General features: G+C 30.1%; 9 protein-coding genes and 1 pseudogene across 19 annotated transcripts; 6 read left to right on the forward strand and 4 right to left on the reverse strand.

The window, feature by feature from the left end:
- Positions 1-15,172: 15,172 nt before the first annotated feature.
- Positions 15,173-30,043, forward strand: LOC111028318 (mucin-2-like). The gene is made up of 5 exons (XM_022306910.1): positions 15,173-15,298; positions 24,979-25,085; positions 25,149-29,140; positions 29,208-29,319; positions 29,390-30,043. The coding sequence occupies exons 2-5, from the start codon at positions 25,025-25,027 to the stop codon at positions 29,530-29,532; spliced, it is 4,308 nt and encodes a 1,435-aa protein (XP_022162602.1). The 5' UTR covers positions 15,173-15,298; positions 24,979-25,024; the 3' UTR covers positions 29,533-30,043.
- A 3,086-nt stretch (positions 30,044-33,129) lies between these two features.
- Positions 33,130-39,464, forward strand: LOC111028335 (splicing factor U2AF 50 kDa subunit-like). 3 transcript variants are annotated; one of them, XM_022306948.1, is made up of 12 exons: positions 33,130-33,259; positions 33,353-33,425; positions 33,508-33,753; positions 35,856-35,983; positions 36,049-36,165; positions 36,233-36,395; positions 36,459-36,500; positions 36,572-36,627; positions 38,480-38,602; positions 38,687-38,842; positions 38,904-39,068; positions 39,128-39,464. In XM_022306948.1, exons 2-12 carry the CDS (start codon positions 33,407-33,409, stop codon positions 39,257-39,259), a joined length of 1,347 nt encoding a protein of 448 aa, XP_022162640.1. In that variant the 5' UTR covers positions 33,130-33,259; positions 33,353-33,406; the 3' UTR covers positions 39,260-39,464. The 3 variants fall into 3 exon arrangements, with proteins under 3 accessions (XP_022162640.1, XP_022162642.1, XP_022162641.1); XM_022306950.1 differs by having other exon boundaries at positions 33,353-33,422; positions 39,128-39,259; XM_022306949.1 differs by having other exon boundaries at positions 33,159-33,422; positions 39,128-39,259.
- Positions 39,465-41,293: 1,829 nt separating this feature from the next.
- On the forward strand, positions 41,294-44,007 carry LOC111028360 (probable small nuclear ribonucleoprotein Sm D1). Its single transcript, XM_022306981.1, has 4 exons — positions 41,294-41,532; positions 42,625-42,701; positions 43,411-43,614; positions 43,699-44,007. Exons 1-4 carry the CDS (start codon positions 41,519-41,521, stop codon positions 43,809-43,811), a joined length of 408 nt encoding a protein of 135 aa, XP_022162673.1. The 5' UTR covers positions 41,294-41,518; the 3' UTR covers positions 43,812-44,007.
- A 1,741-nt stretch (positions 44,008-45,748) lies between these two features.
- On the reverse strand, positions 45,749-48,555 carry LOC111028374 (pleiotropic regulator 1). Its single transcript, XM_022307000.1, has 9 exons — positions 48,318-48,555; positions 48,122-48,228; positions 47,896-48,053; positions 47,591-47,829; positions 47,179-47,523; positions 46,963-47,081; positions 46,685-46,886; positions 46,456-46,587; positions 45,749-45,875 (listed from the first exon to the last, which is right to left on the reverse strand). Exons 1-9 carry the CDS (start codon positions 48,354-48,356, stop codon positions 45,816-45,818), a joined length of 1,401 nt encoding a protein of 466 aa, XP_022162692.1. The 5' UTR covers positions 48,357-48,555; the 3' UTR covers positions 45,749-45,815.
- A 108-nt stretch (positions 48,556-48,663) lies between these two features.
- On the forward strand, positions 48,664-65,614 carry LOC111028371. 6 transcript variants are annotated; one of them, XM_022306996.1, is made up of 29 exons: positions 48,664-48,877; positions 50,395-50,498; positions 51,777-51,866; positions 51,939-52,083; positions 52,307-52,415; positions 52,516-52,554; positions 52,783-52,866; positions 52,932-53,117; positions 53,278-53,402; positions 53,504-53,612; positions 53,743-53,923; positions 54,037-54,182; positions 54,745-54,990; positions 56,707-56,860; positions 58,677-58,788; positions 59,938-60,077; positions 60,598-60,722; positions 60,800-60,956; positions 61,051-61,209; positions 61,281-61,409; positions 61,689-61,773; positions 61,857-61,942; positions 62,014-62,169; positions 62,433-62,578; positions 62,645-62,875; positions 64,704-64,800; positions 64,893-65,103; positions 65,178-65,252; positions 65,319-65,614. In XM_022306996.1, exons 3-29 carry the CDS (start codon positions 51,789-51,791, stop codon positions 65,384-65,386), a joined length of 3,579 nt encoding a protein of 1,192 aa, XP_022162688.1. In that variant the 5' UTR covers positions 48,664-48,877; positions 50,395-50,498; positions 51,777-51,788; the 3' UTR covers positions 65,387-65,614. The 6 variants fall into 6 exon arrangements, with proteins under 6 accessions (XP_022162688.1, XP_022162686.1, XP_022162689.1 ...); XM_022306992.1 differs by lacking the exon at positions 48,664-48,877 and adding an exon at positions 48,884-49,020 and having other exon boundaries at positions 65,319-65,386; XM_022306994.1 differs by lacking the exon at positions 50,395-50,498 and having other exon boundaries at positions 65,319-65,386.
- Positions 65,403-83,091, reverse strand: LOC111028373 (transmembrane protease serine 9-like). The gene is made up of 8 exons (XM_022306999.1): positions 82,726-83,091; positions 68,749-69,050; positions 67,989-68,435; positions 67,265-67,353; positions 67,051-67,186; positions 66,828-66,966; positions 66,608-66,753; positions 65,403-65,772 (listed from the first exon to the last, which is right to left on the reverse strand). Exons 1-8 carry the CDS (start codon positions 82,913-82,915, stop codon positions 65,617-65,619), a joined length of 1,605 nt encoding a protein of 534 aa, XP_022162691.1. The 5' UTR covers positions 82,916-83,091; the 3' UTR covers positions 65,403-65,616.
- A 10,815-nt stretch (positions 83,092-93,906) lies between these two features.
- Positions 93,907-95,091, forward strand: LOC111028343 (electron transfer flavoprotein beta subunit lysine methyltransferase-like). The gene is made up of 3 exons (XM_022306955.1): positions 93,907-94,432; positions 94,504-94,634; positions 94,691-95,091. Exons 1-3 carry the CDS (start codon positions 94,182-94,184, stop codon positions 95,026-95,028), a joined length of 720 nt encoding a protein of 239 aa, XP_022162647.1. The 5' UTR covers positions 93,907-94,181; the 3' UTR covers positions 95,029-95,091.
- Positions 95,092-95,217: 126 nt separating this feature from the next.
- On the reverse strand, positions 95,218-98,742 carry LOC111028342 (splicing factor 45). Its single transcript, XM_022306954.1, has 8 exons — positions 98,397-98,742; positions 98,070-98,195; positions 97,843-97,948; positions 97,685-97,772; positions 97,355-97,622; positions 96,448-96,675; positions 96,178-96,367; positions 95,218-96,111 (listed from the first exon to the last, which is right to left on the reverse strand). Exons 1-8 carry the CDS (start codon positions 98,505-98,507, stop codon positions 96,014-96,016), a joined length of 1,215 nt encoding a protein of 404 aa, XP_022162646.1. The 5' UTR covers positions 98,508-98,742; the 3' UTR covers positions 95,218-96,013.
- Positions 98,743-103,036: 4,294 nt separating this feature from the next.
- On the forward strand, positions 103,037-121,691 carry LOC111028352 (E3 ubiquitin-protein ligase UBR5). Of its 4 annotated transcripts, none has more exons than XM_022306968.1 (43): positions 103,037-103,392; positions 106,461-106,808; positions 106,873-107,247; positions 107,309-107,538; positions 107,607-107,842; positions 107,903-108,174; positions 108,249-108,400; positions 108,463-108,717; positions 108,974-109,084; positions 109,145-109,332; positions 109,405-109,522; positions 109,578-109,732; positions 109,810-110,083; positions 110,151-110,261; positions 110,339-110,470; positions 110,593-110,857; positions 111,038-111,450; positions 111,552-111,793; positions 112,486-112,724; positions 112,779-112,900; positions 112,961-113,205; positions 113,269-113,429; positions 113,500-113,677; positions 113,741-113,885; positions 114,149-114,497; positions 114,572-114,666; positions 115,152-115,474; positions 115,533-115,722; positions 115,796-116,118; positions 116,430-116,706; positions 116,802-116,903; positions 117,939-118,061; positions 118,133-118,257; positions 118,908-118,996; positions 119,075-119,291; positions 119,385-119,573; positions 119,643-119,948; positions 120,020-120,224; positions 120,292-120,499; positions 120,583-120,789; positions 120,849-120,996; positions 121,063-121,296; positions 121,394-121,691. In XM_022306968.1, the coding sequence occupies exons 1-43, from the start codon at positions 103,331-103,333 to the stop codon at positions 121,604-121,606; spliced, it is 8,952 nt and encodes a 2,983-aa protein (XP_022162660.1). In that variant the 5' UTR covers positions 103,037-103,330; the 3' UTR covers positions 121,607-121,691. The 4 variants fall into 4 exon arrangements, with proteins under 4 accessions (XP_022162660.1, XP_022162662.1, XP_022162659.1 ...); XM_022306967.1 differs by having other exon boundaries at positions 103,038-103,392; positions 120,289-120,499; XM_022306969.1 differs by having other exon boundaries at positions 103,038-103,392; positions 107,330-107,538; positions 120,289-120,499.
- A 3,925-nt stretch (positions 121,692-125,616) lies between these two features.
- On the reverse strand, positions 125,617-126,749 carry LOC111028367 (annotated as a pseudogene).
- Positions 126,750-136,995: the final 10,246 nt, after the last annotated feature.

The following is a 136,995-nucleotide window of genomic DNA, read 5'->3' on the forward strand; positions in this document are numbered from 1 at the left end:
CAAGAAATATACATATATTGCAATATTGCATACAAAAAATGTGCCTAGTGATATAATTTTTGTTCTGTTTTCTGGCGTTTTTAAATATTTGGAGTATTAAGATATTTTTTAATACAAATATGTTTTGGGGCTGGATACACGTTTTTTGTTTCTTACCGATTTTCGTAATGTTTTCGTTGTTATGGTTACTTATTAGAAACATAGAAGATTTTCCTTGTAGAGGAACTAGTAGCGTTCTTCATTTTTTTTATTTATAAATTTAAGGACACGTCTATAATATTTACGATTTTATTTATTATTCAGCAAGTCGTTTTCGTTCACTTTTTTTAAAATCTATATTTTAATACAACCGACAGGTACTGTTTTATTCAGTCAAATCATATATAAAAACATATCCACTTAATATATTTTATTAATGTATTATTATTATTATTATTACTATTATTATTATTCATAGTCACAGTATAGCCCACTAGCTCACGGCAACTTTGTTAAATCGGATTTAAGGAAATTATTTATTTTCCGTATTAGTTTTAGGTAACACTCAGACTTCAGTAAACACTGTCGATCGTCCATACTGATGAGTGTTCGTTGCATATTTCATGATATTTAAGGGTAGGTACTAGGTATACAGTGTTATAATATAGTCCGTATCTAACCGTTTATTAGAAAAAATTATAGGCATTCCTAATTGTACTATTATATCAAACATTTTTAACGATTGTTATTTATTATTAAATTTCTATTTAACTCATGTATGACCTTTAAAACTTAAACACAGAGTCATCCTGAATATATTGTACGATTATACATTCGTGTTTTCCACTTTGTTCCCCAAGTACATATCATTTGTGTTTTAAAACGAAGTAGGTAATTACTTATAGGTATAACAATGCACACTGTTATAAGTAGCCAAGTAGGTACAATAAAAATAACAATACACTAGTATTCAGAGTAACCAATTGACTACCTATCAAATGCATCTTCTTCGAGGAGGTACACGCAAAGTCCGCTTCCGCTAAACACTATAATTATATACAATATAAAGGAAGTCAAATCGTCTACACCGGAGTGTTCAATGTTCTGACAATAATTTTATCAGTAAAATCTCGAACTCTTATAATGATTATAGAATTACAATAAGTCTTAAAAGACTCAATTTGTATAAAATTAAAGCTATTCCATTTGAAATAATACAATAACATTTTCAATTTTTCTAGACTTGAGAGGACTTCAAACTATCATAGGGGTATTATATTATTATAATATGCAGTTTTAAAATTAAAAATAACGTGTGTGTATAACACAAACAAGCGCATTGTGTTGAGCTAACTTGTCTATCAAAAAAATTGTTTAATTCACTCTGATTTTATTGAGCATATGTATAGATGAAATTTACCTATATAAACAATATTTTTAAAGCACAACATTAAACGAACAGTAATTTACTTTATCGTTTATTTAGATGGCAAATTTGCAAGTGATACACTGATCACTGCCACTAATCCAAATTCTAAAACAACGTCCTCTCAACTCCAAAATAATCTCAATTAACCACAAAAAGTTGGATTTTAAAATAAAATATTAAAATTAATGAAACTAAATTGACACATATAACTTTGCGTTACACTCTCTGAGCCACCCAACAGTATAAGTACTAAGTACTTAACTAATTAATGATATAATAATATACCAACTGAATAAACTCTAATATATTTTGCAGGGATGTACAATGTACAGATAAATATATATACAATATACATATATACATTATACACTATTGATTATAAATACATGTTCCTAAATGATTCACAAAATAAATAAATTTTGATTTTGATCAATTGGTCTCAAGATAATGTTAAAATGAACATGTATGCTTATTTAAAAAAATTTCAAGTATGTTACACATATACATATAAAAACACACACGATGATTTTTGCTCCTCCTCCCTTAACACTTATATAATACATTTATTAAAATTCTAATTTTTGGTATTCTTAAGTAGCTATAATAATTAAAGATCTATTTTAAAATACTTAGATTACCCACGCCAAGTAAAAACCGCCCTGGTACCTACTAGACTAAATATTTTATATATTTTATATAAATCCTTTATTATTGATTAATTATCTTTAGAACTCATGATAATAACTAGGAAAGTACTTGTTCAAAATTCGATTTTAATGCATAATTTGAAAAAAAATGTCTTACTAACATTTTACAGTAAAAAAAAACGTCCCCGTTTTAAAAAAAAATTTGCAGGACACTTCCCAATTGTCATAAACATATGGGTTGTATGTAAACTTAAGAACTTTAAAAACCAGTATTTAAATAAATGCATTATTTATAGGCGACGGGGATAAGGACAATTTTAGTTAATCACCCTATTATGTATGTACAATATACGAGCACAGACACTCGATGTCACGAGGAGAAGAAAAAATTAGAATCTATTAAGTAATCAAAATTACAGTACAATACATGACTTCATTTAAGTCTTTAAATAATGATGAGTCTACTACTTTGAATTAGCGAAAATCATGCTTTATTTATTTTCACAGTATAATGTTGACACGGATAAGTACACTTTAAGTGAACAGTCTTCAGAAGTCGCGTGGGCGTCCAATTCAATATAATAATATATTCATTTTTTTGACATAGACTAATATTGATTGTCTGTTATATTATTAATATTTGTCCATAGATTAAGTTCCATTCGAGTTCTAAATTAGCTTTATTTATTCCGTTTTGGACGTGGCTCAAAATTAAAAATTAAATAGTCTTATATAATTGTTATAAGTAATAACTTATAATTAATAATACAATATAGATAGGTACTTACGAATTTCAAATAAAATATAAATTATAAATGAAACATAATATTTATTATATCGTCGTTTTTAATTTTTAAAGTCATAACAATAAGGATTAAGAATTTACGATGGATAAAATTACAGGTGGCAAATCTACCAACAGGTTATTTACACATGTACTTAATAACATTACATGAAGTTCATAAATTAGATTATTTAAAAATGTCTGGTATTTGTTTGGTGTTATCTGGGTTAGAGTCAAATACTTCAACCATGTAATATTTTACTTATAAATTATAAATTATACAATAAATAGATAAAACATAAATATATTTTTAAACCAAAGTCACACAGCATTTATCTATGTGGATATTCAATTTAAATTATTCAAAATCTCGCCTTGTATTGTACTATTTAATTCGGTGCTGCTTTTTCATATTTATACAGACCATTTATTTTTGTCAGGAAGACTGAATTTTATTAAATCAGTGTAAATAATGGTGCTTTCAGTTGACCTTCTCAGTTTATGGTTGTGATTGTGTTTGTTGTGCAAACACTAAACATGATCTGTAGATACAATCAAATAGATTGTCTTCTGGAGTCCTGCAAAATAATTCCAGTCCGAAAAACTAAGTAGGTATAAATTGTTTCTGATTTCATTATAATTATTACTTTATTTGTTAAACGTATACACAGTTATACATTAGGTAGTGGCATTTATGTTTTGATATTTTAGATCGGTCGTTATTTTTAACTTATTCATACAATCATGTTCATGTATAACATGTTATATACTGCAGTCGCCACACTGCAGTCGCCACTCGGCAGTCAGTGATTGATATCAGTTTAAATTATACAGCTCAGCTTTAAACAAAATATATTAAGTTTTTAACTGTACACCGGTGTTATAGAAAATTTTTCGAATGAAATTATCCATCTGAGGTTTTTCTCTTATCTCAGCAGTATTATAGTATGCAAATATATGTTAATGTACCGATATTTGGATGAATAAACTCCTGATATTTTTCTCTTTACAATTATTATTATTTAATGAGAAATGAATAATTAATTATTTAAAAATGTTATTTAATGACAGTATTATATTCTCAGAAGTGCAAAACTCTGCCGTTTGTTTATATCATTATCATAGCATATTATAAATTTTGTGACCAAAAAAAATGGTTGAAAACCAATTTATAGTTCCAATAACAATATAACATACCTATTACTTAATATATTTACTATACTCTAGTGAACATTTCAATACACATATATCATAATATTGTTAAAATGTATATTATTAATTATTGTAACTATAATAATTATTAATTTTACCGTAAATTCGCGTATATTATCGATGAGTATTTTGCTATCATCTTGTGTTCCAATTATTTCACTCAAAAATACTCGACCATTACGAATTCGTTTCTGACGAGTGTATAATCATATAAATATCATCGAAAACCGCATCGATTAGGTGTCTATCAATACTAGTAGCGTGCGAAGGTGTCATGTAACTCTGACGCCCGTGACCTCTCTGACCTTACACTAATAATCAACTCGAACCGTCATGGTTGGAAGTAAGTGCTCTGGGCAGTCATGAGTTAATGATATTTCGCTCACACCAAATAAATTTGTCACACGTTCGATGAACACCGGAAACTTTGATTTTGGGAGTTTACGAGGAACAAGGTGGAAAATTGTAGTATAATCTACAGTCATAACCCCACACTTTATTGAATTCCGACTAGACACTATTGTGCAATTATATGAGTGTTGTATTGTCAAAATAAGATGAAAAAAATCGATTACTAGTCTCGACACAAACTGTCTGTAGTGATTTAATAAATTACCACGTCACTTTAAGCTTACATGCAACTAACAATTTTTACAAGACCATTCGTTTAAAATATTATACTATACCTAATTCCAACGATATGATATCTTCAGAATAATACAAAAATAAATAAAGTCGTAAAAATGTTAAACACACTAATGTATAATATTGTAATACCGCGTTATAAGTTGTCGTAAATATGTCAACTATAAATAATCTATAAAAAAAAAACCATGCCTGTGGTTAGGCATTAATAAGATGTTTTTATAAAATATATAGTCATTAAGTAACACATTAAAATACAAATGATTTCTTTGATAGTATAGTATAATTTGTTTCAATAACATACCTACAATTAAATCAAAAAATTAAGTATTTCAATAAACGGCTATTTTAATATGAGTTCTGTTGGAACTTACGGTGTTAACAAGAAAATTACAATGTAAATATCTTAAATATTACATGTATACATGTAATTATATGAAAATTTCCAAATAAGTACTAATAGTAGGTACAATTAGGTTTAATCACATAGCATTATATATTATGTAAATGCGAAATTAAAGTAAAAACTGTTAATTTTTTTTTAAATTTATTGTTATTTCAATTAAAATCACTAGCTTAAGATATATTTTTGGAAATTAATAGGTACAAGCATACTTGCCATATTATGTGTAGCTTAAATATATTTAATATTGCATTTATTAATAATTAATCAATTTTAATTGGTTATATATTTTACACGGAACTATTTTTGTTTTTTATGATAATTTAATTTAACTAGTAAAGTTTAAAATGTTATTAGATTATTTCCTATAAAATCATTCACTGTTTAATAATGTAAGCTAATGCTACCTACCCCGATTATTTTATGTTCTATAATAGGTACCTATAACGATAATATTCTCGGAAATGAATTTTTTACTTTGATTAATCATTTTTGGCTAACAAAAATTAATAATTTAGATCACCTTGAATACCCCGAATTTTAAGATAGAGGAAAGATGAACAAGGTACATCTGATCCTTGAGTGGTGGTCACATTCCCATATTTTAATTAAATTATTGAAATTACAATGAGGACTCTTTGTGCGGAAGGTCACGATCACGATAATCGTGAAAACTATAAAATTAAATCAATTATTTTGATAAGATTTTTCTAGTGAATTTCAGGAGAAGACGTGTACGTAGTAGAAATTCCTACGGTGACGTCGTCGTAATGATTCACGTAGGACGTTCGCATAGCATGTACATCATCGAATGATGGTCTTGACGGATGGAAGCAAAAATAATGACCAATGAAGTCCAACGTAACGTATGTAGGTACGTACGTTAGTATAATTTAAAAACAATTTATAGCCTAAAATCAATTTTTTAAAAACAAAATAATACATCAAACAATAACACACTTGAATTTGTCAGCAGCACGTCTTGTTTGTACGATTTTGCAATATCCGGCATGTACTTGGACATCAATCGCAAGGCCATGATGTATCAGGTATCTTTGTTAATACGCGTGCACGTATAATACGTTATAGTTTCTATACAATTTTATGACGTAAACTGTAAGTACGAACAATAATTGTTTTGTGAACAATTATTGTGTGAACGCATCGCGAGAGAAAAGGTTTTTTTAAAGTTCAGCTGACAAACTGATAAAGCACTCTTCAACTTTACCCACGCAACACGACTTTGGGTTTCAAATTACGTGAAAACTAGAATTATACTAAATGATTTTATTTTAATTTCAATTTTAAAAATATTATTAAAAGGCAAATAAGTGTATACAATATATTATATTATGAGTTTTCAAAATATTTTAATCAATATACCGCACATGTCACATATTATTATATTATTTAAACAACTTAATTAAAATAAAATTACACAAAACTGATTGATCATTACGTAAGTTGCCAATATCTTTCCATATCCTCGAAATATATTTTGGTAATTTAAATATTATTATGATATTATTGTAAGAGTATTACGATGGTTACGGTCAGTAATAATAGACCGCTCTGCTGTATTGTGGACTTCGAGAGTTTCTTGTCGTGGATTCAGACATTGCAGTGGATTGTGGATGTGTTAAATTTGAATACAAAATGATATACGTAAAATGATTCTGATGAGATGTTATATAAAACAACTGTACATATTTTTAGTTCTTATTAGCTTCAACCAAAAGTTACGATAGCTCGACAATTAATTGAATAATAAGATAAGGAAGTGGAATTAATGTTAATTAATCATATAACTGCAATACTAATGTCAAGAAAATCTTAAAACTCTAACAGTATAAACTTTAACTATACATTATATATCTTATTAAATATTCAAATCTTAGACCTTGAATGTTAAAATTTAAAATTTAATATATTTTCAACTTCAAAATAATTTCAAATTATCATGACTAACAATGCTGATTATGGGAATTTCTTACTTTTCACCCTCCAAAGGACGATTTAGATAGACCTTCTACCAGAAATCACTTTTGATGTTGATAAAATGTAATAAAGGATAAAAAAAGTTCTTCGTTCCGCTCGAGATCTTTATTAGGTGCAAATGTGTGGTAGACTATGAATAAAAATGAAAATGAATTATGTATAACGTGTACACTGTATTTTAAACACAGATAATAATAGATCTTCATCATTACATCAATATTTGGTATTTGAAAAAGTCACCTTTAGAAAACTATATAGGTACTGTGCCACGTGAGCTTAACCTAAGTCAATGTATGCCTTTATTTTTTTCTATTGGTGACCCAAATAATAATTGTCTTTTTCAATTAATTATTTTGTTTAAAATATGCCAAGAGTGTAATGTAGATCTTTATTTCTTATGAAAAAAGACAACTATACGACACCTAAGTTGTGTTTATTTTATTTTATACGAATTACGATTGATACAATCTGTCAATATGAATTTATGTGCTTTAATGATTGATTATAAATAATACTTATAGTATAATATTAACATTTAAACATTAATTATAAACGTATCCCACACGATGAAAATTATCATTTCAAAGGTTGATGATTTAAGAATTAAGCAAGTCTGATTAGTACCTACTATTGACAAGTGACTAAACACTGCAGGGTATGCCTTAAGACATATTTCAAATATGTAAGTCGACTTCCAGATGAATTATAAAATACAAATAGCGTAACTTCAATAGGTTTTTAATTAATTCTCAGGTATAAGAGCGATCATCAGACTCACAACCGATTTCTGCGATCAATGTATGTGGAATGTAATGATATCATGATGCACAGCTCATCACCCGCAGTTGTTTTAGCTCTGTCCTTCTATTCATAATATTACTAAAATAAAGATGACCGGATCCGTTAATTAAATACCTTACATATAATGTATTTTTGTAACGACCACTTCAGCTATTCGATTAATTTTATCACTTGCATAATACGTGAGAATGTATAGTAAGCAATAACGGTAAAATTAATAATATTTCCTACTTTGAACTTTGTCTAAAAATGCAATGTTAAATAAATAATTGATTAGTCTTATTAGTTTTTTTAGATATTTTAGATACATAATAGTTTGTTTATATTACTATGAGTTATTTATTTTTCTATCAGTAATATGGTAGGTTGAACTGTCACGAACAAATCTTTGACCGAAAGTTTTTTCACAATTTTTTAACTATACAAATGTATTTATAAATATAAAAAAACTAAAATAAAAAAATAGAATATTTCAAACGTGTATTATAATTATAGCTCAAATAAAACCAAAATTATAGTATGTTCAAAATATTCTAATATACCTATTACCTACATATTTGGTGACAATTTCATGTAGTTGAATTCTACAGTTATTCTTTTGTAATAACAACAAAAAAACAAAGTTGATTTTTTAGAAACTGGTGTTGCTTAAATATTTCTGTTTTTTTTTTATTTTTTTGATTATTTTTAAAGCAGTTAAGTACTGCATATTGTCTACACATACACACACACACACACACGCGCGCGCGCGCGCTTCATTATAAAACAAATACATTTATCATTCCACTTAGAACCTGAAATACAATTTAATTATAAAACGAATGTCCAATTTCCATAAATATAATATAATCAAGAATTGTGTATTTCGTTCAGTCGTGTTATAATATACATTTTAAGTGTTTCAACAACAAATAACAATAAGTTAAGAACGGTTTTTATGAAGAACATTACTATTTTAATTATTATAATTATTATTTAATTAATTAAACGTATGATTTCGTTAAAATTAAAATTAAAATATAAATAAGTATATTATATTGACATGATAACAAGATATTTCTGCAACTGCAACTCAACATTGAATCTCGTTTAGTTAAAATTAAAATCCATTACGCATCTTTGATACTACACATTATAATAATAACTATTTAACATGCACTCATATAATGATTTACAACATTTGAATTACTTTATATCCGTTTTCTGATAGAAGATTTAAATTTATTCAAATTGTAACTATCGTACTACGCAGTACGCAGTATGCACTTAATCTTGAATATTTATAAAAAATCCGTCATCGTAGCAGTAAACATTGTTCATGCCATATTAATAATATGTACAATAGTATAAATATAACTTATGACAATATTTATATTTAATATTTATATTCTTTAATGTGTTAGGTAGTTTATTAACTAAATAAATACCTAGTCAATATTAAATTTCCAAAATTAGTTAACATTTATCCGTCATTGCAAGGTAATTAATAATGTTATTGCGCATGATATAGTTACTATTAGAATCATAATAAATTAAATTTTTTAAAAAACGAAATATAAACACCATTATAGAAGATCATACAGTATAATATTATGAGAATTGTATTACATTTCGTATAATAGCAATATAATGCTGTTGTCAGCGGGTCATAATAATTATTTAATGACTATAATAATACATTTTTGACGAACATATTAGTAAAAACAATATATAAGCCATAAGGCCATTTTAATACATTTATAAACTAATAATAATTACGAACACCGTATCTATGAAAACACTTTATGGGTACACTTTTAATGGGTACCTATCCGTCAAGCATAATAAAAGTGTTATGATCAACTAATACACAGGACAACATACTATTTTGTTGGTCAATTATTATATTATATTAACACTTAATTTCAATGCAAATGTAATTAGTAATATTATAGTATATAATATTATAGCGTAACGACACCTTCAGGACACGAAGGTGCTTACGATAAACTAATGACCGCAGTTGCAGCTGCTATAATAGTAGGTATTTAATTAATAATAAAAAAAAATAATAATATGCTCAATTGTTTGATAACACATCGGGTCCTGATTGTGGTGGAATCGATTCGTCATCCTACCTGAATCGCGTCAGTTGGAATCATTATTTATTTATATTCACGTTTTTGGCGGTAATTTGTTTGTATTCTTGTTTTTTTTTTAATCACTATATTGGAAGTTTATTAAATTATAGCACACATAGTCACTAGCTAGCTGTTGCAAATAATGTATGACGTCACTTCTAAAGAGTACTCGGTAATTTACGAGTTGGCTCTGGACCGGTAGTGACCCGTGTAAATCATTTACGACCTTACGATAGTAATAACATTTTTACCACAATGAATCGTCCCTATACTATTACAGTATTACCTAATATATTATAAGCATCAACATCTCCGAAGATCATGTTTCTGTGTTTGAATACTTCCTATTGATTGTTTTTGTAATAAAAATATCTTCAATGTGTAAACAATAAATTTAGTTTTTCGAATTATCCATCAATAATTATTAACGCCCAATTTAAATTTAAAAGTATATATTTAAAAATATATTAGGTATAATAATAATACGCTACTCAAAAGTATATCATTCATACAGATACTTAACTTAAGTACCTTGTAATAAGAATAATCTACTAAATAGTATGTTACTATAGTTGATGATTATTAATGAAAACTTATAAAATAAGTACCTATGACAAATTTAAAATTCACATGTAATTTTACTTTTTAAATTACAGTAGGTACCTATTAAATCTTAAATTCAGTGTGCCTAGCAGATATATGTAGCTTTTAAATTATGAGCATTTTTTTTTCATTGAATATTCCAATAATATATTGATTTAATATCTTAATTAATAAAGCACCCGAAATCTTTATAAATTGAAAACATTATCATAATAGTTCATAGATACTGATAACTGGTTTAAGTGCAATAATTAAACTACTTTTTAAGAACGTTTATCATTGGGAAAAACCATTTTGTTTTCAACAGTCGAAACCTTAATTGTTATACGATCAATTTTTATATTAATTATTTGTAATTTGTATAGTTATTTAATTTACCTAACTTAAGTTATAACTTATAATCGTGTAGTCACGATAGACGTAAAGTCGCATACAAGAGACATATATTATTAAATGTCTTTAACAGCATACAATATGAATAATATATATTATGATTTAACTTTTTTGGCAGTATACAATGTATACTCATAAAATTAACATTTAAAATATTATAAGTTTTAAATATAAAATTCAAACTCCGGAAAGCATCTAAGGACTAGGAACCATTAGACATTAGTAGATAAACCAGAATCAAAACCTAACTTAACCTCAATATAAATTTGATCAAATACATCAATGAAACCAAACAAAGACATTTATTATTTAATAAAATACTGCATTTTTTAAATACCCGCAAAATATGTAAATTATACATAGTCGACTAATAACGACGCAGCTTATGCCCAAAACTAATAAAATAAAGAATTTAAAATTAAGCCTTTTTGTATTTAAGTTTAATACTTTTAAATTATGATACGTCGTGTTAAAAACTACTAGAAATCCATAAGGGAGTACTACTCTTATGTACCTACCTAATATTCGTTTATTTTACATAATAAATATCATCTGAATTAGATTATTAAAACGACATTCGTTTCAAAAAAACCATTGAATTTTATTAATTTAGATTTTAAAAAATATTAAACAGTATACAATGTAATATACACTTATAACTAGGTATGTAAAAATTGACTGCTTAGGAAATCATAATAATGGATCATATAATAATAATTTTTATTGTTTTTGATTATATTCCAATACATATACAAATTTTGTTTTTGTTTTGCGTTTCCACGGTTTTTTTGCACTGCTATACTGTACATAGGTACCTATATATATTATGACCACAAAATACACTTGTTTTAAACGTTCATTAAAGTTTATTCACATGAGTGCTGCAGTGTGAACTGCGAAGACCCCAAATATTATCCGTGTGAACTATATGAATACCGCAAAGATGCAATTGACCAGCTATCAATAGAAATAAAAATACTGTTAACCTAACCTCAGTGTATTAGTTATATCGTCATATGTTTCATATCTTATTATCTCATTTTTTCATTGTTTCTTTGCTTGGATTTCATACTCAATTTTACATTCCAACCAATAAATCCAAATGAAAATTGTATTTTTTTTTTTGATTAACTTAATTTTATAGCTATACAAATTGTGAGGAATACAACTCACATGGTTGGAATACATATCGTGAATCCTGATAGTACGATACTACGATATTATTGTCTGCTAGCTAGTTATGCAAGTGAACTGACAGAGTTCGATGGACCATGTGTGTTGCTTTTTTGTTTAAATCTGAAATCGTTTGAACATTGCAATTTACTCTCTGCAATGGCTTGTTAAAATTATCCTTGCATACATTTTTAACTCATCCTATTAATCCACATAGTATTTTTACACTTTATATATAACCATTTAGAAAATAAAGAAAGTACCTAAAAGTACCGGATAGACACAAATTTAAAGTGATAACTGATAAATAACAACACCTTTGAGCACACAGTAAATGGCTTTTAACCTAAAAAAGGGTATCTAATGACAAAAAAAAAACATTGTAAAACCAATTTGTTGAATGCTTTACTCAGAAGACTATATAGCGGGTAAGTAAAATGTATAAAAAACAGTTAATCGGTGTTGCTTTAGGTGAGAAACACTGACCACAAGTGATGATCATTTTTCTCCAATATCTCAACAAATATTGTTGTAATTCGTAATTCGTTATAGGTATTCAAATACAATTAAATTTTGTGAGATTCCATTGGCAATGAATAATATTTATAAACAATTTTCACAATCAGATCCAGTATTACCTATAGTACGTCTTAGAAAAATAAATCTAATAGAAATAAAATTGGTTAGGTCATCGCTATGATTAGTACAACAGATAATAATAAAATACTGTTTTTTCCTCGGTAAAATATCTTATGAATAATAGTTATACGCTGAATACCAACTCCTATGATGATAATTGATAGGTAAAAACACATATATATTATATAAGACCCTAAATTTAAAATTAAAATCCTAATTTGAGTAATACAATTCTATAGGTGTGTGTTTAATGTCACAGTAAATAAATTACACTATTCAAACGGGAAACGAATTTTAAGTTTTGTTTCTCTTCTATTCTCTTCTATATTTTTAATTAAAAAAAAAACAACAACACCGGAATCATCCCGATAGACAGATAACTGACAAGTATATAATTTAATAAAAAAATAAGCAATTATTAATTACTAGTTTGAAATACATTTTATTTTTCAAAGTTACGAGAAATAAATTAACAACGACGTCGGGATTTAGGGACAACAATCATTATTATATATTATTCAACTTTTTTTATACATCTTATGCGAAGTAGGTACCTGAGGTGGTAATTACACAACAAAAATGACGCATTCATTAACATTAATTTATATTATGTTATTATTTTTTTTAAGTCAACAAATAAATATATTACATATTTGATATTATAATATAAATTCCAAACCATCAGATTTGCTATGAATCAGTTAGCATTCAATTGGAATGCCATCACAACTTTTATTATGTTATGTAAATACTTAGTTAGATTATACGCGTATAATCTTTACCCTGCACATTTTTAGTACGGAAAAAATGTCCAGTAGTCTTACAATTGAATAGTAAACACGTGTACATACTTAATAATATTGTTGTACAATACAATTTATAAATAGGTAACATCTGAAAATTTGAATCGTATTATTCTTGAAATTATTATGAGTTTACACACTTCGGTTAAATTATTCTAAATGTTGAAAACATAGTGGAACTTGATTTAAATTAGTAAATTAAGGTTGAAAACACAAATAATTTGTTCAGAGTTGAGTAGGTATAATATTTAAAAAATACATACCTAATATTTATTATGATCAAATAAAATATCAAACGTATAAATTGTATGGATATTTTTTATGATTTTCGTGTACAAGCATATATATATGAATATGATACAACGATGACGGCAGTATAAAGTTGATTGATGTAGGAACTCTGTGTGTCTGTGGGTACATTGTAGGTACATAGTAAACATAATATACTGTTTACTGTATAGAAACACTCAAACACACAATGAAGGCTATTTTGTATTTTTTAAATAATGTTTATACGCATAATATAGATGAATTATATGGTTTTATATACCATATTAATTATAATTAATATGATTTTACATAAATAAACATTTCTTTGTTAATTTTAAATATAAAAGATACAGAACCTTAACACTGTTTTCCATATCGTTACATATGACCAATCCCAACCTCAACCTAAATAATATTTAGAATACTCGTTCATCGTTAATTAAAATAATGTACCTACCTGTTTATATTGTATTGTGCTGTACTTTTTTATTTTCTACTAGATGTTAGTATCAAATGATATAATATTATATATATTCATATTTTATATGTTATCAACACAATTATGGTATTATTCATGATTTAAGTAAATCCTATTAAATATGCATAAATAAAGTATAATATCACTTTAAATGTAATGACGAAGTTTACAGGTAGATATATATTTTGTGTAGTAAAAAGAATATATCTGTAATAAAAGTATTTTATCATTTAAATAATTTTCGTTTTGAAAATTGCAGTTTTCATTAAACAATTAAAATACTTCGAGGTACTGGTACATATATTCATTATATTAACTGGTCTAAATATATTATACAAAGTAAATTTAATAATTTGACATTTTATGACCTAATTTATGTTCTAAAGGTAAAAATTTTCATTTTTTTTAACAAAAATATTCAAATTAATTCCTATCGATTGATGATTAATTACGACTGAACCCATTCTAACTTCTAAGCTTGTAATTCATAGGTACTTAATTTATACATACTTAAAAAAATAATTATAATAGTATACTTAACTTTAAAATTATAATAATATGTTCTTATAAATTTATGCACGCCAATCTTTAAGTCCACCACCACAATAATATAATAGTTGTTCAAACCACTCTAAAACCCAGAACCCAAGTTATCAAAACGATGTCCGAACTTTTTTACGATGAAGTGGAAGGGGCAAATAAATTATTTTGGCGTCCGATGGTCGTCATGGGAACGGAGATTGGGTGCCGGCAAACGATCTGAGACGATGGGTTTGAGGAGGAAGGATCTCGCGGCTATTTGTAGGGCGCCGAATGGATTGTGTTGCGAATTCAGTCGTCGCGGCGCTGACGAACAAGCGATATTATTCTAGCCGACGGTGACCTCAACGGTCGTGTATTAATTCGTTCATAAATTCGCGGGTAAGTAAAAAAAACTTTGATATTTTTAACTTAGGTTTATATAGTTAACATTAAGGATATGGTATTTTATTTTATTTATTTTTTATTTATTTCTTACATTGCATAAAATTATACCGATATAAGTTTAAAGAATCATTCAATTATGAATTATGTAAAAATTGAATGTGCACAATTTATTTCTTTTAATTGGTTTGGCTGTTGAAATAAAATATATGATATTCGATTTTAAAATCACAATCATCTAGCATAGTGTAAATATTAATATAAAACATTTAATGAATGAATTTAGTTAATAAATATAATATTTTCATTACAAATTAAATGATTTTATTTAAATAATGTACTAATGTCAAATACTTTCTTCGAACAAGAACTTTTCTCATTAGTTAATATAATTTTAAATTTAAGTTATACTTACAGATTACCGTATATAGGCACCTTACATTTGATTATGGTTATTATTCAAGCTATTTTAAATCAATCTAAACCAAATGAATTTAAACAATCATAAAAATAGGTATAATCTTTAATAAAACTTACAAAATTTAAGAAATAAATTAAACAATTTTTTTAGCAATATAATAATTGCTAGTATATAATCTGTGATTCGAAGTTGCTGAGTTTTACATTTTTTAGAACTCATTCAGTTCATATGTTCCTAGCATAAAATTTTTATTTAGTACTTTTGCCCTAAAAGTAAATACATGTAGGTGGTTAATACGACATGATATTTCAAAAAACCTGTAACGTTGATATTATTGTACAATATTTTTGATTATTATAATTCTATTATTAAAACACAATTTTTCATGATGTACCTTCGTTGCAAATAAATTACGTGTTATGCGTCCATTAATCGTATTTAATTAATATTATGGATTTTAATTGTTCAAATTTACCTATATTTTTATTTTTATTATACATCCCAATGCCAACACAAGGTTTACCGTTGACCGTTAAGTTTCGTTAAAAGTAGATACATCGTTAAGTTTTTTACGCTGTAATTTCCCTGATTATCAAATAATTATAATCTTCTGTTGTTTACACGTATATACGCGTTGATAACGAATCAAATAATTTATTTATTTACTGTACGTACCCATGTGGTATTGTTGTTAAGTACGTTGTATATTAATTTATTATAATTTTTAACCAATAAACCTCATAACACACGAGGTGAAAAAGTACGTGGTCAAAGTAAAACAAAACGCACGCATTTGAAATTTTTTATACCTGTTAAGAGGATTAAAATCAGTGATGATTTGCAACACGCAACTTAGGAATTCAGTCGTATTCGATTTCCAGTGCGTACCTATACACCGATACCTGGCTGTATTGATATAATCATACGGTAATAGGATTTTTGAAAACGAAATTCTATGCATTTTTTTAGCATATATTACTTGATTATAATTTATAAGTATCCAAGATAGTAGCATTTGAAAAATTCGATTTCATCGTGTTCATCTTTGTTGCTGTTAGTATTGTTAAATGTTTATTAAATTACTGCTTCAAAATTGCGTATAAGCATAAAAATCCGGAACCTATTAGATTCAATCAAAACAACTAAATTATAGCCTATAGAACCCAACTGGCGAGAAAATAGTACATAAAATAATTAATTGAAAAATTAATTAATTTTGAGACCCGAGTGGTAGCAGTCACTTTTCGATAATTATTAGCATAAGTATTGAGCAAGTCATTAATATATTTTTACTCGTTACGTTGAACTTAAAGTTGTCTTAAGTTTAAAGTTAATAAATTCAAATTTTAAGCAAAACGTATTCAAATCCCTCGTTAAATTAAATTGCATATAATATACTCAGCAACAGAAATAGTTTATTAGATACATTTAGATTTTAAATTGTTATTGCTTTAACTATTACCTATACTGAAGACGATATAGGAGGTACTACATAGCGGGCTTATGATACTATGTACATTTATAATAGAGACGCGCATTTAAAAAATGTTTAATCTAAATAATTAGATATAGATTAATTTGAAATCAAATCAACACGTTTGGTGTACGAAGAAAAATCGAGTTTAGTCAAAAGTGAATAACAAAAATTAATAACTTTTTACGGGACTTGAAAACACGGTAATAACGGCTCATCTCGGAAATGCCCAAGACCAGCACGGATGTACTTGGTTGATACCAATAAAAATATATACATTACATTATTCACAGGTATCCGCACGCATAACCGCATGGGTGATGTATACTATGTAATGCATAATAATATACAGTACGCATACCCGGTTTATAACAGCTAGGTATATAATTAGAATGCGTTAGGTAGGTAATAGCGCTTATATGCACGCATCGTGTCTGTCGGGTTGCGAAACGTGACCGCCGCGCCGCCGACGACGTCCGTCGCAAGGCCGGACCAGTTGGTCGTTATAACCGGTAGCTAGTACAGTATTTTTGTTATTTATTATATTATAATTTATGTATAAAGATTCGGTGTTTACGACCCGTAATTCCAATATGGTTCATATTTTTTCGTCTAGTTTTCCACTCATGCCGACTACGCTATCGGAACGTTGAAATACATAATAATAATATTAATAATGTTATAAACACGCCGATGCACGGAAGCTCGAGTGTAGTAAAATTGTTGAAGCGAACTCATTTTTTTTCATTGCTATTGTAGGACATAATATTATTTTTTCGGCTAGAACAACGTTTGAATAGTATTCAATTTCGAAACTTATTCTCTAACATTTTCGGTTTTGAGGTCATTTTTGTTTTTGCAGATCACTTATTCTGTTTTGCAGACTATTTTTTTTATCGTTGTTCGATATTTTAACAGGTAATGTTTAGCATTTTCGGGGATCCGAAATTCATATTATTTAACTTAAATATTTTTGTGATTTTAAACGAATTGTATAATGCACTCGCATCCGTGCATGCAAAATATGCGTATATTTGCGATAATATTCGGTAACTAGGTCTCTTGCTCTCGTCTCAAAACAATGGACGTCTGTGGGGTGTCCTAAGACGGCGCATTATACTATTATAATCATATAGCAGGCACACACACGGAGGTGCCTTCACCAGCTACCGCATGCTCGAGGTGGCTAGCCCCGCGGCCATTGCGATTTTCGGGAAAACTCGAGTGGCACGCCGAATGAATATTATTTGCGTCACACCAGTCTCAGGAAACCGTTAACCGGAACCCGAGGGCCGGTAGGGACTTGTTGGGTAAGAAGATGTATCATGACGTATATAATAATATTATACAGTTTTTCAAACGCGAGACGTAACGTTATAATAGTAATGATGATGTTATTAATACCTATTTGCGACCGTCGTGTATATATATAATGCGTGCGCGATGCTAGCAAATAGGTGCTAAATACGAGTTTTTTAATTTTTTCACCTTGATGTTTTTTAACGGATCGGACGTTACGCGCACATGGCCGTCGATCTTTCGCCAATTTCATTGCGGGTATAATAATAGCACATATGAAACTCGTTTACAACAACATCTAATGGCCTACATATTATTTTAATAAAATACATTCCGAGTGCGCGGTTACCTGCTCACCCATAATAGGTGCGTGTATGCAGATTTCAGTGGACTACGCTGTAGAATATGCCTAGCTACATTGCCCGGAAGATGTGCTCGGGTGGGCATGAGTCAGACTCGATCGTTGTCGTTATAATAATTTTGCCCGGCGATTCTGCGACGCCTTACCTTGCATTAAGTTATGCATATATTATTATCATAATTGTCGCACAAAACAAAAAACACTAGCCGTGCGATGTGTGAGATTTGTCACGATACCAGCAATACCTAATAATTATTAGGCGTGATGAGAGGAGGACAAACGAGTTCATCGACCATCATCAATGTTGATCGTCAAGAATAGTATATGACATTTGCACTAGTTGTATATATAGATAAGTAAAATTATTATAGTTTTCGTTTCAAAAACATCCCATAACATTTGTTTGAGAGGAACTTATAAATTAAATTATTTTAGTATGACGTCTTTTGATACATTGTTTAAATCTTATTCTATCAAATATCATTATTCGTTACCTGTACTCAACTTTGGATAAATAAATATAGGTATATATATTTAGGTATGCATGAGATATGTCAATATGACGTGTTCTCAATAAGGAAACAGAAGTTAAAATAATACTTTTTTATAGTCTTGAATAATGTTTTTTTTTTTGTAATCAACTACTGCATTGAGTAAGCATAATATTTAATTGCAAATGACCCAAGTGTTCTTACATTTATTTTGTTCGAAAAATTACTTTGTTGTATGGAATTAATTGTTGATCCATAATTAAATCAACTCACGGGTACTTTTATAGTTTTATTCAAAAAGATTTTAATCGTTACATAGTATGAACAATATGATAGTAATATATTATTATTGTTTATTATTTTGATTAGGTACATAACGAGTAATAATATATACCTACACAGAGACATAGATGATATATACTATACATTGTATACACGTACCTTACTTAAAACAATATTAAATTAGCGATTCTGAAGGACTATATAGAGGTAAACGCGCATAAAAAAAATATTCCGTATCAACGCATAAACACGATTTAAATATTGCTTACATAATAACTTATTCTATTGAACAAACCGTTATGCTTCGATGCTGGAAAAGTGCTACTTGTAGACCTTAATATGTTATTGTGTAAAACTGTCTACAATATTGTGAATTTGGTACTTAATAAGACATCATAAAATAACGATAAATAGGTACCCATCATACATTTTGACAATTCACGTATTGTAAGCACGGATGTAGACATTAGATCCTTACAAAAGAGATTCATCGTCGTTTAAAGCTATAGCCTTGAAGAAAAACAAAACGATAAATACTAGGTATATTATATTATTATGTTTTGTATGGTTTATCAATAATTTATGGTATTCATTTTTTATGGAAAACTATTATAAAAATCACAAACAACGGCAATTATGGTACATAAATTAGAGGTATTCATTTTTATAAAAATTAAAAATGTAATATTTCTGATTAAAAAGCTGGTCCAACTAGACCAAAAAAAAATGTTATTCAGTAACAAACGATTTTGAAAAATTCATATATTCATTGAATATTTTAGTAGGTATTAATTTTTTTTATATAACATTTCATTATGTTGGTACTATTATAAGTAGCACTTATCTGTTATTATTTCATTAATTTATAAATGTTGATTAGTTTATACTTAATACACCAAAATCTATGTATGGTAGTGAATGATATTTATAAAAGATAAGTTTCGTAGCCTTCTGTTGACTATTTATTTTTCTTTATTTTTTATAGTTGAAAAGTTCTAGTTGAAAGCGATTACACAAATCATTTGTCTATGCAAATGAGAACTGTCTTTTTTTTGTAATCAGTGGGCGACGGTGGCGTTTTACTAACGTCAACCAATGGCAAAATAACTTAATAATATGGATAAAAAAATAAAATAAATAAAAACGTCGCACAGTATTAGTTTTTACGTTTTAACGATGCGTGCATGTGTGGATTACTTGCACGGTAACAAAACGGGCCGTGTTAGAGTTCTTTCAACAAGATATCTGATACATTGGATATAGGCAGAAGTGGAAGCAGAAAAGACACAAGTGGGGAGGGGGTATCATACACTTTCGTTGTTGTTTTAACATAAGCCAAATACTCCAAGAATCTCATAAAAAAATAAAATAAAATAATAATGCTCTCGTGGGTATATATTTAATAATATAGGTGGTAGGTGTAATACAACTTCTAAATAGGTAAACTATGGGGAAAATATATGATTAGGTATGTAAACGAAACACTGCAATTTCAAAAATAAAGATATTTACATCGGTATGGATTTGACGGCAGAACTTACGAAACCGGTTTACAGATTACAAATCATCAACCGTCAGTGAAAAAAAATATCATAGAATTCAGCACCTATACCTGAAAATATTAATTTCATTTAAAACTCAAAATATAGGTGGCAATCAATTAGGTGCTCGTTAATTCGTTCCGAGTGATCGAACACAGCGTTTTGATGCGCTCGTCCTGCGACCGTGGCGGTTTTTCTGAAAAGTGTCATTAGCCGCACGGAAATCACGATTTAAGTACGAGTGTTGTACACGACCATACGCGTAATTATTATGCACGAATTACCTGTGCTCGTCGGCGGTGAAGTGTTCGACCAGACAGTACCGGGTACATCCCAATGTCAATGTCGCGTTTGTGGAGACTGTTATTATCGAGAGAGAGAGAGAGTGTGTGTTAGGTACACTACGCCGTCGTCTCCGGCTGGTTGTTATGCCGAATTATGGCTGAAAGACGACGACATTACGATGTGATACGTTGAGCGATCATAATATTATTATAAATGATAAATTATTACAATTATTATTATTATTATATTATGTCCGATTCACGGTTCGTTTGTTCGTCGACGATCGACAACAAGGGCCGAATATTTTTGTTTGTTGTACATAATAATATTATTCCACATATTCGGGCTTCGGGCGATCTGAAAACGGTATGGCTCGATCGTAGTTCACCGGCGGCCACACTTTGGCCAATATTTTAGTGGCGTGAGTTCATACAGTGGGCGGCGATTAATTTCAGGAGCCGGTATAATTGTGTATTATCATATACCTCCTACGCATGTTATTAATCATGATCTTATGATAATAATTGTACTATTATCAATATTTTATATCGTCTTAAAAACATTTTATACTTATAACGTTGTACTCTGTACCTATATCTTCTCAGTGACTTAATTACGAGGGTGCACGACGTTGCACTTGTGCTCCACTGCTCCCTGCGGCTAGCATGTAGGTTATTGGTAGGCCTTGATATGATTTTTCACCTGCTGAATCCTATTAAAATAAATTACTATTTCATTTTTTCGATAAAAGTTAGCAAAATACTGGACAAATAATATAATAACGTTACGATTATGTATAACTTTTCAATTAGCCCTGTCATTATCATAGAATACATTTTAATAAAATACAATTTTTTATCACTGTAAATATTGTATTTTTATGTGCATGTTATGAAGTGTATACAGTAATACAATACAAAGATATCATGTTGATAATAATTTTGATGGCTTTGAAATTTGAATATGACTTACGTAATTTGCCTTTATGATTATTATTAGACCAATGAAAGTTTTGCACTGAAATTATATGGAATTTAGCCGACGGTGCATCACCATGGTAGTGGAAAGGAGATAAATAAATAAATAAATACATTACTTATTTTTGATTTATATGCAGATACATATTGTTTTTTTATTGATTCTTGAGTTTTCAAATTGATTTTTAAGTTTTGTTTTTGGGAGGGGGTGAGTGCTTTCAAGTGTTTAGGGAAAACGAGAATTGTTAATTGTTATCTATACAATTTTCTACTAATCAAATCAGGAATATCCTTATCAACATTCTATTCCCGAACCATTTATCTGATAACATTATCTTCAATAGAAATTTATAATTTATTACTTCCTCTTCGTGTACTATATGTTTAGAAAATAGTATTTTGCATATATACGTACAATTTGACGTGAATACGCACTAGACCTTGATCGTACAGAATCCAATCCTTGAACCTTGATCATCATTTTTACTATTCGCTACAATGTCATCACGTCATCAACACACCATTCAAGTTTTCATGTGAATCCAATTGAAGCTCATGACATCATTATTATAAGTACATACATGCCGTTCACGAGCTATATTGACACACAAAAATAACACGCACGTACACGCATACATTCTGTACGTGTTTTATGATAAACGTGACTTTGATTACAAAAAAATATTAAGTTGGCTCGACTATTTTGGATTAATAAAATATTTAAATGCCCCAGTATGATTATTAAGTGTATAGATATCATTTTATGCGTTTAAAAATGTTTTAAATATAATATAATAGTGACATGATAAAATAAAATAAGATAATCAAAAATGAAGGTACAACGAAAAATCCTAATTCTTCTTGTTGGTTATAACTTTTAAGATTTTATTTTACGGATAAGCTAAATATGTTATTAATTGACTGATTAATTAGCACATTTTAAAGTACCAATTGAAATAATAGTCAGGCATTTGGGCACTTAATTGGTTTGTATATCACGTATGATGTATACAACTGTGTTGACATGTTGTCCACTTTACTCATTTATATATACCTATATCCATACTAATAAATTATGTGCCACATATTCGAACCGTAGGTAGGTATTATTAAGTTCATTTCTAGTATAGTTCAAAATAATAAAATGTTCAAAATAATTTTTTATGTAAAATACTACATTTTTTTAGGATGATTTAAATTTAAATTTCAACATAGATCTCAATGGTGTATACAATTAGCCATTATGACATTTTGAAATATTCCTTGCTGTAAAAAAAAATGTTTTACCAATATGGTTTACTGCTGTAAACAACGTGATTTTGTGACTCATATAGAACCCGATGGCGCTTCGTCCGATTTGCATAGTCATTTCGGTCAACGGCCAACCATGACCTCCTCTCTTCGACCTCATAAAACACGATCTGGTCGTATGAAATATCAAACCCACCTCCCCCAGCTTTACTTTCTCGTCTACTTCCGTGTTAATTTCTTGTACTCTTACACACATTTCTTGGATAAACACATTTATATTCATCTAGTATGCCTTCTCTAATGTATTTGATAGTATCAAGACATTCATCATTATGTATTTTATTTGTATATTGTATAGTGTGCTACATAGACGAATGATAATTTATGGATTAACGTAATGTTATGAATTGAGTTAATATTTTATATTCGTCTATCTGAAGCTGTAATCGGATAGATCATACTAATAGAATATAGATTTTCCAGATTACATTTTAAATAACAACTTTAATAGATCTGTTTATAATGATAGGAGTATGGGACACATGCGTAAATATAATTTTAAAACAACCATATACATAACCAATATACGGAAAACAATGTTTGGTTGATCTAACTTCAATTTTAGGTACTTATTATCTGTAAATTACAGTTCACTATAGACTATAGCATTGCTTTATTTTTAGTTTCAGGTACTATTAATCTATAGTTGGAAGTTTATAGTTTATACTTACAAGTAACACAGTTTATTTTTTGTATCTATATAATTTAGGTACGTAATCTTAAATCACACTCGTTGTAAAATCCTATATAATAGATATTTATGTTGGATTCGTGTGTAATTAATATCAGATACCTACCGGCTACCAACTACCAAGCCAAATATTTTATACTCACACGACCATTAATCATAATTAAATAAATATGGGTTAAGTACTTACTACCATTTAACCAGATAACTGTATTTATTCTACTATTGCCAGTTATTTAGGTTAATCAGTTAATTTGATATATGTCAATTATTTTATATGTGTAATGTATTTTCAATTGATGCAATTTTATATTCCCTTTTATACTACCTATAGATATTCGCATATTCTTATGGGTATAACCGGTTTATGATTCCGTTATTTTAAAAGATAGTATATTTGCATATAGTATAACATTTTTAACCACATATTACAGACAGTTTTTTCTGGTGTGTAATACTAGACAATATTTTACGGTTGAAGTAGTTTTCCGGCCAATGAGTCCTTTAAAGAGTTAAATGTATTTATTTCTAATTGTTTTGTTTTCAGGAAGATTTTTATTATATTATAACTAAGTGACGAATCATATACAATCATGGTGGGTTCGATGAGCCGAATCATCGTCTTAGTGTGCATGATTTACTATTCTACCTGTGGTATGTCTTAATGTATAACATCAGATATAAACAAATACATTTTTTTCTTATTTTGTATTACAGACGTAACTAGCAGAGAATCAAGAGCTAGTTCAAGTCCCACGGAAGGAACATTTAATTGTAAATCAGAAGGATTTCATCCAGACCCGTCTGACTGTACGTCATTTTACAGATGTGTTAATTTTGGAGCTGGCACATACTACACCAAGTTTAAATTTCAATGTTCTCCTGGAACTGTTTTTGATCCAGAAAACTCTGTATGCGTACATCCTTCTTTTTCTAATAGAGAAGAATGTAAAAATGTACAATTTAGTAATCCCGAGCCTGAACCTAGCCCAGAAGAATCTAACTCGTGGAATCCACCACCTAACAGTGCTCCAAATCAACCAAACTCTAATAAACCAAATAACTCGGGTTATGGTTCAACCGCTCCCGAATATTTAAATCAGCCATCTTCAAACTATGATTATGGGCGCCCACAGACTGGTTACAAGCCGACACAAACTGAATATGTTCAACCACAATCACCACCAAGTTACCAACCTCCCCCCTACATACCACCACAACCAAACTCTCCACCAAATAATTATAAACCTCAACAGTCAGGATATGTAGAATCTCAACCTCAACCAAGTTACAATCAGCCACCTCAATCTGGTTACATTCCATCTTCGTCACAACCAGCTCAAAAACCTAATTATAACCAACCTCCACAACCTGGTTATGTACAACCATCATCGCCACCGGCACAACAGTTCAATTATAATCAACCACCACAATCTGGTTACAACCCACCTAGTCAACAATCTAGCTATAACCAACCACCACAATCTGGTTACATACCACCTAGTCAACAACCAAGTAACAATCGACCACCGCAATATAATTATGTGCAACCTGTAGTATCAACATCACAGCCAAATTATTATCAACCATCACAACCTAACAATAATCAACCATCACAACCTAATTATAATCAACCGCAATCGACTTACGCACCTCCTGTTCAACCAGAAGATGGCTACAATCAGCAATCATCATCAGAAAGTCCTGCAAATGAAGTAGAAAATGAATTACCTGATCAACCAGAAGAAACTAGTTCTAGTGGACCAAATTGTGAGTCAGAAGGATTCCATCCATACAGTGAAGGTTGTAGTAAAAAATTCATAAGGTGCGTAGACAAAGGTGATGGGACTTTTACCAAGTATGAATTTGACTGTGGTGAAGGAACTTTATGGGACGATAGTCAACAAACATGTAACCATGCTAACCTAGTAAATTGTGGAACCACAACGGCAGCTACACCTTCCACAATACAATCAGATTCTACCGTAGCGCAGCAAATAACTACAGCCAACATATGGTCTACTTCAGTAACATCTAATTCATCTATGATGTCAAGCTCAAGTTCAAGTTCTAGTAGTTCTTCAAGTAGCCAGTTTTCAACTTCAGCTGTCACTGCCGGTCAAACAAATGGAGGATTTAACCAACAATCTCTAGGTGCTTCTTCAACAACAGTTGCTATGAATCAAGGGTCAAATCAGGCTGAAAGTTCTAGTACAAATCAACAATCTGCTTCTTCTGGTGCTAGTCAAGCTGCAACATCTGGATTTAACCAACAAACAACTAGTGCTGGAGCTAATCAACAAACTACTAGTGCTGCAGCTAACCAACAAACAACTAGTGCTGGAGCTAACCAACAAACAACTAGTGCTGCAGCTAACCAACAAACAACTAGTGCCGCAGCTAATCAACAAACCACTAGTGCCGCAGTTAACCAACAAACAACTAGTGCTGGATCCAACCAACAAACAACTAGTGCTGGATCTAATCAACAGACAACTGGTTTTGGATCAAATCAACAAACGACTAGTGCCGGAGCCAACCAACAGACAACTAGTGCCGGATCTAACCAACAGACAACTGGTTTTGGATCAAATCAACAAACAACTGGTGCTGGATCTAATCAACAAATAAATAATTCTGGAAATAAACCAACTTCACCAATGTCATCGACATTAAAACCAACAACGCCTATTTATACAACTAAAAAACCACCAGTACCGACGACTCAAAAACCTACTACATCTAAACCAACTACTACACAGCCGACAACTCCAAAACCAACAACTCCAAAACCAACAACTCCAAAACCAACAACTCCAAAACCAACCACTTCAAAACCAACCACTCCACAACCAACCACTCCAAAGGCAACCACTTCACAACCGACAACCTCAAAACCAACCACTTCAAAACCAACAACTACTACACAAAAAACCACTACAACAACTACTAAAAAACCAACTCAATACACTTCAACTTCTAAACCAACAACTCAATCAACTTCAAAACCAACTGTTACGACAACCATTAAACCTGTAAATTCAAAACCACCTGCAAATCCAACAACGATTGCTCCCACAAATAAACCATCATATCAATCATCAACAACAATTAAACCAATAAGTCAGCAATCTACGAAAAAGCCACCTACCACAACTGTTACCACATCACCATCTACACCAGACACTTGCACTTCAGAAGGATTTTTCCCAGATTCTAAAGATTGTAACAAATTTTATAGATGTGTAGGTAATGGAAAAGGATTTACTAAATATAACTTTGATTGTGGGCCAGGAACGGTTTGGGATCATGTAAATAATGTATGCAATCATCCATGGGCAGTGGATAGAGATTGTTCTAAATCGAGTTCGTCGTCTACGACTGGACCAACAGAATCAATTGTATCTAGCAGTTCTGAAAATCCAATATCAAATCAACCTAGTTACCCAGAAACATCCACAGCATTGCCTACCAGTCCTTCCTCTCAGACATCAATAAGTAGTCAAACTACCCAAACCCAAACTTCAACATCTACTTCTAGTCAACAAACATCTTCAACCACAAGTCAAACAGTTATATCGTCCAATAATTCAACTGCCCCTTGTAATACTTCACCAAAGCCACCTAGTAAAATAGTATGCAATGGAAGTGGATTTTTCCCTCATCCAGATGATTGTAAAAAATTCTATAGATGTGTCGATTGGGACGGCGATAAAGGTGAACGGTTCTCTGTGTACCACTTCGACTGTCCTGAAGGAACAATTTTTGATCCTAGTCTAAATGTATGTAATCACGAAGCTTCTGTTTACCCCCCCAGAGATTGTTCTGGATCAAGCACTCCGCAAATTAATGGAACTAGTACTCCTGCTACTGCTGTGACTACTACCACTGAAGCAAGTACTATAGTAACAACTGATGGTCAAATTGAAACTACAGGACCATCTGAAACGAATGAACCAGAAGTAAAACCAACTTCAAGTATACCTGAAACAGAATCTACTACATCTAGTCAACCAGAAACTTATCCACCAACAACTAATCCAACGGGAACTGATCCAATAACGTCTAGTCCAACAGAGACTACAACTAGTCAAATAGAAACAAATCCACCTACGACAAGTCCAACGGAAACAAATCAATCCACGACTAGTGAGACAGAACCTTATTCACCAACGACAAGTCCAACAGAAACAAACCCCCCAACGACTAATCCGTCGGAAACAAATCCTCCAACGACCAATCCATCGGAAACAAATCCTCCAACGACTAGCCCATCCGAAACTAATCCGCCAACTACAAATCCATCAGAAACAAATCCACCTACAACCAATCCATCAGAAACAAACCCACCTACAACAAGTCAAACAGAAACAACAGATTCTGAAACAAATCAACCGTCGACAGAAACATTACCCGCCACAACAACTTCGCCAGAAACTTCAAACTCTACCGACAATTGTCCACCTTTGGAACCTGATCAAGTTTCATTAGTGTGTCCAACAGGTTTTAGAAGACATCCAAAAAATTGTAACCTATTTTATCAATGTACAATAGCACCTAATAATGACATTAAGGTATTGGTCCTCGCGTGTTCAAATGGTACGTTCTATGACCAAAAAAGAACTCAATGTTTACCACCAGATGAATCTGAATCCTGTCCATCAATTGATGTACGCCGGTTAGAACCACTTGGAGAAGAACAACCAACTGTAAGTTATTACAATGGAGTTCCCAAATATGCTTACATTAAAACTAATTTATGTTTACATTAAAAAGGTCCAGATTCAACCTTACCGGCAGTTATGTCCATCAGAAGGAACGTTTGGTTCCCCAACTGATTGTCAAACTTTTGTAAAATGCAATAGAGATGCTAAAGGACTTCTCAGTGGTAAAATATTAAATACAATTTTATGGGTAATTTCGATCAATTTTTCTATGTAATATATGTTTGTTTCTAGGGCAAATGTTCCAATGTCCCGAAGGTCAGAGCTTCTGGGATACATCTAAGAAATGTGAGAAAAATAGGAAAATACCCATGTGTAATAAACTCGGTCCAAAATTAAATTGGCAAACGAGTCTTGCCCCTGTACTTGCTGATTAATGAAATTTAATTTTATAGACCAGAATTTCAAATAACAATGTATAATTAGCTCAATCTAAATGTATGTTAGTTTAAGATTATAATAATAATTAATGAGTAATTAAGTATTTAAATTTAATTTAGATTAAAATTTGTCTTCATTTTGAAAAATGTTTCAAAGATTTACCTAGGCAACCAAATTACAAAATATGAAATTGATTTCCTAGGTACCTAAGTTTAGTTTGCGAAAATATGGATAGAAAAATATTATTTGTAATAAAATACCTATCAAGTATTAGATATTAGGTTTCTAGGTATTAATTTATTATTAATGATTATTTATAACAATATCATATTCATGTTATTAGACATTGATTAAATAATACATTAATACCTACCTATGTTTAAAACATATGCACTTGATTTCAAAAATAATGTGCCATACTAGACAAGTATTTTTGCTTAATAGTTGCATAAATCTTTGAAACATTTTTTAAATATTACAAATGATTAGGCGTAAGTTATATTTTTATTTTTTTTTTAATACAATATTGTGATGATTTTACTGTTCATTTTTTTATCTTATTTATAAATGTTGTACATACATTTTTTACGAAACATTAAAAATATATTAATAATTTAATTTGTGCAACCTTTTTTTATATGTTGTAATATTGTTCAATAATTTAAACAATCATGTAGTCATATAAATAATAAGTAGGTATTCTTAGATATTAAATATTATTTACTTTGATGAATTTGATGTTCTCAAACTGTAAAATATTATTACATTTAAATATATACTAATATTAAGTCTTTAAAGTTTAAACTAAAATTAGACTTATAATTTAAAGTTTATCTTTTAAATTACCTACATCAATAAAATTATTATTAACTGAAAATATTCACTATCTACAACATTTTTTATTAAGATAATGGTGAAAAACAAAAATATACGATACCAAAACCAGTTTTGGACACGCTAATTTTTTATTTCTTGTAATTCCAAAATGAATAACCAACCTTAGAAAGGTACATGAAATTTTCACAAATTATCTATATTAGATTTTTCTATTTAAGGTAAAAACGCGAATATTCCATGACTCGCTTGAGACAAAAAGAAAAAACAAATTGTGCGCTGACATCGTATAATAATGATTATTGAAACCAAACCATAATCATTCTTTAAACGTATTATAATTTATAAATTTATTTTCATTTTATCATGATTTAAAATTGTAGTCATAATTTTTACTTCTCAGTGTTTAAATGTTCAGATCTTTAATAAGATTCACCGGTGCAGGGTGAAGCCCATTACCATATTTGGCTTCCAAATCTCTTTAGACATTTATCTGGGCAAACAACAATATTAAATCCGTCATTTGATTTATCTATATTAGGTTGGATTCAAATAACTTTTAAAAAAATGTTCAAAAATGATAAAACTTCAATCTAACTTCAAACACACCATATTTAATATATAACTTCTTAATTATATTAATAAACTTGTAATAACATGTAAGATGTTGACACATTTTAAAAGTAAAATAAATTTAAAAAAAAACTATTGGTTTTTTTTTAAGCTTATGTCAATAAAAAATGTTTCACTCAAAAAACTTGTAAATGTAATACAAGGTTCCTCGTAAGTTGTTGTTAATGAAAATTAAAAAAAGTCGAGCTTAAATCCACAATAATTTTTTATGAGCGTTTAAACTTAGATTTTTGACAAAATTCGTAAAATCACGAAAATTAGTAAATTATTTTGAGTTTGAAATTCATAATATTATGTTTTCTTTTTACACCTAATATTTAAAAATGTAACAAAATATTTCTTATAAGTTTGTATACCTTTATAAAAAAAATTTCTACTGGAAAGTCAGCATTTGAAGTTGAAATTTTTGCGACATAGGATATTCACTCGATTTCTCATATAGCAATTTCCTTATTTTGTTGTAACTCAAAAACTAATTACTGTAGACACTTGAAATTTAGACCATATGTTTCGTCAATTTATGTACTTGATAAAATGTTCAAAATATTTTGACTCGTTTTAAGCTGTTGGCGGACTTCTTCAATTTTCATTTTTATTTCACTTTTTTTCTATAAATATCAATAAAATTGTATTGGTCTGGTCAAAAAGCATGAACATTTAATACAAGACTCTTGATGTATTGTTACAATAGCAGTTGAACAATTTAAAAATTAAATTCTCACGGTTTTTTTTTATAAGCATTTAAAGTTCAAATGTTGACAATATTTATAAAATTAAAAATTGAAAGTGATTTTGTAGTTAAAAATGTATAACATTTTCAATTTTCATAGCTAAGGATTAAAAAAATTTTAAGCAAAGTTCCACTTAAGCAATTTATTTCTTAACTAAAAAATTGAAAAAAAAAATAAATACAGTTATTTTTTACAGACATTTTAAGTTTAAATTTGGACAAAATGATATATTAACACAAAGATTAATGTTTGTCATTTTGCTGTGATTCGGTTCCAAAACAGCCCAATTTAACATAAGTGTATTTAATATTTTTTCAGCATCACTGATAATTTAAGAATAATATTATGAACAATATTAATTCAACCTGCCGGGTACCGTATTAATAATAAGTAATAATAATATAAAATATCATAGACTGATATACTATATCTCTGCTCAGAATCGTTTTTCGTATACAATGATATTATGAATTCATAAGGTTAGGTTAATTCAAATTTAATACCATCCATTACAGCGACTTTCTAGACACCTCAGTGCCACATCCACTTACCCGCTTTTTATATTTATACCAAAATAATAGTCAACAAGGAAGTTTTAAAACTAAATATATCATACGGAAAATTATTTTATGCCCCAATTTGCTTGGCATATTCTATTATTTGAGAGCATACTGTTTATATTAATAATGCCTATACTAACATATAATTTAATTATTCTTTTTGTTTTCAATTTATATGTGTCCCCAGTAGGAGGCTTCTTCCGTTAAGCTATTCATTTATACATTAAATTGTATTGGCATATAATCTTATTGTACCTGCAACCTGCAGGTGCAGATTGCATTCTGTATGAAATAAATGGGAAAATTCAGTTTTACAATATTGTATACCTAATACTATAATGTACCAATATTACATAAAACGAATTTTACGGAGTGTAATATAGGCAATTTCAATGAAAATGGAAGACACATTGTAGTAGTTCCGTATTGATAGCTGTATTGTTATAGACACATGGCATAATTAATATGCAAATATGCAATACTAAATTATTTTTAAAAACTTTGCATAAATGTATATTACATCATAGAGTAATCTACGGTGTATAAAGTATCAACTATTGTTATTTTGTTACTTGACCGAGCACCCTTTTTTTGCGATTTTTTTTGTATGTAGTTAGGTATAATGAAATCAATAGTTCCGAAGTTATATGACGTTTGAAAATGTATAATTCATCAGGGTCTGAAACTGTCTAGGTGAATAATACTTTTCTCTACGCACTTTTACAATTTATCTTAGAATTCTATAGTAAAACATAAATTTAGAGGTAAAAATGGGATTTGTTACATTTCAAGGTTGGTACACTTGAGTTTTTGATCTTCCCCTAAATTCTAATCTCTTGAAGTCCTTGTTGTGATTGTGCATTGTGAACTGTGAAGTGTAAACTGGATATTTGGTAGTTGGTACCATAGAGGCCGTACAGGAAAACAGGATTCACGACTCATGAGTTCATGTATTTATTAACAAAGTTGGTTAATTTTCTTCCTATATTTAATACTAAAGCATTCAGTTTATACTAATTACAAATTATTTACAATTGTTCATTATATTTTTAACGTAGGACGTGATAATTCAAATTAATTGCTGTGTTTAGTACAATTTCAAACATAGTATAATGGGTGAAGACAAAGGTAGTTAGTGTTTGAATTATGTTTAATACTTAATATGTAGTATATTATTGTTACAATATAATTACATTATGTTTATGTAAATTAGAAAGAGAACGAGATAGGGGTGAAAGAGGAGAACGTGATAAAGAACGAGGTGAAAGACGGCGACGTTCACGATCTAGAGACCGAGAACGACATCGCAGACATCGATCTAGGAGTCGCGAAGGACGTAAACGTAGTAGATCTAAGTCCCCTAAAAATAAGTCTAGACGTAGAAAGCCATCTCTCTATTGGGATGTACCACCACCAGGCTTTGAACATATTGCACCTCTTCAATATAAAGCCATGCAAGGTAAGCTATAATATTTAACTAAATACTTAAGTTTAAATTTTTTAATACACTCATAGTTGAAAGAATTGAATTTCAATAGCTGCTTATTATTGGTGGGATCACCACTTCAATTCGTAATATATATACCCATACCTAGTTTAAAAAAAAAAGTACCTATACTCCACACAATCTATGTTTTTGTCCTAGTTTGTGCATGTGTATCACCTTGTGTTTTCATTCATTCTACATTGCATAAGATAAATAAATGCTTGTGATGTCTGCTTGAGTTTATTGTTGGTTGAATATATAAATTATATTCATATATTATTAGTCTTATCATTGAGCACACTTCTTATTCCTATTACCATGGATATTTCCTACCTATTCAAATAATTATTTATTAAGTTGATGTCTTTCGGCTGTTGCCGTTAATGCTTAAATTGTGTATCAAACATTCAAACCATCCATTTTTTTGGAAAAATATTCTGTATATTAACATATTTTTAATTAAAATGGTAAAGTAGTAGGTATTAAAATTGCTAAGTACCTACATCATGTGCATATGTTAATTAAAATAATTATAGTTAGGTAAAAATGTAATTTAAAATATTTCAAGTTCAATTTACATGCTTTATAACTGTTTACTATCTATCTAATGTATAACCAGTTAATTAACTAATTTTTTTTTATGCCTACACTGTGTTGTTGCTTATTTTAAACAATTTGATTGAACTTCAAAAAAATTAAAATTGTAATTTAATTAGTTTATAACAAATCAATCAAAATAAATCTTTGAACAAATTGTATTGTTATATTAAATTATTTAAATGTTCAATTCTGACAGGTTTTCATTTTTAGATTAAATTTAATGTTTTAATATTTCTGTCTTAACAGTTGAATTTATCACTTTCAATACACAAAAAATGTTTCCAAATGCTCAGATGAATAACATTTTCAAAGGAGGGGAACCACCCAACACCCTTAAAAAACATGAACCGTTGTTTGTTTCTATGTTCAGCAGGCTTTTCTTATTTAGAAAGGTTGTATGAATAACAACATACCATTTGCTGGGACAAAAATATAAATTCGTTCTTAGAGATTGTCCTAGCCCGACAGTATCTTTAAATGTTTACTGTATAAATTGTGTATTTAATTAGCTGTTTATAAGTTAGCGAACTGAAGTGGCTTTATGCTCACCACTACTACTGTTTCAAGACAATTTTTCCTCTTATTGATTAAACTATATACAGTCATATTATTGGGATAAATATATTACATCTATATGAATGGTAAATTGATAATATACAGTCTTAAATATTAAATAAATTAAGTTATCTAAATCTTGTAATAAAATCTTTACTTGTATAACTATACTAGCTGATTCCGTGCACTTTGTTGCCCGTTAAAAATAACAACTCTATTTGAGACTCAAAAAATTTCATCAAAATTGGTCCAGTCGTTTAGGCCGTCCCAAAAGACATACAGACAGACCAACAGACATTAATATAATAATATATAGGTACATTGTATATGTATAAATATATATATATAGAGAGAAATTAAGTAAGAGGTATACTTAAAATTAAAGAAGTCAAATATAATGTTATGTAAATACTTTTCTCCTTCTTGTGAGAATGTTTGCCCTGAACATGGGTCACATAAAGTCACTAATTCGACATATATCATTATTTATTTATTTTTTATTGAACTTAAACCCGGCGACTTAGGCCATTAGCTGCTGTAGGGGTTATGAACTGTGGTAGGGGTCAGGTTGGTACTGTAGGTTGTTTTTTTTTAAGATTGTTAAGGTTGTTACGGTAGGTAGCAAACACGTGTATGTGTGGCAGGATTTTTAACTTCTATGAACCCGGGTGGTCACCCATCCGGGAGGTAGTAGCTGTGGCCGTTACTTACTCCCAGTCGCATCCCGCGACTGGTAGCAGCCAACGTGCCACGCATTATTTATTATGTACAGTATATTCTATATTTTTATACCAATAATAATCCTACATATTTTTATTCAGAATAGTTTTGTAATGTTGTATACTCTAGCGATTGAATTATTTTCGGAATGCTAAGTAAAATTTTCAAATTAAATTTATTTGAGTTCATTTTTTGTTTAGCTGCAGGACAAATTCCTGCAAATACAATGCCAGATACGCCTCAAACAGCTGTCCCTGTCGTTGGATCTACAATTACACGCCAAGCAAGAAGACTGTATGTTGGAAACATACCATTTGGTGTAACTGAGGTATTGATATCATTACTAATTATTATTAATGTCTACAAATTTACATATTTTTAATACATTTTTAGGATGAAATGATGGAGTTCTTCAATCAACAAATGCATTTGTCTGGATTAGCTCAAGCTGCTGGTAATCCTGTGCTTGCATGTCAAATAAATTTAGATAAAAATTTTGCATTTTTGGAGGTATGTATAGGTTTCATTTAATTCTATCATAAAATTGAATGGAAATTTAAATTTCATTCAACTATAGTTTAGGTCTATTGATGAAACTACTCAAGCAATGGCTTTTGATGGGATTAATTTCAAAGGCCAGAGCTTAAAAATAAGACGCCCACATGATTATCAGCCAACACCTGGAATGACCGAGAGTAATCCGGTGACAAACTATAATTCTGGAATGACATTAGATATGAGTATGAGAATATTTATTTTCTCTAGGATCAAAATATAATTTTTAATTGAATTTTTTGTTATAGTGAAATATGATTCCAGTTCATTTGGTCTTGGAACAGTTCCAGGTTTGTTTTATACTTTAAATAATTATATTAATTTAATATTTTTAGACATTAATAATTGTTATGTTTTTTAGATTCACCACACAAAATATTTATTGGAGGATTACCAGCATACCTTAATGATGAACAGGTAAGTCATTTCTGTAATAAAATATCTAGCCCAATATTTTTAGCATAGTGGTCCATCATTAGCAGAGGTACATTAGGTCAATACAAAAACATGGTTTGAGAAGAGGCAAAAATATTGCTAATTTTTTTTCAATTTTTAGCACAGAAATTTCAGGTGTTATTTTTTGTTTTTTCCAGAAAATATGTTCTTGTTTTGTGTATTAAAATATAACAGTTTAGATTTGCAGGGACCTGGGGTATTTATTTAGGGTCGCTGTAAGAACATGGATTCTCCTTGCCAGTCTTTTATTGACTTTTCATTATGCTTGTGATACATTTACTTTACTTTCTGTCTGAAAACAAATGTAAGTAAAAACAAAATTGAGAAATTTTAATGAAAAAGTAAAAAGTAATAATTGTTCCTCTGCTATACCCCTTGCCCTTAGCTAGAGTACTTGGTTGAAAATGAAACTCTCGTACAACTGCTTCGTCTGTCCAAATCGAAATACAGGCAAGTGGTGTTTCGGAATATTACATTGGTTATATACTTATGTATAGGGACGAAATTGTTCTTCTGCTTTCTTGAATAATATACATACAACTAACAAGAATAAATAAAACATCTGTCTTTGTGTACATATTTGAAATGTAAACTCTAAATAATAAGTTGATAATTTCTAATGAGTAATAAGCAATAATATTAAATAATAATTCATTTTTTTTAACAAGTTTTGTGTTACTAATTTTGAATAAAAATATTTTAAAGCAAATAATCTAAAATTTGATTTTAATCAGAATCTACAATTGGAGAATTTTTGATAATAGTAAAATGTATTTTAGGTATTGTACTTGGGAAATAAAGAACATCAGCACATACGCTTATTAAATTAACTATTAATTAATGAAATAACTCATGACCACTCGCTCAGTTTTTGGTACCACCTTATTTTCTTAGAGTAAAACTTTAACTCAGTATAATAACTTGTTAAAATATATATATTAAGCAACTCTAGGACGAAATACAAATTTTTTTTAAAATCTAAATTATTTTATTTATCATTATTGCTAATTAGAGCTTATTACTGGACAGTATATGGTTCAAATAAAATAGATGTTGTGACAAAATATATATTTCAAAACTTTTGTATAATGTTCAATACCGTTTACAATCTCCCCAGTTGGTCATGTTGAGTTTGACTCGGGTAAATTTTTATCCTGCACAAATGGTTACCACAACTTAAGTAAATATTAATAAGAACTAAATTAGTAAAAATTTGAAAAAAGTAGTTTACCTTAAAGAATATTTAGTATTAAGTCTGCTTTATTAATATATTAATGATTTATGCAATTATATGATAAAGCATACGGAACAATAGTAAAATAGGTTTAATAATCCGTTAGACCGCATGATGCGGCTGGCCAATGAGAGCACCGTTCATCAAAAGTCAAAACTGATACATTTATTATTATATATTTTTATATTTGTTATATTATCATTATTATACTTATTATTCTGTAATTATTATCTTATATAAATTTAATTATGTNAAAATAAAATAAATATTTAAAACTTTAATATAAGCTACAAGTTCAATGTTTAACAGGAAAACATTTTAAATTTAATTTTGGTTTATAACAAGTAATTGTAATTAGATATTTGGAATGTAAAAGTGTTAAAAAAAGTACAATATTTCATATAGAACACTTATAAAATTTAAATAAATCAATACTTTTCTCTATTTTTTTTTTTTTTTAAATTGCATACCGTTTATTATTACGTGATTAACAGTATGGGATTTCTAAACAAATATTACTAAAGGTTAATTAGTATCCAACTGGATATAATAGATTTTAAATTATTTTCATTATGATAGGTGAAAGAACTACTTACATCATTTGGTCAGTTAAAAGCGTTCAATTTGGTCAAGGACGCTGCCACTGGTTTAAGTAAAGGTTATGCGTTCTGCGAGTATGCTGATGTAGTGATGACTGATCAGGTAAAATAATTGACTACTATCAAATATTACCTTTTTAGTCATTGTTTGCCACAAAAATTAATTATTTAACTTTTGTAAGTATAGGCCATTGCTGGTTTGAATGGTATGCAATTAGGAGAAAAGAAATTAATTGTTCAAAGAGCCAGTATTGGAGCTAAAAATCCTGGGCTTGGTCAAGTACCTGTCACAATTCAAGTCCCTGGACTTACAGTTGTTGGGACTGCAGGACCTCCCACCGAGGTAAATTTTTTTTTTTAAGAACATGCAAAGTTAACACTTTTAAAATCATTATAATTTGCAGGTTTTATGTTTACTGAATATGGTAACTCCTGATGAACTAAAAGATGAAGAAGAATATGAAGATATCCTGGAAGATATTCGTGAAGAGTGTAATAAATATGGTGTTGTTCGGTCACTAGAAATTCCACGACCTATTGAAGGAATTGATGTGCCTGGTTGCGGAAAAGTATTATTTTTATTTTTAAGTTATATTTTTTTAAATATTTGAAAAATGTTGTCTTCCAGGTGTTTATAGAGTTCAATGCTATTGTTGACTGTCAAAAAGCACAACAAGCTTTGGCAGGCCGAAAGTTCAACAACCGAGTTGTGGTTACTTCTTTCATGGAACCAGACAAATATCATAGAAGAGAATTTTAATTACAATAAACTTAAACTAATTTTACAACTATTTGAATTTTACAACATATTTTAAGTTACAGAACCCCCACAATACTAAATTGTGACTTTTAAACTAGTTACATTAATCCATAGATGCGTGTTTTTTTAATTTTTTTGAAAAATTATTTTATTTGACTTGTATATTACCTGCAATAAAAATATGAAACAAAAATGATTCCACTTATTTGAATGGTTTTTTGAAAATATGTATATAATGAATAATGTTTCTCATGGAAACAATTGGTTAAGAGGACACCACACCACTAATAATTTATCAATGAAAATGGTTTTGAGGGCACTAACTTCAGACAGTATGTATGTAAAGTATTGTGTTGAACCATTTTTTTTGTTAATTATTATTATAGTGTTAATTTACAAAAAAAAAAAAAACTGACAAAGTAAATCTATTGTAGTAACGAGTCTGTAATTAATATGCTCATAAGTTTGTCTCACCTAAGACCGTTTTTCTGTATAATTCTCATTATTTTGCAACAATCATTGTTGGTTACTGACATAGGGCCACTTTTTAAATAATTACTATATTTATTTAAGATAAACAACCCAAAAATTCATTAAATTAAACCTCTTAAATAGTGAGTGTGGTGAACTCATTTTTATAGATTTTGCCAGTATCAATTTTAGTTCTAAATACAATGAAAAATCCAAGTTTTTCAAACTGAATATTGTTAGAATTGTAATGATATGTACTATGTATTTATTTTTTGAAGCTTAATTTATAAAAGTTAAATTTCCAATGTGGGCAAAAATGTATCAGGTGGCATTTGAAGCACTTGTCATTCATCCCTCGAAGTTGTACTTTTTTCCATTTTAATTTGATTAATAAAATGTGTATTGTACTACAACGTGTAATTATTAATAACATGTGTTATTGTAATTATTGTAATAGTAATAATAACCAATTTAAACAGTATATTAAAAGCAACACATTTTATATTTGTAGAAAGTTTTATTATTATTTATAATTATTTCCACCTGCCCATAATAAAATAATGAGTATAAAAGAAAAAAAATTTACTAGGTATTTAATTAAGTTTTTGGTTTGTTGAGGCCACCACCCCCCTATTTGTTGTCTCCGTCCGACAACTAACAAGTGTGGAATAGCAAATTTATGCTCAGTAATTCAAGTTAAACTTCATTACGAACACAGATAAATAGATTATGTCTCTACGTCTACCATCATAACACTAACTGGTTGATTCACTCAAATAGTTCCAGTCAAATGTGAACTTCTGAGCGTAAATTGTGTATGTTGAGCACTTGTAGTCCAACACTCCTACCTCTGCGTGAATCCAGCGAGTGTAGCAAAAAAACCAAAAAAAGGATTTTGTCCCATCAGACACATCTCAGTATCTCACTGAGGTGGAACGGCAGAAATCAGAATAAAAGCGAAAGATTAAGTTAGCTAAAAATTGTTTATGCAATAAAGCTCTTCTAAGAAGCAAAAGAAAGGGTAATTCAAATAAAGACTTAGTTCTAAATATAGTAGATTTAAGATGTACTTACTTCTAACCTAAGACCTAAGTCACTATATTCGAAATATAGGAAGACTTGCCTGAGAGGATATAATTTCCACAATAATGATTTGCTCAATGATCTTTACGATATCGTTCTAAAAAAAAAAAATAATGGTAAAATCTACATTTAATACATTGTGCAAAACTTCAATGCAAAAATCAATAGAACTTTCAAAATTGGGATATTCATACTTAACTCAAACCTATTACCTAGTTTATTCGTAATTCGTATAACACTAAATACGAATAGTCAACAGGTATTACGTAATACGTATGTCGTATTTTTGAATACCTATTGAATTTAAATAACGATTAAAATTTCGTGGTACGTATAAATATGTCTATGGTAAAGTCCAAGACAATGGTATGGTCAGTGTGTACAGTATTATAATATAATATATTTATATGTCTATGATCACAGCGAGAAATCATTCGCGTGTTTGCAGTCAGTGATGTTGGTAGCTCTGGTTTTCGGCATCTTTCGTTGACATCAGTTATCACGTGCAGTTTCCCGTCTTTTTCCAAACCACAGAATATTTATGTTTTGATGCTAAAATACTATATACCGATTCTGTTGTGAGCCCTAAGCTTTTGTATTTTTTACTATTTGTTTCACTTTCGTCTTTCAACTCGTACGAGTTAATAACCACCGAGTACCAATTATTGGAATTGAACACGTCACATAGCATTCTCAGACGTAATCATGAAATTAGTCAAGTAAGTTGATAATTTGGTTTTACCCGCGGACGCCGGTATGTTATTTCAATAAATTGAATTTCGGGACTAACTTGATTCCCGAAAGGTTTTCCTTGTATTATCTACCTTATTTCTAACATGATTTACATGCTCGGCTAATTAATATATGGCTGTAACATCTAGAAAACCTCATTAAAATAAACCAATAACTGTTGATGACTGTTATGTTTACTAGTTTACTATTCATTCCGTGTTGGTTATTAGTCGCCCATATGTAATATTGTATCAACTGGAATTATCTAATAAATGTAACAAGATTTAGAAAAATGCCTTGTAAAGTTGGTTACACGCTAAACTAATATATTCTTTATTTTATCTGTAGGTAACAAAATATTGGTACCACACTACCTACAAGTTGAATATTGCATTCAACTTTTCCCTACATAGTATAATGTGAACCACACAATTTATATTTATATTCTTATTTTAAAAATGTCACTTAAAATAATATCAATTTCAGCTTAAGTACACAATTATTATTGTTAATATATATATCAGGTCCTACCTAGCATTTTATTAAATTCCTGAAAAAAAATTGTGCTCTAGAAAACATTGTATACCTGTATTATATTAAAAAAAAATATATATTTTAGCATTATTCAGTAACAAAAATATTTATAAATGCCAATACCAGTGAATTGGTTATTAATCTTATGAACAAGATGTTGACCTATTATTATTGCACTAGGCTTCCATTTTTAAATTCCATAAATAAATTGTTAAAGCATTTTCTGATGACCTATTTTAACCTATAGTTTAGAGATTACCAAATTGTGTAATAAAAAAAATTAGTTTTATATTGAATAACTATAAATAACTAAGAACAACATTTAAATACCTAATAAATGGAGTTCTTCAGGATATGTCTACAAATTTAATTTTAATAATAATCAATATTATTTTAGAATAGTATGAAATAATGACTCAAGTACCTAATATTATACATTAAAACAAATTTCTTTGTCATCAGTTAATTATAAAGCATATTTTAATTTCGTTATTTTTTAATAAATAAAGCCTATTACTACATTTGATAATTTGTTTATGTTACAGATTTTTGATGAAACTCAGTCATGAAACTGTGACATTAGAACTTAAAAATGGCACTAGTGTTCATGGAACTATTACAGGTAAGTCAAATAGTTTATTGAAAGTTAATATTGGCAATATTGATATATTTGACTAAAAACATATTTAATGTCAAATAAAACAAAATTGACTGATGTAATATAATGTATTACATCACTGTGGAAGGTCGAAATTATAGCAACTCACCAGTAAATGGTGATGTTTTAAAATATTACCAACAAATTAAAAAATAACCAAAATTTATCCTAACAATAACATGTTTAATTACTTATAAAATGTATTTACTTAATCAAGTTTGGAGGATGTTGATAGTAATTTATTATGATGTCAACTTAAAACTATTTTAAAAGATACAAAATATATACAATATTATATTATCAAATGCATTAGTTAAAATTATCTTACACTATTAAATTATTTTTATTTATAGTTATCTCTAGATTCAAAATAATCAGTGATTAGAGATTTGGAACATTAAGTACTCTAACAAGTCTTACTAATAAATAAGTAGTCTGATATTGTAATTGTTAATTTTAATATTAAAAGCCACAATTGTTTTATTATAATAAATCTTTAGAATAACATCATAAATTATAGCATTCATAATATAACTTAGTAGGTAGACTATTAAACTTTAAAAAAAAAAGCATAAAAAATATTTCAGTTATACTGTATTGACATCAATAATTGTATTTATTTATTTTCTTTTAGTAATATGGAACTAAATGTATAACATTTATATAATTTTAGGTGTTGATGTAGCAATGAACACTCACCTCAAAGCTGTTAAAATGACTGTAAGAAATCAACAACCTATACATTATGAAACACTCAGTATTCGAGGTAACAACATTCGGTACTACATTTTACCTGACTCTCTTACTCTTGAAACCCTGTTAGTTGATGATGCACCCAAATCACGAATGAACCGTGGCGGACGAGGAGGTCGTGGAGGTTAGTATATTTTTTTTCAGAGATATAACTAGTATTAATTACTTGTAAATTAATCAAAATACATTGATACTATTATTGTTTTAGGTCCAGGAAGAGGTGGTCGTGGACGTGGAGGTCCTAGAGGACGAGGAGGTCGTGGAGGGCCACGTGGAAGTGGTGGTGGGCGTGGGCGAGGTGGTGGACCCCCCCGACGTTAATATTTGTGTAATATGTTCTAATTCAATTCAAACTTCTGTGTATTTTCAAATTTTTATTTGCTCTACATTTATTTAAACTAAATTTATCAAGTTTAATAATAAATCGTCTCATATGTATAAGATTATTGTCTAATACTTAATAATACATTTAATAAACAGTACAATATACCTAGTATAAATGTATTTACTATTAGTACTGATCATATGACTTATTATTTGGTAGGTATATAAAAAAACCTTTAGTTAGGTTGTCATTTATGTAAAAGTTATCATATTTTTTAGTTCTCTTGGTTTTCTTTATATTTTTAAATTTTCAATAGTCATGACTCATGATCATCTGAACTAATATTTTTTTTAAAAGACATATAAATTGTAATAAGCTGTATACTCCTGATAATTGTTAATAACAAAATATATTATTCTCTAAATATAGAAAGATGTATATTATTTTTGTATTTGTCAATGTAGAAGAAGTGTATAAACTATAAATTGTTTTACATCAAATAATTATTTATAGTACTTCAGTAAATTATTTTAATGAAAACTTTTTTTATCATATTGCATGTATTAATTGTGATGTTAAATTATAATAGTAAGTCTTAGCTTTTCCTGTTCCCTTCATTATAAATTTATAAATATTAAAATAAATGTGATACTTTATAGTTAATCCATTTTTTGATACCACTCTACCCCACTTAACCGGGGCACCAGTAAAGCCCATCAATTTTCTGACATAAGTAGATTTTATTAATCAAATTTAATTTGTCTTGAAGAGGCTACCTCTGATAGCGGTGAAAATGCGGACACTAGGTTCTCCTACCTGAAGCAGTGGTTAAAATGAGTCTCCTTTAACAAATTAGAATTAGTATTATTCAGGGTTAAACTTGGGATAAGCATTCTTACACCTTATGGCTTATACATGAAATGATATATGTAATGCTTAAAAGTATATGGAGATATTAGCCCCTTTGGACTTTAAGCTCTGTGAACACAGTGGAAAACAAAGTATCTTACCATAAAAATTATTATTTTAATGTAATATACAATAGATGGATGGAGATCCTTGTGCCAATACTTTTTGTTTTACTTAGGACGCCAATATTTAATGTATGTATTAACCTATGTATTAATTTAGATCTACGATAGTTTTTATTTTGGACTTATTATACTATTTACTTACAAATAATTGAAAATGGGCTCGAACAACCTGTAATTGTACTTAATGTGTTTAAATACTGAACATTTTTTTTGCTACTTTCCTAAACATTCCTAAGTAAACAAACATTTTCCATTTTTCTGGATCTAAGTACATAGACATTATTATTACATCCAAACTTAAAAGATCATTAATATTGTCTAAATTGATAGTATAATTGAAGTAATTAAATTAAAGTATTTAAAATGTTCTTTGTAGCAAAACATATTCTACTATGTTTCTCAACAATATTTTAATAAGATTCATTGATCATGGTCCATGGTTATGAAAAAGTATTAAAAAACATTGATAATTATGTTTAATTTTATGCATATTGCTATTGTATATATATTATATACTCTGCGGAGTGTAGACTTTAAGAGCATGGCCAAATAACATGGGAAAAAACTGGTGTTAAATAATACTTTGGAAACTTAACAAATACATTTAACAATCACCATAATGTTTACAACAGGGAGTCAATTAGGAATTCTTCTGAACTATTTTAATTCCAAACCTCTGAATAATAATATTTTATAACTAAATTGTAACTTATTTATTATAATAGTATTTAACTATTTTACAGCTTGAAATTCTAAGGTTTAACTAGACACTAATAATTTAGGAAAGTTATGACACATTGCAAAACCATAAATATTTAATTATAGTTTTCACAAAAGATAAAAGATGAATTTCCTGAACTTTTCTTGATTTTTTTTAAAATGGAATAGAATTAAGATAATTTTGTCAGCAATACTATCGTTCAAGAACGATACATTTATTTGTGTCAATAATTGTTTACAAAAATATTAATATTTCCTTCTTCTGATTATATCGGGCTTCCAATTAATTGGATGACTTTCTTCAGTCTAAAACAAATACAAAAATATTTTTAAATTTGTAGTTTAGCTAGGTAATTATTACTACACACAATTCTTAACTATATAAAGATAAGTTATTACTATCCAATAATGCAACAATTATAAATTATTTATGGTAAATTTATACAAAAAAGTATTGAGAACTCTAATAAGATATTAAAATTGGAAAAATTCAAGAAAAAATAAAACATGCATTTTTTGAAATATTTTATTCAAGCTTTTAAGCTTTTAAAAATTTAATTATAAGTTGTAACAAAGTTTGAATACGATTCAACTTTAAGAAAAATATATAATTTAACTTCATGAAAATTAAAATTTTACCCTTATTAATAAATAATATTGCTCCGTTAAAATATAATAAAAATAGAAATATTCAAATTTAAATAGATTAATGACTGTTGGTAAAGCATCACTTAATAAAATAGTATACCAAAATGTATTGTAATAAATTTATAAATGTTTTAGTATTGTAGTACAACATATGAAAACAAAGACGGTTTTGGTATTTAAAGTAAAGTAAAACCAATTGATTATCATTGATCCTTAAGATTCCTAGTAATATACTTACAGCGGTATCATCTTCTCGATAAAGTTTTATAGTTTTATCAGCTTCAGCGGTAATAAGTCTTGTACCACTGTTATCAAACGCCATAGCAAATACTCCGGCTTCACTGTCCATTGATCCAGGTTGTACAGGAGCCTTTTTAAATAACACATATTTTGACATAAATAATCAATCAAAATAATTTACAAGGCTACAATGTGCATAACATATAATATTATAACAAATTACATACCTGCATCCTCTGAAAATTATAACCCGTTCTCCAATCCCAAGCATACATTGACCCATTGTTTGCTCCAGACATCAATACTCCATCGGAATTCACAGCCATACAGTTGACTATAGCATTATGACCAGTAAGATTTTGTATAAATTTCCCATCTGGGCATGTCCATTGTTTTATATTATCTGGACTTGCACTGGCAAACATGTACCTTAAAATCACACACCAATAAACAGTTAAGTAAATTATTATGGTGCTGCAAGTATTAAATAATATTTAAAACTTACACTTTTGGATGTAAAACAAGTGACCTTACACTTTTTTTGTGATTTGTAAGAGTTGCACGAGTTTTTCCAGCAGCCAAATCCCATAGTCTAATTGTACAGTCATGAGATCCAGTCATTACCTAAGCAAAAGCCAAAAATATTAAATCAAAGTTACAAAAAGATATTAATAAGACATTTTCAAAACGTTGAATAAATTATTTATTTAAACTATCATACTTGAGGTTCAAATTCGTGGGCAACAACACTGGCAACTGTATTCGTATGTCCAGTAAGTGTGTGAACATTGGCTTTTGTACGCATGTCCCATACTCGAGCTGTCGAATCTCGTCCAGCAGTTAATAATACGTCAATTGTTGGATGTAACGCAAGACTATACACAGCACTCAAATGTCCATGATAATGTCGAACTACTTTATTATGTTCCAAATCCCAACACTTCACTTGCCTATCTTCACCACAACTGAATAAATAAGGGTGTCTAGGACTTACTTGTAAGCCTCGCACAGTACTCACGTGCCCAGTTAAGGAAAGTTTTAATTTTCCAGTCGCTAAATCCCAAATCTAGAACCATAAAAAATATATCAATTACAAATTATTAAATATCATGAAAATAATTTTGTAATATTACTTTAATAACTCGATCAGCAGCACCAGTAGCAAACCATTCATTGCCAGGCTCAACAGTAACACATCGCACCCAACCCAAATGTCCAGATATTACTCGATATAACTTCCATGGTGGATGCCATTTTGGTTTTGGCATAATATGATTAATCAGTCGATTAGCTGCAGCTATATTTTGTGTACTTGGACTCGATAACACCATACTGGTCTCTGTGTTTTTATTTACTTTCTCAGGATTATCAGCTAAAAATTCAAAAATTATTAGATATAGTGTATAATAATTAATAAACAACAATCAAGTATCTTTACTTATGGCTAATGGAAGATGATTATCTTTATAGATATCAAGGTTATCTGATTTAGGAAGATTTGGTTGAGATTTCTTCATGTTTATCTTATTGCGTTCGACTTTGTCAAAAACAAGACCATAACAATCTCGAGCCTTAACGAGTTTTTTTATCTTCTCCCTAAACACAACAATAAAAAAAGGTTTATAACATTGTTTGATTACAAAACAGAGCTCGAATCAACTTACGCTTCTTCGTCTATTGGTGGTAGCATCCCTTGACACGATAAAAACATATCATGAGTCCTTTTAAGTGACCTAAAAACTAATGTATGAACAGAGTGCCGTTGTACTTCCTAAAGAATAACGAAACAAGATTATTAAGTAAATATATTAAATATTAATTAGTAATTAAAATCCATGAACATTTTTGAACAGTTTTTACCTCTGAGAAGTTCATTGCGTTTTGACTTCTCGTTGACATATTGAATATTGATTCGTGTAAGCGGCTATTTTAGCGTCCGATATCGGCGATCGTTAAGGTTTATAGATATTGTCTATAAAGTATTATCTTGGTGAGCATGCACGTACTTTAATCGTACCATGCCCACGTTTTAAAATAATATATTGATATTCTTATTTCTTAAATCGTGACAATAACCGGTAGCGACTTCAAGTATGTTTATGCTTACAGTACACCACAAGTTCCGTTGGGAGCGCTAGCACTGAGCGGGTTTTTGTTTACTTTGATAAGAACATATTTCGACGCCGGTCTCCGTTTTTCTTTGGCTACTGGCTACCCGACTACCGCCTACCATTTAAATATTTTATCACGACTGTCCCGTGATAGTGTGATGTGGAGAAGAAGCCGATCTTCTCTACGACATGACTACATCGTGTGCATTTAATATATTTTCTATAGATTAGTGGCTACTAAGTACCTACTAATACTTCAGACCGTAACGCAACCAAAGTATTTATGGCCGTGTTCCAGTCACCGACCTAGTTCGTATCATATTTTTTAAATCATACAATTTGTATATGTTAGGATTTACAGTTGAGATTCTGTTATATTTTAACGTTCAACCGATCGTACGTAAAAATGTCAGTTATGACCGAGAGTCGACATTAAATTGATCCACCTGCAGGTACATCATAAAATCGTTCTTGCATTTGTTATGAGTAGCACGATGGGGGGGGGGAAAGGTTAAGGTGCCCATGTCATTGAAATACAAATGTGCCATACATGAGCCCTATTTTAATTTATTCTGTTTGTCTGCGGAGTGTGGATGTGAATACGAATTTTTCGATTTTTATTAAATAACTATTCAGTTTTTAGGATTTGAGAAGTAATCCTCCCTACAGACGCCTAAAATGGAATAGGTAACTAATGCCGGTATCTTAAAATCTTCCTTAAAAAAACAACATTTAAAAATGACATTGTGTTTATAAAATATAATGATATGCTTCTAAAATTAAGTACCTTCCCACGAACAGTAATTTTAAATTACAACGAAATAACTAAAATGTATGTTCTTCAATAAAACACCAAAATTATAAAAATTATAAAAATATAGTAAAAATATTTTTTTATTTTATTAATAGGTAGATGTATTATAATGACGTGTATTAAATGTAGGTAAGTGAGTGAGAAAAAAATTATGAATGTATCATGTAATATTATATTACATAAAGTAATATATTTTTTGAAGGTATTTGAACAGACCAGCAAAATCCTATACGAGTCTCTCTCATTTAAATATGTAATGCCCTTCCAAGTCAAAAACTGCAGCTATATAGAACATGGGTACCTATGACTTACCTAGTCAATATTATAAATTCAATAACATATTTTTATGTTGTTTTCGACAGCTTGATAAAATACGTAACTTAATGCATTAATGCATGGACTCAAACAATGGTATCTAATCTTATTGCCTGTGCTACATAAAGAGAGTAGGAAAATGAGTTTTTGTTTTATTATTTAAATGTCCGATTTTTTTTTTATCTGTAAGCACTTTGAAATTAATGCATCTCTCAAAATTCGATTACACATATTTGTCCACTCATGTTTAATGTATTTACCTTACCAAACGACGATTAGCTTATGTAGTTTCTCAAAGTACCTATGTAGACTGTACAATATAATAGTGGGGCAGTATACAATAATTTAAATAATTCGTGTTCAGTGTTTTTTTTATAAATTTAATGCTGACTCAAAATCGTCGAGAACTGGATTCCCGACAATTATATACCTACCAAACGTCTTCATGTACAGTAATAGTTATCGCCGAGATTGTGGCTTAAATTTTTTCTAAAAACATTCCACAAGTATATGGGTAACCGTAACCTAACCTTTATAGATAGAATATGTACCTATACTAGTATACTGTGTATAGGTAACTAATATATACCTATTGTATACGTTTGTCGGGTTATTTTTTGTTAAGTGAAAACATAATAATTGTTCATTAAGTAATCATTAAATTATTTGTTATAACTATTTTTAAATCATTTATTAGTGTCGTCATCGATTTATCGTTATAAGTGTACATTAGAATAATTGTATTATATTACGTGCACGTCTTGTTATATTGACTACCTACCTACAACACCTGTGTTTTCAGTGAGTTATCAACTAAATAAGTAATAATAGTATTTAATATTTATACCTAACAAAAAATTCAACCTAATAAAGTGATAGTTTTTATGATTAATATATATTATGTTCAAAAATATTATTCTGGTATAATTTACCAAAATATGCCTAATTTGTTGAAAAATCTACGAATTTCCCTATGATTAGCCAATGTGTAATATCTGTCTTATTTGAGAATATTACTGTATTATAATATTGGCTAGAGCTTCATCTATAATGTGTAAATTCATAGCTAAACAGCTATAGCACTATAATATGTTTCGAGGAACTAAAAATATTTGCTCAAGTACCGGCGTACTAGAGTAATTTGTTAAGTATCGTTGTGCGTTGTGCTTTGTTGTCGAAACCGCGGGAAACATAAAAAATAAACAATGATGTGAGTGGGCGAGATTGTATGTCATCTTATCATTGACTAATACAACTGATAACATTCTGCTTTCAATTTTCATAATTGACACTTGAGACTTATTATTTCCGGCTTTATATCTATCTATCGCCGTGCTTATTAATATTATGCTTTATTTATTCTCCAGAATGTTTGAAAACAATTACATAATGTTAGGCATGAAAGAATCCTACCAATTCCAAAAAATCAATTTTTTACATTTATAATACTATACACAATTTATTCATTGATACAATCTATATTATATTACTACGATGCAATATTAATATATTATAAATATAAAAAATTATGTAGGAACATATTTTTACAATTGAATTTTTCTTTATTAAAAACTCTTATTATTTTGATACATCACAAAGCAACGTTTACTCAAACAAGTTCAAAAAAATAAAAAATGTTATAGTTCCGTCACACTTTTTGAATCAAATCGTTTCTTTTCGCGAATCATTTATTACCTAATAAATACCCTTTAAGAAAATACATACAATTATCACACACCGCTAGATAGATTAATTCTCACCAGTCATCTTATTTCTGCACCATAGCAGCAAAATTCTACAATTAATAACTGAGATTAGGCAATATTAGAAATTATGTTTTACTATATATCTACCTTTTGTCATATTGGATGCTTGTAAGCATGATTTTAGTCTAAAAAGTATTTGAGAAAAAAATCGTCAATGTTATTTATAGGGTATAGAGGGAATGAAAAAGTGTTCATACAAATTTAATTATTTTAACAAAATTTAAGAAATGTCTTAATGGTTATTATTTATTAATAAATGCAATATCTATAGATTTAGATACCAACAAGATTACTTTTATTTATATTTTTTCAGAACTAATAAAAGATGGACAATTTTCGACAACGATTATGTTTTTATTCACCTACAGTAACAGATATTTCATTGGATCACGAACGAAATAATGTGAGACGTTTCTATTTTATAATTATGCCCTAAGTATAAAATACTAATTACCTAAATCGTATGTTTGTGTAGGAGGTTCAAGATGTAATGGTATTTTTTGGTGCTGACAAAATAGGAAATATGATTATATTGTGCGTTAATCAAAATTATAAACTAAAACAATCGAACTCTTTAATACTCATTCGAGATCCTACCGGACTTGAACTCACAAATCAAGGTATCTATATACTTAATACTTATCTTAATTTACATTAAATAAATTACATGTCTCAAATTTGGATGGATTATCTATTATAGTTGAATCGCTTAAGCTTATTATATAAGGAATTTGTTTTATTTTCTAAAGAAATTTCACTGATTGTTACCTGACTATAATAATACCAAACTAATAAGCCAACAAAAATAATAGTATACATATTTCTTGCTTTTGTTTCTTTTAGAAACGGATAAAGGATCATATGAATTTTCTAGTTGGAAAACACCCAGTCTCCAATTTCAATGCACAGTACCTATGAGAACATGGAGAATTGTATTCAGTGGTCGTCTAAGGTTAGAATATATATTATATTACCTATAGGTACTATGTAAATTAAAACGTAAGTAGGAACGTACCTATCCTATTATATTTATATATATTTTTTTTTTACAGAAAGGGCGAGAACTATCATCACTTGAAGATAAATATTTTGTAAGTTTTTTTAAACATTTTTTTTTAATTTGGTTGATAGCTATTTTTAAATATACATACGGTCAATACGGTTATTAAGAAAAAAAATCATAGATTTTTAATCAGAAATGAATAACCTGAAAATTTTTTTAAAAAGTGTCGTAGTAATTATTATATGGTCGGCTAAACTGCTTAAACTTAGAACACACATATATTTAGTTATAAACATTTTTATTTATTATTTTTTAGGTGGAAGGCATTCGGATTTCCAGTGTACTGCGATAAAAATAATACATTTTTCAAACATGAAATCGACCATACTGATCCGGACTAGTAAATGCTTCTGTATATAGATCCTAAATCCTAATACCTATTTTAATTTTACTTAACGGTTTTAGCATTAACAATTTATTGGGATTCGATCAATTTGGTCAAATTTCCGGTTCGATGGTCGTAGATGGTAAAACAGAAATGATTAACATGCGTGCAATGAGATTAAGACGGTGGAATATGTCAGTTGACGACTTGGCATTTGTTGGATTTATGGATAGTGATATAGTTTGTTCCGTACAAAAATTAGAAAGGTAATATATAGCTATAAGTTTCTTAAATAATATTGTGACCCCCGGTGTTATAATGGGTCATTGGAATTAAAAATGTTTATATACTATACAGTTGATTTGTTATGAGTATGAGTTATTTAAATTAATTAGTTTTGTAATATAAACATTGGCCTAAATATAGAATTAACTGCCATGGCCATTTAAAAACAACTTCAGAACACGAAATATTCACACCTGATGACATACATTTTGTGAGTGAAGAAAACTTAGAAAACGACAGTCTGACAATCGAAATACATCATAAAAGTGAATATCTGCTCTATATTTTTTTCCAATTCTTTCGTTGCTCCAGACTTTGTTGGTTCTTATATTCGCATAATATTCTTTCATATGTTTTTGTACTATAGATTTCAGTTTAAATTCAAGTTTAAAAAGCCAAATGACTGTTGTTTTAAATACTGTGTCGATTGAAATTGTTCTTGGAGACGACTTTAAAGGAATACTTCTATGTTTCAAGTAATTATATTTTAAGCGGTTTTTAACTGCGCAATACTGCGTATTATAAACTTAAAACAATACAAACAATATTATTTATGTACCCTTATTAAATGAACAATATACAATACAATTTGTTATGGACTTTCAGAGATGTACATAAAACTAGCAAGATGGTAAAATGTGCAGAAGATATTTCTGTAAACGATCATAAAATTGGCTTAACTGTAAACTTAGACTCTGAGATGTGCATGTTCAGTAATATAGTAGGAAACAAAGCAAAATCTTTGTTTCAATTAAAAAAAGCAATCGTTGATGGTCTAATTAAAGACGTGAGTTACACATGCGTAAACGTATACATACACTTTGAATTCTTGAAAACGAAATCTATGAGGAATGGTTTTTATAATATAATTGTATGTTATTTATTGTTTCCGGTTCAAAGATTATTGTCCCAGATGGCATATGCATCACAACGGTGGCAATGAGAGCACATATAAACGAAAATAAAGAATTGTCGATCGATTTAGACAGCGCGATCGAAAAAGCAAAGCACAGCGATTTTGAGCATTTGGCGGATTACTGTGAACGGTAACCAAAAAAAAAAAAAATTATTCACTGATATTCCGAAATATCTATTACAGATGGGTACCTACTATATATGTATGTGTATAATACGCATTATATTATAATAGCTACCTGATCCTGCACGATGTTGTTGCCCGTAACAACTTAAATATCCGTGGGTTTACACCTTCCTAATCTCCGTTGAATGTAAACTGCACAAATTTTTAATACGCGGTATTTGGGTATTTTAACCAAACATAATATTACACAGCCGGTCTAAAACTTTATCCAATATTCAAATCATAACAACTATTTTATGTTTTGTAACCTGCAATAGCAATCTTATACGAACAGAAGAATATTCGTTTTTCGTGAGTCAACAAATCCCCTCGAGAGCCCCTCTTTAAAATTTAAAACTTTGACTTCAAAATTCAAACCCTCGGGTACAGGATTACCCAAGCACCAATTTTCATAACCACAAATGCTATAGTCTTTGCTATGGATTGATTACACACACAAACATTGCATTTTTTGCAGTTTTATTAATATATGAATTATGAATAATATATTACATTGTTCCGTTTAGGTTGAACGATCGGTGGCGGTCGACGAAACTGTGCACCGAGTTGATGGAGGCGATTTCGAACGGCGTGAGCGAACACTGCGTGTATGCCGTCCGTTCGTCTGGAACCTTCGAGGACGGCGAATCGACGTCCTCTGCCGGCCAATACATCACCATGCTAGGCTGTACCGGTCGTACTTGTGACATCGCGGCGGCTGTTTTAGAATGTTGGTCGTCAAATTTCTCGGCACGAGCTTTGACGTACCGAAAGTACGTTGTTGGCATATATTCATGGGGGCTCTGGGACTAATTTGGTGCGCGGGGGGAGCTGTAGCACTTACATTTACCCCTTAAAAAGACGTCGCACCCGCATGTGTTGTCTCCGTCTTACACCCATACGACATATGAAATTTTCACTCACTAGTTTCAATCGTGTGCTATTATTTTTGATATTAGAGTCAATTGACCAATAATCAAACTTTTAAGTAAAGACATTATCTGTGTTCTCTCATTGGTTTTTACAATATTTTAAATTTGATGTGAATTATAAGCATTTTCAAATATTAATACTTAACATACTCATAAGTCATAACTCAATTAAAAATTAAAAAAACAACGAGATACTGAACGCAGATATTGTTATAACTAGAGGTCGAATTTATATTCTCTTAAAAACCTTAAAATATGATGTTTTTATGTCACATAAAATAAGCAATATATTCTCTAAATATTCTTTTAAAATACCAGATATATGATGTTTTATGTCTTTAAATATGCAAAATATTCTTTTAATATTAAAACAAATTCAGTTTAAATTTATTTTTTATTAATTTGATTTTAAATATATTTAATTTAATTAAATGTACAATAACAATTAATAACTATATATTGTTCGATGAATAGTCATGACAGCAACAAAATAACCAATGTGCTATTGCATTCGATAAGGAATACCTGGGGATTAATTTTTATTAAAACCCAGAAATAAATCATTTTGTGAACATTGAAATACATGTATTTATCCAAGTGTTCGTATACCTGAAATATGTTCATTATATGCCGGATATTACAAAAATATTCTCAAATATTTTCTAACGTGTTAAATATTCTCCAACCCCTAAAATATGCTTTTTTATGTAAAATAAATTTTTTCCTGTGAATTCTGTGTTTCATGATTCGTAAAGATTTGCTCACTCCCATTTAACTGTATAGACTAGAAACAAATATGTAAAATCATAAAAATCCGACCTCTAGTATTGTTTTATAATTCACTGTAATATATCAAAACTAATAGCACACAATTGAAACATTTGAAACTATCGTGAACGAAATTTGTCTCGTACTTTGTGTGTAAGATGGAAACAATTCCTGCGGATGCGACTTCCTCTTAATAAAATATGAATATACATCAATATATATATGTATATGTAATATTTATCCAGTATGATTCATGAATCACCTCCATGTTTTTCTTTAATAATGTATATTTATTCAAACTCTGATTATTGACATTTTTAAATATATCTGAGGTCATATTTTCTATTGTTTAGATAAACACAAGCTTGCTTGATCCCAATAGTACAATTTAACACAAAATACTTATTCATTTTCAGCGTAAGAAGTAATCACACAGTAGTCAATGTTCTTAAATTAAAGTTTGATAACAGATCAATTCGTTCTAATATATTGAAGCTAACGACTAGGTTTTACTAAACGCAAATTTGCCATGTTACTCATGGGTCGGAGGAAAAACAAATAATGCACCGACATCCTCTAAATAGACTTGATATTAAAAATAAAATAATTATATATAATTAACATTTTGTATTATAAATTTATAAACAATGTAACTAATAATATAATACCGCTACCACCACGGTTTTTTATAGTACTTTGTTCCGTCTTCCGTCATAGTGGACGACTGATAATTTTACTACTAAGTACTAGTACTAGTTTTACTATGTACAATATAAAATATTTTCGCAGGAACAACGGACAGCCGTTGATGTGCGATATGGCTGTGATCATACAGGACCAAGTGAGCGGTCCAGGAGTGGCCGGAGTGGCGTTTTCCAGAGACCCGAATACTGGCGATCCTGGGAAGATCACTGTAGCCGCGAGTTACGGTCTGGAAAAAGCGGTAAGCCTGACCAATAACCAAAGGCGTAATTATACATACAAAAAAAGACTCCGCATTTTATATGAGACTTATTTTTCTGTAGGAGGATATTACCCTCATAAGTCATAACCTAAATTTATAGACAGCGATAAATATATTTCCAACAAATAACAGTCTACATTTTTTTTTTTTATTATTATCACCAAATAAAGGTAATGACACTAATACGATTAGTCAGTAGTGATTTGTCAACAAAATGTCAAAAAGGTGGGGTAAATTTAGTACCAGGGCATAAAAATACAGTAGAAATCGGTTATAACGAGTTTCAAGGGCCAACTATTTTTTCTCGTTATAACCGATATCTCGTTATATGCGGTTAGAACGAATGCTCGTTCTAACCGATTAAAAGCGGGAAATACAAAAATAAAAAGACGACTTTTTTTATTTTCTTATATTCGAGATTAATACTAAATTTATACGTGTATGTACGTTATTATACGTTATTTATAAATTAAGACATACATTTATTATCAATTATTTATTGGTGCGCAGTCGTTTTGCATTAAGTGACGTGGCTTGTAACATATTTTTCAACGTATCCCAATTCTTCATTATGGTTGAAATTGTCGACGAAGAGGTGCCAAATTCTTTTGCGATTACGTTATTTGTAATTTGTATTAACTTTAAAATCGCAGAATTTGTAGGAATAATGTTTATTATTAAAAAATAATCCATACCTGCACAACTAAAGATAATGTATGTCAATGATTAATCGACCTAGATAATAGGCAAAAGTTCTTGTCTTGCAGGTACCTGTACTTTCGTAGTAGCCAGAAGGCCGTTAGTTAAGTTCGTTTTATTTTACTCGTTAAGACGATAACTCGTAATAACCATAATCGTTGTAGAAGTACCTATGTTTTAACATACAATTATTTGGGCTCGTGCCGGGACCTAACGTTTTGCTTGTTGTAAGCAGTATCTTGTTCTAAGCGATGCTCGTTATAGTGATTTCTACTGTAATAACAAATTGTTACTATCCTATTACTGAAGAATGTCCTCCTATTTATGTTTTTTTATTGTTATATCTTAGATTCTTAGAACTTTCATATTTAATACTTATTTACTATTAATAATTGTCATACATTATTATTTTTTAATACCTATTTACATATTAAAAATAAATTACTACCACAAAACCACAACTGTATTAAATTAATACTGTGTTCATATACTGTATTCCATGTATTTATGTCGATTCCAAACCACAGTCTTCTATTTCTATACTTACGTAGTCTCACTATAGTTAGTATAGAAATCTGCATTCTAAACCACGAGCATAGTATTATAATAAAATATTCCCAACATTATTGAGATAGATTTATTATATTCTTCTCAGTTCTCAAACCATCACTAATTGTACAGTGGTTGTTATCAAAAGTACAAAACTGTTTATACTTACCTTTATCATTTGAAACCGTGGACAACTGTCGATTATAATTTAAACTAAAAATATATTATTTATTTTTAAAATGTATTATTACATTACACCATTAAAAACAATTTTAAACAAAATCAAAAGTTTATACTTTATAATGAATGGGTAATAATAATAATAACAATTAAGTATACTAAGTTTTATCATTGGGTTACTACACATAATACTTACTTTTTAATTTCTTACTCGATTACTTCACATTCGATATTTCGTCCCAAACAAAGTGCGGGTCGTCCACTCGTACTACACATAATTTTAGTCCTTGATGCACATACACTGTAAATTTGTAACTTTAAGTAAAGTTCTAAAAAATCCTAAACTATAACATAGTTCTTTTTACAGGGCGTTGTATCGGGATCAGTCGAACCCCACGAGGTCGTTGTTTCTAGGTTGCGGTTCGAGGCAGTCGATGAAAATTTCACTAATTCTGCGGGACTAATGCAGGCAACATCTAGTAAATATATTTATTTGACTTAAGTATCGTTCTAGTGCGTTTTTAGTTTTCATTTATTAAGTTCATACGTAATACATGCCATACCGTCTAGGGAAACGCTCCAGCATCGGAGCACTGATCCGTATAGGTATCTTAAAAAGTATCTAATGTATTATACAGTTCAGTGCATCGAAGTGGCTCCTATGAATTTAACCAATGTAACTGAAAACTTGGGAATAAGATACTTCACGTATGATACGCATCTATGTGAAACAACCCTAGGTTGGGTAAGGCAATAACTGATAAGAAATCAGATTATTTATATTTTATAGTATGAAAAGACTTTATAGGTAAGTTACTACATTGGTAATGCACTAATGCATAATAAACTAATAAATAATAGTACTTTAATACGCACCAACTCACTAATAATAATTATATAATGTAGTTAGGAATTTTAAATAAATTAAATGTCAGATTATAAAGATAGTATGATACCTGCAGCTATACGAATTCGGATGTTTTCATACTTCGATTTTTGGTATACTTTTAATCATCAAAGTTTCATAGTTTTATGACTTGTAAATTGTTCGATTACTCATCTAGGTTAGTTATCACCTATCTATACTGCAACTTGTAAGTATAAGCAATTCCCATTGCAGTCCAGCCTAATTCTAAAGGCTCACCGTGCAATTATGCCACCATTAATAATAAATTCTTCTTATTTGGGGTTTGTCGGCCATTAAGGCCATCCCGTTACACATCCAATTTTCCAGCCTTCCCTATCCAGCGCTCGTACTTTCCAATCCAGTCCTGTATTCAGTGCCTCCATGTCTTTTTTTATAGTATCCTAACCTAACCTAACCGAGGTATCACCAGTGATTTTTTTCAGCTGTGTTCTCGTCTATGATCATCCTCATTAAGTTGTTCTGGCTTTGCATAGCGTGTCCAGCCCATTGAAGTCTTTGGTTTCTAATCGTGTTTACTATATTATTTTTTTTGAATAGACTTTCCAGTTTTTCCAGTTCATTGTTTTTTCTTATTCTCCACTCTCCCGTTTCACTGTCTTTCACTGGTCCAAAAATATTCCTCCGGATTAATAATAGCTAATAACTAATAACTAATAAGTAATAAGAATAATAACAATTATAACGTGTATACCAACTACAGATTTCAGCGTTGAAAATGATGGTGATGCAAAACCGCTGCAGTGTATTTCCGATAATTTGGCAAAAAAGTTGGCTGACATCTGCGTCCAAGTGGAAGGCGTGTTTGGTTCACCGCAGGACATTGAGTGGGCGGCTGTAGAGGTATTAATTTTGCATATATTATTTTACTGTTCCTTAATTTTTTATACGAAGCTCAACTTCGACCATGGGTCTGATGTTTAAAGGGTTGTACAATTTTCCATTTTGATTTTCATAAATACTTTTTAAAATGTTTTTATTGCTTTTACTTTACATAAAAAAGTTTTATATTAAAAAAAAATAGGTTTCGAAATGTACTAATTATTGTAATAGGTGAACATCGTTTGAAATTTAAAGTACATTAAAATAAACCTGGTTGCACTCTGCACTTCGCAGTATATACGTAGATATCGTATAGAGTCTTATAAACTCAAAATTAACGTTATTATAATATAATTATACTCGTATATTATGAGTTTAAAAATTACGAGTAAAATATGAATACATGATTATCAATTTATTATTACTGTGCACCTACAGATATACCTAACTATTTACTGAACGGTTAACTTGTTCAAAAAAATATAGTTTAAAGCGTTCTTAGGTGTATAAACATCTGTTAATTATCGCCTTCCGCCTTCAGGATCGAGTTTACCTTCTCCAGTCGAGACCGATCACGTCCATATTCGCTTGGAGTAACGATGAAATTACACATGAATTTGACACGCCATTTACGAGCGACGACGTGATTATGTTTTACAATGTGAAGTTAGATCGCAGAGCAATTACATTGCTACAGAATCCAGTAGGTTAACAAATTAACACAGTAATTTGTCCAATTTCAGAGAAGTCTACCCCAACCCTATGCACACTTTATCGTTGACTTTGGATTTTTTTCCGATGTATCCACTGTTTAAATTGACCGAAGGAGAGCCCACTGAGATCTATCGCAACAAACAGTTGTCCTACACGCACAACAACATGTGTCTTAACGTATGTCAAGTAAGTACCAATATACAAACACAAACGTTATAAAAATGTAACTCATTTGCCATACCTATTATATTGATTTATCGTCTATCTATTTTTATGAAAGATGTTCCAAGATTTAGAACCTGGCAGCGTATATGTTAAGATAATTGAGTATTCGATAGCCGGAAAATGTTTCTTAACAAGTGAAATCTGGGAGAAAATATTATTGAAAAATCGCAGTTCTGCGTTAAAAAAAATTTTGAAATCTATTTCTACATTTAAGGTAGGTATTTATTTTGTATATTATAGATTATATGTAAAAATGAATTGAGAAACTCATAAAATATCGTTTAGGAAACACTTTATCTTGAATCGCGAATAAACGAAACACACAAATTGATTTGTAGTGTAAACATAGAACAATCAGACACGGCGTTGGATCTTTTAAACAATATCAATAGCGTTGTGGATGTTTTAGAAAAGGTATTATAATATACATTCAATAAACTAATACTCTTATTACAGTCTTGGGAAATAATTTAATTGTAATGAAGTTTGTTTTTTGAACTCCACCAAACTTGACTAAATAAATATTTAAAAAGTAATTTAATTACAACTTTGAAAAAAATTCTTAATGAAATTTAATTACCAAAAGCAACTACCTTAACGCTGCCTTTATTTAAAATATACAGATATATAGGTACCATTGTATATTAATATATTATAAGCTTAAATATTATTTTTTGAACGACTTGATTAAAGGTCACTTTTTGTCACGTGGCGTCGAGCACGAATAATATCATATCACATACATTGTTAGCAATATTAGGACTAGATTTCAATAAAGGTAAGCTTATTTAATTATTGCCACTTTTTCCACAAATACAATTTTTAATATAGATTAAAAACTATTGAGATTTGAATTTTTAGACTCTCCAATCGACACGTTATCTGATTTAGCGGCCTCAATTGATACACCAGACATAATAAACGTTTCAATTCTAAAAGATATTCAAGTAAAGTCTATGAGCATATTATATAATATTGTGATATATTTTTTAATTAAAATACTCGATTATTTTTTTAGACTATTGCTGCCATCGTTTCCGAAATGTCTTCAAAAAAAGAATTTTGCGATTTGCCCGTTGAAAACTGTAACGACTGGTTAAAATTGAATTGTGAGAAAGGTTATGCCCAAGTGGAAGATTTCATTAAAAAATATGGACACCGTGGTGTCCAAGAGGTTTGACTTATACTTACTAAGTACACTTGTACACTCATAATAGTTATTTATGCAAAAATGAAAATGAAAGATCTTGTATTAAGCTAAAACTTTATGATTTAACCATCAATATTATAGGTATGTATAAAATAGTTTGATAATGAAAAAAATTATATTCAATTTTCATTACATATCGATTTTCTTACATTATATTAAATTTATTTTTTAATCATTATCACTCCTGTTAGCCTTAAGAATCAACTATTTTTTTACTGATTTTATAGTTAGATTTTGGTTCAGAAACATGGTCGACCGATCGCAACCGATTGTTTTCGTGCCTCCAATCTTTAATATTGTACGAACATCGTCAATCCGATAAAAAACCAACAGACATCAATTCTAGTACTGTTTCAAGAGGATATATTAAAAAGTATTTTTAATTAGTTAAAGACATTTATGAAATGCTGAATTTAAAATTTATTTTTTGTTCCATTAGAATTATATTCGATTACTTATTAAAGAAATATCGTCAAAGTATTTCATACAGAGAACAATCAAAAGATATGTTGGTGCAGATCACTCACAAGCTGAGATTAGGCTATCGAAAACTCGGCGATAAACTGGTGGCTGAAGGAAGAATACCGGATTCGAAACTAATATTTTTCATGTCCCAGTACGAAGTAAGAAAGATGTGTGGTAGCAATAATTGTCCCGAAATAGTGCACAAGTAAGTGTTTTAAATATAATACCATTGATTATAAATACTATAATTATACGTCAAATCCAATAACCACAGACTTTAAAGAAAATACATGACAGAACCCCTCATTGTTTAAGGTTGTTGTATCCAAAAACCGAAAATATTTCATTACATTTAAAAATAAATGTAATATAATGTATAATTTATTTGTTTATTTAAATAAAACAATATAAAAGAAATAACCGTCAACCCAGTACTCTTCACCATAATTATACAAGAATTCTAATATTTTTTACGTGTTATAATAACAGACTTATCTTATTAGTTATTTGTAAATATAAGTATTTTTTTAATTTTGGGTAGCAATTTAAATCGATATTTACTATTTAGTGCTTTTTTCCAAATCATTTGATAAACTTGGGAAAAGTTTTCAAAATTAGGAATACATTTGGAGTCTATACTGTAGATCAGCGTTTCCCAAACTTTTTCTCTGCCGGACCCCCTTAGAGAAAATAAAAAAGATCGCGGACCCCTAAATAAAAATTTAAATTAAAGCAATAATAAATAATAATACTAAATTGTTTGCTTTATTTTTAAAATTAAATACACATATGTTTATAATGAAAAATTGAATTAATAAAAAAAAATGGATAAATAGATATATTATTTTTATAATAAATAATTAATGCGTTTAATGTGATGGATGGTGTTGTTTCTTTAATACTAAATCTGGTATTTTAGGATCTATATTAGAAAGTTGAATACGTAAATCTGATTCTATATTTAATCGATTTCTATATTTATTTTTAGTGTACACATAAGCTGAAAATCCTTTTTCACAGAGATAAGTTGTTGAAAAAAGCATCAATGGCCTTAGTGCTGAGTCCGATATTTCTGGATAGTCTTGTCTTATACTCAACCAAAAAGAAGACAAAGAAGATTCTTTGAAAACCCTTTTTAAATTAGAATTACTGGATATTTCGATTAATTGATTATCTTGTGTTGTTGTTAAACCAGTTATATCAGGGACATCTGCATTAAAAGGGTCTACTACCCAATTTTTATTTTTGTCAGGAACTGGAAAATATTTTCGAAATGAATGTTTCAAAATTTGGAGGTGTTCAATAATTATATCTTTTGTGTCCTGAGGAAAAACTTCATCGGATGATTCTATAAATGCATAAAGAGTTGGAAAGTGGTTAAAATTGTTTTGAAGGGCACGTTTTCTCCATAGCTTCAATGTTATCCTCCGTGTGAAAAATATTGTCTTCTTTCCCTTGTAAACTAATATTTAATGAGTTCAGAGAATTAAAAATATCAGCCAAATAGGCCACTGTACAGAGCCATTCAAAATTATTGAAAAGATTTGCATATTTAGTAACTAATCTTAATTGCTTTTCAACGATAACTATTTCAACAATGTATTTATTATCAACAGTATTTCCCATGTAATACGAATATTGCATCATTATTTTCGTTTTATGGATAGGTATACTTTGTAAATTTTTAATTTACGTTCGCGGACCCCCTCCGGTATACGTGCGGACCCCTAGGGGTCCGCGGACCACAGTTTGGGAAACGCTGCTGTAGATTACAAATAATGTGCGGTAATTAGCTATACAATGAACCAATAAAGTGTGTGATTTTTGCTTATCGACCTTTTTAGAGTCGAAAAAATGTGCGGTTTTTGGTTGCAACCTAATAATAGTATTTATAATCTATGATAAATACCTAGTAAATATGTCGACGAATTGTATTTTTAATCCTTATAAGTTATAAGCTTCTCTTAACAGTATTAATAATGCGTCATTCGCATATTTGGTTTTTTTTCTTACAAATTTGTTTAATTTTATAGAGCAACGAAAAGACGTAAATTGTGGCCCGATTGGATCTTGTTGCAGTTTGACGACGTGTGTTACGGACCACCTGTTCCTAGAACATTTTTAGACGAGGTTGATTATACTATAATATTATATATTTGATCCGTTTATTTAATCCTTCCAAATTGTACTTATATTTGTTTTAATTACAACTCCATGTATAGGAATCTGTTAACAGTTCTACACGGTTTAAAGGTTGTTCCGTGTTTCCTGGACGGGTTAAAAACCGTGCGTGTGTACTAGAGCACATCGAAGACGCGCGTTGCTTGCGGACGGGAGACATTTTGATCGTGAAATCTGTCGACATAGCTTGGTCACCATATTTTCCGATTATTTCCGGTTTAATCACGGAGATCGGTGGTGTAATATCTCACGGTGTGCAATTAAAACAAAATAATGTAAATCCTACGTACAATATTAATCACAATTATTATCGCGTTTGTATATAGGAGCCGTTGTCGCCAGAGAATACGGGTTACCCTGTCTTGTAGGAGTACAAAATGTCAAAAAATACTTCAAAACGGGTAAGACGAAAAATAAAACAATAACAATTTCGAGATTTGAAACGAGGATTAAATTTTGAATTTCAGGTGATATGGTAATTCTAGATTCCGAAAAAGGATTCGTCAGTAAAGGCGACAGCATTATAACGAATTGAGATTACATCCATCATATAATAATTCATATTTATGTATATCATTTAATTTTTAAGTAAAATATAAAATAAAATAAATTGAGAACAATACAAAAAGTGTAAAGAACATAAGATTATAAAAAATATAATTATTAATACTAACTTAAATATGTACAAAATAAAATAATATAAATATATATAATTTACCGAAACACAATTATTAACGGTAAGTATAATACTATGCTTATATCAATTTACGTTTTCAAGTTTTTTGTAATCCAGTTCATGAAACTTGTAACTCTGGTGTATACTCCCGGGTACTGGCCTTTTCCGCATCCTATTCCCCAACTGACGATACCCACCTGGGTCCATTTACCATCGTTGAGCATCAAAGGACCTCCGCTGTCGCCCTGTTTTAACAAAAATAAAAAGAGGGTTAAACGTTCTGCTGTAAATTAAGTATCTAGAGAGTCACTGTAATGGATGTGTTAAATTTCAATTCAAAGATATAAAACCACCGTATACGAAAAACGATTCCGAGCGATGACGGTCTGTCAGCCTATTATTTTAATAAGCATATTTGATGATATTGTTGTGGTGAAAGTAATTTATTTTACTATTTTAGGTACTATGGTACTAGAGGTTAAATTCATTTTTGCCAAAAAAATTACATTTGAAAATGTCATTGTGTGTATAAAATATATTAATACTCTTAAAGTTTCATGTACTCACAAATAATATTTTTTAATTACAAAAAAATAACTAAAACCCTCATTTTTGGTTTTAATATGTGTCAAAATGTCGTCCAAATTTGAACTTAAAATGTCTATAAAATAGAACTGTGTTCATATATTTTTTAGATTTGTTGGTTACAGTATGAAAAATTTATGACATTTCTCGTTTTTAATTTTCACTCCTTATCTATAAAAATTGAATATTTAAAAAAAATTTAACTACAAAATAATTAGAAAATTTTCGAGATTTTGATAAATTTTGTCAAAATGTCAACTTTAAATCCTTATAAAAAATCATATGGATGGATCTTTAATCTTCTCAACCACTATTATAACTACTTATGATGAACTTTGTATTCAATTTTCGAGCATTTCGATCTAACAAAAACATTTTTTAAAAACGAAATTGTATAAAATATACGAACGTATCTTATGCCCATAAATACTCGTAGTTTAAAAAGGATGGCAATATTATAAAGAATGTTACATAGAAATTATTAATTATACTTACACTGCAAGAGTCTCTTGCTGCTTTGCCCGCACATAAGAAGTGGTCTACGATCCCGCCAGGGGCCGCGTTTCCGTACTTGTACTTGCACTCCTGATTTGTCCACACTGGTACGGTGACCTTCTGCAGAACCGCCGGTTGCGGACCACCTGAAAACAGACAACACACCGGGTTGATTTTCAATCTCAAAAATTGTTACACCTCCCCCTTCTCCGAAACTCACTCTCTTTCAAGCTGCCCCAGCCGATGACTGTGGCCGTCTGTCCCGCGTACATAGATCTGCCCGTTGGCAAACATATTGGGTGTATTTGTTTATCAAACTTCACCGGTTTATCCAGAGTCAAGAGCGCGATATCGTTGTACTGAGGTTAAAATACAATATGGGTTATCGGACGCAAGTAAATGTTATTCTTACTATTATAGGATATATTCAACGTTTTACAAACCAGAGTTCTTTGGTCAAAACCTTTGTGCCGAACGACTCTTTTGATTTTTCTCTCTAAATGTTTCACGTCAGCTTTGCTTTTGATATTGTAGTCTCCAAGATTTGCTGTCAAACGAGCTACGTCCCACGAATTCATGCTGCAATCCAATTTCAGAATATCAAGATGATATCAGATGTTTAAAAACATTTGATCCTGCATGTCAATATATACTTACTGAGCAACGCAATGTGCTGCCGTCAACACGTGTGTGTCATCGATTAGAGATCCTCCGCAAAAATGTCTGCCTGCATTGAATATAGCTACCTAAAATTGTTTACAAGCACCTTTATATTGAGCACTTAATTTAGGTACCTACCTATATGGATACCAACAACAACAGTGAGAACAGCACGAACCATTGTCGTTTTAGATTTGTATTCACTATAAATTATGTGTAAGTGTGCAGATACTCGCAGAAATCATTATCTAACTATGGATCTATAATAATATGGCAAACCGAAAAATTATACACCGGAGTAACAATACTACCGAGTGTTGAGCTGTAATATAATAGACAAGATTACAATGTCAAACAATTATATTTATTATTATTAGAGCATATTATCATGGTGTTTTGCAATTCTATAATATGTACATCATCACATTATAGATGATCTCTCTATTTCGATTGATATTAAGACATTATCGTGCCGTGCATGCGATGGACATCGGAAATGTATAGATTATAATATAGATACCTACGTGGCTACTTATAGGTTATCAAGCTTAAGCTTATGAGCGTGTAGACTACTTTGCAGATTGACCTAGTTTCATCGATTTCCAATGAACATAAAAGATATTTTACCGTGACATTTGTGGACGATATAATACATACATTACACGCGTAAACACATTGTTTACTATACATACTACCTATAGGCTATAATATGTATACTTACAATCCATGGCCATTCTCCGGGGTCCGCGTTTTGACCACCGACGATTCTCTCTTGATCTTGAGGACCGTTCTTCAGCCCACATTGATAATCGTACCCTCCATCATTGTCAACATAAGCTGGTGTGGTACTGGTGGTGGTTGTGGTAGTAGGTTTGTTATGCGGGGTAGTAGTAGTGACATTTTGATGATCGTATGGCGGCCATGATGGTATCGATGGTTGCTGTGGAGGCCATGGTGGTATAGTCGGTTGCTGTGGAGGCTGTGGCTTCATTGGTGGTGCCGTCTGTGGAGGATGTGTAGGAATTGGAGGAATAGTGTGGTCCGGAGGATGCGTTGGCAAAGGTGGTGGCCAATTCGGTGGCATTACCATCGACGGGGGTGGTCTCATTCCTTCTTCGTTGTGGCTCTCTCCGATGAAGCTCGGGTGATCGCAGCACACGCCAAACATCTAAATGCCGATCGAGATAAGGTTATTGTAATACTGTTTGTGATGGGCATACGTTTTTATTAGTCGGCTTTATTTTATTTTTGAAAGTACAAAATACAAAACTCAAAATATAACGTTATAATTATAATGCATAATATTATAGTATTTTACCATTTTATCATTTAAAGCGATAATCGAAGTTGTAAAACAACATTTTTATAATTCCGTAAATTTCGGTGCATCGACGTGAATTTGCCAATTTGTTATAGGTACATTGCTTCACGCCATTGTATAGTATTGTATATTGTATTATACATTTATACCGTATATTCACCTGTTTGTGGTCGACACTTATATAAGTGCACGTGTCGTACATTCCCGCCATCCACGAGTCCCAGTACTGAAAGTTTGGCGTCTTGATGTACGGATAGCACGCCCGAAAACTCGTGCACTTGCCCAACGTGCCTCGGCCCGTCAGACACGGGCCGGACACCATCGTCCACGAACCCTGTCTTTTCGTTCTCGCCGCCCTGTTGGCACCGATCTCGTCGCCGCTTCGGGGGCTGCTATCAACAGCGGTGCTCATCATCGTACCATGGCGGTGATTGATGTCGTGGCTCTCGTCCGCGGGATACGCTGCAATTATAGACAATTATTATGAGTACGAAAATTCCAACTTCTTGTGATTTCATTTTTAAATTCCGAAAGTTATTCGAGTCTGCGCGCACGGACGTGGAAAACGCGGGCCCTCTGCAGATGTTGCTCGACAACGATCATTACATAATATTATATACTCGATATGAGAACGCCTGCAGTGGGATTCATACTACAAAATATATACCTAAGTATGATAATATTGTGTATTCAACACACACGTCAACCTGACTGAACTGTCGTTATATTTTATCACAAATATTCATCAATAATTTATATCATACGGGACGTCTGCTACACCTATAATAATAATAATAATAATAATAAATAGAATTACACGTTTACACGCAAGTGTACAGAAATATGGTTCACGATGACATTAAATAATAATATAATATTTTAAGATAAGTCTGCAGCGCACTTTGTGTTATCGAGATTCGAGACCGGTTCGAGACGCGTATATAGTATACATACGATACATATAATACATTGTACATAGTACATACCAACCTAGCTGTATATAAATAAGCTAAGCCCGGTGACGCGTGCAATAATAAAAGCCTTTATGACGACGTTCGTTACTACGTTTTTTTTATAATCTATTAGGAGAATATTGTTATTAAATTATTATAATTTATAATACATTAAGTGTTAATCTCGATCCCGATTCCATTAGTGGGAATAGGACGGATAAAATAATTATAGAAAATCGTAGGTGACCTCCGCGGCCTTACTAAAATAATAATAATAATACCTACTCACGACTATTATAATATCATAAAGGTAAACATAATATTATACTGGATTTTGTTACTTTATTTATTTATTTATTTAGACGAGTGGTCTAATTTTGTTCGGCTGTTGTGACAATTTCAAATCCGGCTAAACTCCCATAATAGAATATCATTTATAATGTACACAGTACATTGTAATAAATAATAATGAATGCATTATTATTATTAAACAAACACTATACAAGGGTTACTCTGTCGTTTCAGAACATAACGATTAATTTCAGTAGCGCAACAAGGACTAGTTTTATTTTCTGGGGTATAAGCCATCGCCCTTATATTTTTTCTTTATTTATCTATTCGACCATTTCCATTTTACCCTATACCGCTTCTACGAAGTTTTTTATAATAAATATTTCAAGTAGGATAAATAATTAATATCTAGGTAATACTAGGTATATTATACGATTTAATTAACCAAATTAAAATTTTATTTTAATACACATTTTCAATCTTTTAAATTATATATTTCTTCATTTTTTAAAATACTGTTAACGTCTCATTCAATATCGAGAATAGCAAATTTTTAGTTACAGTCATACATAATATATTTTATAATATATATTATATTATATACCTGTATAAGTTCATAACCAATTTTTTTTTCGCCTCATCGAAAAATCATTTTTAGTGACTATAATTAGCCCAAATATTTTTTTTTGATTTAAAATCAATGATATTGGACTTGGAGAGGACTTGATTTTTTATGGGAGATGTATCAGTCTCCCGTTAGTCCCTTATAAACACTAGATAGTATATATATTATGAATGGTATTATAATGGTTTTTTAATATTTTTTTTTTTATCAATTATTGCTTTGTATTTTGTACACAAGAGTATATAATGTACGACGTGTTGTCGCATATTTTATCTATTAGGTACAGGTGACTGTGATATGGCAAGTGTTTTTCCCAACATTCGCGAATTTAATGAACGATGATTGCAGGGTGCAGTAATGTTTTAATACAATGATGCTGGGCTAATGACCCAGCGGCAGTCCGATTAATCATGCAAAAACGGACCACCGTCGTGAGTCGCTGCGTATTATTATATATATATATATATATATATGTATATATAGCGCCACGCGGCTTAATCGAAACACGAAGTCGCTTCCGGCGAACGATACAGGTGGCATACATAATAACATTTACTTTATACGCCATAATGTGTAAATGCGTAATTTAGATATCCGAAAAGAAAATAATATATCCAGTACCTACACCTGTAGCTGTGTTATTTGCGGGTACGAATTTTTTTTTTTTCACTTCTCGTACAGTAATCGTTCTCGGGCCTTCCCCCCGAGATGGCAATTATTTTATCACGATCGCGTCATCCGAGCGTCGTACGAATAATATATATTAGCCTTTCGGATACAATAAAATTCCGCGAAACACTGCTTACCTAACATAATAATATACCCGCCGCGAGTATATAGAGACGCGTTGACCGCGCTTTGATCTTTCACGTCCAGCTAGGCGTCAGTTTTTGGATACGATTTAATAACATGTTGTAGATTGTATCTAGGCATACAATGTATACCTAAATTGTTTATCTACGCACGAATTTTTTATACGAATTTGACATTAATATACGCGTGCATGACGTGTCTGTATATTTATTTGAAATACACCTAATCGTCTGCTGCAGTGAATATTGCGATTCGAATATAACACATAATAATTTCTTAAATTTCTTTTTTAAATACAGTCACTTGAATTTGTATGGTAATAATCGAATGACGTGTGATTATTAATAAATTGTATCATTTAGGTTTCTGAGAAAATAAATAGAAATACTAAATAATAGAAAGCCGTCCGTCGAACACAGTCCTGTACCTATATATATATATATATACACACGACTACACGTAACTACGATGTAAGTATAAGTAGGTCTTTAAGAAACCAAAACAAAAACAACTGTTTAAACTGATAATTATATAGAATATAATAATATAATGTAAATATAATGCATGTATCGGATTAAATTTCTATTGCGACTGACTTCGCAATGCACGTAGTATTATGTACCAGGATTGCCAGTATTTGAAATTAAAGTATTTTTTACTTCGTTTTTATGATTCATATTGCGTATTAAATAAAAAAAATAATTTTTTTTGCACCATAAAGATTACTAAAAATTGAATCACACCACCCCATAACTTTCAAAAAACATGACGGTCAATAATTTTTAATATTTATATAAATGTATATTATACTGTCTTTTTTGTGTTTTCAAAATGGAGATTTATCTATATCATCTACGTGCAGTGTAATTGTGTAATAGTCGAATTCTCGTCTCACTAATTTCTGTTAATATTATGTTGTATTTAGGATTTAGGACTCCCCCGGCCAATAAAATGGTTGCAAATCCACCATTGTCTGGATTCATCCAGTGACCCAGTCTGTCAAATTTATCAAACAACATATATACATGAACACAAAAAAGGAAACCAATAATGATTCTGTTAAGACTTTAATGTTATGCCGACCAAACAATAATATTTTAATGTTTAATGCGTACACACGTCGATTCGTAACCAATCGAGACGGGTAAAAGATAAAATAATTATAATAGGTAGGCCGTAGGCTCATATTTAAATTGTAGCCAGACCTCGTAAGACGCACATATACGACATAAGTTGTATGAATGTATTATTATAATAGAGGTATAGCTGGTATTAGGTAGGTACAGACAAATCGGAATCGGCCAAAAAAACCTAAAACGTGTTTGAAATTCACTTTTGTTGCCGTTCCCACTGCTTTACACACGACACACACACACACACACACACACACACGCACACACATTATAATAAATATTTTAAATAAGTATAATATATAGCTGGTACCTATACATTGTGTTATCACACGAAACCAATTACATCTCTGCCAAAATACCCACACACACGATCTGTCGTACGTCTCCACGGGTCACATCCAAACTCATAAATTCGCACGCCATTTATATTAATGTATTTTTAACAATATTTCTGTATATATCAAATAGATGGTTTTTTTTTCGTAGCGGTCAGAGTAGTAGTTTATGTACATACATAATACATGTATATATATAAACAATCAAGTCTTGGACTCGGCCACTTTGTTTTCTTTTTCTTTTTTTTTTTTACGCTTTAAATATCTTCCAAACTGGTCATTCGCAATAATATTATACTGTATTAAAAGTTGAACAGTCAACGTGGGTCAATATACTTTAATGCACACATCATGACTACGCTCGGGTTACTGTCGTATAGAGGGGATGCAATGTGTACGTACTACATTATATTATTATGTATATTATTATAAGGCGAGTGTAATATATAAATAAATATACTTACGTTTTATACATTTTATACATTTTGTATTCGTTTGTAGGTTATTTCGCTGCGCAAAATAAAACTTACGGCTAATCACCATGTATGAGGTAGGTACCTATAATAATATAATTCACATCAGCGACACCAATAACGTGTCTTGGTATCGTTTACTCGTATTATACCTATAGGTGGTATATACTGTATAGTGGTACCCATATAACCAGCCCAAACTGAGTGAAAACGATTCATTTGAAAATAAAATTCGAGCGGTCTTTCAGCTGGACATAAGACACAGGTGTTAAGTATATGTACATATGTTTAACTGTAAAAAAATAGCATATTTATCATGTTTTCTCCTAAATCCGTGTCACCGTTTTCGTGGTCAATTTATTTAAATTTAGCAAATAATTAAGTCGCTATTCGAATACAGCTGGTAGGTAGGTAGTAGGTACTAGCATCATTATGATAATTATAATCATACACCCAGCTGGAATATTGGGTTAAAAAATAAATGCACGTCCAACATACTTTTCTAGAAAAAACTCTAAATTTAAGTTTGCTAAAAATAGACATTTCTTTATATAATTTTGGCTTGTCGTTTTTATCATGTTGAAATAGAAACATCGTATCAAACCCTATTATAGGTACCTGTCCTGTATAATATTTTTAAACAAGACATTTGATAACTTGAAGATTTGTTTTTGAAATCGCCTAGCAAACCTTAAAGACTGCCCTCGTGCAATAATAGCTAATAATGTTATCTATAAGTCATTATTATTGATATTTTTCTTCGTATAATTTTTAATATATTACACAGTTTAGTGACATAAAAAATCCCATTCTCTGAAGGTGACTGACTCTAACTGATAGATTGGACGTTAACTATATATATAATTTATGTACAACTACTTGATTAAACATAGCTATAACTTTATGACAATGCAGATTTTTATCTAAAGATCACGTATTTACATTTGTTTTATTTGTGTTAGACATATATGTATATTGTATATTTACCGTGATAATCTGACAAAAAAACAACAGTGGCCCACCCTATGTATATTTAAACCTATTAATTAAATATATAATTATGTTTGACGTGATGTGTACACTGCAGTGCAGTAAGTCAATCATTGCCGAACAATCATGGATTTGACAAATCCACAGTTTATCATACATGCACAGGTAAGTATAGGCCACTATGTTATGTTCTTCAAATTTGAAAAATGTATTATATCTCAGACAATATTTGCAGTTCGTCCAGCACGTGATGTACAGCTGCTGTATAACGGGTTATCGTACGATGAAAATGAAAATCATATCGAGACTCAACGTAAAAAAACTCAACATCGTCTCAAACTACATACAAAGAGAATTAATATTTTGAACAAGTCATATTACTGTTCTACGATATCTGATTGTTACAAGCCAGTCGCGCGTTTTCATTTCGACTATATTTTTGGCCTCCGGTTATATTTTATTTTATTTTATTTTATTTTATTTGCTGTACCTAATGTGGCAAAAGATATAGATAATCATTGATTTGAACTACGAAACAACGATATAATCATATTATATACCTAATAATGTATAATAATCTCATTCCAATGTACCCAACTGCTTGTGTTCCTTTCAACGGCACCTATATATAACCCGAATACCAGTACAATTATTACAACAATATCTAGTGTTGATCTAGAGCAGTGATAATTTGTACTATACATTTATACCTACACGTTTTATAATTCATTAAACGTAAAAGGATTTGTTGAAAAAATAAGATCCTCCTACATGTATCTGCTGTGACACCCACATGCATTTAAACACATAATCTTAAGAGGACGTTATAACCACATGTGTCATGTTGTATTCGTTTTTACTTAAATTCTAAAAATTTCGTCTAACGAAAATAGTATAACAAATTTTACGTTCAGGAGAATTTGTTTTACTCTGTTATTTTTAATATTAGAGTGAATCGAAATTATTGATATTATCCAAGCCTGGGCATAAACAAGTTAAAAAGTTTAGGTTAAGTTAAAAGTTAAGTTAATTTTAACCTTTTAAAATAAAATTTTCATTAACTTAATTTTTAACTTAACTATTTTTTATTGATATAAACTCAATAAATAACGAGTTACTTTTAATCAAATCCAATTTCGTTAATTTATGAATAATTAAATGATAAATATAATAAAATTATTATTGTTGATATATATTGCATAAACGTCTTACCCATAAGGTCGATAATATGACCTATTCACTCATATTTGACCTAGCCAATTCACTCTAACATAACAAATAATATACAGTAAAGTGGATTCTTCTAAACATAAAATTTGGTTATGTTAATATTTTCCATGTTGCATGTAGTTAGTAAGACGGAGATAACACATACGGGTATAACCTCTCCTTAATTAAATGTGTAGAACATATGGTAAGGAGAGGAGCTTATTGGGATTTGAAGATCTCCAATCGCTTACTGAAGCTCTAAGCACAGATCTAAGCATTATCTTCAAAATACTTGAATTCTTATCGGGAACAAACGTCATCGGTCAAATATATGAATAATAATATTGTAGAATTCAATATGTAATTTTTTTAATTTATGAATACCATTAACAATGTGACCAAAAACAAAAAAATATGTAAAGCTCAATGGCCCTAGATTCCGAGGATGATTTCTAATAAAAAAAATGAAAAGGTTTGTCGTTATGGCAATCCACGTATTAAGGAAACCTGTACTTATTGAATTTTTGGCAACGTTATTTTTTTTCATCTGATAGTGCACCTAATAGATATTATATACTATTATTGTCTATTGTCAAGTCGCCCGACCGTTAATCTGCATATTTATATTATTTATTTCGAGTCTAGTACTATCTACCTACGACCGAATAAGGAGTTATGTCGACATACGCCAGTGATAGTATTTTGATAACGAACATTTCTGTGATAAATTATTTGCATCACAGCGTCGAGCATAATACATTTTATATGCGGCATGCGCCTACATACGACGGTCGACAGAATATACTCAGCTACCAGCTTGTGTTAGATCGGAAATCGACGAAAACCGGAAATAAAAACGTGTGTGTGTGTGTGTGTTTTGTTTTTTCCTCACAAAACAACCATTTATTATTACGTACATCCTCACATAATGCTAAATATTTCTTCGGAATAGAGATCTAGGGCAATAATTGTTTAGATGGACTGTGTTACACATATAATACGACACATGCATTGGCCAAATTGTGAGAATATTTCGGGTTTCTGATAATAATATTTAATTGTATTTATACTAGTCGACAATTATGACTAAATACTAAAATATCTTCCAATAATAATAAAGTGTCTTCAAGAGTTTGAGACCCATGAGACTAATTATAACAAATAACAATTGAATATACGGTTACAATATTTAGTTCAAAAATGTATCAAATTTTCCATTTGATCCAATTCCTTAATTACTATCAAAATTGACGAACAATATTTAGAAGTAAACTCTGTATCATAATAAATTATTTCACGTGTTTGTGTTTTGTATACTTTTGTCTGAAGAACGAACATTTCATTTTCAAAACCAACTCAATGTATCTCAAATTTCAATTTTAAACTTGTAAATGAATCAGCCGGCCCATACTGTATTTTTGAAATGTAAAAATTGTGTTGACTATTAAATTTTGATAATGACATAGTTATTACGAATACTGATATTATATTATTATATTGATACTAATGAATAATTGATAACTACATTTTTACTAATTCTTCGTGTTTTTCGTTGCCTTTAACAAATTATTAATGTTATTACTACTGTATTTTCGAATACTGATTTTTTTTTTTATTGTTTTTATTTTAGATACCATCATATTATATTCAAAATTAAGATACATTAAAAAAAGAATATATATTAAATATGTCAAATGCAATCTTAAGATCTATAATGACTAATGAGACACCTACTATATGAAAATGTAACTAATAATTTTGTGGTAATATATTATGGGTATCATATGAAGGTATTTCAGATACCTGGTATATGTTTATTTAAACAAATTGTCTGTTATTTTCTATAATATTATATCTGTATTAAGTAATGAGTTATGTCTTATTATGTGCAACTCTATGATCATAAATCAGCACTCTATACGTATAATTATAATTTATGTATTTGTATCTAATATTGTAATTATTTCACATATAAAAACATGGTTGTTTTAAATGTTCAATTTATTATATTTTATTTGAGGATACAGTGAAACATGAAAACAAATTTACTCATACGCGTATAGTTAATCTCATTTGAATAATTACATTTTGATATAAATACAATTTTAAGAATACAATATATCATTTGTGTTATTTATTCTTATTAGTTATGACTATTATGATAATAAAAACTTGAATAAAACTATGTGTGGTTAAAACGATACCAGTTTAATATTTAACAGAATACATGAATATAAAATGTATTAATAATACACAGTGGTGATTAATTTTCATATTTAGTAATTATTCAATTACCTACTCCTTTTGAACACTTGTGTGTTTATATGTTTTATTTATGTAACTCGTCCTGACCTTGCCACCTGTTTGCAAGTTACATTTTGCTTCTGGTTTATCTGACTAAATTGGATACCCACTAAAATATACTAAGCCACTAAGGTATAATGTATACTATACATAATACCTATCTATCATACTTATACATAGGCTATTTTAGTCAACTTAAAAATAGAATACTCGATAGATCAACTATTAAACATTGACACATTGTGTTAATAAGTGTTATATATGAAAGCTAATACGTACATCCATATTTTATCCATTGTGTCACTTAATTATTCTAAAATTATAACGTTTTAGCTAGAAATATTGAAGTTTGACGATATAAAAGCTATTTTAAGTTATACTGCAGAACTAGTATTGTTTAATTCGAGATGGTATAGTAATCTAATTAATCCATATAATATACCCGATACCGAAAAGGGATTTTTTTTTTAAATCATAAAATCGTATACAACGGAGAATGTATTTATTTGGTGTGTCACCAATAGATTACTATAAGATCGCGAGTAGAATATTAATATTCTTATTATGTATGTGTTTTTGTGAGTGCGTACGAAGTTTAATTCGTATAGAGTACACGGAGGAATGTCCTGTAATGGATTTTTTCTATCTGACCGGAGATGTCTGATAGATGACTGTAATTTTACCTAATAAACTGGTTAGATATACGGTTTGTATTACTCATTAATCTAGAAGTAGTGAAATATTTCTTAAACAGCGCCTACATGAATAAAGTTTATACATTAAAGTTATTGTCGATCAAGAAAAATTACATTAGAATCAAAATGTTGGTCTTAAGTTATAATCAAAATGTATGATTTAATATCGAATATAATTTTATTAAAATATTGCAAGTTACAATTACAGGAGAGCATAAAAATTCGGAAAATTATTCGTTCGGCACCAAATATATTTGTTGAAAAATAACACTTAATATTGTTAGAATTATATTTTAATTGAATCATATTATCTTGGAATATAATCAATTTGAAATATATTATTCCAGAAATAAATATTTTCAACAAAATGGTCTCTGAGCTAATACTATTCTGACAAATTTCAATTCTAAAATAATATTTGCCAACGGTTAATTTCCAAACGTGTACTTTTTCAAATAAAATAATTTTCAACCGAAATGTATTACCGATTCTTTACTACCATAATATATTTGTAATCAAATACATTTCCAAAACAATAAATAGGTAGGTACAATCCAGAAAAACATTTTTTTTCCAAATTTCTAAGTCTCAATCCATTATTTTCTAAAAAACTATAAATCTCCATTACGACCATAAAAATATAATATATAATAACTTATAATTAGTACCTATTTTGAAGGAAAAAATACAACTAACAATTTCGCTACAATTGTAACGTTTGTATATGCACAGTGCACAGTATTTCTTTTAATAAATTGTTGCACGTTTTATAACGGTTACAATAATTTCAAATAAGATACTGAATCAAAATTTACTAGATACCTACCAACATTTTTATTCATTCCCGCCTCCTTATAATACAGATTTTTTATTTCTAACGATTTTATAGTATAATTCTATTGGAACGATTTTTTCGACTCTTAGCCAAACCCAAAACGGTATTTGCATAGTGCTCCAGAGTTCACACAGTGTGAACGACCGTCCGAATTAGTTTTTTTCACATTTAATTTTTGGTAACATATTATATATATTTTTGCACTAAAAAAAAAAAATGTAGGTTTTAGTATCCATATAGTAACGCGTATTAATATACTGTTTGTTATATCATGGCGTATATGCGTATAAGCTGCAGAGTATTAGGGACGACACTCGTGTGGGATGATTCAAATTATGACTATTATTATGGTTCGTTGATTTTTACGGAAAAACACCACACGCATGAACCACGAATTGTCTAAATCACTATCACTATTGAGTACAAATATTATACCAATTATGTGCAAGATAACAAAAAACCGTTAATTTGATCATGTGTCTCTCGATGATACGTCGAATATAAATTTAAAATTATAATCAATACTTAAGAAGTGAATTATTGCAGCAGACAACGAATTCATCGAATAAATAAATATATATTGAAATCGCATGTAAACAAACGGATACTTTTTTGCGCTGCCGCCTCCGCCGTCGCTGTCATTGAACCTGTGTCGCATTGGCCGGCGACCTTGACGCAGGACAACGTGTTCACATCGGCCGAGTAAGTCATTTGTAAGTATACAGTAATTTTCGTTCGATTTTTTTCAATCTTAACCGCCAATACCTTAGCCCTCGGCTCAACAATAACAACATTATTCTTCGTGTGTGTCCCAACATCTTTACTGTTGCGATGAGCTGATGAAATGAATAGGTACCTATATAATATGCGAGTGTGGTGATAATACCTACTACCCACTCGTTTCAAGTTCGAAAAATGTGTTGACTAGGATAATACAAATAAATACTGCAAATGCGTATACGAGTTTAGTGGGATCGTATATAATAGGATGATAGCGATTTATTCCTTCTCGAGTAAGTGACCGCCCACCGGAATCGAATAGGTACGTACATATAATGTATATTTTACATCGAGTAGAAGTTGACAGACGTGCTGATTGCAAAATAAATATTAAAATTTTATTTGGTATACCTACATTGTATTCGGACGACTAGGTATTATACATCGCTATGTATAATCATAATACATTATAGTATTATACGCATATAGAACAGACGTGCGAGGTCCAACATTTTTCACGAGACGCACCCGTATTCAGGATTTATAATAACACGCGTGATACTGAATAAATTATGTTTTTGTTGGATTAAATAGAACGCAATTACATTTACATGGAATTATAATAGGAGGAGAAATTATATTGAATTAAACGATTTGAATTTCAATTACCTCAAAAATCCATCCCTCTGAAGCCTGAGTACTAAATAATAAAATCATTTTTTTACCTATCTATTTCGTGATGGTTATGTTTATACAATTTATAATAATAATGATACACATTAAGTATAAATGGTACTATACATAAAGTTTAAAATCCAATTAAAAATATGTCTGCAGGATAAAAGTTGAATCGTAATATCGTATTGTTAGTGCTTCATATTTATTATTTTGTCATAATATTCATAGGCAATCGTGATCAGTGTAATACAATATTTGATTACGACTTGAAAAAAGTTAATAAGTTATAATTTCAATGTTTTTATGAAAAGTCAAAACTATTGGATAATATAAATATCAGTATAATCGATCTACCGTGATTGAGAAAAGTAAATTACTGAACTCGTTAGAAGACGATTAGTCAAAAATAGTTATAATAGACTTTCTTCTTAACAAACAATGTCATCAGAATTATACCCTAATAATTAATATAATACTACTAAAATGATTTATTTTCCCTATTTTATATTGTCAGTTAAGTAATTTAATTTTTAACACAGTGATAAAATATTATCATTGATGGTCAATAAGAAATAAAATATTTCAAACTATAGTTGTGTGGTTTAATTTTTATTGCATAGTAGATGCATGTAAATTATAACGCACACGTCTAAGTCGTTTTCAAATGTCATAAATTGTGCCAGCATGTGGTTTGAAAATAAAATTACTTATAATTATTGTCTACATTTTTTTTTTTATCACAAAAGAGTAATAATTGTACAACCGCATAATTATTTATATTATAGAATATAAATATAATAAGCCTTTTATTTAAAAAAAAAAACAAATAATATTTCGTCTCAAGTATGCACAAGAGGATTATGAATTACTATACAAGTATAAAATATAACACTTATTACGAAGTAACGTTGATTTTATTTTAAGTTTATAATGTTAATAATGATAGAAATATACCTATCTATTTCATTTTAATGCAATAATATGTAAACATGTACATTTTTGAAATGGAGTTGTTCAGCTTAATGAATAGAATCAAACATAATAATATGTACAACCCTTTAAAGTTTATACAGTTTAAATCCTAAACTGTAAATTATATCATTTATTAACCATAGAAACCGAATAATAGATAATTACTGTACAAACATTATCAGCTACACATTTCATTATGTCAACACGTGTAAATATAAATTAACCATAGTATGAAAAACAAAATAATCGACTTCATAAAAATATATTTATTCATACTAAATAAACATTTTATGACAGTTAAGAAAGTTATTTAAAGACAATTGAATAGGCACAACAAGTCTTTATATAAAAAATTTAAAATAAAACAATTTTATAATAAACTTAATTTTTTGAAACTTAACATTTTATACTTTAAAAATATATTATAGGATATAAATACGTTTAATGTAAGAAGCTTCTCAACTACTTACCTAATCATCGTGAGTCATGAATTTATTTTTTATTTTAATAAAATTCGTAAGGACGTACACAACTTAAAGTAAACTTATATAATGCAATTTATACATTAACACAATGTATTTTTGACATCTGTTTATATATTACATTCCTTAAATTTACGCTTGAAAAAAATACTAAATTAAAGTTTGGACATTATTTTTGGAAGTCTTTATTTAAGCAGTTTTAATATATTATTGCATCGATTATTTTAACTGATTAAATTAAAAATTAGACTGGCCTCCAGTCGAAATATCACATGTTATATTCAGAATCGCGACGATATATAATGAGATGAAAAAACGAACTAATAAAAAAAACACGAAACCCGTTTTTGAATATAGTTAACTATATTTAAAACACATTTGAATACGATATACCGTGGAAGAATGCAAATTACGTTTGCAAAAATGAAGTGTTGAACGAAAAAAATATCTATAAATAAAAATATTATGTTAAATATAAAATTTAGTTGTTTCAGGAGAGATCCATCAGAAAAGATTAATAATTCAAAATATTGTCTTTTAAGATGACAACAACAAACTTTCCTATCCACCAATATATTTATTTATTTGTAGGTAATAACGAGGAGTCCCAAGTCACCCTTAGTCCTTACCTTCGAGTATGACAGCGTCGTCGGTGTATGTTTCGCGGTACACTTCATTCCTCAGGGACAAGGTCGAAGAGACAAAGTGCAGGAGCAGAATTAATAAGATGGTGGTGGCCTGCATCCTCAGAGGAAGGCAGTAATGATTACGAGAAGGTCGCTGCTCATCTGCAGGCCGGTCCGGCCCGGAAGATTTCATCGTCTCAGGTGGTTTCTCTGCTGTCTGCACGGGACGGTGCGGCCTTTAAATCGCAATATTATAATGGCGATGATGACAACAGCGTTTGAATCGAAATGCGACGGCGGCGGCAAAACGATTTCGCACTACGACCGGCTGTGGTGCCGGCAATCAGTGCAACTGACCGTTGGTCACGAGACGCGCCCGCCATTTATTGAGAATCTTGTACGCGGTTGCGGTTACTTCTTCTTCTTCTTCATCTACTACTACAACTATAGGTACTACTACTTAATGTCGCTCCGGCAGTTTATTATACGATAGCAACATGTACGTACACTGTACAATGTACAGGGTGTCTCAACCATGTGTTTTTCCCATATACCTAGTGACTACAGCCTGTATGCATTTAATAATATGTATTTGTTTGAATAATGAACGTAAATCATATTTTAATCAAATTTTAAAATATTTTAGAATAAGTACGCTTTAAATACTAAAAATTGACTATCTGTTTTTTTTTACGAACACCAAAATCGAATATTTCTAATTATTTAAATTTTTAAGTAACCCATAATTATTATACACAAATATTATAAGCCATTTCAATACATTGTAGCGCTCAAATATATTATTAATAAAAAAAGTTATTGACATGGTCATTACGAGACACCCCGTATACTGTATAGTAGGTTCTACATGCAGTATAGTAATAATAATATGTTTATTTTTCATTTAAAGAAATATTAAAGAAACAAATAATTTTAAAATTTTAAATATGAATAAATTATAAAAATAATAAATCATTGTCTCTAAAAGTCACGTCGTGTGAAGGGGACAACAGTTATTATTTCAGAGGTAATATAATACAAATGAAAAAATAATTACATTAATTTATCCTCATTATCAAATAACTTAATAGTAATAAATAATAACAATAATAAATATCAATAAATATATTATTGCAATTGATAATAAATAGGTATTTACAAACAATTTTTTATCGTATACTTAACTTACTTTTTCTATTAATCATAGCTATTAAAATGTTTAATAGGGATATCATATTGCATGCATAAATGTATAGCTATATTAAATGGATCTTTTTTACCAAATTCGGTATTATATTTATTTATTTTAAATACATTGTTTTTAGCATGTTAGCAGTTCTTAGCAAACTTATCGAAGGTACCACCGCACATACTAATTTCGTAAGAATAAGCTGACTGCAATGGCGAGGAAAACCATTTTTATAAATGCTAGGTGATAAAATATTTTTTAATGGTATAGACCTACCAAACATACTCCTGAATCTTCTAATAGTTAAATCTATGTAAATTCAATTTAAAAATCTGTCAATAATGGCACCAAGACACTTCACAGATTCTGCACCTCTTATATATGTGCAGTCACAACTACAAGTACCCGTAAAATATAATATATTATAACTGTGTATTTTAATGGGTTTATTAATATCAAGACTTCTAATTTTCGATATGGAAAAAGATAGATAACATGTTTTACTAAAACTAATTGCTAAAGAATTTGCATTAAATTATTTTTTTAGAGATGTCATAATTTTTTATACTTAGTGCATTAAATTAATGTTATTTAAATCATGAATTAGAATCGTTGCGTCATCCGCAAAACAGAAAATAGAGTATTCAGTATCCAAATTAAGTAAGTCATTTAAATATACAATAAATAGCAATGGTCCTAAAACAATACATAACACCACATCATTAAAAAGATTTAAGGAACTCACCACATCATTAATACGAACCTGTTGGCTACGATTTTTGTATAGTATATGTACAATGTAATGATTTCAGAGCAGAATGGTTCTCAAATATCTATACGACAGTCAACAATACCACTCTATTATAATTTATAAGTATATTAAATATAAATGTGTCGTGTGTAGGTATGTAAGTATAATATTATTATTGCATCGTAGGTAAGTATAATATCCGCACTCCGCAGTCATTTTACTCGTATGCATACATTAACGTATACAGGTATTACGTAATATACAAACGTACCACGATAACATGTAATATCATTTACAATATTAGGTAGGTACATAATATTATGGGTATGTTCACACTTTACGAGTCCCGTTGTCCAAATTATAAAAGCGTCTCTTTTACTTTTTCGAAACCTACCACTTGGTACTATATTATAAATGTTTAATATAATAATATAGGTATTTTATATATTAGGTGTGTATAGTAGGTACTATGTATATTAGTATATATTATATACTACATGCATTATACCTATTATTTTACAATATATAATATATGTTTGCAAAAATATTTAGTCGGTATAAATTTTTTTTTATTGATTTATATTTCTCAAATTTTAGCTGTAGAAAACTAGTAGGCAATAATTTAATAGATCCATATATGTTGAATGGATTAGGTACAGCCAACATAAATAAAACAGAATATTGACAAAAGCTATAATATAGATATATTGTCTGAATTCTCTCACATAAATATCTGAAATTATTAGATTAGTCAAAATAAAAATGTAATTGTATTTTATTGCCCATTATTTTAACGAAAAAAGTTTTTTTTAAATATATTTTATGTATCATAACTATAAAATTAAGAAGGCATAATGTACATCTACTTTAATGTTCAAAATCGAACCTTGTAACTCGAAACAACTATGAGAAATCATTAAATTTTAAGCCCCCCTTCTCATTTAAAAATACATCGTAAGCTGCTGATACAAAATTATAAAAAAATTTAACTTTAAAATTCTAACAGTAAAGGATTTATTTTTTCCTTGTCCAACAATCTTGAAATTGAATAAATTTTAATATTCTAATTGAGCCACAACAAAAGTTATGACGATAAAATATATAAATACATTTATCTTAAAATTAAATTATCCTGAATTAATTATATAGCCAAAGTGGCATAGTGTCTTAAAAAACACATGTTTAAAATAATAACAGTTTTAAATTATATAATAAAAATAAAAAACACCTTGTTTTTTTGTTTTGCTATTATCAACTGATACCTACCATATTACCTATTTATAATTATATAGATACAATAAATTTAATTATATACTTATGAGTTGCTATTTAAATGTATGGTATTAAACATTATTTTTTTTATTTTAATTGAATACAACTCAATTTGTTTTATTATTATAATTATAAGTGCAGTCAATTGTGTTAAGGAACTCAAAAACATTAGATGAAAAAGTTGGATTAAATTGATTAACATATAGGTAGGTATTTAATAAATAAAATATGACGTAAGAAAAAATTGTATCAAGTAATCGATTTATATAAATATTATTCAAAATATATTATAATTTCATCAGTGCAAATGGGCGGCTCCCTTTTTTGGTCAAAATTTACCCTTCCCTTATCGGCCAGTGTTACTTTTTGGCCAGTGGTTTTTTTAACATTGTTACCTTCAACTGCGTGAAAAAATAATAAAATAAAACAATTGGCAATAAACTGTTATGACATAATACATTAATGGAATAAAATTGTATATAGTCTAATAATACATACCTATATAATAATATAATAAGATAACAAAATATGCATTCTTGAATATGTAGAAAGTTAAGATTTCTTAATACATTAGTTGAATAAAAATCAATACAATCTTATAAAACCAATATAATAATAATTATGATAAAAAAATGTACATAATATCGAAGTACCTAATTGTTTTCTATAATGCCTATAGTATAACATATTATTATAAAGGGGCTGGAGGAGAAAATTACTGGCACCATAGTTCCTCCTCCAGTCCTCGATACCATAATAATAATAAAAAAAAAAAACATATTATTATATATTAGATAAGATGGAAAGGATAAGGTATAACATATTCTCATTACTCTGTGCTACCATAGACTCTTAACCTTTTCTGGGCCATGGACCCCTTTGAAGTATAAAATATAATCATTAATCACGGACCCCCTCCCCACCATCAAAAAAAATATTAATTTAATGATAATACTAAAACTTGATACAATATTAAATTATTGTGATTAATCACTTTTTATAATAGTTGAAAACAAGTTTCAATGTGACATTTGCTGTTTTTTGATTGCAGTATTGCCTTGAAATTTGGGGCCGTATTGGACAGAGCAATTCGCATATCGTCCTTAATGGCCAATGTATATTCGATTTCTTGCCTTAGTTTTAATTTTGACTATAGTAGAAAATCCAGACTCATAGAACTATGTAATAGCGAATATAATCAGAGCTCGCGGATAAGCATTCATCAACGAACACCAAAATTCGATTACATTTTTTTTGTTTGAAATCAGGGATGTGCCATTTCTTTTGATCTCAAATCAATTAATGCATACATAACAAAGTCTGAATCATTAATATTGCATTAAGTCTACTAGAAAAGAACTCTACGTAACCATATTTCTGCTTTCGAGTATGTAAAATCCAAATAATTGTCAAATACGTTTTCAGGCACATCGAGATTTGCACAAATTTGCGTTTTTATGGAACTGGATAAAACAATATTATTTTTTGAAAGCTCGTGTTGGAAAGTCTGCTAAATTTTCCGATTGAAGTCTTCTTTTCCAAAGGGAAATTTTATTTATAAATGCGTTTATTTTTTCGGACGCTGTGGACGCGTGTCACTGCTCGTCTTTGAATTGACATATTTACTTATCTTAACTATTATGTATTATAAATGTACAGTTTCTACTTCAAAGGTTCATCAAATAATATTATGAATTAATTTCAAACAAATTTATTTTTGGCTTATTTCAAACAAACTCAGCCTACCCGTGGACCCCCGAGTAACCATCTACGGACCCCCGGTTAAGAATCTATGCTCTATAACTGTTGTTCCCAAACTGAGCACTTTCGGCACCGCGTTCTACGGTTTATGGTTATCAATGAGTATTTTTTTTGTTCTGTCTTTCGTGTTATTCACAGCAGGGCGCCATGGCTAAATCGGGTCCAAAAAAAGGCATCGCGTAAAAAAAAGTTTGGGAACCGTTGTTCAATACTACCATAAGCTCTATTGCCTATACAGTCATAGGACACATAACTATAACTAATTGGGCTGCGTTTTACATTATACTATATCAAAAAACTAACAAGGAATAATACTAGTTTATCTTTATTTCCAAAAAATCAACTATGAACGAAATTATACTTACATTGAAGAGTGAAGACTATAAAAATAGTAAAATTGCCAATCGTTATACTTTGATATTTTTTCACCCTGCAGTTGTTGGTAATAATGTCAATAAAAAAATCACTGGCCGAAAACGACGATACCCGTTTAAATTATAAGATTATAGGTACCTGCCTGTTTAATTCATTATTTACTTTTGTTTATTCTTCAGAAAAATAATGGGTCCAACTGAACATATTGTTGGGAGGGCGCGTTCACAATACCCATTGTCTTTAATGAGTATTTATTTTAGATCATATTATACGAGTAGGGTTCTAATGTCATGAAATTTATTTTTATAAATATACTCTAATAATGCATTTTTGGACCTATTCACTGCACAAATGTAAAAGGCAAATGAATCCCTAAATTATTATTATCGGCAGTATAAATTTGATCCACTCCTATACATAAGTCATAAGTAGAGTTGGGATTCGTATATAAATATGTATTTTTACTAAAACATGATAAATTAATCGTTGTAAATTATAAAATCGTTTCACGTGATTTGCAATAAACTAATACATATTTTATTTTGCATGTTTTTACATATTTGGTCATGAATTCATAGGTATACATTATTTATAAAATGTCTGCTTTTTATTTTACATATTTCATTAATTTTGACAAAAAAATCCAATATTTAAAATAATTTCTCGATTTCAGCATCAAAATTGGTGGTTTAGTAGTATTATACATTTATACTTCAATAATAGTACCTACTATAAAAAATTGTAAGTGTATATAGATATATAGGTATTTAAATTTAACACGCTTACATATTTTTAAATTTTTTTTTATTACATATTTTTTACTACATATTTTATAGGTGAGGGTAAGTGTAAAAACCAAATCACCGTGTTTTAATTTTGAAAATTTAAAACACTACATGGTTTGTCATTATTTTACTTCGAATCGACTAAATTATTTAAAATTGTATTTTAATTTAACACGTTTACATATTTTCGAATTTCTTTTATTGAATATTTTTGGTTTTTTATTACATATAAATCCCACTATCCCAGACCTAGTCATAATTTAATGCCAAAACATTAATTTCTAGACTGATGAGAAAATGTATCATACAACATACAACCACTATGCAATGTTGTAAATTATTTAGCCAAATTAATATCATACCAATTATGTATTAATATATTATCATGTTATGTCTCACCAGGATGTAACTGTTCAGCAGTAACCAATACTAACCATGGTAAATGGTAATAAAAAATAATTATTACCTTGCAAATTTCATTAAAAAATCAATCAAAATTAAATATTTATATATGTATGTTCAAATAAAAATTACATTTTAATATCTTATAATATAATTATTTTAGTAACACAGCCAACTTTAAAAAATTATAAAACCGTCTAAACTCTTTAATCTCATCACACGATTCTGGGTGGAGCTCAAATCACTACAATTGTACAGATATGAGAGATAGGTTTCTTATAATATTAAGTGACTCACAATACGAAATTCATTTAATAGAGCAAACTAGTAATATAAGTTATACTGTTATAGGTACCTAACATAGTAATATACTTATATTATAGTTATATGATATTATTATATTGATGATTTGGAGTAAAATAACTAATGATACCTAACCAACACCTCTTAAAAAATATCAATATTTATACCCAATAATAAAAAACTACATAAAAGATAAGGCGCAATCTAAAAATAAAATTCTCATTTAACTAAAAAATCACTTATGTTTCAAATTTTAAACGTTTGTGAAAAATGTAAATAACTGTTTTTTTTTTATTAAACCTAGTTTAAATATGATGGCAAGGTACCCCTCACTATTGATGGTAGGTAACAAACCGGTCGACACTTTTTTGTACAGCATAACTTATCTGTATATCTTCTAAAACCGATGGAATTAAAAATTAAAAATTATTCATACATAAAATATTCATACATTGTACAACGGAAAATATGAACTTACAAAATTTTACAACTCCTAAACAGTTAGGTAACAGTGGTGTGCTCAGTTTTTTTGAGAGGAGGGTTTGAATTTTTGACTATTCTCAGACCACGTTATATATACATTCATTACATTATAATATATTGTGTTTTTATATGACAAAAATAAGCCAAAAAGGGATATGACACCCTCGCCTCCCGTCAGTACCCCATTGTTAGGTACTCTATATTTAATTGAAACGTTTGGATCAAATTTTAAGGGACTACATAGAAAACTATTTTTTGTGTTACACTGGCATTGCAAGTTTATTTTTGATGCCGATTATTGAAACATTCATTATTTGTAATAATAGTATAATTTTTTCCGTCCTACTGATAGGGGGGTGGTAAAAGGAGAATGTCAGAATCTATTGAGTGAAAAAGTGGAAGTATACACTACGAAGCGAACAAGCGTGTTGCAGTCCAAATCAGATTAAAATATGTATGCTGGATATTAGCTATATATAGATGTTCTATATGACTATAATATTATGAAACAGAGACATGACACAAAATCGTATGTGTGGCTCGTATGTGGGATACCAATTTCAGTATTGAGCGAATTGCATCTCTCACCTGTGGCTAGTGCCACAAACGTCTGACAGAAACATACTGAAATTTCTGACCTCCCGCCCTTGCCGTATAATATACTATTTTTTCTATCGGACAGCAAATGTTTTTTTCCACCAGCGTTACGTAAGCCTCTCTCCTTTATTTGTGGCTATGTGATATAGTTGAACATATCGAAACGTTTTGTTTAATTACTTTAGGGTACAAAATACTATCAAGTGGGTGAGTTACTCCCGTAATGTTCTTTGCAACAGTTTAGTAGGACTTTAGTCTATATATACGGCAATAAAAGTTCGTTGTGGAATACCGTAATGTCGATGGACACATAAAGACATTTTCAGTTTGAACAATTATCACACATTCAACAAAATTGTTAAAAGTTAATCACGAACTTACAAGATTTTTTAACCGCGTAGGTATTAACCATGACCCTTATTAGGTGGCTAGGTAGACATTTATTAAATGATTGTGTTATGCATGATTCGTACTGATATAGGTATATAGAATGAAATTATATTCTATATTTTAATATTTTATGTTGCCGGCCACCACTCAAATGAGTAACCGCAGCCCAATAGCGTAGCTGGAGCTCAATCGAGGGGAGGGGGCTATTTAAATACCATATTATTTTATTATCTATACAGAAATATACTGAAAATCACGGCTTCGAAAGTGTGCAGTTTTTTGTAGCAAATCCTTTATAGTTTATACGCTATTTAGATGTATCTAGGTTTGAATGTCTACAAGTGTTATTGCTCAAATCATGGACAAATCGGAGTCAGTATAACTGACTTTGTGAAATAATTCGATTTGAATGGGCAACTGCAATTCGCGGATTGGTTTAACACTTGATATATCTCTTAATGGAGCATTGGAGAAACCACTTTTCCGAATTATTTCAAGTTTGTACGTTTAGTAGTTTTTGAGTTGTAGCAATGAATAAGTGAGTGAGTGAGTGGTATTTGCATTTTATATACATAAGACTAAGACATCACCAATAAAAAAACCTCGAGCGGCTCAAACTACTCCACTATAGCAGCCTATAAGACTAATAATTGAAAATTGTAATTATATCGATAAACAAATACTAAACAAAAGGTAAACGACATACTTACATTACAAACGCCTATAAAAACGTAGCCATACCACAACTATTTGTATGAGTTTGTTGGGTTGATCTTCTTTCTTTACCTTAGTAAAGGTTGTGTTTTCTTAATATGTGGTAGCCACGGTTTAAGGTAGACCGTGGTAGTCAACACAGATTAATGAAACAGTCATGGTCATTGGTAGTAAGTCGTAGCCACGAAGGTTAGGTTAGGTTTAGGTCCACGATTTTAGATGTACAAGTTACTCAACGTAGCATTATTTTCGATACCCAATGTTTACCCTCGATTACGGCCTACGAATTAGCGCCCAAGCGGAAATTAATGTAGTTAAACAATGCATTTTTTCGTCACAGATAAAATAAAAAATATTGAATCTGTGCTTTCGTGATGGATACATTTTTTTTATTTCGATATACCTATATACAATTATGTACACTGAGAGCGCTAGCTGTACTTCTTCCACAGATATATACACAATGTAAATGTGCTTATACATCTGTGACTTCTTCCCATGGTGAACAGCTGATTTTTGGGGATGATTTGCGAGCATCAATCTAGAGCAGAGGTATTCAAACTGTGCTTCGCGGGTCCCAGGGGCGTAGCGTGAGTTATTGAAGTGAGCCGCGTCCTATAATTGAAAACCAATAAATATTTTTACGAAAAACGTTTACTATTATCTTTGAGGCACACCGGCTTTGAAAGATGTAACACCTTTTGCAACTTCGCACCAGTGTCAGACCGCGTTTTCTGCGTTAACTGCAATTAAAACAAAATTGATCAAAAGTGAACGCTGAGAAGGAGACGAGAATAGCTATTTCCAAACTTGAGCCACGATTTGAACATATTATGAAGCATAAGCTTATTTATCCATCTCCCTAAAAATGTAGTATTGAGTATTACTGATTTATATTTACTAGGACTTAACATAAAATATTTAATTACAATTTTTTCTACACAATAACTACTTATTTATAATTGTTTTTATGTATGTAATATGGTAAATAAACAATTAGTATAAATGATAAAATATAAATTACATTCATATAAACATTGATTTTTTTGTCATTTATAATTTGGGAGCCGTGAACATTTTGTGAAAACTTAAAGGAGCCGTGGGATGAAAAAGTTTGAATTTCTCTGCTCTAGAGAACAATTATTTCTATACTGCATTGAATAACCTGCATATAACTTAAATCGTGGTACAAATGTCTCGTGCAGGTTGCGCCACCATTCGCCTGAAGGCCGGATTTTATATTGTGTTCAATGTAAAATATTAAAAATGTCCACATATTTTTGATGTTTTTGTTACTATTTCTTAAAAATGAAAAATAGTAACCAACTAAGAATCATTTTTAGTGATTATTGCGTTCAGTTAGGTACAATTTAAAATAGTTTTGATTAAGGAAGTTGTATTATATTATAATTTAAAATTTAACAACTATATTATGTTACAGTTATTATATTAGTTTAGATTGCTTTGCAAATTTTTTTATTTTTTTTTTCTAGTGGCGTCCTCTGCATCATATACAAAATACATTATAGATTGTAAATAAAATGTAACAATATTTTTAGCTGATGCATTTGCAATTATTATGATTTTTTATTTGAGTATTTGGGTGTGCATGGGTTTTTAGGTAGCACATTTATTCAAATAAATACATTTGTACGATATGTAGACTACGTACCATGTCCTTGTAATATTATAACGATTTTTACACAATAATTACCAATTGGTTCCGAAACATTGGTTTATTTTAATAATCTACACAATAAAACATAAAATATAGTACCTATGCTGGCATACAGATTATTGACATTTGAACAAAAATGTATACACATTGGTAAATACAATTTAAAGGTATATCTCCATTACGACTAGTTTAAAAGCATAGAATAACAGTCGGCCTTCGTCCGATTGGTGGCGTGCTCTGGTGATAAATTCTGAACTTCCCAACCGCTGTGATTTTTTGCGTCTATTTCGTACCATTAAGGGAAATGGGAGCGGTGTCACCTTATCAACTCTATACTCAGTTCAGTCAGTTCACAATAATTATTAGAACATAACTTTACTGGGCGGTCAAACACCAAATCTAGAGAACAATTCTTGCGCATTCCCACCACTAAAGTGCCTAGATAATAAATTTAGTATCTAGGCTCTCCACCCACCGGCCGCCAGTATTTCAAGCGCTAGAGGTTCTAGCCACATGGTGGGAGATGCGCGAACGAGTTGCACGAATGCAAGCTAATCGTGAACAGAGCACGCATCGTGCATTCGCGCATTTGTGCCATTAGTTATTAGCTTCACCAGTTCACCACATCAGAGACGTCTTTAGTCGTGGTTATTAGTTATTACCTAAATAGTAAATACCTAATATAGGAATGATGATCATGGTTTATAGGTAAATCATGATAAATAAGTCATCTTTGAACTTAATATATTTTTTTTAAATATGAATGTTGGTTATCGATCTATCATAGACTCCTTGAAAACGATTTCCAAAAATTATTGTACTCATAGTGAGCAATATTATGCTAAACAAATAAAAAATGCGACTGTTGTATGTACAAACCATTTGACTCCAGAAATAAAATTGCATTTAATTACTGAACAATGTAAATTGTGGCATTCACCTGCCAATGAATGTGAGTTTAATGATCCATTCTGGGCATTTTATTGGCCTGGTGGTCAAGCTATTTCCAGGTAAAACAAATTATGAGGTATTATAATCATATGCAATTTGCTTTACCCAATATTTCTATTTTTTGTTTTAGGTTTATACTAGATAACAGCAAGTATGTGAACAACAAAACGGTTTTGGATATCGGTAGTGGTAGTGCTGCATGCAGTCTTGCATCAGCTATAGCGGGTGCCAGTCAAGTTACGGCTAATGACATAGATCCTGGTACAGTCATTTTTATTTTATTTTTCCTCATAAAATTAATTTTTTGTCTTAAACAGTTGCATGTGTAGCAGCAAAACTGAATGCTCAGTTAAACAACATCAACATTGATGTACTGTCTAAGAATATTTTGTTGAATGATTGTTCACAATGGGAAGTCATCATAGTTGGAGATATGTTTTATTCAAAAGATATGGCTGATGTACTGTGGAAATGGCTGGATTTGCTGTGTAACAAAGGGAAGACTATACTGATTGGTGATCCGGGTAGACATTGTTTTAAGCCTGAAGATCATTTGCAAAAGCGTTTAAAAAAACTTAAAGAATACAAATTAACAGAAAATTGTTGTTTGGAAAATCGAGGATTTTCCACTGCCTCTGTTTGGATTTTAGGATAAAATTATTAGATGTATATTTTTTTTATAAGAGAAATATACAACCTGTAGAAAATGGCACAGTAAGCACATGTGATTAGAGTAGTTTTTTTTGTACATAAATTAATTGATTAAGAAATCACCCAATGGACAATAGCAACACTACTAGGAAGTAGTTCTTAAAGAAAAAGATCACCTATTTAAAGATTTTTAAAGATTACCTTTTTCAAGGTATATAAGTCCCTGATGAGTGAGTTTTAATGGTTAACTAGACGTAAGAAGAATCACCTGTAATATACTGTAGATTCTTCTTCAATTGTTTTGATGCGTAAGTCGTTCAAAATTAGATTTGAAATGTAAGGTGGAGCATTAGTGATTTGGTATAGTGTGTTATTCTGCTAAGTTTGGTTTTTTAGTTAAGCTCTACAGTTGTAGACTTTAAGTCTACATCGGTTTTGGTAGAGACATATAGTTAAAAGTTTGATTTTTGAACTTTGAAATTTGTTTATTTATAATATAGTTTTAAGCATATGAAAATACGAGTTTAGAGTTAAATCTTTTTGACCTAATGTGTTGGTTCCATTTAAATCTCTTATCTGTGAAGCATAAATATTTAACAGCATTGGATGAAGGTACATATATGAAGTCGGGCAAAGACTGTGTTGTAAAGGCAAGGTTGTGTGTATAGATTTGTTGCGGTTTAATTTTATTCTCCATTGAGAGTACCATACAGAAATAAGATTCAAGTGAGATGGCAAAATGGTCATAGGCCTTAGCTGTAATGGAACTACCAATGTAAACTACCATGAATAGAGATTATAGCTTTATCATCATAATAAATTGGGAGCAAGGGTGTCTTGGAATAAGGGTTGATCCAAGACATAAATATTAGGTATATTAATATAAAAATCCTAAGCTATTTTATACACAAAATTATTGATAACATTTGTCCAAAAATATTAAAATTATACAATGCAATTATTTTTTTTAAATTATTAAATAGTTTGTTTTAATCAAGGAGCTGATAACTATTTAATTTTTCTGCACTATAAAATCCAGCCTTTACTTGCCTACCACCAAAAAATCTACCGTTTAGGTCAACAACAGCTGTAATAAAAAAAAAAACAAGTTGAATAATTAAATATATATATACAATATTTACAATGATGTTACCTTTGATAGCTGATTCTATACGTTTAAATTCCACAAATATCCGTACAGCTTCTTCATGATCAACATTTGGAACTTCGTATATAACTACTTTGTTGACATCCCCATATTTAGTGTTGCATTCATCTTTTACTTCAGGTTCGAGATCTTGATCGACCTCACCAGGTCCAACCATATTTCGTAATAATACTACCTATTATTAATAAATTAGTGCCAGATTTGTACAAGTCTAATTGAAAAATAGCAAAAATAAAAACTATTGCATAGTATTACCTTTGATTGTTCTTTCATTATTTCTGTGATACTTTGTAAAGGTTTGGGAGGTGGCGGAGCAGGTGCTACAAAATCATCTTGTATCATACCAGCCATAGAAGTTATGGGTGGTGGTGAAACATTACCACCTGGTTTCTCATGAATGATCCTACCACCTCTTTTACTTGTTTTTTCTACTTGTAAAGCCACTGAAATACCTTGTTCTTTCTTCCCCAATCCTTGCCCCTCCTGGAAAATAACCAAAAATTATTTCCAATAATGTATAGGTAACATACTTTGTATTATGTACAGTGTGTCTCGTGAGTACTTACCCATTGCAATATCTAATGAGATAATAACTATATCATAAATCTGGTTTTTTTTATTATACTCACAGAGACAATAACTACATATATTTTTTGGTAACAATTAAAAATGTCCATTTTATCATTTATTTTTCTGAAAATGTTGACCTTACATTTTATTTTTACTAATTTCATTAATTATAATCATTTTTTCAGTTTATAGGTAAAAACTAGTTTTTTGTGGGTGATTAGTGGGTAGGGCTAATGGGTATCATCACAAGACACCCTGTATATACATTTATTATCAATCAATTTTGGTGGCAGCTCGTGCTATGGTGCACAGGAACAAGTGAATTACTCAATAAAAAATAATGTTACACATCAGTCAATAACAAGGTATATCAGAGCACAATCAAATTGTGCACTCAACTTATTTTTATTATGCAAAAATTATCAAAAACAACTTACCATACACCTTAAATTGTTTTTAGTTAATCATCCTTAAGGTTTAAATAAAAGTATATTATGTCAATGGTCTACATATAATTTTTAACTCACAAGGGGGAATGACAAAAAAATATCAATTTAAGTGTAATAAGAATTTAGTGCTGAGATTTTATTACCTTAAAACCATATTTGGCCATTATTTTAGCAGCAACACCCATGCCCATACCAATTCCAGAAGTCTGCTGAGGTCCGGGTGATGTTACAAATGATTCCTGCAATGACGGTGGAGGAGCAATTGCGGCACCAGGGATTCTACTCATGGGCTTTGGTTCATCTTCTTCGCTATCACTATCTTTACGTCCACCAAATCCTGTAAATCCTGTTTTGCGTCTTTCATCTGTATTGGGTGTAAAGCCAGCCGGTAAATCCATCATAGTGTAACCACTAAACAAAAGATCAATTAGAATTCATACCAATTGTACCCTATAGACAATCATATAACTTACGGGTCTCTATTTTTATTTCGCTCTTCTCTTCGTTTTCGTCTTTCATCATCTTCTTTTTCTTTTTCTTTATCTCGCATGTCTCTTAAATCTAAATATTAATACATTTAAAATGTTATAATTTATTAAAACCCTAGAATGGCTCTGTGAATTACACTTACCTCTAACTACTCTTTCGTAATCATTGGGAATCATAGGGTCATATTCATTGCCATCAAAAGTCCAGTCCATAGGTGGAAATGACGGACGTTGAGGTTTTTTTCCTTCCTATTGGTGTTTTTTGCATCAATACATACATTATGAGATGATTTGATGATAAACAGTATAATCACATGTAGTAGATAACATAATATATGTTTATTTATTTATTTATACGTATTTATATTACTCGGGCAATGGGAAAAATTGTAAAGCCAAGTCCTGGGTCAAACATGGATTCATCATCATCTTTTTTCTTTAAATCAATTACTGGTGCTAAAACTGATGTGGATTTACGGGTTGCTTCTCTTCTTGGCTAAAAGCAAAATATAATAATTGTATAAAATAACAATATCCTAGTCTTTAACAGTAGAAGTTATACTTACTTACAATTATCAATATTTAAAAAAAAGTTATGATTCAAGAAATTATATACCACAAATTTGTTTAAACTGATAAAAAATGAAATTCACATGATGGCTCCTTTGATAAATTTTGAATTAAATGAATTACAAACCTGAGTTTGAGCTGCTTTTTTCAACTGCATTTGCGACTGGAAGAGCTTCATGCCTGATGACCAGCCGTCAGATTTTTGTTTAACGACATCGAAATCGTCGTACAAAGACATTATTTACTTTTCCTCAGTTAGCTAATTTTAAACAAAAAAATACGTGTTCAATTGAGACTTGAGAACAATTATTTACACAAAAAAAAAACACAAAAGTAAACACAAAAAAATAACTATATTGTAAATGGAAATAACTAATCGTTTACTATTAAATATTTCAACCTATATCAATACAATTGTAAATTGTTGTAATCACAAAATACTACAGCAGCGCACGATGGAACATTAAAACAACACTGTCCTTACTAGATACCACGGTTGTAGCATAGAACAATAAATATCTACAACCGTGATAACAAGTCGAGGGATATTTCTGTTTTTTTTTGTCCGAGCCACGATTTAAGATATATCTTTACTCCAGTCTATACCAGTGGTTCTCAACCTTTTAGAGCTCGCGACCCCCCATAATGTCACCAAGATGTCCAACGACCCTTTTATAATGTAAGCTTTAAAAAATTGAACCAACTGTTATTATTGTATTTATTTGTGTATAGGTATATTTTACAAAAAAAGATGTATCGGACTATCCAAAAATATATATATATATATATATTATAACACTTACTACTAATTATACGATTCTAAGTGAAACAATTTTTTTCCCACATGGATTGACGACCCTAAAATAATTGTTGGCGACCCCCCGGTTGAGAATCGCTCGTCTTATACTATATTCCTAATGTTAATATATATTATTGTCCTAAGTAACTTGTAATGAAGTAAATATTTTTCAATTTATAAGTATAGATAAACAAATACAAACATTTTTTTTTTTAAATTATGTGAGCTATTATAGGAATACACATTGCTGGTACACAATTTATAAGTTATAAGTATACTAAAAATATTTGTACTGTTACCTTTTGAAACACATAAAGTAATGATAGTTCTTTAGTCTAATTACATGAACAATTTTAGGTACCGATTATTTGTATTTTACCTATATGAAAACAAGAAACTTTTTTTTTTAACTAACTTAACATGAGTTAAAAAAATAATATTAAATGTTGGTTAACTCTTAAATTAGTTCAATTGATAGACAATTTTAGATAAACTTTTAACTATTAACATGATTTGGATTTTAATATAACTTAACTGAGTTAAAAAATATCATTAACTTGCCCAGCCTTGAATATTTGTAGGTAATATAAATAAAAAATATATGTTTTGTTTAAATTGTACAAAATAATTTTGAACAATTAAAACAATGCTGATAATCATAACTGGGATCCCTAGTCTAGTACATAATTGTAAAATATATTAAACAAAACTGGTAGGTATACTTCCAAGTATAATAATTAATAGCTAATAATTACATATTTAAAATAATACCGTTTTACTAGGTATCTATTCTAGTTTAATAATAATAAAAACATTTAAATCAAATAAAACAAAACTGGTATACTACTTATTTAACAATAATAGACGGAACAAATCTAGTTTAGCGTCCACGCGAATTTTTCACTTTTTTTTTTGAAACCTAGGTAAATCAACGTTTTAAAAACGATGGTTCAAAAAAAAAATTGGTGAAAATCAATAGTTTTTGAGATACAACTTTTTCAAATTTGAATTTTTCGGCAATTTACTTAAATAAGTAATTTAAACACGGTTTGGATCATTGCCGTGTGGTGATTATATTTTTGCTTTTTTTTTTCAATTAACTATTTTTAATTTGGCCAGCATTGCGCAATCCATATCACTAATTTTTAGGTCGATAATAAGACTTATCAGTTATATGCGTGTGGTTGACAGTCGTTGAAATAATACGTAATTATACCTGTTACTAATAAGTAATAATACTGTTAATACTTCTGCATAATCAAAAAAATAACGATTTTCTGTGTTTTACGCATTCGTTAAACGCTCTATTTTACTTAATACAAGGAATATAATACCTACTTTAAAATTAAGTAAAATTTAAATTTAAAAAAAGTAATAAATATCAATATATTTTTCATAAGTTTATAATTTATATTCTATATTTAAGTTTTACAAATATCCAAAATCTATTTCAGACTCTATATCTTCTTCAGATTCCGATGACTCGGTCAAAACTTCATCTCTAACATCACTATTGACTGTTTCCGGTGTAGTAGGGTTGTACAACAATGAGCTTAAATGAAAAAACTCATCTAGTGGGTTCAAATTTGAATTTCGGCAAGATTTTAAAAACATGTGTTTAGCCAGATACCCAGCGTAAAATCTTTTTTTCCGAGAGTACTGCAGACTAATGGATGCCTTAACATGACGCCACATCCCCTCTACATTATTCGTGTGCGCACCGGTATCAGGATTTTTAAATTCTATTGAATGGTTAACTGTTAAATGTTCAATCATAAGCCTCGTCTTTTAAACAGTCAACAGTCATAACTGTAAAATTGAATATTCATGATTAATATTGAAGAATAAAACAAGACAACATACTTTCCAACAATTACTAATGATTAATGTACCGGGTAAAATCCACTGTTTAATCAATTCCAGCAATCAAGATTTTCAAGAAGAAAAATTCGATACGGAATAGTTACGTACCACCACGTACCGAAGTCCGAGTCCGATACGGGTCGGTACGTATCGCTCGTATACTGCACGTGTAACATCTTGAACGCTCAAAATTGACCCGATACGTACCGATACACTCCAAATTTTTTCTTGAAAATTTTGAATGTGTTTTTGTCACGACGTTCTACGGGACACGGGTAATAAAACACATTTGCCTGTTATCCGCTCTACTCCACCAAAAACCCATTGCCCCTCTACTCGATGGTCTCTATAATATTTTCGTCGACTGAATTTCGACTCATCGATTTCAACAACTTTTCCAACACCGCCTTCGTAATAAATATAATCAATAATAAAAAGAATACTGTCGCTTTATATAAAATAAAATAAAAAATTACCAATTTTTTCGTGCCTCAATATCATTCCATCGCAGACTACTTCCCGGTGGAAAGATGCCCAATCGATAGCTGATTGTCGCGCTACGTCAATTTGTTTTTTAATAAAGGAAAGAGAAACATTCCCCGTCCACAAGTATGCGAACATTACGATTCGATAAATCGACTTGAAGAACGTGCCTTTCCTTATTGACTGTTTAAAGTCACACCTCACTTTTTTTTTATTGACTGTAGACCACTGTCTGCACCGCCAAACAAACCCATCAGCGTAGTCCCCGTGCTGGCATAATTTCGCAAAATGACCATTTTTACATTTGAGGCTATTATTTTTGGCAATCAGACCCCATAATTGAAGTAGTTCAATAACTGGCATTGACAACGGACCGTCTTCATTATACTCAAATAATTTAAACAATTATTTAACAATGGACCACGACATGATAAAATAAAAACTTCAAAAGTATGTAACTCACGTGTCACGAATACTGCTTTAGAAACAGTTACCAAAGATATGAGACAGTTATGAACTAAAGTTAAGTATTACATTTTATTTATGGTCGAAAACATTATGTATCTTTATCTTAAATCATATACAATCTAACATCCGCATACAAACATTTGCACGTCCGATAACGAACATCGAATTAATGTATTATTATTGAATTTTTATAGCACCGAGTCACCTATATACACTCGGACAGTTAAAAACGAAAATATCCCTCGATTTGTTATGCAATACCACCCCAAGTAGGTCACAAGGTTAAAAAAAATGCATTTTTATTGCACTAACCTAACCTCGCGTGGGCGCTAAACTAGATTTTTACCGGGAAGTGAATCTAGTTGGTATGGTCGGGAGGTCAAAAATTAAGAAAAAACAGGAATTTTTAGGCAAACCGATTTTAAAAAAAATCGATTTTGGTTTTTAGAGGAGCTCTAAGAATAATGACCGTTAATACATGAAATTTTCATTGAATGTTTGTTAGCATTTTCTACACCATAACATTTTCAAAATATTTGACTTGTGTTGAACTATTTATACTTTATAGCCATATGAAATTAAAGATTATTATTTGTTTTTTTTAAACTTGTGCCGATAAAAAATTTTTTGCTCGGTCAAAAAAATTGGTGAATGTAATACAAAGTTCTTCGTAAATTGCTGTTGGTGCAAATTAAAAAAAAGTTGAGCGTTAATCCATAATAATTTTTTAAGCGGCGTTTAAGCCTAATTTTGAAACAAAAAAAAATTCTTTTAACGATTTATACGTATTATTACTAATTCACATAGATTTGTTTTTAAACTGAGCGCGACTAGCCAGCAGTGAGTACATTCATTGTTCTGTGGAGTGTGGTCTGTGGAGGTACGGAGCATCACTGCACCACTGCACCAGCACGTCTTTTTCCATGCCGCATTTGCCGCGTTTCGTTTGATCAAGAAATCGTCGTACCAAACATGAATAACCGCGACTGGTGGTAGTGTGGTAACCTTGGTAACCATCGGTGACCAGCTGCCGTCGGCATGGTAGGTTGTCGTCTGGTGAGTCTCCGGTCTCCCTCCCACTTCGGCATCACCGCACGACCATTGTGCATTATTTGTGCACCTTACTGAACCATTCGGTCCGATACCCCTCGGCCCTCGTCATCGTCACCATCCTCATCATCATCGTCAAAAATGGCGATAGCATATCTCGCTCGTTGAACCGTTTGTGTATTGTGTGCACGACGTGTGGTGTTTGTGTGTGTGTATGCGTAGTGCGTGCAGTTTTATTTCATTAGTGTCGTTTTCTCCGGCCCTTTCGTCCCTGCGTGCACCGTCTCGACGATACTCGTTTTCGCCGCCCCGAATTCCACAGCTAAACGGCCAGACGTTCGTCAGACGGTTCGCGTTGATGTGCGCCGGCAGACATTCTCTGCCCCGGTACGCGTCCAATGTCGTCTTTACAATTCATCGTGCATCCAGCCCCTGGAACGGACGATCAGCTCAATGACAGGTCGGCACACACTTTAATGCGTACAATCGTTTTCGTTTGTCTACATGTCATTGTCTTATTGCACGGCGACCGGACGTGTTCCGCTGACCCCGACCGTGCGTCCGTCGGTCGCAAACGTCGCTGTTCATATTTTTTGTTTGTAGCGTACTGCAGCCGCTGGACGGCGCCTTCAAGTTTTTCCTCTTGTTGTGGTGATACTGATGGTGGTCCACCAGACAGTGTTCTGTTGTTGATTATTCCAAAGACAGATTTTAATTTTAATTTCACTGCCCATGTTGTACACTATTCATTGGTCATAATATGATGATATCACATAGGTACCTACATTATAATATGGTTTCAGTATCTGTCTCATCTCTGCCGTTCATCAAATTGAAATCGTTTGAACGATTTTGCGTTCTACAACAGAGGTTTGAGTCCCTAGGCCGTGTATCGTTACACCAACACTTGTCCACCTAATCTTATTGCATACTGTTCTGTTGATCTCCTTGTTAGCACACCGATTTTTTAGATATTTTGCTCATAAATGGATATATATATTCACTTAAATATTCACTTAATAAACTTCATTTAGCCATTGATATGAGGTGGTACTTTTTGTGTGGTTAGTATCTGATATATAAGTACAATATGTTAAATGCCTATAGGTAGGATCATACTGCAAAATTAATATTTTGGTGGACTGAATGTGCACGAATGTGGTCTGTGTACATATATTATGGCACAGTGTTCTTTGTACTGTCTTAAATAAGGGTAGACCATCTTCCATTTACGTAATGTATTTCTTAATTCTCCTTTGCCAATGAATAAACAAATAAGACATTTTGTTTTAAAAGTTGTACCTTATTGTATAATTTTGGATGTTTATAATTTCAATTATGCTTGATTAGCATAAGGTAAATATTTTCTATGTCCGTTGAACTTTCTGTCAAAATTACGAATATATGTGACTACTTATATATTGTAACCTATATGTTAATTGAATAACAATAAGTTTGACATAATTTTATTACAAGTAATAGTTTTTAAATTAACAATTAAATTGATTGGTAGATACCTAGAGGTGATGTACTAATGTACCTATAATAAATAACAATAAACATGTAGTATTACAATTTTTGATAAAGACAACAATTTTATTCTTAAGTTTATATCTAAAAAAAAAAAAAACTATTTCCACATTTTAATTACTATCTCATTAACACTGATAAACTATAGACTTGACAGTGTATACAGAAAGTAATATAATATAACTGGTAGTGGTGTTCTTTTGATATTTTTTCTAAACATTAAGGTTAATATTTTTTCTTTGTACTTGAAAATTTGTAGGTTTTTTTTTTAATTTTTAAGCTTCACCCACCAATCTACCTATTACTGTTTACTAAGACCATAATTTTACTTTTCCTTCAATATTTCATTTAGTTTGCAAATAATTTTTGATTTAAAATAATTAAATTACTGACATAAATAACAGGCACTTAACAAATATTTATGTTGTATTAAATCATGATAATATCATTTTTTTTTTTTGTAATATATGCTTAATTATAGGTTTTTCATTATTAAATTAATTGTCGAAGTTGGCAAAATAAACGTCTGTGAAGTAGGTAAACTAGCTCATTAATATAGTTAAGTTAATTAATTATTACTTTATAGATTTCTCTCTAAATTATATGTGCAGTTCATGAAAAAAATTAATGCTAATTATCTACTTGAGAAATCATCTATTGTTTACATCTATAATTCTTCCAATACAATATGTTAAATGTTTGGTTAGTCCAATAAAATGTGCCGGTATTTATTTAGCATGTGACCTACCAAAACGGTATATCTTTATTATGTACGGACCAAGTTCGAATTAACTATCTAAAAACAGTCAGGATACATTTTTTTCATGTTTTCAAGTGATAGAAAAATCATATTGATAAACATTTAAAAAAAAAATTGTATGACATTTTTTGAATAATTTTGAAATTATTGAATGCAGTTAATCCTTATTGTTTTATAATTGTATTACTAATTATTTAATAATAATAAAATAACATAATTTTATGATTTTTAGTTTGACTAAAAATACTAAACTAATACCCAATATTTTAGGTCACATACCAAACAAGTGCTAATGTACTTAAATATTAGTACCTAATTTACTTTTTCTTATTTTTATTTTTTAATTTTATGTTAGATATTTAATTTATTAACTAAGTACAGTTGTAGAATCTCGATTAATCATAAGTCCTGGGACTAGAATCTTTTTTAGCAAAAACATTATTTTAAACATATCTACATACATAGGTAACTATTAATTATTAATTTGTAATTATAACAAATTATATATCATTAGGTACCTACTGTATATTATTGTACATTTATTTATTATATGATATGTGGTACATACATTCATATTATATTATATTACCTATTTAAACATTATTGTTTAAAAAAGTTGATTAATTGAGAAAAAACACCTACCGGGTAAAGACGGATAATCGACCTTCCACTGTATGTTGGTATTATCATGTATTACAATAATAGACAGAGCTACCTATTAATAATATTTACTTCACTCTTATTATCAAACCCTAATTCAGCATATTGGTAGGTACTTATCTAATGTTTGCCCTGAGAACCCTTATGGTATCTGTAGAAATCAACCAAATCACTAAAATGGTTGGTAAAAAGGTTTTTTTTGTGTAAGTTCTTACCTATATTATTTATATTTTTAATTACACTTATGTAGGTCCCAAAATATAATGATTGGTCTGGTGATTGGTGTTAACAAATAATAGGTACCTAAAGGTTGGTGCATTTAAAAAATGTATGCTGTTAAAAATAAAAATGCTAATAAATATAAATTTCAATCGAATTACTTTGGATACCACATTTCAAACTAATAAAACACTCAAAAATATGTATTCACAGTTTTATTAGATTTAAAAGGTTGTGAGTTAAGTGTTGCTGGTTAAGTTTATACTGTTTATAATTTAAAATTTTAGTCACCTATTTTATATTTTAATAAAATACCCGAATGTACTTATCTAATAAACATTTTGTGCATTTGTTTTTAGGTTTAAAGAAGTTTCAGAACGTTTAAATAGAAGTATTTTAGGAAATACATCTTCTTATCCTGTGCTATCAAACATTAAATCTCCAATCAAACAGATTGTAGTAGGACCATATCATATTGGCTTATTATTTGAAGATGGACGAGTGGCTCGAATTCCATTTACAGTACTTGCTGAAAGATTGGACTTGTCCAGATCTACTGGAGATGCAAATAAGTTGCCTTCTAAGTCCAGCAGTGGAAATAGTGGAGGTGGTGGTGGTGGGGGTGGTGGAAATTTAAGTTCTGCCACTCGTCATCTCACCCGACGAGCTCGTATAATGAGATCAGGAACATTCCGTGGAACTTCAAGGTAAAATGTTCAAACATTTTATATTAATATAAATTTCGGTAGATAATAATTTTAATTTGTTCAGGTCATCTGGTAGTGGTGTGATAATGAGCAGTGGTTCATCAAGTGGACGTCCAGTTATGCCAGCTCAATTTGTACCAGAAGAACTTGTAGCTCAAGCACAAGTTGTGTTGCAAGGTAAAAGTCGAAATTTAATAATACGTGAACTTCAGAGAACAAACTTGGATGTGAATCTGGCTGTCAACAATCTTTTATCACGTGATGATGAAGAAGGCGATGGAGAAATTGAGGAAGTCAATGGGCCTGGTGGAGACTCTTATGTTCCTGAAGACTTGATGTCTTTATTAGATGGTGGAGGATTTCATTCGGACCATTCTGTCATTATTGATGCTGATGCAATTTTCTCTGAAGATATGTTTTCATATTCTTCATCTAGAAGGTAAATGTGATATATTGTATTGCATTTTATTTACCTTTATAAGTATATACATGGATTTTAGACCCATGTTGACATTTCGTAGGAGTGGTGCTAGAAGGTTAGGTGAACGTGATCGTGTAAGCAATAGTGCAAATGACAGTGCATCTAGTGATCGTAATTCAGGACCAAGTGATAGAGATAGTTTTACTAGATGGAGAGATCGTCATTGTTATGGACAGCAACAACATCGTCAAAGACAACAACAATGGCTTGAGGGAGCACTACGTGATTCATCATGGGATAAAGATACAGGTAAATTATACAAAAGGAAATTTAAATTTAATGATCTTTTATAATGTTTTGAATTGTATTTTTTGTAGACTCTAAAAAGAAGGATTCTAACGCTGGATCTTATGAATTTTCCGCAGACTCTAAAAAAAAAGATAATAATACTGGCAATCCTCTGTGGTTGTCAAATGATGCAGAATATTGGCCAGAACCAAATGTAAAATTTATACAAATTGCAGCAATCCATTCAGAATTAATTGCTCTATCTACTGGAGGACAACTTTATCAATGGAAATGGGAGGATGCTGATCCGTATAAGACTTTAGATGTATGTAAAATATATAACTTTGTTATTATTAAATTTTTTTTTACATTACATTTTTTTTAGAACAATGTACATCATCCAAAGACAAATGCTCTTGGATTAACTAATGAAAAAGTAGTTCTTCTTTCGGGTACTATTATACGAGTTTCTGTTGTAACTGAGTCTAATAAAGTAGCTACATGGATGGATGAAAGTCTAACTCATGCTGCTACTGCTTCTAAACTTGAACATCCAGCTCAGCTTTATTCTGAATTTGTTGTTGATCATATAATTTCTATTCACACTTGTCCACTCTATACTCTAGCGCGTTTGGAAAGTGGAGCACTTTATTGGTGGTATGTATTCATTTTACTTATGATTTTGTGGGTCATTTGATTTAATTTCAATTAAAATTATATAAATCAAATAGGGGAGTATTACCATTTAATCAAAGACGTAAAATATGGGATAAATACCGCACTAAAGCTAGAAAACAAAAAACAAACAATTTAAATTCTGATATTATTGTTGGAAGCCAAGTTTGTATGAAAAATAGTCCACTTTATCAGCCAGGAGCTATTGGTATGTATACATTTTAAATTTTAAGAACATAAAAGGTTATTCATTTTATTATTTATTTATAGGTATAACTTTATACGGCGGTGAACCTAAAATAGGTCAATTACTAAATTCTGCTTGGACATACGCTGATGTTTGCAGATTTCAAATTTTGACACCACCTCAGATATTTCAGTCTCAAAATATTAATAGTAGTTCCTCTAAATCATGCTCACCTGTAGAAAAGAGTAAAGAGACTGCTGATAGAATTGACATGCCACCACCTCCTTCTCCTGCATCAAGTACTTGTAGTGAAACAGGAAGTACTGTTCAAAGTTCAAGTAAGCAAATTTACCCGTTCACTGCTTTGTACTATAAATACTCACACCTGCTTAATGATTACGATTTTTGGGGAATATGTTAATTTATTTATCACCAAATATAACCAAATTTGTATATAATATAGATTACAGAATATGAGATTATTTTAAAAATCAAAATGAATAAAAACTTCAATTAAAATTTACTGAGGATTGTTTTGGGAAAATAATTAGCTTTTTAGAAATGTAGTTATTAAACGCTTGTAATAATTTTCAGAGAGAACCAAAAGAGTGACAATGAAAGGTCTTGAAGATGATAAAAACATTGAAGAAGATTGGCCATTAAAAGATGTCGTATTTGTTGAAGACCAAAAGAGTTTGCCTATTGGTAATGCCTATAATTAATTTATTTCCACGTAATAGTTATTATATACATAATTTTTTGCAGGCCGTGTTGTTCACGTGGACGGTTCATATGCTGCGGTTAAGTTCCCTTGTGTTTCAAAAGATATTATATCTGGAATATTTCCTAAAGATAAAGATGCAAATGCAGCTGCAAATGATGATGTGGTGACAAACATTATAAAGATGTTGGACCAAAATGAAGTCAGATTAATGAAAAAAGATGACTTACAGGTGAATATAAAAAATATTTAGCTGTATTTTTTTTAATAACTAATATTTATATATTTATTTATTTATATTAAGGTTTGTAAGGTGGCTGTTGCTAGTAAAGTGCCAGATTGTTTTCAGAGAACACCTAGAAGAATTAATATACCTACTGATAACGGAAATCAAATTCTGACTTTAACTATTGATGGCCAAGGTATATTAATTGATCCTGATTATTTTATTCATATTAAATTATGTTTTATTTGAAGGTGTACACGCCATTGTAAAAAATGGTTCAAAAATCAGTTATATCAAATTTAATGTAACTAGTGGGAAAATTGAGCAAGATTGTCCTTTTCCGGTTGATGCTAGTGCTTTAATAGGATTGAATCCTGATAACATGCAGATAATTTGTACTGCTGAGGTAATTTTCTATTTGATATCTATATTTATTACTTTTAAGTAATTTGTGATTGTAATGTTTTTATATTTTCACTCTAGAGCAAAGATAATATATGTATTTTACGTGATGGTAACCGAACTATATACCCTCTGGCTAAAGATAGTACCGATTCAATGAGAGAGCCACAGTGGTTAGATTTGGGACCTGTTCGTTGTATGGGTATTGGTTCATATACAGTTACTTCTCCTCACGTAAAAGCTGTGGCGGCCATCATAGTATTGGATGTAGAACAACAAATACTTATGTCCCGTATACTAAAGCCCAATCTTGAGTCTGTTAAAATGTTGATACAACAGTTAACACTGGAACTTGGTACTAATTATATTTTTTATTCTCTTGATTTACAATTTCACAATGGTATATTTTTTCATTTTTATAGATAATGGAGTCCTCTTGTCGCAGATTTTGGCAGAGCGATGTGATGGTAATCGCAATCTTTTACATGCTTGTGTTTCAGTCTGTGCTCCTATTTCTAATAAAGAACTAGAAGGTATTAAAAATATATTATTATTAATTTATAATAAGTAATTATCAAATATGTGTGCGTTTATTTTATAATATTTTTAGAAGGAGATAGTGTATCAAATCAACCAAATTCTAACGTAGACACTTTGAATGTTATTCAAAAGGCATTCGGGGTACGATCATCGTTTAGTTTACGGGAAATGATGAGACGAGCTTCAGCTGCTGTTAGATCAAGTAAGTTATATCATTTAGGGTAGCCAGTGAGTTTTCCTATGTTCGTATATTATTGGAAAACATAGTGCATCTATATTACATCTATTGAGCTAATGAAAAGTTTTTATTTGACTTATCATTAGGTACCACTAATAACTCATCTGACTCTGAACCAATGGAAATCAATGATGAAGCACCACCTCCAGGTACTGTTTCTGAGTCATGGCATGAACCAGTTAATGCAACTACTCAGTCAAACCCTGTCTTACAAAATGAAGAAGAAACAATTCAACCAACGCCACCTATTAACCCAAATACTGAAAGAAGAAACAATGCATTGGCTATTTTACGACTGCTGTGTGAATCTCATGTATTTTCACCTCATCTACAGGATCTATTAACTGCTAAGTATGTTAAAATTGCAAGTCTTCAAAATCTGATATTAATATTTTTATTATAAACTGCTTATTGTTAAATTTTGGAACTTAAAGAATTTTTACTTTAACCAATTAGTTCTAAAAAAAAAAGTTAGGCTTGTGTATTTTTTTTATTGTTTTCTAAAACTAATTAAAAATAAAAAAATTTTAGAGACGCCCAAGGATTAACTCCATTTATGTTGGCGGTGACTGTTAGAGCGTATCCTGCTGCTATTATTTTACTTGATACTATTCATCGTGTGGTTTCCAAAGTATTACTACCGCCACATTTATATGAAATGCAAGGCACTACAGTTATAGAACAAGAACATGCAATTAAAAATGTCATGAGTGCTTGGAGATCTTCAGTTGCTGGAACAGGATCCAATCCCAGTAGCAATAAAGGACCTCCAGAAGTAGCTCCTCAACCAGTACCTTTGTTTAAGAATTCCCCAGCTGGTAATTTCGAGTTACCACCCTATTGGTCATTATCTTCATCTGGATTGCCTCAGTCACAACCCCCACCTCCTCCTCCACCACCACCACCTCCATCACAACAGCAACAGTCTACTGATTTTTCTAAAGGTTAGTTTCCTTTTAAAAATATTTGTATTGCTATTAATACTAAACAATTTTCCTAAATTAATTTAAATACTTAATTAATTAAAATATATTTTTTATTTTAGGGTATTTCCCTCTCCCACCACCACCACTAGCTATGCCTTTATCAATTTACAAGACACATACTTGGTATACTGACAGAACATTTTTCCGTGATGGTTATAAAGAGAGAATTCTTAAAGCTAAAGAAATTTTAGCTTCTATGGTTTATCCCACTGGCTCAAATCCAGATTACAATCCATTGCATGTTATTTGTTGTAACGATACTTGTAGTTTTACTTGGACTGGAGCTGAACATATTAATCAGGTAATTTCTTTTATATGACTTATCTTTGAAATTATCATGCTGATAACACCTTTCCTTTTTGTGAATTTTAAACTACGATTAGTTTGTAGTTTTCTTACACCTCTATCACTGTTAATACCCTCAAGAATGTTTTTGTTATGTGGTCAAAATTAAGAAGTTATCTGCCTTCGAAAATTTACTATAATTTCTTAAATTATAGATTATTATATATATCTGTAATTAACTGATCATAATGTGCATTACCATCACCTATAAAAGTGCCTATCTAGACATATTATACTAAAATCTGTGGTAATAAGTTCAGTTAAAATCAGAAACAAAATTTCACCCACTTGCATATCTAAAATGTCTAATTATAATTGTGACAAAAAAATTTCTATTTATTTGTGTGCGTGGTAATAACATTATTTCAAACTAATAATTATTGATTATAAAAACATTCATATGTTTTTACGTTCACTTTAATAATTAAATTAAGTTGGAGAACAAGAATTTGAGTTTATTAATATACATGATGGATATTTATATGCAGTATCAAGTATCTATTCTTAAGAATATCTTAAGTTTTGATTATTAATTAATAATGTATTGTTATAACAATTTATAAATATGTTGATTGTTAGTTAATCGTAATTTGAATATACTTAAAATATTAATAAAATACATTTTTTCTTTGTACTATTTTTCACTAGGATATATTTGAATGTCGTACATGTGGCCTAACTGGATCATTATGTTGCTGTACTGAGTGTGCTCGGGTTTGTCACCGAGGCCATGACTGTAAATTGAAAAGAACATCTCCTACTGCATACTGTGATTGTTGGGAAAAATGTCGCTGTAAAGCTTTAGTGCAAGGTCATCAAGCATCTAGATCACAGCTACTCAACAGATTAATTGATGAAACTGATTTAGTGACCCATTATAATTCAAGGTATTATTTTAAAATGTTCTCAAATGATAACTATTTACAACTTGAATTTTTCAGAGGAGAAAGTATATTATTATTTTTGGTACAAACTGTTGGTCGTCAATCAAATGAACAACGTCAATATAGTAGATCATCCAGACAACGAGCTGCTTCTCGAAAAACACCATCATCCGATATTGGTAATATTTTAATCAAAATTGTATTATCAAAGAGATGTTTTTATATTTTTATTATTGTAGAAATGGATATGCCAGATCATGATTTAGAACCACCCCGATTTAGTCGTAAAGCATTAGAAAGATTACTAAATGATTGGCCTGCAGTAAAAGCTATGATAATGTCTGGTGTAAAAAATGATTCCGAATCCAAAGTACCAACTGACCAACCATATTTAAAAAATCAGTCTGGTACTACATTCTTGGATAAGTTTATGCATTGTTTACTTTTTAAATGTAATGCTGAAGTAATAACTAGCTCATTTTTAGTAAGTTGATTTCATAGTTTTATGTTTTAAGATAATATACTTAAAATATTTTTATACATTTAGATGGTTGATGCCCTTGTTACAACAATTGTAAAAGAACTGAATAATCCATTACGCAATTCAGTTGAAGCCAACTCAATAGCACGTCGTTTTATTAGATCTGTAATACGTGTATTTGTTGTTTATAGTGTTGAATTAGCGCCTCAAAATAATAAACGACGAATGTAAGTGTATGATGAACTAATAAATATGTATGCAATTTTTTTATTTCAAATGTGGTTTTTTTTAAATTAGGCTTGGAAATCTGTCCTCTCCATTTGCTCGTGCTAGACGTATTTTTCAATCAATGATGAAACTATCAATTGAAGAATTATGTGAAACAGCTGAAAGCTTAATAGCACCTGTTCGGCTTGGTGTAGCAAGACCTACTGCCCCATTTACATTGTCTACTAATTCTAATCCAGATATACAGGTTTATATCATTAACATTTAATACATTTGGTATGAATAAATAATGCATTTTCATATATTTTAGAGTTATGAAGAAATATTTTTTGTTGAGCCAATGGCACCAAATAACATGAATTTGTCCGATCAAATAGAAGGGGCTAATGTACATAGACAATCCCAAAATGATCAACCCCCAATTGACATAGAACTAGAAGATGAAATGGCAGACAGTAATTTTTCTATTAATTAATTTTGAACTATCATGAATTTAAATTTGTTTTTGGTCTTACAGTTTTAAAAAAATAAAGAGTTAAACATTATTGTTTATTTTTAATTTAATTTTTCTGATTAAAATATATGTAACTTTTAAATTCTTATAACATATATATATCCAAAAACTGGTTGTGTTAACAATTAAAAAAAAACATTTTTTTTTTTTTAAATTACATTATTGGCTAAAACTAACCATAAATGTTACTTAATTATTTTTCAGATAATGATGGAGACGGTAGTGATCCAGAAGATGTTATGGGAAGTGTGCTTGACAATCATGTTCGATTGGGACCAAATGGTATTTCTGATTCTAACCAGCAAGGTCCAGTTGACCCAGAATCTGATACAGAAGACATGTTAGTTGAAACAGATTCAGATTCTGATCAAAGTAATCAAGATGGTGGAGGTCAAAGAAGCGTTCAAACAGGGGCTACTGCTGGATCAGATACTGATGATGAATCAGGAGAGTCTACTCAACAAGAAGATGGAGAAGAATCTGAAGCTGGAGAAACTGATGAATTGGATGCCGAAGAATTCCTTGTGTCTGAAGATCAATTAGAAAGAAGAGCGTATGTTTTAATTTATTTAATAATTATGTAAAATTAAAAATATAAACAATAATTTATCATTAAATATTTCACAGTACAACTTCTGGACAAGGACATAGAACTAATTTAGCACCACAATCTATGCAATGGGCAATCAGAAACCGCGATACTGCCACAAGAACAGCAACAGGTAAATATTTGTATTGTTTATAAATTCAGCATGTATTAAAAGCTAACCAACTATGTATAATTTGTGTAGTTTAATTTGTACTTATTTTACATAGCATGTACTATGTAGTATATATGTATTAATTTTCTCATTTTTTAAAATGTTTTGGTTGATTTTTTTTTTTTAATTATGTTCTATCATAGTTTTTATTTTGTGTATTAACTATTAACCATAATATACTGGATAAAATTAAATTGTGTATATTGAATGTTTAAATGTATTCTTCATAATTTCATGCTTAAATAAGAAAAAAATACCAATATTGCCTTTTTATAAGTGGCAACATTGTGGTACAATGAAATATTATTACAAGTTTGAAGTTATTCAGTTTTTTCAGTTATCGTTGATACTTATGATATTAAAATAATTAATAAATCATTTATTATCATCTTTTGCATTGAATATTTTTTATTAAAATTTCATCTAATAAGGACATTATTTTATAGGGTTTAGAGTTGCTTCTGGAAATTCATTAGTGTTCATAGATCCTACATCATTGAGGAGGTCTGCTGTAGCTGCAGTTAGTAACAGTACCAATAATTCTGGTAATGGAAACAATAATGCTGCAGCCGCCGCTGCAGCTGCAGTTGCTTCTGCAGCAGCTGGTCTCAATGATTCAATCACAATGGCGACTACTGCTTCTAGTTTAGCTAGAGCGTTTGCAGTAGTCATACGACAAATTTCTGATTTATTAGTTACAACCATAAATGATCCGCCATCGCTTCCAATACCCGTGCGCATATCATCACAAGATACTTGTAGTTTACAGGTAATATTAGAAAAATATAGTGTACTTATTATATTATTATATCATACATTTTATTTAGATAATAATTGAAAAGTCACTTAAACCTACTTGGGATTGGTTAATGGCAATAATGGATTCAACTGAAGCACAACTTAGGTTTGGTGCTTCACTCACTCAATCGTCTGATCCACAACATCCAAGACATCCTTTACATTCAACAACTACAAATAATACTACAAATACAATACCTACTACATCGTCTGGAATAGGTAATGTTAAAAGAATTAAATTCTGGTATTATATTATGTTTAATTTAATTTAATTTTTTAATTTATTTTTTAGGTGCAACTAGTAATAACAATCAGGCAGTTGAACCTCGACGTGAATTTATATCATATTGTTTATCTCTTATGCGTGCTCACAGTAATGAGCATGGAGATTCTTTACCAGTATTGGATGTTTCTTCTTTAAAACATGTCGCTTATGTTTTGGATGCTTTGGTGTATTATATGAGGGCTGATACAGCTGCTGTTAATTGTCAATCGTTAAATTCGTTAAATACATTAAATTCGTTAAACTCATTAAATACGTTAAGTTCGTCAAGTGCACCTATTCTTTTACCTGATCCAACAGATCCATCAGAACCTTGGATTTTAGAGCCACAGGTAAATTGTACTGCTTGTTTTTGTGTGATTTAATATTATAAGTACTTTTTTTAATCCTAAAATATAAAACACCCTTAAAGGCTTCATTGTCGTCTTACCCCCACCCCCTACCTTCAATAGCATGTGATGAATTCTTTTTGATCATTCTTCATGCTTAACATTTGTATAGTTAAATATTTAAGGTTTATGAATTTTTTGTAAGTACTTTAGGAAGACTTTTAACTCATATAATATAACTTGGTTTTTTTCATTGTTATTACTTTATTAGCTTTTCTCGAAGGTTTTAACAATTTATATTTTAAATATGTCAGGATGAAAATGATAATGAAGAAAATGATGAAGAAATTAATACTACTGTACCAACAATCAGCCAAACATCTAGTCCAAGATTTGTAGATATGGATTCTGGAACTAGAGGTCGACGACATGCATTTTTCCAACGATCAGATTCTACTTTATGTTTAGGATGTCCTCCACCAGATCCATTTGAAACACCTATGACTCAAGCCATGCCATTGGCTGATCAACCACATTTGCTTCAACCTAATGCGCGCAAAGAAGACATGTTTGGCTCCCCAAAACTTTCTGGTATTAAATTATTTTTTATTAAGTGTATGAAAAGTCATAAGTTATATTGGTGAAGAAAAAAATTTTTTTATTTAAATTCATGATCCATTTTGTAGCACCTTTAGATGGATCATTGGAAGGTCTGCCATCAAGGCTTAGTTTATCCAGTCGTAGCGATAATGGAAGTGAACAGTTACCCAAAGAACATGAAAGAAAAAGTTGGTAGAATAGAGTAGTTTGATTTTATTGTGTAACCTAGAATTCAGTTATTTTTGATAAATGTTTTGTTATAATTTGGTTGTCTTTAAATATTGTATATGATAACAGTGTTCCCAAATTATTGGATGATATAAAAAATCAAAAGGTACATAATTTATTAAATTCTTTTTGCTATAATTTATACATTATCCATTTAGGACCTTTAATATGCCATTGTACAAACTTATAATAATTAATTATTTATTGCCAATTAATTTTTATATAACTAAGAATATTAGTTACTATTATATTTTTAAAGCATCAATTAAAAATACATTTAAATAATACTAGGACCAAAAATTAATTAATCAATGATAGTTGTTTCTTAGGTTACATAATATGATCAATAATTATATAATTAGAAATAACAGTATTTGTAAAATATTATAATTTAATGGAATGCATGTTTACATGTGGAAAAGATAAACTGAAGCAAATGTATTAAAAAATATTAACATATTGATGTCCGCTGACATACTCATATTCTGTTAGTGTTGGAGCTACAAATTCCATTGAATTTAAATCTAAATGAGTTAAATTATCACACATTTGTGTGACTACTAATGAGAATTAATATTTGTATGTAATTTTTCACCCATGTATCCTATGCATTTAATATATTTTATATTCCGGTAACAGACAAAAATATTTTATCTCGGACTTCACTGTGTTAAAAACTAGTACATCTAGACATGCCTTCATCTTGTTATAACTAATTTAAAACATTATCATAGTTGAATCATTTAATTTACTCATATATTTATGCAATTATTACTTTTTAAATTATATAAACTATATATAGTTAATAACAAAGCTTTAACTGCTATAAATATTTTTTGATATAATTATTGTAATTATTAATTTCATATTTTTTTACTTAGTTAATAGTAGATATTTTAAAAGTTTTTTCTTGTAGCAAGATGATTGTTTGAAACAGTTGTGGGTGCGTTTTCCTTAATTGTCTCAAAATTGTTGATGTATAATTCAAATTTTAGGACAAGATACTGAACCAGAAGATCTCTCTATCCGTGCTAATGTAGCTGAAAAATTGAATGAAATTACCGAATTCTTTGGCCTGGGTGATGAATCAGACACTTCTCAACCTGCAATACCTGAATGTAAAAAATAACAAAAAAAAAAAAATATCTAATAAGCATTTAAAAAATCTAATAATCATTACTGATTACAGCTGACATGACTAAAAGAGATCGAGACTTAATAATTGTACCAACAAGTACTTTCTCTGATACTGCATCACCTATGCTTCAAAGTGTAATTGTGAGAGCTCCTTCTGGTGGAACTCCATCTACTTCTGTAAGTTTAAAAATATATACTAAACATATTATTTGTATCATATTAATTTAAAGGTTTTAGAAAGTGATTTAATTTAAAAGTATTTCATATTTTCATGTTTTTAGATATTTAATTGAAATATTGAAAATTATCATTAAAACATTTTTTTTTCATAGTTAAATTTGAGTAATATACCCAGCACTGTTAGTTATATTTTTATAATAGTATTTAATGTCATTCTGAGTACATATGTCTATTAATTGTAATCTTTAAAATTAATTTTTCCTTTGCTGATGTGATCTATGTTTAATCAGTTTTACCTAATAGTATCTCAGGATTGTTCTTCTTTTTTCAAGACAATTTGACCTCTGTTCTGTGTTTTCCTTTTATTTCTTTTATTCAGGAAATCATATGAAGGTATCTTCCTTGATGTTTAGAAGTTAAGTAACATTACTCCTATTCATAATTTATTTCAGCCAAGTCAATTACAATTAAATAATTACAGTAAATTACATTAATAATAGCTGATACATATACTAATTGACCTATAAGCTCGTATCTGGTATTATGCAGTTCATGGATATTGTAATTTGTTTTATAGTAAAATATATTTAAAGAAATAGACATGCATAAAATATGTTTTATTCATGTTTTTGTTTATTCAAATATAGTCAAGTTCAGCACAAGTAAAACCAAATCCTGATGTAGACGACAGCCAAAATTCATATTCAAATAATGATACTGTTAAACCTATGAATAAGTATGTTACAAACTTATTATTTGTTTATTTGTCTTGCACGCTGAAATCACATTTTTAATTTCTGTGTTCTTTTTTAAGGGGAAGCCGTTTAGGAGAGAGTGTATCCCATGACTTATTGTTAGGTCGCTGGCGTTTGACATTAGATCTCTTTGGTCGTGTGTTTATGGAAGATGTAGGTTTAGAACCTGGGTCTGTTGTATCTGAACTTGGGGGTTTCCCGGTTAAAGAAGCAAAGTTCCGCAGAGATATGGAAAAGTTAAGAAACCAGCAAAATCGAGATTTAACACTATCAAAAGTATGTATTTTATACAATTTTTTTACAACATTTAGATAAATATTATAATATATTGTATTATTAACTAAAATCAAATTGAATAAATTCAAACAGTTGGAACGTGATCGTAATCAATTGATTCTCATGACTTTCAAAGAATTAAACAATCAATATAATTCTTATCACCGTAGAACATCTAGTACTCATCCCTGTCTAGCAGTTAACAGAGTAAAAGTAACATTTAAAGATGAACCTGGAGAAGGATCAGGTGTTGCCAGATCATTTTATACTGCCCTAGCTGAGGTAAATATAAATACATTTTGTTATTATTTGTACGATATTTTTAATTAATGACATGTATTTTTTGTTAAGGCTCTTCTATCGTGTGATAAATTGCCAAACCTTGAATCAGTCCAAGTTGGTGGTCGATACTCACAATATACTGTTCTTCAACGCTTAAGAAATCGTGAGCGCACTGAATCTCCCCGAATAAGACATGCTGGTCCTTTATCACCACGAGTGCCATCAAGGCGGTCTGAGCGTAATGACCGTGAACAACGTCGTACACTCTCTGTTGATGCACGTTCATTTGTTCCTAATTCTGGATCATCCGATGCTAATCCGAATTCTCATTTAACTCCTCATCAACAACAACTTGGGGAACGCTTGTATCCAAAGGTATTTTTTTTTCTAAATAATTTTTGTTTGATCAAAAATGTAAAAATAAAACATATCTATTTGTTTTACAGGTTGTTCAAATTAGACCAAGTTTAGCCAGCAAAATTACGGGAATGCTTTTAGAGTTATCACCTGCCCAACTATTAACACTATTAGCATCTGAAGAAGCTTTAAGGATGCGTGTGAATGAAGCTATTGCATTGCTAATGCAAACTGTTGAAATGTCATCTCTTGTTGATGTGGCTCATCCATTACCTCCTGCTGATAGTCTTCTTGGTATTTTTCTTGTTTTGATATATAAGTTAACGTACCTAATTATTCATTAATTGTTTCGTTACAGAAGACGTTGATTTGTTCTTAAGCCTTTCTGAACAACAGGGTTCTAAGCCTGCTCCACCTGCAAAAGAAAATATTGCAGAAGAAAATGTAACAGAAGAAAATTTGGATGATAACACACCATTATTTTATTGCCCTGGTAAACAAGGATTTTACTCACCGCGTCAAGGAAAATCTTCCTACGAACGTCTGAATGCATTCAGAAATACTGGAAGGTAATTTTTGTATCTAAAATTATAAATTATTTATGTGTATTTGTTTAAAATTGTTTTATTTATCATAAATATATGTTATTTAGATTGATTGGATTATGTCTTTTACAAAATGAATTATGCCCAATGTATTTTAATCGCCATGTTCTTAAAGTGATACTTGGTAGATCCATAAGATTCCACGATCTAGCCTTTTTTGATCCAGTCATGTATGAAAGTCTCAGACAACTTGTGTTAGATGCTGAATCGAAAGATAAAGAATCATTATTCTCAACTTTAGATTTAAATTTCAGGTATATATTTTTAGACTAACAAAAGTGTTAAAAATATTTAAGATTTTTTCATATTTCAGCATTGATCTGAGTCAAGAAGAAGGCGGTGGAAGTGTAGAATTGGTTAGTTGTGGTGTTGATATTGAAGTGACTCCCACCAATGTATATGATTATGTAAGGAGATATGCAGAGTTTAGAATGTTCAAAACTCAACAGAAAGCATTCTTTGTAAGTTCAATATATATATGTCTACTGATAGATACTTACCATATTCATACTTGATTATTCTCTTAGGCATTGAGATCTGGAGTATTTGATGTGATTCCTGAAAGTTCGTTGGACGGTTTGACTGCTGAAGATTTGAGATTGCTGTTAAATGGAGTTGGTGATATTAATGTACCTTTGCTAATTTCGTATACTAGTTTCAACGATGAATCTGGTCTTGCCACTAGCGATCGTCAAATAAAATTTAAGCGTTGGTTGTGGTCTATTGTTGATAAAATGACTCCATCCGAAAGACAAGATTTGGTAATAATCACTTACAATTTTTATAATAATAATTAAGAATTCTACCTATAATTACATTTTTCTTATATATTGTTTTTTTTATATTATATATTTTCAGGTATATTTCTGGACCGGATCACCAGCATTACCGGCATCTGAAGAAGGATTCCAGCCAATGCCTAGCGTTACCATGCGTCCTGCTGATGATTCACACTTGCCAACTGCAAACACATGTATATCTAGATTGTATATACCACTATACAGCAGTCGTACTATACTTAGGCACAAACTATTGATTGCCATAAAAACTAAGCATTTTGGATTTGTTTAAATTTGTGGTTTGTTATTTTAAATATATGTCAGAGAAAAACTACTAAAACAGAATAACAATAATAATGTTTTTGACAAGTTTAAAAATCCTGTTTTATTTATTTTTATTTTTATTTTCAGTTCCAAACATGTTTATTTTCGTAATGATAATTTTCTATTTTTTCTTTATATATATTTGTACTTAAAAATATGTATCTGCGACTATAAAAATATTATTAAGTGGTATAAATCACAATGAAACTATTATATTTCTCATTTTAGCTATAAAATAATTGTGCAGTAACATTACTCATGTGATGTATTGAATTATCTATAATTTTTATATTTTCTATAATAACTTATAAAAAAATATGAAGAAATTATTATGTAATACCATGATTTTGTTATTGTTAGTGCTTTATATACATATACAATTTATGCTTTAAACATGTATTTTAATGGGAACCTGTTGTTTTTATTGAAACTTTCTTATTTAATTTTCCTCTGTGATTTAATAAGACAATTATGAAATGAACTGGATAATTGTGTTAAGTACACTGAGCACACACATTTTTATTTTTATATTTGTTATAAAATATATTTAAAACAATGAATACAAGTTAAATGTTGGTATGCACATATTTTAAGTTGGACTTCATCCACAGGTGGTCTTGAAGTGATAAGTGCAGGGCTTTCCACCAAAATCATTTATTTGGGTTTCGATGTTTAAAACTTTAAACACCTAAATAAACTAAAATGTATGGAAACGAAATATAATTATACAAAGGAATTAACATATCTAATTTTAGGTTATACGCGGAGCGGTCACTGATTTTACAATGTCGTGTGTTTTTATTATGTGTCCTTACCTTTTGGGGTAATAAAAAAGCTCTAGTTTTCTTCAATAGTGTCTTTTCTGGTAGGAAAGTAAATCTAGTTGGTACTTTGGGGGATCAAAACTAGAAAAAACCCAATAGTTTTCAAAAGTAGCAAGAAAAATAAACAAAAAATTAAGGAAAAACAGACATTTTGACGGAAATCTGGGTTTTGACAAAATCAATTTTGGTGTTGATGTAACTAAAAAAAAATACCGAAGATAAGTACATGACATATTCACTGAATATTTATATCCGCATTTTCTATACACGATACCATTTTCAAAATATTTTGACTCGTGCTGAACTATTTATAGGCATTTGAAATTTTCGATTATTAGTAGTTTTTTTTTAAAACTAATTTCTTTTTATATCTAAGATTTTAAATTGTAATACAAGATTCCTTTTAAGTTTAATTTTTCTTTAGACGAATATCTGTGGGTAACGACGAAAGTAGTATGAATTGGTATGTTCTGATGTATGATCCCTTGATCCCGAGATCCTTGATCCGAGATTTTTGATCCTTGATCCTAAGAGTTTTGATCCTTGATTGCGTACGTGTGTGACGTATATTTACCCCTCCACCTAAACCCGTATCACGTGACCGATTTATATTTTGTATATTAACCCCCCACCCCCTCACCATCCGATACGTTATGTGAGCAACATAATATACTTTTCCCGTTATCAATTACACATTTATCCTGTAGACTCTTAGATAGGTATTATACTTAACAACGACAAATTAAAATACCTATTGGTGAATAACACACATAATGAAATCAAACTTCCCACGAAATTTTATCATACATATTAATGAATAACACATTAATAATCAATCTATACTAAAAAATATCTTAATCGCCTAACGGCTAACAACATCGACAAATTAAAATATCTATTAGTGAATAACACACAATGAAATCAAACTTTTTACTAAATTTTACCATACCTAAAAAAAAAATCTAAAACACTATTTTTTTAATACATAATTTATATTGTTGTATATTGTGTCTATTAGTAAGTAACAGATATTCATAATGATATCAGAATCCCCCCATAAAATGCTATCATACCTAAAAAAAATCTCAAGACACTGTATCGGACAATGATATAGAATCAGTCTGTTCTAGATATCTATACCTGTACGTACAACGTTTTATGTGTTACTATAACTGTAACTGAAATAGCATTAAAGATTGAGAAATTATTGAAGACGAATATTCCGATAAAAATGTCTGCGGATGATGTTCAGACTCATGAAGCGGCTACACAGTGCAACCTCTGTCGAATCAATTTCACATCACCCACAGAAATACAACATTGTAAGACAGCTAATCATTGCCATCTCTCAGGGAAATATCGTAAAGCTCTATGCAACACGTGCAATCAAAAACTTAAACACCTGTTTTCGTACCGTGCTACTTCCACAACTTATCGAACTACGACGCGCACCTTATAGTCACGGAAGCCATTACAGTAATGGACTCCCACATTTCCGAAGTGAATTTAAAAAAAAACGATACAAGATAAAGAAAAAAAATTTTTATTTTTAAAAACTATATTATATAAGGTTTTTTTTAAATTAGTTTTTAAAAATTATATGATTGATATAAATTAAATGATTGCCTTGACGAGCAACGCACATATGGAGCCGTTCTCGAAAGTTTTCCATCACTTTTGCCAGCATATCGAGTGGAATCGCGGAGATTTCTTGACGGATGGCCTCTTTTAGTTCTTCAATGGTTCTTGGTCGATGTTTGAAAACTTCAGCTTTGAGGTATCCCCATAAGAAATAATCACATGGGCTCAAATCAGGGAAGCGAGGAGGCCATGTAATGTTTTCCCTTAAGGAGATCAAGCGACCAGGAAACATTTTTTGCAATACAGCTGGAGAACAACGGGCTGTATGAGCTGTGGCCCCATCCTGTTGAAACCAGAAGACATCATTATTTTCGTACTCTTCGATTTTCGGGCGTAAAAAGTTCTCCAACATCTCGCAGTACCGGTTGGAAGTCACAGTAGCTGTAAGACCACCCTCTTCAAAAAAATAAGGCCCCACGATACCTACCGAGGACAAAGCACACCAAACTGTTACTTTAGGACTATGAAGAGGTCGTTGGTGTATTTTTAGAGGGTTTTCAACAGCCCAATAACGAAAATTTTGTTTGTTCACTGTGCCAGAAATGTGGAAATGTGCTTTGTCGCTACTCCACACAATACCGTTGAGAGGCACAACTGTGAGGATTGCATTACAGCAATCTTTTCGTTTTCCCCAATCTGTTGGACTTAATTCCTGAGTTACCATAATCTTATATGGGTGTAATTTAAGATCACAGTGCAAAATTCGCCTTACCGTTCGATCTGATATCCCGAGAGCAGAGGCATGTTTCCGAGCAGAACGCGACAGAGACTCCTCTATCGATATTCTTACTGCAGCAATGTTTTCCGGTGTTCTCACGGACTTGGGACGTCCAACCGGTTTTTTAGGCATTGCAGATCCCGTTGCTTTTAAATTTTGTACCCAATTCAAAATCGTTTTCCGATCAGGGACACTTTCGTTTGGATTCAAACTGAACCTAGTGCGAAATGCTCTCTGTGTTGCAATCACACATTCAGCGTTTTTGAAAAATGCCTCAATAACGAAACCAAGTTGTTCACCAGACCACGGCATAGTGACGACTAAAAACCTTATTAATAATCTAATCTAGCGAAATAGACCACTTTAATTTAATCAGTTTAATTACGCGCTAATGATTATTTGAAATATGGGAGTCCATTACGCCGCACCCTGTACCAAACAGTGAGGAAAAATATATATCGTTCTCTAAATACGTGTCAAATAAATTCACAATCCGCTTCATCGAGACTTTTCGGTTTATAGAATCCGGACTGTCAACTCTAGCCGAAAATCTTGTGACACCGGGTTTAGAGAACTTCAGAGGGACCGCTAGAGTTTTTGATAAAGTCGATATGCCGTGACTCGGAAGGGGGTGTACCCGTACGAGTACACGGATAGTTGGAAACGGCTGGACGAAGAAAGACTACCGAGGAAGAGAGAATTTTATAGTACGTTAAACGAGTCGGGAATAAAGGAGGAGGAATTTGATCACGCGAAGGAGGTCTGGGACCACTTAGGTTGCAAGACGTTGGGCGATTACAGCGATTTATATTTAAAAATCGACGTTTTATTGTTGGCGGACGTCTTTGAGAATTTTCGCGATGTCTGTATGAAGAAAAGAATAGATGTAGTGGCAACTTCCTGTTTACTTGATATATTGTTGCCTGGAGAATAGTTTGGTGATATCGATGAATACCCGTACTGTAACTAAAATTAAAAATAAAACTTGTTTAAATATAATATGTTTGTACATAATATTATATTTATGAATTACCTTAACTAAATTATCATCATCGCCCGGTTGATTAAATCCATCACTTGAATCGTCATACTTGGACAAGATAACGTTTACCTCGGAACAGCTTGATGACATAGCTGACAGCGATTTGAAATTCTTATCATATACCTAAAATAAAAATAAGTGTAATTTAATATTTTATATATGAAATTATATATTTTTACGTTACCACTTCTGAGTTTTGTACTTCCCGATGAGCCATACAAAGTTCGGCCAATTGTGTAGTCGCAAACATTTTAATTTGACTGAGGATAGATGTGTCCATACTCCGTCTGACTTCAACGTTCCGAATGAAAATTTTCATTTCCCTCAAATTGTTGGGTGGTGAATCCGATTGCAAGCATATTACCCTCAAATACTCGCAATAATTACTAGTTTGCTTATGAATTTCGGATTTTATGTTCGCTTCTTTTTCTTTAATACTAGCATTAATACACCATTCTAATTCCTGGAGTTTTATTAAATCTGTACGATTTAATAAAACTCTACACCCGTCTTCAGTCTTCGATTCAATTACTAGAACATTTGAACCACTATACACCATACTCGATATTTTATAAGAATCGGTTTCGAGAAATATGGTTCGCTTGTAGTTTTGTGGCGTGTCTAATGTAAAAGATAGTACGTTACCCATAAGCGAGAATATTCGTCTTAGAAAATCTAAACTAATTTTCACATAACGTCATAATGTTAATAAAATAACAACTGTTTGAAGTTGTTTTGTTGGATCGATACCGACAATTATAAATTTTCTAGCTGTAAAGTCCAACGTGTAGGATGTAGACTCGATGAGTTCAGCCGGAGGTGATGGTGGTACATAAGTGAAAGCCTTTTTCTTCTCATTATATAAGGTAGCGATTGAACCAGCCATGTTTTTAAAAATTAAAAACACTTTAAATTTACAAAGACTTAGAAAAATAATAAACACTATAGAATAATATGACTTAAAAAAATTATAAGACTGATAGAAACGTAGAGGAGAATTACAATTGTGTAAGACTGAGAACAGGCTGAATGTCTGAATGAATGTCAGCTCTTATAGAGGCAAGATGGGTGTGGATGGGTCCATTAAATGGTAGGAGATACAATATCGAGCTATCTAAGAGTCTAACGTGTAAGCGATTAAGTTATTTTTTAGTATAGATTGATTATTAATGTGTGTTATTCACTAATAGATATTTTAATTTGTTGTTAAGTATAATACCTATCTAAGAGTCTACAGGATAAATATGTAATTGATAACTGAAAAAGTATATTAGGTTGCTCACATAACGTATCGTGGGGTGGGGGGGGGGGTTAATATACAAAATATAAATCGGTCACTTGATACGGGTTAAGGTGGAGGGATAAATATACACCACGCACGGGAATGGGACTTTTCGGCGCTGCCATTTTAGCAACGCCGATTCGGTGATAAAAACTAAATAAACTAAATACAGCTTATTATTAACATATTTAAGTATGTAGGTGCAAAAAAAAATGTTACAACTTTTATTAGTCAAAATTTTATTTTAAAGCTATGTTATTAGATATTCCCCTGATAAATGTGGGAATATCATTTTTATCATATCTATCGACTAATTTAAAAATACGTTTGTCCGTGTCTATACATTTTTTTAATTTCTTCCGAGGACTATTACCCGTTACTAAATGTTCGTACTGTATATCCGTCCCTGCGTGTATTTTACGTAATGAATTAATGAAATCCCAAATTGTAGGTTTGTTTGTCATTAACTGATTTAATCGCCTATTCGCCGCTTCAGCATGGTTATTTGTACGGTCTTTATTTGTCAATACACGTTCGTATAAATTCCACATTTCTGGAGAAAATCGAGCAGGTCTTCGGCCTTCACGACTACGATTTTTACGGCCAATATAAAAATCTTCAAACCAATCTAACAAATCTATAAGTTCTTCAGGCAAACTTTCTGATAAAATATCTAGTGCATCATCAAGATCTGATATAGGAACGAAAGCTAATGCGATTATACTTTTCGTGTGTATGGTAAATTCTGGTTCATTTTTATAACGGGATAGCAAATGAAGCTCACCTAATTTTTTAATAATCTCGGGATCAAGATTTTTCGGTCACGTGATACGGGTTTAGGTGGATGGGTAAATATACGTCACACACGTACGCAATCAAGGATCAAGAATCTCGTTATCAAGGATCAAGACTCTTAGGATCAAGGATCAAGAATCTCGGGATCAAGGGATCATACATCAGAACATACCAAATCATACTACTGACGAAGTTCCCTAATAATAATATAATCAAAACTCATCGAGTTGAGCTCTTGCGGTGTGGTACTAGCGTTGTGCGTGACGCCAAGTTTGTGACATATTCTTCCGGATAGGTTCATGGAAATGGATTATAAAATTGATGGTCTAGAGTTGTAAGAAATTGTCCTTTTTTATGGTTCCTTCGTTAACTTACGTTCCGAACCATTATTGTGATCGATTTAACGTAAAACACTAATTATTATTAAAAAGACTAATGTTATTGAAAATAAATTTGAGAAAGGTTTTTAAAATATTTGAATTGTCAAAAACCTTTATCAAAAAAAAAAAAGTTTACTGGAAAGTCATTAGTCAATTAAAATTTGTATGAGTGTTGTATATTCACTCGATTTTTCATGTAATGATTTTCTTATTTTGTTGCAATTCAAAAACGAATAACTGACGGTACTTGTAATTTACACCATATTATGTTTATTTTATCAATACACATTATACTTGATACAATTTAAAAAATACTTTTACTCGTTTTTGGCTGTTTACGATCATTTCTTTTAATTTCCACCAGCAATTTATGAATAACTTATTACATTTTCAAATTTTTTGACACAGAGAAAAATGTTGTATCGACAATAATCTAAAATAAAACTAATAAAACTTGAAAGTGTCTTATGATTAATCGAATCGCTTTAACTACATATCCCAAAAGGTAATATTTGACACCAAAAAAGGATTACAGAGTTACATACATACTTAATTATGATCTATGTTTCCCTGTACAAAATTGAATACGAATAGATAAAATAACACTTATTAATTAGGTACTTTAATAATGTTTAAAATACAAAATCTGATCAGGTTTTTATCAAGAAATGTTCCACTAAATAGTTTATCATCGTACTCACTTTTCAAATATATTTACACCACACTCTAATATATCTCCTGACCCAAGAAATTTAAATGAAATGGTTTATTTTCTAGGCAAGTCTATTGCCGATGTCATCACTCCCGTGAAACACACATAGGCTAGAGAAATAAAAATTGTATGCTTAAACTAGAGGACTTATCATCAATAAAATACTAAAATTTCTCCCTAAAAAATCTATAATCCTCCTTACCTACTTATACAGTTATACAACTCAATGCTAAGATTATCATATTTCTCGCTTACCTGGAAGTTTTCTACAATAATTCTCATATATACCCAAGCCAAACAAATCCAAAAATGAGGCGTCTTCGTTTTGACCTATCAGTCTACTACCTGTGTTAGCCAAATTATTTGATAAAATTTCGCTCCGTAGAATCATATTTGATATTTTTTACTCAAATCCAAAAAAATAATTCCAGATGCTCAATTCGGCTTCAAATCCAAACTTTCTACCTCCTATCAAATCCATGGTGTTATAGACACAAAATATCTTCCTTGTTTGAATGAAAAATATTCTGCCCCGTCGTCTTCCTCGACGTATCCCAAGTATACCACGTATCCTTCGATAACTACTTCAAAATCCAAGCAGGAGTTCCACAACTCACAAGGAAGCGATCTGTCTTCAGACCTTTATAACATTTTCACTGCAGACATACCAAACGCTAATAATATTCTAATCGCTACACGCAGATGTCACATCAATATTAAGTGAACATAGTAATAACACTGTAGCATCCTAAAATCTCCTTTAGCATCTTATAAAAATAGAATAATGGGCATCCAATTTGAAAATCAATGTTGAAAAGTCCTTCCAAGTCCTTTCTTTAAGAAAAGAAGTATCTCCTGTTCTTTACTTTGAGGGAATGAAAATTCCAACCAAACCACAAATTAAATATCGGGGCCCTCACTTAAAAGCAACAAGAAAAAAACTTAACAGTAGACTACACCTCCTTCGTCCTATTTTCAAATCAAACCTTTCTCTCAAGGCCTCCACAATAAAATCATTATTTATAAGTCAATGCTGAAGCCCATTTGAGCTTAGAAAATACAGATATAGGGCTGTGCCAAACTACCCCAAACAAAAACAATTCAAGCATTCCAATCAATTACTCTCCGTTTACGAATGTTTGCATCCAGGTATGTAACTAACAACTATCTTCTTGAATGACCTCAAAATTGAAACAATTAACGCAATTGTATCCAACCATTACAAACAATTTCACTCTAAACTAGCCACCCACACTGGGTTGGTCTAAGGTCAATGGTCTTTTAGTCATTGAAGGTGGAGAAAACCCACCAAATAATCCCACCTGCTGCTAAAAAGACGCGGGTGCAGGAATGTATTAAATATTTAAATCCCTAACATTATGTCGTTTGAGGGTTCTGTCAGTAGACAGCCTCCCTCCTTATAAATATAGTTTCATGTAAATTTCTTAACAAATGGAGTTTCTAATAGTGTAATAAAATAATAATAAACCATTCTATGTACGTTTTACCAACAGAGTTAATAATAAAAGTATCAAGTTCAACTACAACTTTGTTTGATTCTTAATTCCTATTTTGTATTTGTTTCTTATTTTTTTAATTTTATTTATTGTGTTTTTGGCTAAACTGTTATTTGTGATGATTGATCAAGGATTAGTCTACTCGTCTACAGAAAAAAACATAATGTCTTCACTCTCCATCTTACTAGTGCGTAACATACTAAATGGCAAATTTAAGAAAAAAAACATGCAAATGCATTTAAATCCGGTCACTATAATGATTATATATTATAAATATTTAATTATTTTTTTGGTTTCCTGTTTCAAAAATATTAAACCAATAAGATTAGCACGAGAAACTTGAATCATACAAATTTATTTCAAGTTTCAACTGATTATTTATAGAAAGTTCAATAGATCAACTAAAACGAAATGCAATTAAGATAAAATAATATCTAATGATAAAATATATAAAATGCATTAAAACCTGAAAATTGCGTAGTATAATAGTATCTATATGACTATATAGTTATAGATAGTATATATTCTATAGATACTAGCTATAGAATACTACACAGATAGTTGTATCATGTATAGTATCTAAAGAATGTACAGTTAGTTGTATTGGTTCTTGGTTCAGTACTCTTTTTGAGGTTTACCTTGCTCTTTTTGATTACCTAGTATTTTTAGAAAAACAGTTCCGACATTTTTTATTATGTGAGTAAATTATTCTTATTTTTTCATGTTTGTGAATTTTGTTGAATATATATTTAATTTGTTACGAAATGGTTAACAAATGAAATTGTGATGTGTCAATATACTTGATCAACATGTGTATATTAATATATTTGTCTATTATTAAACACAAATAAAATACAATGCAAATTAAATGTATATTTATTTGGTATAAAATATCCAACAAAAATTAAAACACTTATTATTTTAAATTATTAGATTTATTTTTGAACATGTCTGAAAAGTTAATGCATTTAAATGTATTGAATGCTGAAACAGATTTACTTTTAAAAAAAATTGAGAGCCCATATAAAGAAAAATCACCCTCTTTTAAAAGTAGATGAAATAGCACCCACTTATAAAGAGAAAAATAAAGACTTGTACATATTTAAGTGTGACTCATGTTCAAAATCATATTGTCATGAAAAAAATCTAAATGAACATAAAAAAATCGTACATTCTTCTACTAAGACAATAGAAATATTGGTCCCATTTACATTTTTCTCATTCACTGCTCCATATAAAATTATGGATGGATATAATTTAAAGGACCATAATGCTCCTTAAAATTAAATTAACTTATAATTTGAGAATTTGATGAATTTGAAAGTTGGAAACATGAAATTCAAGTTTCCACTCAATCATATTTTGTGAAAAACTGTGGTTCATCTGATACTGGAAATCAAATAGACAGCCATTATAAATATAATAGAAATGGTTTTTGTATTTCAAAGAGCTTAGGTCAACGTAATGTAAAAACTCAAGGTAGTAACGAAATTAATGGGTACTGTCCTGCAAGTATCAATGTATCGCTGGTTTCAATAACATTAATTAAACTTCATAGTTATTCTAATGTCTAGTAATAAACGTTGATGAATAATTTCAATCATCAATAAAAAATATTTAAATTATTCTATTGGAAATTTCGTAATAATATTTATATTTTATATTATAACTAGCTGCCAACGAAACTCGCTGTCTTGAAACTTGGGAGCTTGTGAGACTCGGTGAGGCAGACAACAATTTTGTTGAAATGACTTATAGAAGTCACTCCTGTTGATGTCATGGGTGGTTAAAAACAAAAATTTAGGTGGGGATAAGGATTTTTGATAAGTCTTGGAGGTCTCGTTTCGGGAATGTTTGAAATTCCAGTTTCAGTGTCTAGAAATCTCACTTCACCTACGAAAATCGGTAATTGAATAATACAGTTTACCGTTACATGTCCAGTGCTTTTTCGTATGTAAAAAAATGTAAATTCGAAATCTGTGTTGGAATGTTTAGCAAGTCCGTCAATTCAAGCGAAAATCGTTTAACATTCAACATGTGGTGTGTCCGACTTCGTCGAATTGCAGACAATAACCTACAGCTAATCAGGTTGCTTACCCAACTGCGGTGAATTTTTTTAAAATATTTTTTTATCATGATAATTTTACAACTCGTTTTGATCACTATTGTTTATACAAATATAATCTATGCCTACACATCTAAATTTGTGTGTAATTAATACTAAGATTAGTTCCTATCTGTTGATACTTGATATAGGTAATAACATATCATATTTTCCAAATCTAGATAATAAAAAAAATGTTTATCTGATGATTTATTTTGGATTAATAACTGTAAATCATAAACGGTGAATCTAAATTGGTAAGAAAATATTGAGTAAATTAAAAAAAATTCCGGCTCTCAGGTCAGTCCAGCTCTCATGTTTCAGTAACACTTTCAGGTAAGTTCAGTCCACATGATTCAGTCCAGCTCCCATGTTTCAGTCCCACTTTAAGGTCAGTCCGGCTCTCTTGTTTCAGTGCAGCACTCAGGTCAGTAAAGCTCATGTTACAGTCCGGATCTCAGGTCAAAAAAGCTCTAATGTCTAGTCCGGCTCTCAAGTCAGTCCCGCTCTCAGGTAAGTTCGCCCTAATGATTCAGTTAAGCTCTCACGTCAGTGGAGCTCCTATGTTTCAGTCCCACTTTCAGGCCGGTAAGGCTCTCTTGTTTCAGTCCAGCTCAAATGTTTCAGTAAATTTGAATGAAAAAAAAAGAAAGAAAAAAAATGATTAAAAAAGTGTGAAAAAGAAAGTAAAAAGTTGTGAAAAGAGAAAGTAAAAATATGTGAAAAAAATTAGTAAAAAGGTGTGAAAAAAGAAAGTAAAAATGTGTGAAAATATATAGGTATTTTAAACAGATGTATAATCGTAATACCAGGTGACCTAGAAAAATATGACAAAACAAAATCCAGTTTACAGAAGATTTTTGACTAAATTTATATAGAAAGATGCGTTTATTTGAAAAAATGACTGATGTAAATATCTTATACCCAATAAAATGTATGCAGAATTTGAACGAGCGATATACACACAGCTGTTTCAGATATTTCACCTTAAACGTTTTTGTGAGTTATTTTCAAAATGTTATGCATTCTGATTTTATAAATTTTAACTTAAAATTGGTATCCAATAGAAATATTAAAAAATTACACTTGCACAAAGTATATTAACTTATGTAACTTAGTCAACAACATTATTCAATATTTCCCAAATGGGCAAAGAAACAATACACTTCATTCGGTCATTTGATATATTATTTGATTTTACTTAATCGGTAACAATAATTCTACATATTTTCCCTTAATTTTCAAGGAAGCCAGAGCATCCTTTGTGTCCACTGTCCATCCAAAAACCACCTCTCATTACAATCATTTTACGTAATATATTATAAATGTTGTTCCTGTTCATATTTTTCAAATAATTATTTTCTTCTTGTATCCTTTAATAAAACTACCAAAAAGTGTCAAGTTTCAAAATCTGTGTCTCGTCGGATGTGTGTAATGTATCGTTTGAGTTATTTTTAGACGTTTAAAAATGCTTAAGCATTTTTTCTATAAATGTTAATAAAACATATTTCGCAGTTAGAAAAAGCTTGAAAATGTAATACGAGGTCCCTCATAAAATTGGATAATAATTATAACAGTTACAAAATTAAACTTATACAGACGCTTTATTTTTTGTAAGCATTTAATGTCAAAAATAATAAATTTCATTCGGGCAATTAATATTTGATATATTTATTGATTTTTTAAAGTCTCGACATACTTCCGGGGAGAAAAACCAATATGCAAATAAAATATTGAGAGAATAAAAATTACAATTTTTATGATTATACTGATTATAGTATATCTATTTTCAATCATTGATGTTAAAGGTATACCATTGTATCTGCAGACGGTATACGTGAAACTTTTTTGATTGATAAGTGTTCATTGCAATACTATTGTTCAATATTTGCAAGTTATTCCGAAATACCCCAATAATAAAATATAATACATTCTATATTGCTGTAAAATTTGTGTATGCTATGGTTGAGGATGTTTTTAAAACTTGTTAACTACAATAATTCTAGATTAGTACCATAGAATTAGAAGTCTAAGATAAAACACCATCTGTTTACCAAATTAATTACATGTAATAACCGTTAATATTATATCTTAATTAAATTTATATCACAAAATAAGTATATACTAAGACTTTTGATGTATTTTATATAATTTAAGTGGCACATGTTTTTTAGAATTAATAATGTATAAATAAACAAAAACTGTAATTTGTATTGTTAAAATTATTTAAAATAATATAAATAAGTATTATACTTGGTACCTATTAATGTTTTCTTTTTAAAACTACAAATTATTTTTCTGGAATTATAATTTTATTTTACCATTTTAAACTGTTGTTCCGACTTATTTCTAATACATTCTGTCTAATTGAATGTTATGTTTTGCCAACTGAAAACATGGCAACAGTTTAATCAGCTGCAGCAAAGCTGGCTCTATAGTTTGAAAAAGTTATCATATGGAGTACAATATGTCAATATCTAGTATTGTATACAAGTTTGTACAAAATTATCATAAAACAATAATTCTACATTTTTTCCATTAATTTTTGAGCTAGGCAGTGCATCCCTTTCGTTCACCCGATAACCCCCACTCATTACAATAATTTTACGTAATGTATTATAATTTATAAATGTTGTTCTTGTACATATTTTTTAAATAATCATTTTCCTGTTGTACCCTTTAGTAAAACTACGGCAATATTATATACAAATCGCATTAGTATGCATGGATATTAAAAATATTTCTGCGCCATTTACGTGGATGAATTTTGTATTGACTCGATCAATCATAGGCAGAGGTGCAGAAAAAAATAAGCTTCACTCTCAAATGATCACACTCCATAGGCTCAATTCCAGTTTCGGCTTTTAAGGGCTTTACATATTTAAATAAAAATGACTCTTGTGGGCCTTTTCTGCCCTGTTCAAATAAATTAAAAATATATTATTTTATGTAATCTCTATAATGTATGTATATATAAAACAGTAAGCTCACTGACTGTGAAATCAACGCACAGCTCATACCATGTGACAGATCGGGCTTATATTTGGCATACAGATAGCTATTATTGATGTAGGTGTACTCCAAGAAAGGATTATTGGAAATTCAACCCCTATGAGAGTTAAAAAGGATAAAAGAGGTAAAAATTGAAAACTTTTTTTTTGTTCTGCTTTTTTTGAAATCAAATATACATTGTTTATTCCACAAATAAACATTGTCTATAAACTTTATTTTGTGAAATTTAAACCCTAAAGGGGGTGTGCAGTTTCACCTCAGAGTCTGCTTTGCAATAACTATAAACAAGGCTCAAGGAAAGACTCTCAAATTTGTAGAAAAAACTTGCGAGAAAACTGTTTTTCACATGGGCAGTTATACGTAATTTGGTGATTTTGACTCCCATTAATATATCAGCTAAGAATATTGTCTACAAAGAAATTTTGTAGATAACATTTTAAATAATTATTAGTAAAACATTTATTTTAAACCTTCACTGCCAAAAATTTTAGCAAACGAAGCTACGGTCAAGAGCTATAACTAATAGAATGGGTTATTATGATATAAATAAAATTGTCTTAATAACTAATATGTACATAATACTAGCTGAATTACCCGGCGTTGCCCGGGAAAAACTCCTTTTAGGTGTAAAACGCTGTGAAAGCAAAGTCTTTTTAAGTGTAAATTATATAATATTTTTAAGTGTAGCCACATCAGTCTAGAATTGAAGTAGTGTTGTTTGGACACCCCCTTCCATGAAGCCGTCCAATTTTTGTAAATTAATAACCATATTACTTATTGTATAGTATAATAGCTGGTTTACCCGGCTTAGCCCGGGAGGTATTCAACTATTTTATATAAAAAAAATGAGGATGAAAAAACTACTATTTTCTTATATTGTACCTTTTTTATTTATTAATTTATTTCCTATAAAGCTTTGTTTTTGCTATGTCTATCAATAATGGCACAGGGACAAACACTGAAGGTTGCAAGCCATGACACCACGAATCCCCGTTTTACCCACGGACAATTTTATTGCTCCCGTATCAGCTCGGCAAAAAATCTATATGTGTATACGCCTCACCAAAGAACAAAAAATATTGTTTACAAAGAAGTATTATAAGTTATAACTTTAATAGCAATATGTACAGAGTTAATATATAAATGAATAGATAAAAAAGGTACAATATAAGAAAATAGTAGTTTTTTCATCCTCATTTTTTTTATATAAAATAGTTGAATATCTCCCGGGCTAAGCCGGGTAAACCAGCTATTATACTATACAATAAGTAATATGGTTATTAATTTACAAAAATTGGACGGCTTCATGGAAGGGGGTGTCCAAACAACA

Source organism: Myzus persicae, unplaced genomic scaffold (assembly GCF_001856785.1).
Source record: "Myzus persicae strain clone G006 unplaced genomic scaffold, MPER_G0061.0, whole genome shotgun sequence".
Lineage (NCBI taxonomy): Eukaryota > Metazoa > Arthropoda > Insecta > Hemiptera > Aphididae > Myzus > Myzus persicae.

Excerpts from the sequence above, each read along its gene's own strand:
- LOC111028318 (XM_022306910.1), top strand. The coding sequence starts at position 25,025 with ATGGTGGGTTCGATGAGCCGAATCATCGTCTTAGTGTGCATGATTTAC. Across the intron at positions 25,086-25,148 it reads GATTTACTATTCTACCTGTG|ACGTAACTAGCAGAGAATCA; the intron begins GTATGTCTTAAT and ends TTTGTATTACAG. Across the intron at positions 29,320-29,389 it reads TGCTAAAGGACTTCTCAGTG|GGCAAATGTTCCAATGTCCC; the intron begins GTAAAATATTAA and ends GTTTGTTTCTAG.
- LOC111028335 (XM_022306948.1), top strand. Across the intron at positions 35,984-36,048 it reads TACCATTTGGTGTAACTGAG|GATGAAATGATGGAGTTCTT; the intron begins GTATTGATATCA and ends ATACATTTTTAG. Across the intron at positions 36,166-36,232 it reads AAAATTTTGCATTTTTGGAG|TTTAGGTCTATTGATGAAAC; the intron begins GTATGTATAGGT and ends ATTCAACTATAG.
- LOC111028360 (XM_022306981.1), top strand. Across the intron at positions 42,702-43,410 it reads TGTTCATGGAACTATTACAG|GTGTTGATGTAGCAATGAAC; the intron begins GTAAGTCAAATA and ends ATATAATTTTAG. Across the intron at positions 43,615-43,698 it reads CGGACGAGGAGGTCGTGGAG|GTCCAGGAAGAGGTGGTCGT; the intron begins GTTAGTATATTT and ends TTATTGTTTTAG.
- LOC111028374 (XM_022307000.1), bottom strand. The coding sequence starts at position 48,356 with ATGTCAACGAGAAGTCAAAACGCAATGAACTTCTCAGAG. Across the intron at positions 48,229-48,317 it reads ACGCAATGAACTTCTCAGAG|GAAGTACAACGGCACTCTGT; the intron begins GTAAAAACTGTT and ends GTTATTCTTTAG. Across the intron at positions 47,830-47,895 it reads TCATCTTCCATTAGCCATAA|CTGATAATCCTGAGAAAGTA; the intron begins GTAAAGATACTT and ends TTGAATTTTTAG.
- LOC111028371 (XM_022306996.1), top strand. The coding sequence starts at position 51,789 with ATGGACAATTTTCGACAACGATTATGTTTTTATTCACCTACAGTAACA. Across the intron at positions 61,774-61,856 it reads AGGACTAGATTTCAATAAAG|ACTCTCCAATCGACACGTTA; the intron begins GTAAGCTTATTT and ends TTGAATTTTTAG. Across the intron at positions 62,579-62,644 it reads TCAAGAGGATATATTAAAAA|AATTATATTCGATTACTTAT; the intron begins GTATTTTTAATT and ends TTGTTCCATTAG.
- LOC111028373 (XM_022306999.1), bottom strand. The coding sequence starts at position 82,915 with ATGAAATCTTCCGGGCCGGACCGGCCTGCAGATGAGCAGCGACCTTCT. Across the intron at positions 66,967-67,050 it reads GTTTTGACCAAAGAACTCTG|TACAACGATATCGCGCTCTT; the intron begins GTTTGTAAAACG and ends TTTTAACCTCAG. Across the intron at positions 66,754-66,827 it reads CTGGGGCAGCTTGAAAGAGA|GTGGTCCGCAACCGGCGGTT; the intron begins GTGAGTTTCGGA and ends GTCTGTTTTCAG.
- LOC111028343 (XM_022306955.1), top strand. The coding sequence starts at position 94,182 with ATGAATGTTGGTTATCGATCTATCATAGACTCCTTGAAAACGATTTCC. Across the intron at positions 94,433-94,503 it reads GGTGGTCAAGCTATTTCCAG|GTTTATACTAGATAACAGCA; the intron begins GTAAAACAAATT and ends TTTTTGTTTTAG. Across the intron at positions 94,635-94,690 it reads GGCTAATGACATAGATCCTG|TTGCATGTGTAGCAGCAAAA; the intron begins GTACAGTCATTT and ends TGTCTTAAACAG.
- LOC111028342 (XM_022306954.1), bottom strand. The coding sequence starts at position 98,507 with ATGTCTTTGTACGACGATTTCGATGTCGTTAAACAAAAATCTGACGGC. Across the intron at positions 98,196-98,396 it reads AAAAAGCAGCTCAAACTCAG|CCAAGAAGAGAAGCAACCCG; the intron begins GTTTGTAATTCA and ends TTTTGCTTTTAG. Across the intron at positions 97,949-98,069 it reads CAATTTTTCCCATTGCCCGA|GAAGGAAAAAAACCTCAACG; the intron begins GTAATATAAATA and ends AAACACCAATAG.
- LOC111028352 (XM_022306967.1), top strand. The coding sequence starts at position 103,331 with ATGTCGTCTTTACAATTCATCGTGCATCCAGCCCCTGGAACGGACGAT. Across the intron at positions 118,062-118,132 it reads TCAACCTGCAATACCTGAAT|CTGACATGACTAAAAGAGAT; the intron begins GTAAAAAATAAC and ends TACTGATTACAG. Across the intron at positions 119,574-119,642 it reads TTTATACTGCCCTAGCTGAG|GCTCTTCTATCGTGTGATAA; the intron begins GTAAATATAAAT and ends TTTTTTGTTAAG.